We start from the raw sequence: 121,896 nt of genomic DNA, 5'->3' as shown, positions 1-121,896 counted from the left end.
AAGAGATATTCACAGCTGTGCAAAGGCACAAATGCATGGATGAATACTGAGTTTATCTGGATAGTTCCCTCGAATCCTCCACTGAGGACAAATACTTGTGAAGGATTGAAGACAGAATTAAATGGAACACTGATATTGAAACTCTTAGATAATCCTATATCACTTTTGCTTTATTCGTATGGACAGAAAAGCTATGTTTTTTTTCTATCGATTATCATGTCACTCTGTGAATAGACCACAGGGATCTGCCTAATGGAGATTCACAGGTTCTCATGGAAAAGCCTCTCAATTTAAAAAAGGATGAAGTAGGAAGGAGAGGGACTGTAGCTACAACTGGGTTTACCTGATGACGCCCGAGGCGGCGAGTCAGAGTGTGAAGATCAAAAACACGGCCCCGAGCGGCCCCCGCCGCGGCCCCACCCAGCTGCGCTCCCATTGGCTGACTGCCTGGCGGCACCGTGGGATCATTGGGCGCGGCGGCCGTCAGTCAGAGACCGGCCGGCGCCGCTGCGAAAGCAGCCATTGGGCTCTCAGGGAGAACACGTAAGTCCGGCGGCTGCGCAGTAGCTGCAGGCGCCGCCGCTCTATTCAAGATTTAGTAGCGTCGCTAGCGCCCGCGGGAGAGCGACGCCCCGCGGTACCTTCCTCAGGGATGAAGGCGACAGCCATGGCCTTGCGGGCTGGAAGGTAGGTGTCCGCGGGGCGCGGGGACCCCTGCCCCCGCCTGAGGTCGCGGTGGAGCCGGTGAGGGGGCGGCCGTGCAGGTGGCTCGGCGGGCAGCGCGTGGCCCGTGGGGCCGGGAAGCGGCCGACGCGGGGTAGGGGCTCGCCGGAGCCGTAGCTCCTCCGTCCGGGACCGGGTGGTGAGCGCGGCTGGTCTCCGCCCCGCGGCGCGCGTCCTCCCGGCTTGGGTCCGCGCCGCCGACCTGCTACCGCCGCTCGGGCCGGAGACTCCGGCGGAGGGGACGGAACGGGCGGCGCAGACGTGGAGGCCGGCGGGTGTTTTGCGTTGTGTGGATTTATCCGACGGGCGTTTTGCGTTGTGTGGATTTATCCGGCGGGGGCCTCGAGGGCGAGGGCCGGGCGGACTGAAGTTCAAGGGTGACCCGCGGCGGGGCGGCGGGGAAGAGGCCGCCCCGAGGAAGCGCCTTTAAAATCAAAAAATGTTTCATGAGGTATCGTGTTTTTTACTTGGGAATTAAGTTTCTTTACTTTGGTCTGGGAACTGACAGTGCATTTTCTTGTATTTAAAAGTTTATATCTTTGTGTCATTTCGGTTTGTAATCTGCAGCTGAGTAATTTATAACTAGCCACAGAGATTCTGAGACAGGGACCATGGGTGTAGTCAGAGTAGCGTGACGGCCTCTGGAAAAAGACCCCTACCAAAACTCCCTATTAAACAATTAAGCAAAATCAGAGTCACGTTAATTCTCCAAAGTAAAATATCAAACTAGGAGTATAAGCTTTCTTCAGTGAAGATTAGTTAAAACTAAGAAGCCAGAAGTAACCTGGCCTGGAATGTTTGAACATCCTCCAGATAAGAAAATACCTCAGCATGGCCCATGTCTTCATTGTGTCAATTAAATGAGGCTATTGTAAAATTTTACTTTAACCTGCTCAAAGGCCTAGTTTATCTTTAACTTTGCCCAGATGCTGCTTTTCCTCCTCCGGCCCCTAATCAAGTAATATGTAACCTGGGCGATCAAAATGGCAAATAAACTCAGTCACAAGCAACATAGTGAAAGGCAGGAAGGATCCTACCTTAAAGATAAGATTGCATTTTTTTTTTTAGCAGATAACTATAATTTAATTTCAATTACAATTAATTTTGCAAACAATTACAAATACAAATTAATTTCAGCACCTAGCAAGTGCCTTGAACAAAGTAATTTCTCAAATATTTGTTGAATAAATGACTGCTTCTATTCTTAAAATTGAAAGTTACTTAGCTAGACATCTTACCAAAAGAAGGTATTATGCATGTTCAGAGGTTTTCATGTGAACATTTCTGTTCCTTTCTTCCTCTCCCCAAAATTCTACACTGGTAATCTTTTAAAGCAGCCATTTAGTGGTTTTTATGATAGGCTTTAAATGATGGCTTTGCTTACAGAAGCCTTCACACGTCTTCAGAAAAGTGTTCTTGGTGTTGTCATTCATTCATTCATTCATTTATTTACTTACTTATTTATTTATAAGGTTGCATTTTAACACCCAGGAAGTTAAGATGTAAGATTCTTTATTATTTTTAAGGTATTATTGATATATACCCCTAATAAGGTTTCACATGAAAAAGACTGTGGTTAATACATTCACCCATGTTATCGAGCCCCCCCATACCCCTTTGCAGTCACTGTCCATCAGTCCATCAGTGAAGTAAGATGCCACAGATTCACTGTTTGCCAAGAAGTAAGATTATTTATTTACTTATTTTATTAAGGTATTATTGATATACACTCCTATGAAGGTTTCACAGAAAAAACAATGTGGTTACTACATTCACCCCTGTTATCGTGTCCCCCCTGTACCCCATTGCAATCACTGCCCATCAGTGTAGTAAGATGCCAGAGTCACTATTTGCCTTCTCTGTGCTACACTGTCTGTCCCCCCGGCGCCCTCCCACACCATGTGTGCCAATCATAATTCCCCTGAATCTCCTTCTCCCTCTGTCCCCACTGGCCCTCCCTCACCCCTCCCCTTTGGTAACCACCAGTCCCTTCTTGAAGTCTGTGAGTCTGTTTCTGTTTTGTTCCTTCAGTTTTCCTTCGTTGTTATACTCCGCAAATGAGTGAAATCATTTAGTACTTGTCTTTCTTCACCTGGCTTATTTCACTGAGCATAACATCCTCCAGTTCCATCCATGTTGTTGGAAATGGTAGGATTTGTTTTCTTCATATGGCTGAATAACATTTCATTGTGTATATTTACCACATATTTTATTTATTTGTTTGTTTTATTTCTTTTAATTTAATTTAATTTTATTTTATTTTTGGTATCATTAATCTACAATTACACGAGCATTATGGTTACTAGACTCCCCCCATCATCAAGTCCCCACCACATACCCCATTACTGTGACTGTCCATCAGCGTAAGATGCTATAGAATCACTACTTCCCTGTGTTGTACTGCCTTCCCGGTGCTCTGCCCCCCACATTATGTGTGCTAATTATAATGTCCCTTCCCCCCCCCTCCATCCCTCCCCTCCCAGCCATCCTCTCTAGTCCCTTTCCTTTGGTAATTGTTAGTCCATTTTGGGTTCTGTGTGTCTGCTTGCTGCTTTGTTCCTTCTGTTTTTCTCTTTGTTCTTATACTCCACACATGAGTGAAATAATTTGATACTTGTCTTTTTCTGCCTGGCTCATTTCACTGAGCATAATACCCTCTAGCTCCATCCATGTTGCAAATGGTAGGATTTGTTTTCTTCTTATGGCTGAATAATAATCCATTATGTATATGTACCACATCTTCTTTATCCATTCATCTATTGATGGACACTTAGGTTGCTTCCTTTTCTTGACTATTGTAAATAGTGCTGTGATAAACACAGGGATGCATATGTCTTTTTCAAACTGGGCTGCTGCATTCTTAGGGTAAATTCCTAGGAGTGGAATTCCTGGGTCAAATGATATTTCTATTTTGAGTTTTTTGAGGGACCTCCATAGTGCTTTCCTCAATGGTTGAACTAATTCACATTCCCATCAGCAGTGTAGGAGGGTTCCCTTTTCTCCACATCCTCATCAGCATTTGTTGTTGTCCTTTTGGATGGTTGCCATCATAACTGGTGTGTGGTGATTATCTCATTGTGATTTTATTTTTAATTTCTCTGATGATTAAGCAATGTGGAGCATCTTTTCACCATTAAGGTTCTCCTGATTGGCACAGTACTTCCACTGCCATTCCCCAATTCTTCAGATGCAAATAATTTTTCATCACTTGTGTCTGTAAACATATTCTTGAAAAAATATTCATTGTGTGTGTACTTAGGTATTATATTGGGGGTCCTACCCTAGGAATTGAGGCCCTTCTCATTTTGGGGACCCCTGTGTTTTTAGCACAGTGCCTAACACATACTAAATACTTACTGAATAAATGAAGATTTCTTCTATTAATAAAAGGGTCATAGTCTCTTGCTTTATAGACTCTACAGGCTTTCTATTACCAATTCATAATTAGAAAGGTAAATAACTGAGAATAAGTGATAGCATCTGTTCTCACAATCTGACATTGCTACAGTATAAAAATAAGTGATCAGTACACTTCCCTCACTGAATACAGTATACAGTACCCTTTGTATATTGATATTGTATGCTACAGAGTTACTGAAATCACTTATTTCTAGTTGCTTTTTGGTAGATTCATTAGGATACTACATACTCAGTCATGTTATTGGCAACTAAAGAGTTTATTTCTCTCTTTCCAATCAGTGTGCTTTCTATTTTAGTTTTTTTTTTTTATCTTTTCTCACTTTCTAAGACCTCCAGGATAATGTTGAATAGAGGTGGTAAGATAGGATATCTTTGCCACATTCTTGATCTAGAGAGAAATTATTTAGTCTTCCATTGTTAATTATGATGTTATCTATTGGTTTTACCGTAGATGAGCTTTGTCAGATTGAGGACATTCCCTGTGTTCCCTGTTACTGAGAATTATAATTGTTGGGTGTTGAATTTTGTCAAGTGATTTTACATGTACTTATCATGTAGTTCTTTTTTTTGCATTACTGTGATGTATGTCAGTGCATACATTGCTGGATTTGATTTGCTAAAAGTGTCAGGAATTTTCACATATATGTTCATGAGGTATATTGGTTTATAGTTTCTCTTACCACAATATCTGTGTCAGGTTTTGGAATCAGGATAACACTAGCCTCATAAACTCACTTGGAGTGCTCACCATCTTCTATGGCATAGAATAGTTTTTATTTAATTGGTAATATTTCTTCCTTAAATGTTGAATAAAATTCACTAATGAAACTATCTTGGTCTGCAGTAGTCTTTGGAATTTTTAGTCTATGATTTCAGTTTTAGAAGTTACATGTAGAACTTGTTCATCTATTTCTTCTTAGTGAGTATTGGTAGTTGGGTCTTTTACACATTACCAATGATGTTTACTTCTTTCATAAACTTATTCATAAGTTTCATATATTTTTAATATTTTTAGGATGTGTAGTGATGATCTCTCTTACGTTCCTGATTTTGATTATTTGTGTTATCCCTATTTTCTGGATTAGTCTGGCTGGTATTTTCAATTTTGCTAATCTTTTCCAAGAAACCGCATATGGTTTAATTGATATTCATTATTGTTTGTGTTTCTTATTTCACTGATTCTGCTATTAGCTTTATTTCTTTTCTCTATTATTGTCTCATTTACTATAACTTTTTTTTAGTGTTTGCTTTAGTGTTTACAATATGCATCTTGAACTTATCACAGTTAACTTTCAAATAAAATTATGCCACTTTGTGTACAATCACAAACCTTAAAACTAAGCTTCCATATGCTCTGTTTTTATATGTTAATATATTATAAATCCCATGATATACTATTATTTTTAAGGTGTCAATTACCTTTCGAAGAGATTAAAAATTTTGAGAAATATTATTTTTAAATATTTACCCCCATTTCTGGAACTCTATTCCTTTGAGTAGATGTGAATTTGTGTCTGGTATTATTTTCCCTTTGCCTGAAGAAATATGTTTCATTTCTTGTAGTATAGATTTGCTAGATATTTTCTCAGCTTTTTTTTTTTTGTCTGTAAAGTCTTGATTTCACCTTTGTTTTTGTAAGATATTTTCTGGGTAGACTGTTTTATCATTTCAGCCTTTAAAGATGTTGCTGCATTTTCCTCTAGTTTGCATTTTTTCAAGAGAAGTTTAATAAAAAATTTTTCTTCTTTCTCCTTTATATTAATGTTCTTTTTTTTCCCCAAAAGCCTTTAGAATTTTCTGTTTATCACAGGTTGTCAGGAGTTTGGCTATCATGTGTATTGGTGTGGTCTTACTTTTGTTTATCCTTCTTGGATATTACTCAGACTTTTGGTTCAGTAGGTTCTAAATGTTCATTCATCTAATTTGAAAAAAAAGAAAAGCCTTTTTTCTCTTTTTTTTTTTTTTTTGCCTGAAACTAGATACATGTATGAGATGATGCTATCATCCCACATGTCATTGATCTTCTATTCATTTTGTTTATTGAGTCATTTTTCTCCTGTTGGATTTGGATAATTTCTATTGCTATGTCTTCAAATTCACTAATCTTCTCTAGCATACAACTTGCTCTTAATTCCATCCAGTGTGTGTTTTTCATTTTAGATATTTCATTTATAATCTCTAGAGGTTTCATTTGGGGTTAATTTTGTATATTCCTTTTCTTTCTGCCTAATATTCATGTTTTCTCATACCTTATTGGTCTTCTAGAGCCTATTTATTTAGCTGTTAGGAGCCTTTATCTGCTAATTCCATTATCTGTCATTTGGTGGTCTGTTTCAGTTGACTTTCTCCTGGTTTTGGGTCCTATTTTCATGTTTCTTGGCATATGTGTTCATTTTTTTATTGGATGTCCAATTTGTGAATGTTGTGATTTGGGGAGCCAGATTTTCTTGAATTTCTTTAAATAGTATAGGTTGTTCTGGCCCTCAGTGAAGTTATTCAGGAGGAGGCAGATCCTTTTAAAGATTGCTTTTAAGCTTTGCTGGAGTGACCCCGGAGAGTCCTTTAGTCTTGGGATAACTTATACCCACTACTAAGTTGATATCCTTCTCTGGAATTGACCTGATGTGTATTAAGTAGTTCTTTTCCACTTCCAGCTAGTGGAAACAAAACCTATGCACAGCCCTCTTTGGGAATTATTTTTCAGTCTATTGTTTCCAGTGGTTCTTTTTCCATCCCTGGGTAGTTCTCTGTGATTAATTCTCTGTATATTAATCAGTCAAATACGTGATGGGACCTCTCTATAAACATCTGAATTTCTATCTCTCTGTATGTTATGTAGTCACTTCTCTTGGTGCTGCACCTCATTCATTCCGATTGTTGACTTCCCTTCACTCTAATACCTGTCTTCTCTACAGAGACTGATGGAAATTCCCAGACTTTGTTTAGGCTACTCTTCTCTGAGGCTTAGGAGCTGTCACCCAGCATAAGTTGGGTCAGTCATAGAACTTACTTTCTTTGTTTCACTTTTTTCAGAGATCAGGTTCTGTGCTACCTCTTTCCCAATGCCTAAACACTCAAATATGCTGTGTGTAATTTTTCCCAGTTTTCTAGTTATGTAAGACCAAAGGACAAATATAGCCTGTTAGCCCATTATAGCTTGAAGAGAAATTATTGAATAGGTTATAGATAAAAGGTGAATTTGTGATAGATCAATAACACAAAACAATGACCACATCAGCAATACTTGGTCTTTTACTGTAGAGCAGCATTGCTCAATGGGACTTTCTGAGTTGATGGAAACATTCTATGTTTACACTGTCATTTACAATAGCCATTAACAGATGTGCAGCTATTTGAAAACATATTGAGAACTTGAAAATGTGGCCAATGTGTCTGAGCAATTGAACTTGTCATTATATTTGGTTTTTGTAAATTTGAATAGTAACATGTGGGTAGTGTCCACCCTGTTGAATAACTCAGATCTAGAGCCTTTAGAAAATTGTTATCAAGGCTGAAACAAAAAGAATCATTGAAGGGGAGAACAAGGCTAAGTTGAAGACACGGGATGGGTGTTGATCTTTTTAGGTGGTGCGAAGTTGGGTAAAGTGTGCTTAAAGCTTGTGCTAAAGCAGAGGATAGAACAAGTAGAAAAGACATGACATAATACGTGAGTGTTAAATTAACTAATGTTTCAAAAATACTTTGGAAAATATAATGAGGGACGATATGTTGGTCTTGCTGCGAATATTATTTTCCTGGTGATCTGACGTTAAGATGAGCAACTGGATAACAGATACCACAAACAAATAGGGACATCTGTCTAAATTCCAGGCTTCCCTGCCATATAGCTGGTTTAGGGATTTCTAATCCCAAAAAGACAGTTTACAATGTCTCTGCTGTGCCCCAAAGTATATGAGGAAGTAGCAGTTAAATTGATCAAGGATAGCATCTTTTCAGGATGTTAAGAGACCTGGCACTTTGCCAACATGAAGCATAGAAGAAAAGGGGTAGCTGCTATTGAACCTGCCTTTCATAGTTCCATACTATTCAGAGTGATCACCCTAAGGGCCTTAATCCCTGGAAGTCCTATTACTGAAGCTCAAATACTGAGAGTCCAGCATGTCAGGAACTGTTCTTTGTGTGCAATCCTTATGATAATTGATGGCCTCTGGATGTGAAAAATGTACAGGATCTTCCCAATAAGTTGTTCATGGCTGTAGTAATGTCAGGCTAAATCAGAGTCAAGGGGTCCGTCCTTCTTTCAGGATGTGGAATTACATTTAAGTGTCTATGGAAGTTTTATTTCCAGGTTATCATTCCAAGAAGGCCTCATCATGACTGACCTCTTTTTATGGGCCAGACCATTAAAGAAAATAGGAGATAAATTGCATAGCTTGCCATCCGTATTTACAATACAGCATATATAATTCACTAAAAGATATATAAACACACAAGCTTCTATTAGTCACTGTCAGGATGTCTGACAGTTTTGCTTGCTTGTACCCAGTCCACCAGAAGTTTTAATCAGAAGTAATGGTGTAGTTGCATTTTTCTTTAGAAAATGCTTGTCTTTAACATGCAATGAGCCAGACAGTAGGTATCAGTGGCTGGATTGTAAGAGAACATCAGAGACTCTAGAGTTGTCCCAAGTAGGCCACAGGAGTGATGGAGGTAGGATAGAAACACTGCGATAAATTCATTCACAGAAGGAACAGGTAAAATCACAAGGCGCTCTTAAATAAGAAAAGCCGGGAACAGGCTCAGTGGAAGGAGGCACACAGTACAGGACTGTGGTCAAGAGATGGAGAGTGGGGTCTTCTCCAAGTCCTGTAGGAGGCACCGTAGCCTAGTGCCAAGGGACGTGAGCTCAGACAGAGGGTCAGCTCCTTGCTCTGATTCTTCGCTTGGATGCCTTTGTTCTGTGACCTTGAGCTGGCATCTGAAAAATAGAAACAATACTTCCTACTTCCAACAGCTTTGTAGAAATCAAATGAATTAAAGTTTGTGCAAGCACAGCCTGTAAATTTAGATTAGTGCTCAGATGTGACTGGGCGGGCAATCCTGCTGCCCAGGATTGACTTTTTTCTGTGAAAATGGAGCCTCGGGAGGGGCAGGGAAGGTAACTCATTCTGGGGCAAGGAAGAAGCTTAGATGACCAATTTTAAGGACCTGATGAAAGTGTAGGAGTACAGATGTGATTTGGGGACCATCCATTGCCTACCAGAGCCTATGCAGATCTATTTCTGAGTCTTAGGAGACCGGCTACAATGAACAAAGAAAAGCCTTGTTTGCTACATGAATACTGAGAATAAGAGACTGGTTTTGTCATAACTACGTGTTGTCTGTGCCAATGTACAGCATTACCCTCCTTTTGGATTCCTACTGGACTGTGATGCGCTGCAGAAAAACATAGCAGCTTGATTCCTGAGGTACTCCAATGCATGTACAGAAAAGCAGGGAGAGTTGTGCTGTGGTGGTTTCACAGTCTGCCTCATATTAGTTGAATTAGTCTTGCAGAAAGGTAATTTTCAATGCCTGCAGCAAGAGAAGAGGAAAATGGTGGGCATTGTGAAGATGTTCATAGCAGAAGTGAGACATCCCCACCAGGTTTCCAGATTTCATTTAGGGGAAGGGACTGTGAGGACGTCTGGTTTGATCATTATGTTAGGAAAGGGCATTTATTTTCCTCAGCTTTTAGATCTAGGCTGGTGAAGCTTGGAGAATGTGAGGCCATAGAGGGACATGGCAGCCTGGTGTTGGCTGCAAAATAAGGGTTCAATACCTGTTACCTCCTTTTTTTCTCTTCTTTCTGGAGATAGACACTTATAAATGGGTAGTAAAGACAGACGCAGAGACGTTTTCCTCTAATTCCTGTTTTTCTGCTTAAGCTACCCCCCAAAATCTCCCTGTAGAGAATGTTAAGTAGCTATTCAGAATGTCTAAGAAGTTGCCAAATTGACACAAACCAGAAAGCCACGGCAGCTGAGGAAGATGGTTAAACGGGGGGTCAGGAGTCCTGAATCTTTGCTCTGTGTCACCTACTTGTATGACCGTGAGCAAGTTATTTAATCTTTCAGGACTCAGTTTTCTTGTTGTAAAAGAGGGCTAAATGAACACCAAGGCCCTTTCTTTCTCTTTCATTCAAGTTCCTCTGATTTCTAAATCATCTGATTCTGTCAGGAGTTCTTCAGTGAGTGGCAGAGGGAGTTAGGATGAAGGTTGACGTGTTCACAACAGGCTTAAGTGAGGTGCCGGGGGGCTCAGTGGACACTAAGGAAACCAGCCGACTGAAATCGAGTGTTCTTTGGCAATGACTAAGACAAGATTAAAAGTATGGACCAGGGTCCAAAGGTGGTTCAGGCCCAAGCTAAAAGCCTCTCTTCATCTTGATTTCTTTCACATTTATCTGACTTAATTGGGATTGGGCTCCTCCCAAGAAATCTGTACCAGTGTCAGGCAAGGCAAGCAATGATTTTGTGTATTTTACTTCCATGTATAGTAGATAGTTAGCATTTCTGCAGAATAATAATGATAGTAATAATTACCATTTATTGAGTGCTTGGCTAAGCTAGTCACAAGTCCAAAATGCTTTGCATTCATATTCTCATCCTGTTCTCCTAACACCTTATGAGGTCAGATCATTGCCTAACGTACTTTACAAATGGTGAGACCTTAGCTCAGAGATATTTCCTGTCAAAGTCCTCACAACAGGGAAGTAATGGAGCCAGGATTTGAATCTGCATCTGTTTTGACCCCCACTGCTGGGCTTTACATTGACTCCTTTAAAGCTGGGACTGCAGAGCTGACATCCCAGCAAGCCACGCAGTACAGAACACATCAAAGTCTTTGGGCAGTTTAATGGCAAATGAATTAATAAAAAATAATTAAACATCTCAAACATATTAAACACAAAATAACTAGGACATGGTTGGGTCTCCACATGAATTCCTCCTGATGAAGCACTTTTCACTGTGACAGAAATAAAATAGTCTTTCTGTGATTTGAAGCATATACAGCAACTAATTCTACATTTATATGGCCGGTTTTTTTTAGAACTGTATTTTAATTTTTTAAAGTGCCATTTTAATACCCGTGCTGTAACTGATAATTATTTTGGGATGGGGGCAGGAGCAAGAGGGTTTCAGTGGCCGCACACACAGTTTTTAATGCAGCAGCTGCAAGGCTTAAATCAACCCTGTGCCGAGAGCCCTGTAGCCCTGTAGCCTCTCAGAGGAAGGATAGTCTGGAGCTAGTGCTTCCCACTTCAAGGCCTCTGGTTTGGATCTAGTCACAGGTGACTGTGGCTGAGGGTCACCTTCACTTGACAGCTCCTTGTTGGCTTCAGTAAGTGACATAGTGGACTTGCTCAGTTTCCTTCTGGGCAGCCACCCAGACTCATTCTGAAGGCTCTTCTGCAAATGTGGGGCCAACCCTGCATAGTACTCATCATCATGTCCCCTCAAGGTGTAGGTCACGGCTAATTCTATTATTTTATTATTATTATTATTATTATTATTATTATTATTATTATTATTATTATTATTATTATTATTATTATTACCATATTCACCGAGAGGCATCTAGCAAAATGCAGCTCGGAAAAAAATAAGCACCATTAGCGTGAGTTGCTGTTGGCCAGGATGGCTGGAGGTGAGCACACGGTATGAAATTCATTGCCCTTGTTCCACCTGTCTCCTCCCCACACCTCAAAGTCCATTGCAGACCCCAGCCCACCACACACTCCTCAGGAACAGTGAGCCCAGGATGCTCCATGAGTTCTGATCCCCTCTGCTGTCTGTGGACAGTCTTACAGCTCATTACCATTCATGATTTCAAATTATCGTGTGCTCTCTTTTTGGAAGTTCAAGTAGGAAATAACAGGCAGGACATTAAAATCTTCACAGGCTCCTTGACTCATGAACCTTGGTTTAATATAACCTCTCAGATGTTCTCATTTGAACAACCTGGTTTCCTCCAAGGAGCCCTTCCCTGAGGCCCTCATTAACATATCAAGTCTAGAAGTTACCCCTAGCAGCCACACAGCACCGCACCGCGACTCCTAGCATATAGAAAGCACCATGGAAGAGGCAGGTATGCTTTCTCTCAGGCCTCCTCCTTAATGATTTTATGCTGCTTACACCTTCGAATGCTTATGTTCCTTTAAGAGAACATTAATCCATTAATTAGATGTTAGCTTAATATTTAAATCTGTGATCTCCTAGACGCTTTTCCATCAGAGCTCTACTTCAGTCATTTAATTCTGAATGGCTGTGTGTTTTTAATTATTATAACTTTGGCTCTTCCTTTGTTTTAACCTTTCTGTCTCAGATAGGAACCCTGGGCCCATGGAGTCCTGTGTTTTACTTGGGCCTGAAAACCTCTCCTGTTCACGTATCTCTCCCATGGGTGACTTCATTTTGAGACAATGTGTGCTTGTAGGAGGGACCTGGGCATAGCCTAGGGAGTCCATGGGCAAGAAGTAAGGTGCTCCATGACTACAATAGTACGGTTAATAGTGCTTAATAAATATATGTGGGATCAACTGAATAAACTAATGACCGTGCCATGCTTCCATGAGCGATTCCCTCCATTCTTTCCCATTCGGCTCACTCGGCCCTGAGGGAATCCCTGGCCACTGAGAACTTGACCTCACATACTTACTGAAGGAGACAAAGCCTCCTGATTCAACCACCTGGTCCAACACATAACTGCCACCTGTACACCAATTACCTTAGTGATACAAGCAGAAGTTCTTAGTTGCTTGTGTAGTGCTTGTGATTTTCTACCTTCTCACCTGGCTGTAAGAAATACTGCTTAGTTTAATTTTTCTGAATCAAATTAGTTCTGAGTTTGTGTCCACACTAGTCATGGTTGGGAGAAATTCAACTCAGTAATAGTTTTGGAGACAGGTGGCTTATCTGAGTGTCCAAACACTGAAGAAATGTTCTCTAATCTTCACTCTACTATGGTTGTTTCTGGTACGTACATTGTTCAAGTCCACATGACCCAGCCACAGTATGTAGACCTGTTGCTATACCAGCATGGATGCAGAGGTCTTTATGTGTTCACATCTTTAATACCTGGCATAAACGTACAGTCCAGGGTGCTATAAGGAAATTGGTCCAAGCTCTCATTCCTTTCCAGTAAATCCCTTCCTTCTCTAGGACCAGCTGTTTTGTCTTTAACTGTTAGAGTATTTTCCTCTCTATTCCTTTGTTTTGGGGAAGATCTTGATAGGTAGTGTGACCATATATCATTTAAATCAGGACCCTTCTAAAGAGAAAAGGGAACATTAGTAAGAACCATACCAGGAAAACAGTCATAAGCTAGGGTGTATGATTATCATATGTGTAGGCCTTCCGCAGTGAATCTTTAGGCGCTTGATGTTGATTTCTTTTTCCTAAAGGGGACAATAGGCAAAGAAGTGGCTGCTATTGGTTAGCCTTTCCTGTCAACTCATGCTATTGCATTTATGTTCCCCACATCAAACAACAATGCTCTCTCTGGGAAGGTTAATTTCCCTGGCAGTGCATGTGTGTGAACAGAGAGAGAATGTCAACACCCTCTTGGTCACCAAGATCTACCAAAACTACCTTACAGGGCATTGAGATAAAGTGTCTCTGAACAGACTACCAAGGAGCAAATATTCATAGCCTATAGTGTCCATTTATCTTGCCTAATGGCTGCAATTTCCCTTTGGTTTATGCTCTGAAAAGAGGAGTAGAGGTTGTTGCATTGTGTGGTGAAGCTGCTGCTCAAATCCAAGTGTAGATAAAAGCTCGGTTGAGATGGTCTCAGATTCAGAGCCTTCCAAGGCAGGAAATGCACAAGGCCTCTATTTCGAAAAGCCTTTAAGGGCGAGTCACAGGCACTCAAGCTTTCACTTTAACAGCAAAATGCCTCCATCTCAGGAGCTCAAATGTGTCTCCAAGGTGAACCTCGGAGGGTGGCAGAGTGTAGCGATTACTATAGCCATTTGTTTCCTACAAACAGCAGCCCCCAGGTGGAGAAATGTGAGTAAGCTTGCTTTTTTTCCTCTAGATTATTTTTTTCCTGAGTCTGCACAATGCCACCGCAGAGAAGGCCAAGTGGCGTTTTCCTTTCCTGCTGTCATGCTGAGTACAGCCCAACATCTGTTGGTTGCTGTGGAAGCCTAGTCTCCCCCAATCGACAATTAGACATTTTGAGAATATAGAATGTCAATCCTCAATCAAAAGACACAGAGAAACCCAATTATCCTACAAAGAGAAGAGAAGAAAAAATCAGCACCCTGCCCTTCTTCCACAGGGTTATAGAGGAACAATTTCTTATTCATTGTGGTGACGTTTTTGAGGTGAAGAGTTGATTCTGTTGCTTTTGTGAATGTAGATTTTATTTTTATCTTTTAGGTCTCTGAAAATATGGCTATACTTCTTTTGTTTACAGGGTGAAAAAATAAGACATCTTCCCATATTGCCTGAGAGATTAAAAATATATTTTGTTTTTGCTTTTAATATCCAGGCTTCCAAAATCATATTTTCTCAGATTCTTATTCAGGGCTTTCCTTTTTCTCTTTTTCCCTTCTCATCTCTAACAGGAAGAAAGGTAAAGCATCCTAAGAGGAAAATTTTACTCCCTTGTAATTAAATAGATTCAAGAGGAATTTTCCATATTTGAAGGAAAGAATGTTAAATCTGAGCTGGGGGCTGGGGTGTGGGCTTTATTTCCCTAGTCTGTAGCAAGGAGAATGAAAAATATTGATTTGCTCCTGAGAGATGCTGGAGCAACTTAATTAAAGTTGTTTAAATACTTTGAAATCTTTTGATGGAAAAGACACATAAAAGTGTGATGTGCTTTAATTAACATAGACTTAAGAAATGAGAAGGAAGCCTTTCCACACCCCATCCCATTTCAGAACAATATACTGGCAAAGATACCTTTTCAATATCCATGTATATTTGGTTGTGATAAATATAGTCTCTGACCTTTAACAGATGTAAAAGTGAAAAGACAGAGAAATTGGACATGCTGTGAGGGCTATTGCCTCTTTTACAGAGCCTCTCAGCATATTGATTGGTTGCAAGTGACTTCTGAGAGCTGGTATGTGACTCTTTATATAGCCATTCCACTGGGAAAGGAGTGTGTGGGTTTCTAAGATCCTGCACAGGACAAGTCACAGTGAGGACTGGAAGAGTCAATAAACCAAACTTTCTGACAGGAGGCTGGCAGGAAGCTCTGCATGACTTTTGTCAGGGGGTAGCCACTTCCTCCCTCTTGATTCTCCATGCAGTATGAAGCAAATATGTCCTCCTAATAGGAGGCTCTGAAGACATATTCCCAGCTGATGCCTCCAGGATCACGTTGGTCTTCTGTCAACAGAGTCCATAGGAAATTCAACTGGCAAAGCCTTGAAATCTCCTCATGCTGTCAAGGACTTGATGGTTCCACTTTTCCTCCTACAGCCTCCCAGAGTTCTCTCTCTGGCAAGACTGCTTAATAAAATTGTTGTTGAAGCTCTGTCTTTTAACCTTTACCCATGGGAGTCTGGTACACATTTCCATACTAATTAATAGGTTCCTTTCTTGCAGACCTGGCTCTATGACTTATGGATTGGGTTATAATAGAAAATTATGCTTGGAGCTTTATCAGAGCTTCTTGTGAGACACCCTGTATCATCACATTTGTGCTATTGGGAAAATGGTGTGGAATTTGGCAGACAGGAGGAAGTTTTACTTGAGTACTCATGACATCGAGTTGACCTCAAAGGGGCTATGGTGAGTAGAGTCACACACTGGGCTGAAGACAGAATAAGGGAAGTGAATCCTGCCATTCTTTTGAGTCCTTTCTTTCCTTGGCCTCTCTCCTAATGAAGGGAAACTTCAACTGTAGGCTCAACCACCCTCCTTATTTTTGAGGCAACCTCATTAGGCTCAAATCTGCTTATCTGATGGGATTTGCTCAGTTCATGGCCTTTTTCACTGGCCCTGGCCACCTTTATGAACTCGTTGGCCACTGTAACTCTAATCCGCTGTCTTTATCTCTCAGCACAATTTTGGCTTCTGTCCTAATTTTGGAGTTTGAATTTAGCTGTTTAGTATTTAAATCTTGGCTTTCTCCACTGAAAGGGATTTGGCTCTTCCTCTAGCCTTGGTGCCCCCTGCTTATTTCTCATGAGTATTTCATACCAGTTTTTATTCATGGAACCACCGACTGATCAAAGACCCTGGACTAACCTCCCAAGTGGGCTATCTATGGAAAAGTCACTGTGGAAAGGAACTAATGTGAGCAGGTGAGATTTGGAATTAATGTTATTGTGATAATAGACCCTGGACACTTAATGCTCAATCAACATCTTTAATGAACATATCATCTCCTCACATCGTTACTTTTTTTGGTGATTAGTGCATCTGAAGTCTGCTCTTCTAACATATTTCCAGGATTCAGTACATCATGCCAGTACATTAGTTCTCTAGAATTCATCCTTCATAACTGCAACTTTGTATCCTTTGGCCAACATCTCCCCATTCCCATGCACCCCCCGATCAACACTGCTCTACTGTCTGCTGCTGTGAGTTGTTTTTTTTTTTAATCTATGCTCATCAAGCATATCAGCCTGTAATTTTCTTTTCTTGTTGTCAGGCTTTGGTGTCACAGTAATACTAGTCTTATAGCTTTGGGAGTGTTTTTGGAAGAGTTTGAGGAGTGGGATACATTTTTTTAAGCATTTGGTAGACTTCACCAGTGAAGCCATGAGGTCCTGGCATTTTTCTTTATTAGGAGGTTTTTGATTACTGATTGCTTACTGGTTATTGATATGTTCAGATTTTCCATTTTTCCTGTTTCCATCTTGATAAGTTGTGTATTTCCAGGAACTTCTCCATTTTTTCTAGGTTATTCGATTTGTTGGCATGTAAATGTTCATAAGTCTCTTATGATCCTTTAGTTTCTTTGGTTTCAGCTGTAATGTCTCTTCTATCATGTATAATTTTATTTGTCTTTGTCCTTTTTAGGATAACTAAAGGTTTATTGATTTTGGCTATCTTTTAAAAATGCCAACTCACTTTCACTGATCAATTGTTTTCTAGTCTCTCTTTCATTTATTTCTGTTCCAATGTTTATTATTTCCTTCCTTCTGCTAACTTTAGGTTTGGTTTGTTCTTCTTTTTCTAGTTCCTTGAGGTTAAAGTCAGGTTGTATACTGAAGGTCTTTCTTTTTTCTTTATGTAGGAATTTATCATTATAAAGAACTCTTTTGGGATTGCTTTTCCTGTTGTATTTCCATTTTCATTTGTTTCAAGATATTTAAAAATTTCCTCTGATTTAACTCATTGGTTGTTCTTTTGACTCACTCTTCAGGAGTGTGTTAATTTCAGAAAAAGATACTTGATATGATTTTAATATTCTTAAATTTGTTAAGACTTGTTTCGTGGTCTAACATATAATCTACCCTGGAGGATATCCCAGGTGCACTTGAAAAGAATATGTATTTGTTGCTTTAGGGTGGAATATTCTGATATATGTCTATTAGGTCCATTAATCTGTATGTAGTTATTATTCCTTCTGTTTCTTTATTGATTCTCTTTCTGGGTGATTCTTCTATTGTTGAATGTCAGGTATTTGACCTTTCCTACTATTATTTTACTGCTGTCTATTTCTCCCTTCAGTTCTGACAGTAAATTTGCTTTATATATTTACATGTTCTGATTTTGGGTGCATATATACTTAAACTTGTTATAGCCTCTTGATGAACTGACCCCTTTATCTTTATATAGTAACATTTTTTTGTCTCTGTGAGTTTTTGTCTCAAAGTCTATTTTGTCTGATGTTAAGTATAGCCATCTCTGTTCTCTTTGGTTATCATTTGCATGAGATACTTTTTCTGTATCTTCACTTTCAGCCTTTAAGTGTTCTTAAAGCTAAAATGAGTCTGTAGAGAGCATATTGTTGGATCATGTTTTTAAAAAATCCACTTAGCTACCCTATGTATTTTGTGGAGAATTTAAAACATTTGCCTTTAAAGTAATTACACATAAGAATTTACTCTTGTCATAAAAGAATTGCTTTCTGCGTAATTTATAGTTCCTTTGTTCCTTTCCTTCTCTCTTTATTTATGATTTGATGTATGTGTGTGTGTGCGTGTGTGTTGATATGTTTTGACTCCTTTACCTTTTGTGTATCTACTACAGGTTTTTTATTTGTAGTTACCATGAAGCTCACTTAAAACATCTTACTATTATAAGAGTCTATTTTTTTTTAATTTTGGTATCATTAATCTACAATTACAGGAAGAAGATTATGTTTACTAGGTTCCCCCTTCACCAAGTCCCCCCCACATACACCTTCACAGTCACTGTCCATCTTCGTAGTAAGATGCTGTAAAATCACTACTTGTCTTCTCTGTGTAGCACAGCCCTCCCCATGCCCCCCCCCACATTATACATGCTAATCATAATGCTCCCTTCCTTTTTCCCCACTTTATCCCTCTCTTCCCACCCATCCTCCCCAGTCCCTTTTCCTTTGGTAACTGTTAGTCCATTCTTGGGTTCTGTGATTCTGCTGCTGTTTTGTTCCTTCAGTTTTCCTTTGTTCTTAATACTCCACATATGAGTGAAATCATTTGGTACTTGTCCTTCTCCGCCTGGCTTATTTCACTGAGCATAATGCCCTCTAGCTCCATCCATGTTGCTGCGAATGGTAGGACCTGTTTTTTTCTTATGGCTGAGTAATATTCCATTGTGTATATGTACCACATCTTCTTTGTCCATTCATCTACTGATGGACATTTACGTTGCTTCCATATCTTGGCTATTGTAAATAGTGCAGCGATAAACATAGGGGTGCATCTGTCTTTTTCAAACTGGAGTGCTGCATTCTTAGGGTAAATTCCTGGAAGTGGAATTCCTGGGTCAAATAGTATTTCTATTTTGAGCATTCTGAGGAACCTCCATACTGCTTTCCACAATGGTTGAACTACTTTACATTCCCACCAGCAGTGTAGGAGGGTTCCCCTTTCTCCACAACCTTGCCAACATTTGCTGTTGTTTGTCTTTTCGATGATGGCGATCCTTACTGGTGTGAGGTGATATCTCATTGTGGTTTTAATGTGCATTTCTCTGATAACATCTTTTTATGTGTTTGTTGGCCATCTGAATTTCTTCTTTGGAGAAGTGTCTCTTCTGTTCCTCTGCCCATTTGTTAATTGGATTATTTGTTTTTTGTTTGTTGAGCGTGAGCTCTTTATATATTTTGGATGTCAAGCCTTTATCGGATCTGTCATTTATGAAAATATTCTCCCATACTGTAGGGTACCTTTTTGTTCTGTTGATGGTGTCCTTTGCTGTACAGAAGCTTTTCAGCTTGATATAGTCCCACTTGTTCATTTTTGCTTTTGTTTTCCTTGCCTGGGGAGATATATTCATGAAGAAGTCGCTAATGTTCACATCCAAGAGATTTTTGCCTATGTTTTTTTCTAAGAGTTTTATGGTTTCATGACTTACATTCAGGTCTTTGATCCATTTTGAATTTACTTTTGTGTATGGGGTTAGACAGTGATCCAGTTTCAGTCTCTTACATGTAACTGTCCAGTTCTGCCAGCGCCATCTGTTGAAGAGACTGTCATTTCCCCATTGTATGTCCATGGCTCATTTATCAAATATTAATTGGCCATATATGTTTGGGTTACTGTATGGAGTCTCTAATCTGTTCCACTGGTCTGTGGCTCTGTTCTTGTGGCAGTACCAAATTGTCTTGATTACTATGGCTTTGTAGTAGAGCTTGAAGTTGGGGAGTGAGATCCCCCCCCCACTTTATTCTTCTTTCTCAGGATTGCTTTGGCTATTCAGGGTCTTTGGTGTTTCCATATGAATTTTTGAACTACTTGTTCCAGTTCATTGAAGAATGTTGTTGGTAATTTGATAGGGATTGCATCAAATCTGTGTATTGCTTTGTGCAGGATGGCCATTTTGATGATATTAATTGTTCCTAGCCAAGAGCGTGGGATGAGTTTCCATTTGTTAGTGTCCTCTTTAACTTCTCTTAAGAGTGTCTTATAGTTTTCGGGGTATAGGTCTTTCACTTCTTTGGTTAGGTTTATTCCTAGGTATTTTATTCTTGTTGATGCAATTGTGAATGGAATGGAATTGTTTTCCTGATTTCTCTTTCTATTGGCTCATTGTTAGTGTATAGGAAAGCCATAGATTTCTGTGTGTTAATTTTGTATCCTGCAACTTTGCTGTATTCTGATATCAGTTCTAGTAGTTTTGGAGTGGAGTCTGTAGGGTTTTTTATGTACAATATCATGTCATCTGCAAATAGTGACAGTTTAACTTCTTTACCAATCTGGATTCTTTGTATTTCTTTGTTTTGTCTGATTGCTGTGGCTAGGACCTCCAGTATTATGTTAAGTAACAGTGGGGAGAGTGGGCATCCCTGTCTTGTTCCCGATCTCAGATGAAAAGCTTTCAGCTTCTCGCTGTTAAGTATGATGTTGGCTGTGGGTTTATCATATATGGCCTTTATTATGTTGAGGTACTTGCCCTCTATACCCAATTTGTTGAGAGTTTTTATCATGAATCGATGTTGAATTTTGTCGAATGCTTTCTCAGCATCTATGGAGATGATCATGTGCTTTTTGTCATTCTTTTTGTTGATGTGGTGGATGATGCTGATGGATTTTCGAATGTTGTACCATCCTTGTATCCCTGGGATGAATCCCACTTGGTCGTGGTGTATGATCCTTTTGATATATTTTTGAATTTGGTTTGCTAATACTTTTATTGAGTATTTTTGCATCTACGTTCATCAGGGATATTGGTCTGTAATTTTGGTGGGGTCTCTGCCTGGTTTTGGTATAAGGGTGATGTTGGCCTCATAGAATGAGTTTGGGAGTATTCCCTCCTCTTCTGTTTTTTGGAAAACTTTAAAGAGAATGGGTATTATGTCTTCCCTGTATGTCTGATAAAATTCCAAGGTAAATCCATCTGGCCCAGGGGTGTTGTTCTTGGGTAGTTTTTTGATTACCGCTTCAATTTCGTTGCTTGTAATTGGTTTGTTTAGATTTTGTGTTTCTTCCTTGGTCAGTCTTGGGAGGTTGTATTTTTCTAGGAAGTTGTCCATTTCTTCTAGGTTTTCCAGCTTCTTAGCATATAGGTTTTCATAGTGGGTGCATGTTTTATAATTTTTTGTCAACATGGGACAGTGTAGATAACACATGATAGCCACTACGAGTGCTGCCCCTCCCCTCCTATGGCTTGTAATTGCCATTTGTTTGTTTGTTTAGTTACTGGGTGGATTATTTTAGTGGAGTATACCCTCATACACACATACACACACCCACACACGTGCACATACACACTCTTAAACTTCCGATATTATTTCTCAGAGATAAAGCCAAGGGTAGGTCACAGTCACTCTGGTACGACTTATCTGGAGGGCTCTCTTTGCCTCTTCCACTGTTAAACTCTACTAATTTGTTAGCTGATTGTTCCATTGTGCCCAACAGTGCAGCAGAGTACAAATTGTTCTGCATTCTAATACAATCACATGTGGACTCCTTTGAAGGAATGGTTCCCTAAGTCAGGGTTTGATATTTGTTCTACCCCAGGAGGGTATTCCCAGCCAGCCACTTCCCCAGCTCTCTCCTACAAACCATCCTGGCTAAAATGGAGCCTGTACCTTCACTGAATACATGAATCTCCTACCAATTGCTCCCAACACAACCTCCACCAATTTTTAATGTGTTCTTAGCTTTGAACTTCTCTACACTCTGCTGTAAATGAATTCAGTTACTCTGGGAGATTAGGTGCCATCTGTTTTATGCCCTGCTTCTCTCAACAGGCAAAATCTCTTGATCAAGGTTCTGGGCATGTATAGTACTGTGGATTGAATATTTGTGTCCCTCCAAAATCCATATGTTAAAGCTCTAATCCCCAGGGTGATGGCATCTGGAGGTTAAGTCCTTTGGGAGGGTAGTAGGTCATGAGGGTGGAACCCCCATGTTAGCATTAGTGCCCTTATAATAAGACATCTGAGAGAGATGATCTCTTCCTCTGCCATGTGAGGCATGGGGCAACTGTCTGCAAACCAGAAAGAAGTTTCTCGCCAGACGTCAAATCAGTCAGCGCCTTGATGTACTTCCAAGCCCTTACAACTAACTGTGAGAAATAGATGCTGTTTAAGCCATCCAGGTTATAATTTGTTTTAGCAGCCCACATTAAGACAAGGCAGTGGGGGAATACCTCTTCCTGAGGGATACCCTCACCTTAATAGCTGAGCTGTAGGAAGGGGGGCAGTGGCTTGACAACTCAGCTTGCCTCTCCTGACATGGAAACACTCTCTGACTTAAGGACAGCGGCAGGGGTGATCCGAGTCACAGGATGATCCACGGCACCATGTCTGAGTCAGAGCTCCTGTTCTGTGACTGGTGCCTGGGCAGAAGGGACCCCCTAAATTGTGATTGCTCTGGTCTGGAACTGAGGCCAGCATTCGGCATCTGGAGACAGGATAGATATGCTTGCACTGTGCTCTTTCCAGAGTAGCTCTTGGCTGCACCAGGCGGGAATGGGGTCCCTGGCTCACTGAGCTTGGAGGGGCGAAGGAGGGGGTGGTCTTGGCTCAAATGCCATACACTCTCATTTTTCTTACTGAACCTTTCATACATTTTCTTGAATAGCTTTTTATTCATTTTTTTATATGTCCTTATGACCATTTCCAGAGGTTTAGGTGGTTCTTTATAACTTGTATCATTGTTAGTAGGGAGCAGGTCTGTAGAGCAGCTCATGCTGTCAGAAGCCAATTATCCCCATCTTCATTTTTGAAGAGCAGTTTTACTTAATATCCATCTATGGATGCCAGGGCTGCCTTCTCTCTCAGCATTTCATTTCATTCCCTTGTGTCCTGGCATGCCTGCTTGCTCACTCTCAGTCTCTCTTTCTGTGTATAATAATGTGTATATATTAATAAATGATACAAATATATGAAGTATTGTTATTTGTATCATGATTCCTCTGAATGTTATGTATTATTTCTCTGGTGTATTTCAAGATATTCTCTTCATTTTTGTTTTTTAGCAGTTTATTATGATGTGATGAGTTCCTCAGCTTTTGAGGAACTCATGATAAACAACAAACAAACAAACAAATGAGAATAAGCAGAGGCTATTTATTCGGAGCATGCCACAGCAAGGGAGTCGGCCACCATCACTCACATTTTAGCAAATATTCAAAGGCAGGAAGAGCAGCGGGGAAGGTTTATGTAGTAGCAAAAGGGAAAGCTTCGGGAAATGCCCTGACTGGAAGGAAGTTGTTGGCATGGGCGCTAACTAGAAGTGATGCATTTGATGTGATTGTTCAGGAATGCCTATTTGACTTTCTCTGGTTGGTCCTAAATTGGAAGCAGGGACAAAAATTAAGCAAGCTGTCAGCTTTTAATCCAGTGCTGATTGGGCTCATTGCCATGGAGGTTACTGTTTAGCCTCCTGGATTGTTGCTGGAGGTGCCAATGCAACTTCCGACAAAGTCTGGCTTGTGGCTTCCTGGCCTGTTCATTGTCAGTCATGGGGCTGGTTTCCTGGGAGGTTGCTGCAGGTTGTAGGCCAGACTTCTGTTCTTATATATGGTCTGGCCACTGTCCATTGCGTTCAGTGTCTCAATCTGTACATTGTGGTTTCTCACGGATACCCAGTTGGGCTGTCAGGGTCTTATTCCAGATACGCGGGCCTTTGAGAAGCCGCTAAAGTGTAGCCTCAGCCTAGACTCTCGCAGTTGCCCACGGCTTTCCTCAGTCCCTCGCATCCGAGGAGATGCCTCTGAAGGGGAATCCTGGCCTCCACTCAGGTGTCTTTCCCGGCTCCCAAGGGAGACGGGGGATCCACTGAGGGAGACGCAGGGGAACCTGTTGCTTGAGAATTTGAGATCGGCAGCCAGGCTAGTCCCATGTAAGTGGCTGACAAGCACCCGATTTTGTGTGCCACAGATGGCTTCCTTCTATAAGGACAGTGAAAGAAAACACTTGAATGCTGATACCTCCAAAATTATCCCAGACAAGCACCCAAAGATGATGCTGGGGTTCTTGTTCATGAAGCTGAAGAATGAGCTTCACAAACACTTAAGGTAGGAGAGCAAGGTACAGGCTTTTATTTAGAGATAAAGTGAAAGGACAGAGCTTCCGACTTACGCCAGGAGGGAACAAGAGAGCCCATGGTGGTGCGTTGTCCAGGGGGTTTTATAGGCAGTTGAGGATTTTTCGAGAACATGAAAAATCTTAGGGGTGTGGACTTGCATCACCTGCCCTGTCCTCAAGGTGGGATGGGTCATAGTCTGATTGCTAGGGCTGACAGCAGAGTCATGGGTTATGCTCATACCCTTGCAGAACACTCAAACATTCCAGGCCAAGTTGCTCCTGGCCTTTTGACCTTTAACTGATCTCACTGAAGATGTCTATATTCTTAGGTATCTTTCCCTAGAGAATTAGTGTGACCTTGACTTTGCATAATGCTTAACAGAGTTTCAATGGGGACTTCTTTGCCCATCGTTACATTGCTCTGACTGTAAATAGTCCGTCCTGGTTTTCCTGGAAGCCTTCACCCTACTCTGACTATGCCCACCGTGCCTTCTTCAGCATGACTTATTATGGAAAACAGTTATTGAAAAGGCATAGTATGGAAATTTTTGTAATGTCTCCTACACTTATCTTGCATTAAGATTTTTGATGTATTTGGAGACCATGAAATGCTAAATGCTAGGCAAATGTCAAAGCATTGGGCCACATTCTGTGCCACTCAGTAAGTTTGTGGATACTTAGTAACTTTTTCCTACTTTACCCCCTAAGACTAAGACTGAGAATTATCTACATACTACTTTAAAAACTATTTAAGTGGCATCTTGTTGACTTTAAAAAAATCCATTATTTTATTTATTCACTTCCTTTTTGGAATTTGTAGGGGCTTAATACAGTTTGAAAATACAAGTTACAGAATTGAGCCCTTGGAGCCTTCAACTGGTTTTGAACACGTAATTTATCAAGTTAAACGTAAGAGTGCAGGACTCAATACACAATCATTAATCAACCCCAAGCCTAACTCTCAACAGTCTCCAATCTTCTGAAGCATAATGAACAAGTTCTTACATGGTGAACAAGTTCTTACATAGTGTAGGTTGCATAATTTTGTTTGTTAGTATTTTGCTTATAACTTTTACATTATTATTAAAAGTCATGTACTTAAGTCTCCAAATGTTGTTGACATTTTTTTTTCCCTTCAATTCTGTATTTTGTATTTTGTGTAATTTTCAGGTCCTGCTCTTAAACGCATATTTATAATTTTATATCTTTCTGATAGCAGCTCCCTTATCATTGTTGTTTGCATGGTATATCCTTTCAGTACTTTTACTTTCAAGCTGTACAAATGTTTGAAAATACAGTCTGTTTTCTGTAAACAGTATACATTTAACTATTTTTTTTTCCATAATCAAATCTGATAGTCTCTGATGTTTGCTTGGATTATCTAATCCACTCATTTTGTGTGTAAGTATGTGGGAAATTCTTCAAATCAACTGAATACTAAATCATTCTTTTAAGGACTGCATAGCATTTCATGGTAGGCATGGGCCATAATTTATTCATTTATTTCCTAATTGATAGACATTCACTTTGTTCCAGTTTTCTTTTGTTTTTTGTTTTGCTTTGCCAGTATGAAAAATGCTACATGAATTATCCTCATATTTCAGTCTTCATGTTTTGGGAATTTAATCTCTGTAAGAATAGTCACCAGGAGTAGGGCTGATGGGTCCAAGGATATATGTTGTTTTATTTTAACAGATGCTCTCCATTCATTTTTAAAAGGCTATAACTTTTCACATCTCCAAGTTAAAACTGAAAATACTATTTTCCTCTCATACCTGCTAACCACTGGTTTTATATTTCCCTTTAATTATTGCCAGTCAGTGGGTATAAAATTGTATCTCACTGTGATTTTAATTTCTGTTTTCTTAACTGAGAATTAAACACCAGTTAATGTTGACTGGCCACTGGTATTAGCTTTTCTCTAAATTTACAGCTTATCCCTTTTGCTTATTTTCTTAATGTTTGTTTGCCTTCTTATTAACTTATAAGAAATCTGTGGATATTAAAAATATTCATGCTTTGTTTATTATCTGAAATAAAATATCAACATATTACCTTTGGTAATTGACTTTGTGGATTTTTTTGGAATACACAAAACTTTAATTTTTGTATATTCAGATATGCCTTCACATTTTTACGTAGTTTTTAGGTTTGTAGTTTTAATTAAGAGGGGATATTCTTAACTCTTAATTGTATATGCAGTTTTCTTGTGCTGTCTGTATTTAACTCTTTAATTCATTTGAAATGTATTTTGATATCTGGCATAAGATAAACTATGGCTTAAATGGGTATCTACTTTTATTAAGCTAGTTGTGCCAGTACAATCTATTCAATATTATGATTTTACATATCAATGAATATATTTATGAGTTCTCTATTTTGTGTCCTATTAATCCATTTTTCTAATCATAGACTAACACCATATCAATTTGATTGCAGTGACTTGATGGTATAGTGATATCTGGCAAGGCAAATCTCTACTTCCAGTTCTTTCTCATATTTCTCTTGCATACAGTTTCTCTCAGGCTCTTATTCTCACATATAAATCTTATTATCATTTTCCTTCCTTCCCACACAAATGGGGGACTCTAATTGGGAGGGCATTAAAAATTATACCAACTAGGGTCATTAACAAGTTTGTGATAGGAAGTCTTATTATCCAAAAACACACTTTTTTGGCTTAGACTGCTTTTACATCACTTAATAAGATTAAGTGATATAGTTTCTTCATATAGATTTACTGCCTTTCTCATTTTATTTACTCTTATATTTTAGATTTTTCAGTATTGCAAATAAATTTTTTCATGTACAATAAGAAAAATGTCTATAATTTTGTAGATAGTTCCTATATTCAGCTACCTTACCATATTCTCTTAATAATTATGGTAGTTTAACTAGAGTCTCATGGGTTTTCCAGTATAAAATATATCATAAGCTGAAAGATGTAACTTTATTTTTTCTTTAAAAATCTTTGTACAGCACTTATTTTATTATCTTGTGTTTTGGCAACCTGGCCATGTTATATAATGAGGGGAATATAGGCAAGGGAATATAGTTCCTGATTTTAATAGAAATGACTTAGAAAATTATTTACTACCATTATTCAATCACTGATATTGCCATTGTTGATGTGTTGAATCTTCATCATATTTATATAGTTTTTCTTGGTTCCCCTTTTTTGAGTTATTAGTAATTGCTGCAAGTTTAGCAAATGCTTTCCCAGCATTTATTGTTATGACCATGCAGGTTTTCTCCTTCAGTTTGTTGTGATGGATAATATTTCATTGATGTTGAACCTTAGTTTACTGTGGAAAAATGTATATATATTTTAATATATTGATATTTTGTTTGTAATTATTAATACTATTTCATTTCTGATAATAAACAACATTTACATATATAATATATATAAGTGGACACTGGTTGTTTCCATATCCTGGCTATTATAAATAATAATGTTGCAGTGAACAAAGGGGTATATGTATCTTTTTGAGTTAGTGTTTTTGTTTTCTTCAGAAAAATACCCAGAGTTGGAATTGCTGGATCATATGGTAGTTCTGTTTTTAACTTTGTGAGGAGCCTGCATATTGTTTTTCCATAGTGGTTGCAGCAATTTGTATCCCACCAACGAGGCTCATAAGGGCTCCCTTTTCTCCACATCCTGGCCAGAATTTGTTATCCTTTGTTTTTTTGGTTATAGCCGTTCTAACAGGAGTGAGGTGGTATCTCACTGTGGTGTTGATTTGCATTTGCCTGAGGATCAGTGATGTTGAGCACCTTTCCATGTCCCTCTTGGGCATCTATCTGTATGTCTTCTTTGGAAAAATGTCTTCAGATCCTCTGCCTATTTTTTTCATTGGATTGTTTGCTTTTTTCGCTGTTGAGTTGTATGAGTTCTTTATGCATTTTGGATATTAACTTCTTATCAAATATATGGTTTGCCAACATTTTCTCTGATTCAGTGGGTTGCTTTTCATTTTGCTCATGGCATACTTTGCTGTGCAGAAGCTTTTTAGTGTGAAAAACTTACTTCAATCTTGTTACCATATGCTTCTTACCTTAGAGTGTATTACATACCGTAAAATGCCCCGATGGTCAAAATATTAACAATATCTACCTGTAATGCCACTTGATTTTTGCTTTTGCTGCCTTTGTTTGTGGTGTCAAGCCCCCCAAAATAATTGCCGCCTAGTGTGAAACAGCTTACTGCCTATGTTTTCTTTCAGGAGTTTTATGGTTTCAGGTCCTACATCTAAGACTATAATCCATTTTGAGTTAATTTTTGTGTATGGTGTAGGATAGAGGTCTTGTTTTATTTTGCTGTGCTATCCAGTTTCCAATACCACTTATTGGAGAAATTGTCCTTCCCACTACATATTCTTGGCTCTTTTGTTGTAAATTAATTGACCATAAAGCATGGGTTTATTTCTGAGCTTTCTATTCTGTTCCACTGATTTGTGTTTCTGTTTTTATGATAGTACCATCCTGCTTTATTACCATAGCTTTGTAATATTATTTGAAACTGAGGAGCATGATGTCTCCAGCTTTGTTTTTCTCAAGTTTGCTTTGGCTCTTTGAGGTCTCTTGTGGTCCCACACAAATTTTATAACCGTTTGTTCTGTTTCTGTGAAAAATGCCATTGGAATTTTGATAGGGATTGCATCAAATCTGTATATTGCTTTGGTTAGTATGTACATATTAACAAAATTAATTTTTCCATTCCATGAACACAAAATGTCTTTCCATTAATTTGTTTTCTTCAATTTCTCTCATCAGTGTCTGATAGGTTTTCACTGTATAGATCTTTCATTTTACCTCCTTGGTTAAATTTATTCCTGTGTGTTCTTTTTAATGCTGTTGTAAATGGGATCATTTTCTTAATTTCTCTTTTTAACTGTTATTACTATGCTGAAATACAACAAATTTTTGCATGTTGATTTTTTATCTTGCAACTTTACTGCATTTATTTACTAGGTTTTTTTAGTGGATACTTTAGGGTTTTCTATACATAATATAAAATCTGTGAATAGTGACAGTCTTATTTCTTCTTTTCCAATATGGATGCTTTTTGTTTCTTTTTCTTACCAAATTGTCCTGGCTAGGACTTTTCAATACTGTCTTAAATAAAAGTGGCAAGAGTAGACATTCTTGCCTTGCTCCTGATCTTAGAGGAAAGTTCTCAGCTTTTTACTGTTGAGTATGATGTTGGCTGGGAGCTTGTTATATGTAGCCTGTATTATGTTCAGGTAGTTCCCTCTACCTCCATTTTATTGAGAGTTTTTATCATGAAAGGATGTTGAATTTTGTCGAGTGCTTTTTCTGCATCTACTGAGGTGATCATGATTTTTCCCCTTCGGTTTATTAACATAGTTCATCGCACTGAGTGATTTGAGGAATTTGAATGAGTCATGCATTCCTGGAATTAATGCCAGCTGATGATGGTGTGTGATCCTTTAGTGCGCTCTTAACTTCAGTTTGCCAGTATTTTGTTGAGCATTTTGCACCTATGTTCATGAGGGATATTGGCTTGTAACTTCTCTTTTCTTTGTGGTGTCTTTGGCTTTGGTATCAAGGCAGTGCTTTCCCTCATAAAATGAGTTTGGAAGTGTTCCTTCCATTTCGATTTTTAGAAGAGTTTGTAGCGTGTTTTTGTATTTTTTTGTATTTTCCAATTTTCACACTGACTTATTATTTCTATAATAACAAATGGTGTTTAAAAACTAATAAATTGGCAATTTAAAAAAATTCTTAACCCCGTATATTAGATTTTAGAATGATAATCATTACATAGTATTCAATATATATTTAAATCTAAAAGGTGGTTATCTTTTTCAGTGTAATGGGTTCTGATGCAGGTGTTGTTACTCAAAAAGTCTTCCAGTTGATGGGATTGACTAATGCTGTGTTTGCTTTTTAGTATCTTTGTATTTGCTTGTGTTACTTAAACAATTTCCATACTTTCTTTTATGACACTGCCTGAATACACATGCTGTGTGAAGTAGGGCAAATTCTATAACCATTTTAAGTTTTGCTCTTCCAGCTCTTCAGTAGGAATAATACTAATTGTGTGTACATAATTAGGTTACTGTGAAGATTAAATTAATAAAACACTTGACGTGGGCTTGCTTAAGTACAACTATTTCAAAATGTTCATTATTGCTTCTTTTATTAGTAATATTTATTACCTGCTAATGTACTTTATAAGACCCAATCCAGAATTACAGTTCACTTGTTTCCTATTATCATCAACATAGATTTTACCCAAACCTATTTAAACCATGATGTTTGAATATATTTTCTTTATGTTTTCTATTTTAGATTTTTTCTTCATTTAATATTACAATAATTCTATCTTCATTGGAACTTTAGATGGATGAAAATAAAATTACGGTAACCGGAGATGCTAATGACTTATTACACAGATTTTTAAAATGGAAAAGATCATATCTTGTTTTGCGTCCACACGATGTGGCAGTTTTACTTGTGTAAGCATATCTTGGCATTACTAAACCTTATACAAAAGCAACATCCCTATATTTAACCAAATTTCAACCAATTTTTCTTACATATAGGATCATGTGAATACTGTTTTTCCACAACACAGATTTTGTAGCAGAATTATTGATATCAACCATCCCATTTATTGCTCTGTAGTTAACACTCATTCCTTCAGTCTTGTTACCATATGCTTTCGTAAAGTATGTACATATCACTAAATAGCTTACTGCATAAAATGTTAACAATATCTGTCTGAAGCAGTGTGCCTGAATTCTATGAGTACAGTAATTTGGCCTTTTCTCTTTATGCTTTACTTCCATAAAATAAAGCCAAAAATAACAAGGGTTTAGAAATAATTTTGTATATTTAATATCTCTGATGTACCATATTCACATGGTGTTCCATTTTACAAAATATAAACCTCCTTTGTTTTTCTCTTATCAGTATTCAGGACGTATGTATATTATATATTATTATATTATGCAAATGATCATATATATCTAAAATTATAATCTTTTAAATATTTTTCTGTCTTACAGATATGCCCCACCTTTGCATGGCTCTGGCTAATTCTGTCTGATTAAGGGGAGACTTCAGTCCATAAAGTGACTGACTGCCTATTTATAAACCATATTTCCTTATCTTTCTAATTTGAAATAATTTTAGTTATTTATTTATTATTTTGTTATTTTAGGAATTATTTACTTGAATTATTTTTAAGAAACATTACAGAAAGAATCATTATTTTCTCAACATTCCATATGAGAATACACTTTCTATTGTTGTCTAAGTCTATTTGATTGTTTTCAAGGGAAGCAGACACATTTATTCACTTCTGTGATTTGTTACCTTAATGTTAGGTGATAATACCTATGAATTTATGATATAAATGTGCAAAACAGAAATTGCATTAGGCACATTGAATATTAGTCATGCTTAATTTTACAAATTTATGTGATTATGATCCTTTCTTTAAACTTAAGTTACAGAGAAAAATCAAAGTATGTTGGTGCAACCTTTCAAGGGAAGATATGTGACCCTCAGTACAGAGGAGGTGTTGCTGTGGTTGGTATAGTTTAATTTGCACAACTAAGATGCATATAGAATGCTATTTAGATTAATATACAGTTAGATATTTCCCTATTTTATTATTTCTAAGTATCCTAAAATTTGCATGATGATTCTAGGGATCTTTGCCTCTGCTGCTGTTAAAAATGTTTGAATTATAAGAAGCCCTTATTGAACTTACTACATACAAAACTTTTGCAATTTTTTTTAGTCTTATAAAATGCTTATGAATTTTTCATATACTCAACATTTAATCATTAATTGATTTTAATTTCAAGGATGGATTTTTTAACTGTTTTAATTATGTAGCTAACATAATTATGAACCAGGTTAAAATTAAACTTTGAAGCTTATTTATCACCTGCCTTAAAGTGCTTCGTGGGGCATAGGTGAAGAATAACAGAATCACATGCCCTAATTGACATTATTTATCTTAGTAGAAAATCCTGGTGTATTGAAAATTGGTATGTTTTTTGCCCTATTTCATAAAGCCTATCTATGGTTATTCTGATACATAGAACTTGCCTTTTTAAATTTTTTGTGCATTTGTACAATGTCTGCTGGAGTTTGGGAGGCGACATATAATGCTCTTGTTTCAGTGAACAAGGGAAGCTAAGTTAAAAAAATAAATAAATGAATCAATCAAATGGAGACTAGTCTCAAAAGCTGGAATATGACTGGTTTATCCAATCACATGCAACAGTAGGAAATCTTAAGAGCAGAACTGATTCTCTCCAAAGGCCAGCTAACTACCAGGAGAAAGGAAATGCCATCCTTTACTGGAAAGTCTGCGGCTCATGGGCAGAGGGTAGTGGTCTCTGCAGTGAAAGGAGCATTCAGAGAAGAGCTTTTCTTAATATTCTTCTTCCTATTTATTCTCCACACTTCACTTGGATAGTCATTGCCTGATCTTTCACTAGGAAAATCAGCAGCAGTCATTGTTTACTCACAGCAGTGAGCTGTTGAAGAAAATGGTGGAAACTCTGCCCTCTGGTACTTAAACACCCAGTACCATCTCTCCCTTGGCACTATGTCCTTCCAGGGCTGCTCCTTTCTAAAAGTGTATAGCTGAAACCATAACTGAGCAGTTTTTGTTTGAGTAGAAGCAAGTCAGAAATCAACAGTTTTGATGTCCGCATCTCCTTGCCCTGGACCACATGCATCCACCTGTCTTGCCAAGTTCACTTACTCCCAAAGGCTGACACAAGTCAGTTCTTGGCCTCAAGGACTTGCAACATTACATATTACCAGACATATTGTCTGTTGACTATGTAGAGCCTGACTATTCAACTTCCTCCGGCCTCAGAGGAAAATACACACTACACAACATATACCATTTGAAGCAGTTTTATTAAGTACTTATAACCAGGAATTTCAAACAAAATAAAGTGTAAGCTATCATAGAAAAGGATTAATTGCATAAGGGATAAGATCAATGCATGTGAAGCATAAATGATGAAATTGGAAAATCCGAATAAGGACATTTTACAGGAGACATTGGAAAAGTTAGGGAAGATAAAAGAAAAGTTAAGAGAAATGGATGATTAAAGTACAAGTACCAATATCTAGACATTAAGAATAATGGAGATGAAAGTATTAAAATCATAAGAAAACTTTTGAAGGGAACATGAAAATAAATTTCACAGAATTACATTCACAGAACAGTTTCCAGCCACTGCCAGATCAACAAAATGCCTCTGTCAGGAAGTCCCTCTGGGAATCTCCTCATGATTCCTCACACTACACCATCTGGCAGGAGGGGACGAACGTGGGTTGTCATATGCAAAGGGCACATGGAAAATAAAAAAAGAAGAGCAAAAATATGCACAACAATGAGATGAAAATATCAAATATGAAGACAAGTTGTTATGTTTCCAGAAGAAAGAAAATCATAAAATAAGGAAGACATTCCATAGTCAGAAAAGCCACATTGGATGCTAAAGGAATGTATTGAGGGTAAAAGTACTTTGAAGGCACAGTTCATAACTAAAAAGAAATTTGAGGCACAGTAAAAATATTTTCAGGCATATAAGCCCTCAAAAGATTTGCCAAACAAAAGACTAACATTCAGGACATATTGGTAGAAATTGTCTTATTTCCATGAAAAGCTACAAGATTATGAAACTGAAAGTGAATAAATATAGCTAAAATTTTTTGTTGTCTTAAGATGCAAATAGCTGGAGCTGGGCTATCCAATGAATATTGGTCTTAAGAACAAAAGCAAAGCACTGTAACAATCGAATGGAAATGTAAACATAGCCAGGGAAGAAGAAATGTAAAAACAAGTAAGACAAATGGAAAATATAAAATAAAATGGTTTTAATATATCTTCATATGACAGCAATTATGTGAGTGTAACTGGATTAAACTCACCAAATCAGACAGAGTCTCTGATTTAAAATTTTTTAAAAGTACTTTTCTAAAAATTTTTTAATTAGTTATTTACAAGAGATATATTAATGGCAAAGTCAAGGTGAGTATAAAAATGATAAAATATATTCCACTTAAATAAGAAACATGTAAAATGTTAATTCATTATTGAGGCAAATAGGCATAAATCTTCCATGCAGAAGTTTTAGCATATATTTTGTTTGATTTATTCTAGGTATTTAGCCTTGTTTGATGATATCAGTAAATATATTTTAACTATAACTTAAACATGTTTCTTTTATGGTGAAAGACAAATGATATACAATGACTTGTATCCAATGGTATTTCTATATTGTAGCTTTTGATTTAAATTCTTCTGTGTGCAATGTTGTCATGTGTCAATAAGAACAATTTTGTTCTTTTTTTCCTTTCCACAATATGTATCTTTAAATTTTTTTTCTGTAATTAACTAGGGTCTCAAGAATAATATTCAGTTGAAAGAGTTGAATTGAATAATGTGTAATTAATAGCAGACATTCTTGTATCATTCCTGATCTCAGAGGAAAAGCTCAATATTGTGTTATTAGGTATTATGTTTGCTTTAGGTTATTATAAACACTTTAATATAATAATAAAGCTCAGTTTGTAAATCTAAGCTTTTTACAATGCATTTTATTTTTTAATCCCATCTTTGTACTTTTTAAAGGGAAATTAATCCTGCTTAAATGTATTTGAAGTTTTTTCCTAAATATCCCATTTTAGTAGCACATTACTACTATTGTTTTTGATTATCTCATATAATTTTTTTCTTACTTTGTTGAAAGAAACAATATGCTACAGAAGGGGTCATTTTATTACCTTTATATTAAATTAAATTGTCTTTTACGATATTATAGTGATCAATGTCAATGCCAATCAAAGTCTCAGCAGGTTTTTTTTTTGGGTAAAAATTGACAAGCTGATACTAAATTCCTATATGTAAATATAAAAGGGAAAATATATAAAACAACTTTGGAAGTTGAAGAAAAGTTGAAGATATAACTTCTTAAAAACTATAGTAATTAAGATACTGCAGTGTAGATAAATTGATCAGTGTAACAAAATAGGAAGTCTAAAAATACAACCTGACATATTTTTAAGAGATTTATGACAAGTTGCCAAGGCAGTTTTGTCATGCACTAAACAAACATGAAAAATTAAAATAAAATAGTCACGATAGACTTTAAGTCAAAAGCATTGTTGGAAATTAGAAGATCATGATATGGGAAATCAATAATATCTAAACATCACAATAATTTCTGCTGAAGTTTGAGGAGTGGGGGAGGAAAGGCAGAATAGTTAAGGAAATTAGTATCTAATAAACTGGCAGAAAATAAACTGAAAATCAGTGAGCTGATTATCCAAACGTATATGAGAAAATAAAAACAGAATAACATGAAAACAAGTAGAAGGCAGGAAATTAAGATAAAAGCAGAAACCTATGAAAGATTAGAGGTAGAATAGAGATATTCAAAAAGGATATTAGACCTTAAAAACCTAAAAGGCAAGCATATTTCCAGCAGAACTTATTTTTATAAAACAGAGCAGGCTTATATTAATAAAATTATGAAAATAATGGGAAATGCTACAGATATAGATACTATTAAGGTAATAATAGAACACTGTATAACTTAGATACATTTGAAAACATTGTTAAAGGGAGCCAGTAATTTACTAAAACTTGCACAAGAAAAAAGTAAAAATTCAGAATAACACCAAACTGCTAAAGGAATTAATTTATCTGAAAGTATCACAAGGTAAAAGACAATGCTTTTAGGGGAGCATTCTATATGATTATGAGGAAACTGATTCTTTCAATCTCATACATTTGTAGAGAATAGAAAAAGAGAATACCTTTCACACAACTGGAAATCAGCATTACCACAATAATAAAAATATCAAACAAGGTTGCTGCACAAAGGAAATTAGAGGCTAATTTATTCACTAACCTAGAGGAGGTAAGTCAAAATACTAATCAGCTGAATCCAGCAATCTATAAAGATAACAGACTATGACCAAAGTGATTTTATCCAACGAAAGTAGGATCATTTCACCTTAGAAATGTAAGATCATTTAACTTAAAATAATGTCATAATATTGTTTCAGTTAATAGCATTAGGATAATATGGTAAAAATGGACAGGATATATAGTAGATCAGAGAGAAAGTCTGAGGAGATGCTGAAAAGGAGGTATGAATGACGAGACAAAAGCAGTCACGGGAAGGTCTAGGAAATCAGTCCATGAGAAAGATCATTATTTCAAATGGAAATGAATGTCATGAACAAGGGTCATTGAAGTAGGTGAAAGTATGATTGTATAGGTCCTTGAAGATCATGATAAACAGTTTTGGATTTTATTCTCTTTGCAATGAGTAGGAACTACAAGTTTTTAAGCCAGAGAGAATTATTTCTCCGGTAGCCTTAAAGAGAAGTAATTGTCAGGGGGCAAGGGTACAAAGCAAGGAGACCAAATAGGAGACACTTGCAGATGAGTGATATAAACTAGTATTTTATTATCAGATATGTGAGTAGTTTTTATCTGGTATAAATTACGAAAATAAAACAGAAGGGCTTGCTAACTTATCAGATGCGTTGCATGTATGATGGAAAAATCATTATTATGCCTCAGATTTGTCCTGAAAAACTAGGTAGAGGAAGGTGGGGTAGGCTTTGGAGGCAGATAGGAAATGGAAGGGTGGAAGAAGAGGTTTATTTTGTACCTGGACCTGTAAAGTTTGAGGAATGCTTGCGATGGCTAATTTATGTCAGTTTGGAGGGTTTTTTATGAGATTGATACTCAAATGGGTGAAATTTGTATAAAGCACATTGCTGTCCGTAATGTGGGTGGGTATCATACAGACAGTTGAAGGCCTGAATGGAACAAAAAGACCGACTCTGCCTAAGCAAGAGGGCATTTGTCAGCAGACTGTCCTTCAGGCTTCATCTGCACCATTGTATCACCTGGGTCTCCAGCCTGCTGGCCTTCAGACAGGAACTGCATCACTGCCTCTCCTGATCTGCAGGCTGCTGGCTCACTCTGCAGGTTTTGTACTATTTCTCTAATTGGTACAATGGCTAATACTTAAAAGATAGATGCACGATAGAGAATATGATGATGCTGATGAGAGAGAGATAGATAGGTACATAGATACAGAGATAGATGGATAGGTTGTTTTATGGGATTGATTACCCAAATTCATACCTCTGCTGTCTCCCTGGCACATGTCAGTTTCTTGAAGCTGCCCTTTTTAGTTGCCTGGATAGACCCTTTCCCACTTCTATGGCCAAGCAGGGGGAGACAGAGTACAAGAAAACAAAACTATGCCAACTACACTTCAATAATAAATAAACAAATAACAAAAAGAACCCACCTTGTTTGAACCCAAGCTGTTGAAGCCACAGCTCCACCGAAAGGAGAGGAGGAGGTGGTTGCCTGGAGGTGAGCTCTGACTGCAGATTCCCGCACAGAGCTACCTGGGGCTGCCGCTGCCCCTTCAGAGCCATCTGGGGGACAAGGCATGGGAGAACAGAGGAGCAGGAGAGAAAAATAAATGGGATTTCCCCACTCTCCCTGAGATGTAGGAGTTTTCTTTCCCACTCCTCAATCCAGAATTAGAAAATTTCTCCTGATTCTGTCTGTACACTACAGTGCTCACCTCCAAACTCTGGCTCCGGGCCATCAGGCCAAAGGATATAAACTCACTTCCAGGTCGGCGGTGCTGTGAATTCTAGTGTTCTTCCCTTCTGACTGCTTGTACTTTCAGATTTGTCAAGAGAGTAGCCCCTCTATTCTGTGCAGGTTTTAGTGGGAGAGATAGAACCCTATCTTGAAGTGTATTCATCAAAATGTTATTAGATGTATTTGAAGATGCAGTGTAATCTGTGGATTTTCCCTAAGCTTCATATGTTTTTGTATGGTCCAAATGTGGTATAATAAGTATCTTACATTTATAAAAAGAAGAATGATAAAGGCATTTTAGTTTTGAAAAGAGTTTAAGTAACTGAGGAAGAATGGATAGCCAGCATTCTTATCATCAGTCATCATTTACCATAATGTAAATTAAATCAGTGGGTTAATTTATGATTTTTTAAATAATGTATGTAACATTCATAGTAAATCTTCATCTTCAAATAATTAAATTATAAATGAACACAATCTATTAATAATTTCCCACATTATGTGTGTATCTTTAAAGATTTTCTTTCTTGGGTACAAATATGACTATAACTATTGTTATATATGATTAATAAGTTATTAGGGTCTTTTTTTACTTGGACTGATGCCAGCAAGTGAACAGGACGTTTGCATTTTGGTAACATTTCAGATTTTACTGTTCATATTCTTCTCATATTGGTAATTGCTACCTATAACATATTAGGCCAACTTGGATGGCATTTCTGTGGTTAACATATTAAATGTCTTTATTATGTTTTATCAAAGGACAGTTTTTAATAATTCATTATTCTCTAGGTAAATGAATTATCTCCTAACATGTGAGTGTGTACATGTATTTTTTTTCCAGGATCCTGGAAGCTTAAATCTGGAATCACTTGCAGTTATTATAGCTCAACTACTGAGCCTCAGTATGGGAATAGCTATGATGACATTAACAAATGCCAGTGCTCAGGAGCTATCTGCATAATGAACCCAGAAGCCATGTAAGATGCTTTATATATATGGTTTATATGAAAATAAGTTGGTGTATTTAGTTTAAGAAAGTCTAGTTATTAAAATAATAATGGTTGAATATAAGCTGTGATCAGTGACCCCTCCAAATCGATATATGTGTATGTGTTTATATGTATATATATATGTATTCAATGCCAGTGCTGTATATCTCTATCTCTGTATCTCCTGTAATCTAATGACACACTTGCTTTCTCATATGGTATCTAACTCTACATTTATTACTTGTGCTTATTTGAATGATCTTTATCATTTAATGGATGATTTGATAAGCAAGAATGATTTATTAGTACGGCCTCATCTGTATGACTCTCCTTCATTCTGCCTTGGCTCAGCCTCAGCTCTTGGTATCTATTGATTTCAGATGTTATTTATTCAGCTTTCTGTCACTAGAAGGTCTTTTGCAGTGTTCTTATCGTGCCTCAAAGACCTAGTGAGTTTGTTTGCTGTTGCCATCAGTATTCTCAGGGTACACTGTGAGGTTTTACAGAATCAGGACCGAATAGTCGGGGGAGTTGGGGAAACTGTCATGCAGTTGGTGGCTGGAGCCTTCCTCCTGGTGGACAATTCCTGGAACCATTTCCTGCTTCTCAGATGTCCTAGAGAATCAAGCCCCACTGCTTACAGTAACGAATGATGACATCTCATGCTCTCCATTCCTTCCCTCCTGGTTTCACAATCATTTTCCTAGAAAAACTTGCACTCCAATGTTTATCTCAGGCTCTGATTCAGGAGGAACCCATATGAAAATAATGATCCCAGAGGTGGCTATAGAAAACAAAACTTAGGTGATCATGGAACTGGATCAATACATGGTCTGATGGCAGCAGACTATTGTTATTAATGATGTTGAGTGCTGCTTATTAAATTTTTACTTATCTTTGATTATAGTTTTTAGTGATGGTGAGGATATGTTGCTTGTGATACTGTGCGATCATTACAATGGTTATAATGAAGAAGAAATGATAGGAAGGATTAGAAGATCTTAAACAGGAATAGCTTCTTGGAACCTCTGCCTCCTCCTACATATTGTGCAGGTGTCTCTGCTCACTTTTGAAAGTAGGTTATTTTGTTGGGGTGTCTGAATTATTCTCATCATGGTTGGCATCCTACAAAAGACAGTATTTTCTCATTTTTTTTTCTTTGGAGAAATTATTAAGTGTAAATAGATTGGCCTTTAATTGTTTTTTCTAATTGTACCTGATGATATTACTCTGAAATTTCCGATTGTAGCATATTGAGATTTTATTGAACTTGTATCCTACAACTTTGCTAAATTAACTTATTAGTTCTGAGCCTTTAGCTTTATTAAAATTTTACACATGTACAACCACATATTGTACAGTTTTACATTTTCCTTTTCAATCTTTATATTTTTTCAATTTCTATTTTTTGCCTTATACAGTGGTTAAGACTTGGACTACAATGTAAACTATGTGTGGCTGTCTTTGCTGTGTTTCTGGCTTATGGGGCAGATTCCTTACTCTTTCACCATTAAATGTGTTAGCTGAAGGTTTTTCATGGAGGCTTTTTAATTAGGTTGAAAAAGTTCCTTTTTATTCCTTGTTTGCCCAAGATTTTGTCCTAAATAAATTTTATCACATTTTGAGATTAATGTATTTTTTCTACATTATTCTGTTAGCCATTAAAATATTTTTTATTGAATTATAAATATTTGAATAACAATTTTTAAACAGTTTTTTTCCTGGGATGAACTACATTTGGACATGATGCATTATTATTTTATGTATTTATCCTATTTGTTGCATGATTTTTCTCTAATATTATGAGGGGCACTGGTTTTTATCGGGATTCTCTTGTAGTTCCTTTGAAGGGTTTAAATTTTGGGATAACAGTGGACTTTTTTGGAAAGTTGGTATTAATTCTTCCCAAATTATTTGATAGAATCTACCAGTGAACCCATCTGAATGGAAATAGACATTTTTTTGGAAAGATGTTTAATAATTCATTTTTAAAATATAAGGGTATTTATTTAGATTTTGGTTATTTTCAAAGTATTTTCATTGAAATTAATTTGCTGTAAATTTTTATAATCTTCGATTATTTCCTTTGAAAGTCACTGGGCTTTCCAGTGACAATCTCTTTTATCTCTGATATAGACAACTGGCATTTTCTCCTTTATTTTCTTAATCCCTCTCACTTGGGCTTCATCAATTAATAGATTTTTTTCAAAGACCATATTTTAATTATATTGGCTCTTTCCCATCACTTGTGTATGTTGGACTCTGGAGTTTAGGTGATAACTTTAAGTTGGAGATAAAGGTATCAGAGCTAGCTGGTAGAGGAGTTATCTATAATAATCCAGTATAGAACTGGGTGAGATATCTATGAATAAGTGTTAATAAAGAAGGGAAAAGCCCACTCTTCTTTGTGAATGCAAAGGTATTACGATATTTAGAAGTCATGAGTGGAAAGAGAAGAAGCAGAGAAGGTGCTCTGTGAGATAAAAGCTGCAAGTGACAGCAGTGGCATGTATCAGCCAACACACTTCATTGATTAGTTAGTTATGCCTACCAAAAATATTTAAACTTTTGCACAGTTGACTTCCCAGGCACAGAAAACGAAAGTTTGACACTTTAAAAAATTGAGCCTTTTGTCTGTTGTGGAATGCTATTGAAGAGCTTTATTCTGAGGCTAGGCAGTTTATGGAAGCATCATTTACCTAAAAATTTGATGTTTGATATATTTTTAGTCATTCCACTGGTGTGAAGAGCTTTAGTAACTGCAGCATGGAGGATTTTGCACACTTGATTTCAAAGCCAAGTTCCCAGTGTCTTCGAAATCAGCCACGCTCAGATCCATCATACAAAGCTGCCGACTGTGGCAACGGAGAAGTGGAACAAGGAGAGCAATGTGACTGTGGGAGTGAGGAGGTTGGTACTGGCTTGGAAGAATATACAGCAGAATTACATCAAAGTGATTAATTGATTTATATAGAGTTACCCTGCCATTTTCCCTAGTTTGTCAAACTCACTTTGCTATGAAGATCTGCAGAAAGCATGTAGGGATTACAATACTAATGGGTACACTTGTACATTGGTAAATGGATTCAGTGGTTTGTCAGTTATCCACATAGGTGATTTTTCAAGGTCATTAATCCAGTAGCTGAGCTGACCTCAGTTTACACTTCCCCTGGGGAGTGTGTCCCTCCTCAGTACAGGCATACCTCAGAGATACTGTGGTTCTGTTCCCGACCACAATAAAGCAAGTTGAATGAATTGTTTGGTTTCCCAGTGCATGTAAAAGTTGTGTCACACTATACTGTAACAGTCTCTTAAGGGTGCAACAGCACTATATCTAAAAAAAAAAAAGCAATGTGCACACCCTAGTTAAAACATTTTGTTGCTAAAAAATGCTACCATCATCTTAGTTTTCAGTGAGGTATAATCTTTTTGCTGCTGGAGGAGATTGCTTTGATGTGGACGGCTGCTGGCTGATCAGGGTGGTGGTTATTGAAGGTTGGGGTGACTGAAGTCATTTTTTAAAATAAGATGATGACGAAATTTGCCACATCCATTGACTCTTCCAAGCAATTTCTCTGTAGCATGTGATGCTGTTTGATAGCATTTTATCTGCAGCAGCCCTTTTTAAAACAGTGGAGTCAATCTCCTCATACCTTGCCACCGCTTTATCATCTTTATGTAATTTTATGTAATATTCTAAATCCTTTGTTGTCATTTCAACAATCTTCACCAGGAGTAAAGTCCATCCCCAGAAACTACTTTCTTTGCTCTTCCATGAGAAGCAACTCCTCAGCCATTCAAGTTTTATCATGATGTTGTGGCAATTCAGTCAGATAGATCTTCAGCTTCCGCTCCTAATTCTAGTTCCCTTGCTATTTCCACCACACCTGCAGTGACTTCCTCCACTGAAGTCTTGTGCCCCTCAAAGACATCCAGGAGGGTTGTAATCAACTTCTTCCAGTTTTCTGTGAATGTTGATGTTTGATCTCTCCTCATGAAATGGTCTTAATGACATCTAGAATGCTGAATCCTTTTCAGAGGATTTCAGCTTACTTTGCTCAGATCCATCAGAGAAATCACTATCTGTAGCACTTATAGGTTTACAAAATATATCTCTTGAATAATAAGATTTGAAAGTTCAGATTACTCTTTGACCCATGGGCTGCAGAATGGATGTTGTGTTAACAGGCATGAAAACAACCTGAATTCTGATGTCCATCTCCACCAGAGCTCTTGGGTGACCAGGTGCACTGTCCGTGAGCAGGAATAACTTGAATCTTTTTTCTGAGCAGTAGGTCTCAACAGTGGGCTTCAACAACTCAGTAAACCATGTTGTAAACAGATGTGCTGTCATCTAGGCTTTGTTGTTCCATTGATAGAGCACAGGCAGAGTGGATTTAACAATTTTACTGGGCCCTAGGATTTTTGGAATGGCAGTTAAGCATTGGCTTCAACTTAAGAGTCATGAGCTTCAGTAGCCCTGAACAAAAGGCTTGGCCTGTCCTTTGAAACTTTGAGGCCAGGCATTGACTTCTCTCTAGCTATGGAAGTCCTGGACGGCATCTTCTACATTTCATCTACATTGAAAATCTGTTGCTTAGTGTAACCACCTTCATACATTCACTAAGCTAGATCTTTTGGGTAACTTGCTGCAGCTTCTCCATCAACACCTGATGCTTCACTGGCACTTTTCTGTTAGTGGAGACAGCTTCTTTCCTTAAACCTCATAAACCAACCTCCCATAGCTCCCAGATTTTCTTCTGCAACTTCCTCCCCTCTCTCAGCCTTCATAGAATTGGAGATGGGGCTTTGGTTTTCCTTACTAAGCTTAATCGTTTCTAGCTTTTGATTTAAAGTGAGAGACATGCAACCCTTCTTTCGAGTTGGACACTTAGAGACTATTGTAGGTTATTAATTGGCCTGATTTCAATATTGTAGTGTCTCAGGGAATAGGGAGGCCTGAGGAGAGGGAGAGAGATGGGGAAACATGGTCAGAACATGCACACATTTGTCCATGAAGTTTGCTGTCATTCTGTGGACACACTTTATGGTGCATAAAAAAATGTACAATACTAATTTCAGAGATCACTGATCACAGACACCACAACAAATATAATAATGGAAAAGCTGGAAGCATTGTGAGAATACCAAAATGTGACACAGACACATAATGTGAGCAGATACCATCAGGAAAATAGAGCCAATAGACTTATTTGGTACAGAGTTGCCACAAACCTTCAATTTGTAGAGAACAGTTTCTGTGAAGCACAATACAATGAGGTATGCCTGTATTTATTTTTCATCTAAGATCTTCTGCCATTCAGAAAGATAGATATGAAGCTTTCACAATTGGATATGGAAACACAAGAAGCACACTTGTGGCTTGGAATATTTAATATTTAAGTACAAACGATTTGGACCATACTTAACCAATAAACATGTGTTTCCAACCCACAGAAATCTTAGATCAAACTGGATCTAAGGGATTGGAGTGAGGTGGGAAGAGTAGAAATAAAGGGAATGCATTGAGGGAGAGAGGGAGACGGTGAGACTCATAGAGAATGGTATGGACATGAGAGAAATAAGACCTGAATGGAGCTGAGCGTTCCCTGCTGCAGTAGCTGAGGTCATTTGTGTATATGAAAAGTGTATTTTTAGATACCTAGCTACATGATGTGCTTTGATGGAATTATCCCCCAATACCCACTTGTTTTGTTTGGGTCTGAATGGAAATCCCTTGAAAATTTCTAATGAAAATCAACAGTAGTGTATCTGATTAGCTCTATTAAATGTTATATAATTGAGTCACAAAGCCCTGTGATAAAACTTTACCCTCTGGAATTCCATAAGGAGAGCAATAGCAATGACATTGACTAAACACAACAGATCTGGAAAATACTGCAAATTCAATATGCCTTAGTATCATGCGATAGCTTAGATTAAGACTACTGAAATCCAGGACAACATACCTCTTCACATTCAAATGAAATTTTGCTCAATCAGCCCTATTTCAAGTCCCTGGGAATTTAAAAGTGTGTGTGTGTGTGTGTGCGTGCGTGCGTGCGTGCGTGCGTGCAGTGTTCTTCCAGCTTTCTCCTTTCTTACCTTTTGCTTTAATTAAGCCTAATAACAGAATTTTGAAAAACAAAATCACTGGGCAGAGATGATTTATAGCATAACAGAAGGCATAATAAAATGTGGGTGAGTGATATAAAGTTGATAATTTCAGTCACGTTCAGAAATATTTTCAAGCTCTTCATCTTTAGAGAATTAAAGTAAACTTTGAATAGATCATAAAAGTTATAGACTTATTAAAAATAGAGTCAATTCCTAAAGGTTGATTAAGAACCAGTCACTGTAATGAAACTGTTAAATCATAACTTCTATTTATTTCACATCTTGTGTTTCTCTTTCTACAAAAGGCAGAGAGATCTTCCTGGTATCTTGGCTTTGGGAAAGTTTAGGGCTTCAAAATATCTTACTACCAACATGGTCAAGTATATGCTAGGGATATAAAGAACACATGGTCTAGCACACAGTAGGTAACTGATAAATTAATAAATCAGTGGCTTAATTTTTTTATAAATTGGCCAGCATCAAGCTAAGCATCTCTCTATATACTATATAATATGCTGTCGTCATTAAAATATCTGTCCAATGTGAATACAAGTTGGAAGGTATGTCAGAGCATCCGATTTCCCTTTCAGGAGTGTGCTTCTTTGCCAGCCTCGTGCTGTGATTCCAAGACGTGTACACTGACAGTCGGTTCAGTCTGCGCCTCAGGACCATGCTGTGCAGGCGGTCAAGTAAGAGCCCATTAAAAAAGTGTCTGCATTGCCTATGTAAGTAGTTTTCATTCCTCGTAACATTTATATGTTCACATTCTGCTTAATTCAGTATCACCTGCCTCACTCCACCAGTACACACAGAAAGGAGAAAAATGTAGGTCTGCCTCTGGTGAATGTGATCTTCCTGAATAGTGCAACGGATCCTCTGCGTCATGTCAAGAAAACTTTTGTTCAGGATGGCCATCCGTGTGGAGAGAATCAGTGGCTCTGTGTCAGTGGGATCTGTGTCAGCAGCACAACACAATGCCCGGATACATTTGGTGAAAGTATTTATTATAATTTGATTTTCCACATGTGTATTTTTTTTCCTGGACACTAAAGAAACAGATGTTGCTAGGTAAGAGTGATTTGTTAAATAATGTGATTTTGAGTATAAGTCTCTTAAAGGCTCATGGGAAGAGAAAATGTATACTATGAGGAAAAAACCATACAGGTTGTCTAGGATTAAAATTCTGAATTATTTTCACAAAATAAAGGGAAAGATTCAAAATCCATGAAATCTTCACTCAAGAAGGCAGAAGGCAGACAGAACACAGGCTACACTTGTGTCTTTCATTCCATATCCATGGTTTTCTAATAGAAGATCTCACCTAAGCCAAGCCTGACCTACAGCTTTTAGAGTCTGCCTATGTCCCTAGGATCACCAGTGGCTGAGAATTGTTCCCTAAGATACATGAAGTTTCTCTCCTGTGGAAATTTTAATGTTCAGTGGTCTTAGGTGCCACTGTACTCAAATGCCTTTCTAATAAAATAGAAAAGTTTTAGCGATTGAAATTTAAGGGGGGCTGTCAAAACTGCAATCTTTTTTCCATGAGGCTTCCTTGAAGCTCTGAAACTGCTCAGGAACTTGGTGAATTAGGTCAGAAACATTAAAAAGCCATTACATATTTCCCTGCAGTCACAGGATGATCAAAAACCTGTGGTGGAGGAATCTTACCTCCAGAAAATCTTAAGCCGTTTTCTAAAAGCTTTCGCTGAATTTTGTAGCTCCTCTGTTAACAGGCTAGGACACTGTTCTGAGGTTCTCCAAACAGAACCAGCTCAACATACCTCTTCACATTCAATAGGGTGGTATATTAAAAAGATAGATAATAGAAATTGGCAAAATAAGATGTGGCAAAATCAGGACATTTATGCATTGCTGGTGGGAATATAAAATGCTGTAGCTGCTTTAGAAAACAGTTTGGCAGTCCTTCTAAATGTTAACATAGCAATTGCACCCTTAGTATATACCGAAGAGAATTGAAGAATCTATCCCCCAAAATGATCATAGCACCACCGTTACTCGTAGTAGAAACAACGCAAATGCTCATCAGCTGATGAATGAGCTAACAAAATATGGAATATTATTAGGCAGTACAAATGAATGAAATGGTGATATTTGCTAAATGTGGTTGAATTTTTAAAATATTGTGCTAACATAAGGAAGCTGGCCACAAAGGCCCACATATTCTATGATTCCATTTATATTAGGTGTACAGAATAGGCAAATAGAGACAAAAAGTAGATGAGTGGGTGCCTGGGGCTGGGGAAGGGGGAGAGAGGAGGAATGTGTATGTTGTTCGACATATATTCAGTTTAGTACTACAGCATATTGATAGCCACCTTTACTGTCACAATTTAATATTCCTGAATGTGGAGCAATACAATATCTGTTTTCTTTTATGGATTGTATAGTTCTTGTTCTTAAATGTGGGTCTATAATCCATTTTGAGTTAATTTTTGTGTATGGTGTGAGATATGGTTCCAACATAATTCTTTAGCATGTGGACATCCGGTTGTCTCAGCATCACTGATGAAAAGATGATCATTCCCCCATTTAATTGACTTGGCACCTCTGCTGGAAAAACTTTTGACTGTAAACATAAGAGTTTATTTCTGGATTATCAATTCTATTCCATTGATCTATATGTTAATATACTTACGTCAGTAGCACTATTGCCTCAATCACTGTAGATTTGTAGTTTGTTTTGAAATCGGGAAATGTGAGTATTCCAAGCTTTTAAAGATTATTCTGGGTCTCTTGCATTTCTTGAATTTTAGAATCAACTTGTCAATTTCCACGGAAAAAGCAGCTAGAATTTTGATGATAATTGTAATGTTACATCAAGTATATTAAGGCTTCAAATCCATGAACATGGGGTGTCTTTCCAACTGTATCTTATTTAATTATTTCATGTTAAATGTTTTATAGTCTTGTAATTATCACTGTATAGTACTTGCACTACTTTTGTTAAATTTATTTCCTGATATTTTATTCTTTTTGATATTATTAGAGATAGAATCTTTAAACTTCATTTTTGGGTCATTCATTACCAGATACCAATTGATTTTTAATATTAAACCTTTATCCTTCAACCTTGTTGAAATCTTTTATTAGTTCTAATGGTTATTTTTAGAGGATCACTATGATTTCTATATATCAGAAAAATTTCAAATGAAAATGGATATAATTTTATTTTTTAATTTACAACATGTGCATGCCTTCTATTTTTTCTTCTTAGCTATTTTTCCGGCTAGGACTTACACTACAATGTTGAATAGGAAGAGCTCAGGGCAGATATTCTAAATTGTTAGTTATCTTGGGGTCGCATTTTTAGCCATTAACTATGATGTTACCTATGGTTTTTCATAATCCTCTTTATTAGGTTGAGGAAGTTCTAGTTCTGTTACTCAATTAGTTCAGTTTTTTTTTCTTTTATCAATAAAGAGGTTTTTCAGTCCTCATATGTGTCTATTGAAATGATCATTTATTTTGTCTTTTATTTGTTAATATAGTACATTATACTAATTGCTTTCCAAACTTGCATTCCTGGAAAAAGCCCCACTCTGTCAGCATGCATTATCTTTTTTTATGTTGGTGGATATGATTTGCTGGTATATGCTTGAGGATATTTTTCTTGTAACCAAATACGTACAACAAAATTTCCTGTTTTTACCATTTTAAGTGTACAATTTAGTGCCATTAGGTGGATTTGCATTTTTGCACACATTACCATCATCCATTTCTAGAAGTTTTTCAATTTCGAAACTGAAACTCCACACCCATTAAATAATAACTCACTCCACCATCTTTCTGTCTCTACTGTCTGGTAAACACTAGTCTTTCTGTCTCTATGAAAAGTGACTACTCTAACTGGATACCTGATACAAGCAGAATCATACAGTATTAGTCTTTATGTGAATGCCTTATTTCACTTAGCATAACGTCTTCAAGGTTCATCTATATGTCAGAATTTCCCTCCTTTTTAGGGGTTGAATAATATCCTACTGCACACACACACACACGCACACACCATATTTTGCTTATCCACTCATCTGTCAACGGACTCTTGGGTCACTTCCATGTTCTGGCTATTGTGAATAATATTGCTATGAACATGAGCATGCAGATAATCATTCAAGTCTCTACTTTCAGTTCTTTTGTGTATACACCCAGAAGTGGAATTGCTGGATCATATGCTAATTCTATTTTTAATTTTTGAGGAATTGCCTTACTGTTTCCCATAGCAGCTGCACCATCTTACATGCTCACCAGCAATGCACCAGAGTTCCAGTATCTCTACATCCTTGTAAATACTTGTTATTTTTTTGTGTTTGTGTGATCATAGCCATCCTAATGTGTAGGAGATGGTGTCACATTGTGGTTGTGATTTGTATTTCCTTAATGATTAGTAATGTTGAGCATTTTTTCATGTGCTTTCTGGCTATTTGTATATCTGTTTTGGAGAAATTGCTGTTCAAGTCCTTTGCCCTTTTTTTTTTTTTTTTTTATATTTAAAACATTATTTATTCTTAAAGAGAATTTATATTAAAATTTTAAAAATTTACAAAGCATCATGATTTTAAATGTAAGAGTTTAAAATTTCCTGTCTCATTTTCTATTAACCCAGTACCCCTTTCCCATGTCAACTGGTATCACCAGTTTCCTTGGTCACTTTACAAGTCATTAGAAATTAGTGTATCCTTTTTTTTTTTTTGAAAGGGCATCTCTCATATTTATTGATCAAATGATTGTTAACAACAATAAAATTCTGTATAGGGGGGGTCAATGCTCAATGCACAATCATTAATCCATCTCAAGCCTAATTCTCGTCAGTCTCCAATCTTCTGAAGCATAACGAACAAGTTCTTACATGGTGAACGAATTCTTACATAGTGAATAAGTTCTTACATGGTGAACAGTACAAGGGCATTCATCACAGAAACTTTCAGTTTTGATCACGCATTATGAACTATAAACAATCAGGTCAAATATGAATATTCGTTTGATTTTTATACTTGATTTATATGTGGATCCCACATTTCTCCCTTTATTATTATTATTTTTATTTTTAATAAAATGCTGAAGTGGTAGGTAGATGCAAGATAAAGGTAGAAAACATAGTTTAGTGTTGTAAGAGAGCAAGTGTAGATGATTAGGTATGTGCCTGTTGACTATGTGTTAATCCAGGCTAGACAAGGGCAATCAAACATCCACGGATGCAGCAGATTTCTCTCAGAACAGGGAGGGAGAGGTTCTAAGCCTCACCTCTGTTGATCCCCAATTTCACACCTGGTGGCCCCCCTGTGACTGTGCTTGTCTTAGGTTGTTCCTCCCTTGAGGAATCTTACCCGTCTCTGGCTAACCAGTCATCTTCCGGGGCCATACAGGGAAATGTAAAGTTGGTAAGTGAGAGAGAAGCCATACTGTTTGAAAAGGTTAGCTTTTTACTTCTTTGCATATTTATGCCCTGTGGCTTCTATGCCCAGCATTTGTCTTGAGGTATCTTTACCACTTCGAAGAATTATGGTACATGGTAAATTCGATATGAGGCACAAATTCTATTTAAGGGTTGTAATTAGGAAGGAAGAAGAAAAGCTATAGAAGTAGCAGGCGGAAGAAAACATGGGAAGATTGATTATTTCTTTGACATATCTTCTTGTAGAGTAACTTAAGCATGTATAGGTTTTAAACTACTAATTAAATTGCACACACACATTAACATAATGGGAATACAGTTACATAACCAACGCAGATCTATAATCACCAGCCATCTCCAGTGAAGCCAAGAAAACTAGTTAGGCACCCTAGGCATTTGTGGAAATTTGTCTATGATATGATGGATATTGTCCAACTGTACTTGAACAGTCTGAGAGAAATCAGACAAATTAAAACAACCCATTCCTGGGAACTGTTCACATCCCATATGTTTTTTTAACAGTAGATAGTCTGTAGTTGTAAGATTTTGGAGCGCTACAACTTACACTTCTCCTAATTCTTGGTTGAGTTCCAACAGTATAGATCCAGTCAAATTTGTTTTACTGAAAGCACAGGCCAGCTTAGATATCTCCTTCTTCATTCCAATGGCAAGTCCAGGAACTGGTGGGATGGATGCAGCTACAACTGCAGCATCACCTGGATCTTTGTTGAGGTTTTTTGATAATCATCTTCTGGTATGACTCTTCCAGAGAGTGCTGATGTTGGAAGTTCTTCTTCATATCATATCTTAGTTCATTTTCTGGGTAGCCAAATTAGGCTTTGATCCTCTGTATAAACACAAACAGACCCTTTGCCCACACTTTGATATGCCCTTTATACCATTGTGTAGAACTCATTGGAGGTCAGCACATAGGAACTCCTTTTTTTTTTTTTAAGAGAAAGGAATATTATCAGAAAAATGTACCTCCATAGCTGATAATCTGACACCCTTTAAGTGATCAAAATTAAGGATATTTAAAGTATGCATTAATTGTTGATTTACAGTTAGTTTTATCCTATCAGGGAGTAATCCCCCTTTTCTTTCTTTTTTCTTGTTATCATTAATCTACACTTACATGAAGAATATTATGTTTACTAGGCTCGCCCCTATACCAGGTCCCCCCTATAAACCACTTTACAGTCACTGTCCATCAGCATAGCAAAATGTTATAGAATCACTACTTGTCTTCTCTATGTTGTACAGCCCTCCCCTTTCTCCCTCCCCCACACGCATGCTAATCTTAATACTCCCTTTCTTCTTTTCCCCCCTTATCCCTCCCTACCCACCTGTTCTCCCCAGCACCTTTCCCTTTGGTACCTGTTAGTCCATTTTTGGGTTCTGTAATTCCGCTGCTGTTTTGTTCCTTCAGTTTTTCCTTTGTTCTTATACTCCACAGATGAGTGAAATCATTTGGTATTTCCCTTTCTCCACTTGGCTTATTTCACTGAGCATAATACCCTCCAGCTCCATCCATGTTGCTGCAAATGGTAGGATTTGCCCTCTTCTTATAGCTGAGTAGTATTCCATTGTGTATATGTACCACATCTTCTTTATCCATTCATCTACCAATGGACATTTATGTTGCTTCCAATTCTTGGCTATTGTAAATAGTGCTGCGATAAACATAGGGGTGCATCTGTCTTTCTCAAACTTGATTGCTGCATTCTTAGGGTAAATTCCTAGGAGTGTAATTCCTGGGTCAAATGGTAAGTCTGTTTTGAGCATTTTGATGAACCTCCATACTGCTTTCCACAATGGTTGAACTAATTTACATTCCCACCAGCAGTGTAGGAGGGTTCCCCTTTCTCCACAGCTTCACCAACGTTTGTTGTTGTTTGTCTTTTGGATGGCAGCTATCCTTACTGGTGTGAGGTGATACCTCATTGTAGTTTTAATTTGCATTTCTCTGATAATCAGCTATGTGGAGCATCTTTTCATGTGTCTGTTGGCCATCTGTATTTCATTTTTAGAGAACTGTCTGTTCAGTTCCTCTGCCCATTTTTTAATTGGGTTATTTGTTTTTTGTTTGTTGAGGCGTGTGAGCTCTTTATATATTCTGGACGTCAAGCATTTATCGGATGTGTCATTTTCAAATATATTCTCCCATACAGTAGGATTCCTTTTTGTTCTATTGATGGTGTCTTTCGCAGTACAGAAGCTTTTCAACTTAATGTTGTCCCACTTGTTCATTTTTGCTGTTGTTTTCCTTGCCCGGGGAGATATGTTCAAGAAGAGGTCACTCATGTTTATATCTATGAGGTTTTTGTCTATGTTTTTTTCCACGAGTTTAATAGTTTCATGACTTACATTTAGGTCTTTGATCCATTTTGACTTTACCTTTGTATATGGGGTTAGACAATGGTCCAGTTTCATTCTCCTACATGTAGCTGTCCAGTTTTGCCAGCACCATCTGTTGAAGAGACTGTCATTTTGCCATTGTGTGTCCATGGCTCCTTTATCAAATATTAATTGACCATATATGTTTGGGTTAATTTCTGGAGTCTCTAATCTGTTCCACTGGTCCGTGGCTCTGTTCTTGTGCCAGTACCAAATTGTCTTGATTACTATGGCTTTGTAGTAGAGCTTGAAGTTGGGGAGTGAGATCCCCCCTACCTTATTCTTCTTTCTCAGGATTGCTTTGGCTATTCGGGGTCTTTGGTGTTTCCATATGAATTTTTGAATCATTTGTTCCAATTCATTGAAGAATGTTGCTGGTAATTTGATAGGGATTGCATCAAATCTGTATATTGCTTTAGGCAGGATGGCCATTTTGACGATATTAATTCTTCCTAGCCATGAGCAGGGGATGAGTTTCCATTTGTTAGTGTCCCCTTTAATTTCTCTTAAGAGTGACTTGTAGTTTTCAGAGTATAAGTCTTTCACTTCTTTGGTTAGGTTTATTCCTAGGTATTTTATTCTATTTGATGCAATTGTGAATGGAATTGTTTTCCTGATTTCTCTTTCTATTGGTTCATTGTTAGTGTATAGGAAAACTACAGATTTCTGTGTGTTAATTTTGTATCCTGCAACTTTGCTGTATTCCGATATCCGTTCTAGTAGTTTTGGAGTGGAGTCTTTAGGGTTTTTTATGTACAGTATCATATCATCTGCAAATAGTGACAGTTTAACTTCTTCTTTACCAATCTGGATTCCTTGTATTTCTTTGTTTTGTCTGATTGCCATGGCTAGGACCTCCAGTACTATGTTAAATAACAGTGGGGAGAGTGGGCATCCCTGTCTGATTCCCGATCTCAGAGGAAATGCTTTCATCTTCTTGCTGTTCAGTATAATGCTGGCTGTGGGTTTATCATATATGGCCTTTATTATGTTGAGGTACTTGCCCTCTATTCCCATTTAGCTGAGAGTTTTTATCATGAATGGATGTTGAATTTTGTCAAATGCTTTTTCAGCATCTATGGAGATGATCATGTGGTTTTTGTCTTTCTTTTTGTTGATGTGGTGGATGATGTTGATGGATTTTCGAATGTTGTACCATCCTTGCATCCCTGGGATGGATCCCGCTTGGTCAAGGTGTATGATCCTTTTGATATACTGTTGAATTCTGTTTGCTAATATTTTATTGAGTATTTTTGCATCTACATTCATCAGGGATATTGGTCTGCAATTTTCTTTTTTGGTGGGGTCTTTGCCTCATTTTGGTATTAGGGTGATGTTGGCTTCATAGAATGAGTTTGGGAGTATTCCCTCTTCTTCTATTTTTTGGAACACTTTAAGGAGAATGGGTATTATGTCTTCTCTGTGTGTCTGATAAAATTCCAAGGTAAATCCATCCTCCCCCGGGGTTTTGGTCTTGAGTAGTTTTCTGATTACCGTTTCAATTTCTTTGCTCGTAATTGGTTTGTTTAACTTTTGTGTTTCTTCGTTGGTCAGTCTTCGGAGGTTGTATTTTTCTAGGAGGTTGTCCATTTCTTCTAGGTTTTCCAGCTTGTTGGCATATAGGTTTTCATAGTAGTCTTTAATAATTCTTTGTATTTCTGTGGAGTCTGTCGTGATTTTTCCATTCTCATTTCTGATTATGTTGATTTGTGTTGATTCTCTTTTTCTCTTAATAAGTTTGGCTAGAGGCTTATCTATTTTGTTTATTTTCTCAAAGAACCAGCTCTTGGTTTCGTTGATTTTTGCTATTGTTTTATTCTTCTCAATTTTGTTTATTTCTTCTCTGATCTTTATTATGTCTCTCCTTCTGCTGACTTTAGGCCTCATTTGTTCTTCTTTTTCCAGTTTCGATAGTTGTGATGTTAGACTATTCATTTGGGATTGTTCTTCCTTCTTCAGGTGTGCCTGGATCGCTATATACTTTCCTCTTAAGACTGCTTTCGCTGCATCCCACAGAAGTTGGGGGTTAGTGTTGTTGTTGTCATTTGTTTCTATATATTCCTTGATCTCTTTTGATCTGTTCATTGATCCATTGATTATTTAGAAGCATGTTGTTAAGCCTCCATGTGTTTGTGAGCCTTTTTGTTTTCTTTGTAGAATTTATTTCTAGTTTTATACCTTTGTGGTCTGAATAATTGGTTGGTAGAATTTCAATATTTTGGAATTTATTGAGGCTTTTTTTGGGAGGTAGTATGTGGTCTATTCTGGAGAATGTTCCATGTGCACTTGAGAAGAATGTATATCCTGTTGCTTTTGGATGTAGAGTTCTATAGATGTCTGTTAGGTCCATCTGTTCTAGTGTGTTGTTCAGTGCCTGTGTGTCCTAACTTATTTTCTGCCCAGTGGATCTATCCTTTGGGGTGAGTGGTATGTTGAAGTCTCCTAAGATGAATGCATTGCAGTCTATTTCCCTCTTTAGTTCTGTTAGTATTTGTTTCACAAAAGCTGGTGCTGCTGTGTTGTGTGCATATATATTTATAATGGTTATATCCTCTTGTTGGACTGAGCCCTTTATCATTATGTAGTGTCCTTCTTTATCTCTTGTTACTTTCTTTGTTTTGAAGTCTATTTTGTCTGATATTAGTACTGCAACCCCTGCTTTCTTCTCACTGTTGTTTGCCTGAAATATGTTTTTCCATCTTTTGACTTTTAGTCTGTGCTTGTCTTTGGGTTTGAGGTGAGTTTCTTGTAAGCAGCATATAGATGGTTCTTGCTTTTTTATCCATTCTATTACTCTGTGTCTTTTGATTGGTGCATTAAGTCCATTTACATTTAGGGTGACTATTGAGAGATATGTACTTATTGCCATTGCAGGCTTTAGATTTGTGGTTACCAACAGTTCAAGGTTAGCTTCTTTAGTATCTTACCGCCTAACTTAGCTCGCTTATTGAGCTGTTATATACACTGTCTGGAGATTCTTTTCTTCTCTCCCTGCTTCTTCTCTTCTGCTACCTGCCCGGTTGCCATGGAGTTTATATCTGCTGTTGCTGTGGGCGTGGCCTGGCTGGTGCTGCTTCTCCAAAATGGTGGAGCCCCGTTGGAGGGGGAGCTCCGGGAGGCTATTTATCTCCGTAATGGGCCTCTGTGCTCCCTTTTGCCCAGGGGGCTAGCGTGCCCAGAATCCCCAGATTCCCTGCCTCTGGGCTAAGTGTCCTGTCCTGCCCCTTTAAGACTTACAAAAAGCACTCTCCATACCAAAACAACAACAGCAACAACAAAAGAGGAAAAAGAAAAAAAACACGCAATTTTCTTTGTCCTCAGGCGCCTGTCTCAGGCACCCGCTCACCGGTCTTGCTGCCCTGTTTCCCTGGTATTGGGGTCCCTGTCACTTTATGACTTCCAAAAAGCACTCGCCAAAAAAAAGGGAAAAACACGTGATTTTGTTTGTCCTCATGTGCCGGTCTCAGGCACCTGCTCACCGGTCTTACTGCCCTGTTTCCCTGGTATTGGGGTCCCTGTCCCTTTAAGGCTTCCAAAAAGCACTCGCCAAAAAAGAAAAAAAAAAACGCTCCGGTTTCTTCCCACCTGCAGGGATCTGGGGGGAGGGGCACTCTGGTCCCGCTGGGCCGGGGCTTGTATCTTACCCCCTTCGCAAGGCGCTGGTTCTCGCAGGTGTGGATGTGGTCTGGATGTTGTCCTGTGTCATCTGGTCTCTATTTTAGGAAGAGTTGTCTTTGTTATATATTCATGATTCTATGTGGTGTTGGGAGGAGAGTTCCGCTGCTCTACTCACGCCGCCAACCTAGCTCCTACATTTCTTATTTTTCAAGTTATCTCATACTAATTCTGCTAATAGGCACTGTCTTTTAATCAGTAAGCATGAGACAAGGAAAGGCTATAACATAATAAATGCAATGCCATGATTAAAGGCCACTGTTACATTTTAAATTGCAATGCTATGTAATTATATTACAGTCAGATGGTTCATAGTCAATCAGAAAACAATCCTGAGGTTTGGAAAAAATTCTAAATCATACACTGAAATTTTAGTTATATAAATGTTCAACGTAAAAGAAAAATATATACCATGGTAGTTTATACAAAAACTTTATACAAAATAAAGCTTGAAAGACTATAACACTGAAAGCATTAGTGGAGATAAAGAACAATATATCATAATGTTAAGGGTCAATCTAAGGGGATGCGACAATAATAAAAATGCATTAGTCAGTGTTCTCCTGAGAAACAGACCCAATAGGGGATAGATAGTTGACAGATACAGATAGAAACAGTAGATGATGACAGATAGCTATAGACAGACAGATGACAGAAAAATGGATGGGCGATAGAAAAATGAAATTTATTATAGGAACTGGCTCCTATGATCTGCTGTCTGCAAGCTGGCAAACCAGGGCAGCTGGTGGTGAAATTCAGTCTGAGACTGAAGACCTAGGGCTGGGTAGCCAATGGTGGTAAGTCCTGGGTAAAAATGGAAGAATCAGGAGTGCCATTGGATGTCCAAGGACAGGAGAAGACAGATAGCTCAGCTCAACAGAGAGCCCAGTCATCCTTCCTTGATCTCTTTATTCAGGCCCTCAACAGGTTGGATGATGCCACTCCCACTGGTGAAGTAATGCTCTTCACTCAGTCTAATGATCCAAATATTAATCCACCCAGGGGCACACTCACAGATACACCCAGATATAAAGTTTCATCAGATATCTGGGTATCCTTAAGTTAACATATAAAATTAACCATCACAAACCATCACAAACCTACCCCTTGTCAACTTGGCATGTGCATCTCCTTAAGCAATACTCATTCTCCAGTGAAGGTTTAATTCTGCTTACCATGATACAACTATCCTGCATACAGCCGAAAATGGACTAATCCCTTCCCCAGGAGAGGAGATAAAACCCTTAAGGGATGGTGATTCTTTTAACATCCCATAACTTAAATACTATGATGTAAATTAGCAATACTAGAATACTGATATAAAATCAGTACATATTATGTTACATGCAAAGGGAATAAAATAGGGGAGAAAAGCTAAGGTATTTGCTTTATATACACACATACACACATACCTAAATGTATTCATAACAAAATAAGGAGGAAACACTCATGACATTACCATCCTTGTTTCTGTAGCTGCTCACACGGTTGTAGCTGGTGTTTATAACCACTTTCTTCGACTACCCATTCTGTATTTCCTCTGACTCCAACAAGCACCTGAGCTGGCTCGGTGACCCAGACCATCACTTCTGAAGGGCCTGGACCATTAGCAGCAGTTGTAGCTTTCTGCTGACCTTAATTACAGGGCGTAGTAGTGCTGAGAAACATCATAGGGGATCTCCTGCATTGCACACATACTCTTTCTTCCATCCTTTGTGGAGTGGCTGTCCAATCTCCCCTTGGTAATCAGGGTCAGTCACCCCAGCCAACACCTTAGCTCCCTTCTTTGCCTGTAGATTCAGAGGCACGAGGAGCCCAGTGAGGCCAGTCAGCCATCTTAACTTCCAGTTCAAGAAATCACAGTTGTGATTCCCAGTGAGAGCGTTCCTCCTCCTGGGACTAATGCCTCTAGGCCAGCAGAGCTTAGAGTTGTCGAAACAGGAGGCAAAAATTTTTTGCTAGTGGGTGGCTTGGAGTAATAGTGGTGCCACTCCTATTTCCAGCTTTCCATTTCTAGACTCATGAATCCTGGATATGGGAGAAATAGCACCACATATTGAACACTGATTCGGAGCATATACAGTCCTCTAGAGAGCCTTGCCCAGCCCTGAAAGGTATTGCTACTTAGCTGATGCTGCAACTGAGTGTTCAAAAAGCCATTCTACCATTCCGCCAAGCCAGCTGCTGCAGCTGGTGGGGAACCAGTGAATTCCATTCGTCCAGGCTCATTGCCATGCTGCTTTTGCTGTGAAGTTAGTTCCTTGGTCAGAAAAAGTGCTGAGTAGTATAACATGATGGTGGGTAAGGTGTTCTGTAAGTCCGTGGATGGTAGTTCTGGCAGAAGCATTGCATATAGGGAAGGCAAATCCAAATCCAGGGTGTCTTTGCCAATAAGGGTAAATCAGTGCCTCTTCCACGATGAAGTGGTCCAGTGGAATCCACCTGTCACCGGGTGGCAGACTGATCGTTGGGAATGTTGCCGTATCTGGGGCTCAGCACTGAAGTCGGCTGCTGGTAGATGAGCGCTCATCAGTGACTGCAGCCAAGCGGGGCTGGTGAGTGGAGGTCCCTCCTGCTGAGCCCATCCATAACCTCCATTCCTGCCACCATGGCACTTGATCACGAGCCCATAGGGAGATACCAGGCGTGGCAAGGGAAAGAGCCTGACTGCTGTCCCCAGAGTGGGTCACCCTCTCGCCTGATTATTAGCATCTTCCTCCGCTGAGGTCACCTTTTGGTGAGCATCCACAAATATCATCACATTTTTGCCCACTCAGAGAGGTCTATCCACATACAACTTCTCCAAATTTGTCACCAGCTTTCCACATGGTCCCTTCTAAGTCCCTGAGCATCCAGTCAAACTGTGGGTTCATATATAATCACATGTCTGGCTAATTCTCCTTCCAGTCAGAGTGCACAACCAGGTACGATGCCGGATGTTCTGCTTTCTTGGGAGGATTGCCCTTCACCACTGTCTTTCCAGGTTGCTGAAGATAAGGGCTGTACTGCCCACTTTTGAGCGGTGCCTCTGCACCGTGAGGCGTCATCTGTAAGCTAGGCCCAAGTCGTCCTTTCCTCTGTCAGCTGATGGCAGGGAACCCCTGAGGCCAGACATGCAAACTCGGGGAAAGAAGGCAGCGGAGCAGGAGTGGGACCCGTGGGCATTTAGACCACTTCCTCGGGTAAACTACCTGTACCTTCAAGGCCTGCTTGGTCATATATTTAGCACTTCCATCTGATGGTGGAGTATTTCTGTGCACACCCAATTTTATGGCTTGGTGGTTCAGAAAACACCTGGTTCATGAGGGGCAGCTGAGGTTGTACAGTAACCTGGTGGTCCACAGTCAAGCACTCGCTCTCTACTAAGGCCCAGTAGCAGACCCAAGAGCGGTTTCTGCAAAGGAGAGTATTATCTGCGCTGTGGCAGGGCCTTTCTCCAAAATCCTACAGGCCTACACTGTGACGCACCCATGGGGCCTGCCAAAGGCTCCAGATGGCAGCCTGTCTGCCACGGCCACTTCAGGCATCATTGCGTCTGCTGGGCCGCGTGGAGCAAATGGCAGAGCAGCTTGCCTTGCAGCCTGGACCTGAGGCAGAGCCTTCTCTTGCTTGTTATGTGTAACAGAATCGAACAGCAGGTAGCAACTGGACTAGAGATTAGTGCCAGTAAAGTAACAGACCGATTTAACTGTCAGATCTGTGGGAATGGCAGCTACATAGGCAACTGGACCAACTCTTGGTCTCTTGAATTGTTGCATTTGCTCTGAGTGAGGCCTAACATGTCAAGTGTCACTATTTATATGTAAGAATTAATTCTCTGAGAAATAAGTTTGGATGCCTACCCTACCTCATCTTGTTATAAAGGCTTGTCTTCATGGCTTGGAGGACGCATTGAGCCTTTTCCCAGCATCCAATAAGATCTTCACACATGTAAATTCAGTTGTCTATCCCCAATGTTTGTGTCTCAAGATACATATTTCAGAATTGTGGAGTTCTTGAGGACTTCAGCTATGGAGTCTGATTATCTTAATTTAACTCCAATTTCCTAACTTACTAACTCTATAAATATAAGGAATTATTTAAATTCTTTGTCTCTGTTTCCTCATTTCTAAAATATGGATAACAAGATCTCAGCAAGAAATGTAGGTAGAGAGGCAATCTGTGTAAGCGTACCAGTACCCAGGAAGTAGTCAATAATCTTGCAATATTACTAACATTATAGAAGTAGGAGAAAGAAATTAATAACAAGGGGTAGAGTAATTGAAGCTGGAGTCAAGATAGATGATTGCTCATAAATATTTGAAGATATTAAAAGTGCTTTATAACAATTGTAAAATCTCTGGATAATATTAACATTAATAGTTCTCAATATAAAAACACAACATCAAAAGGTGCTTTATCTTAGTTCTTGATTTGGCACATGAAATTGACAAACAGGAGTCAAGATGATGAATTATGAGGATAACATGCCTCCTACCTGGGGTATTTTTCAATTTAAAAACTCATTTGATGAGCTATATCCATTGATGAACAATTAAATTCCTTAATTTGCCTTTAACTCTGTGGCAGATTGCTCTTACTATTGCTGCCTTCTGCTGTAGAATTGTGTACAAAAATAGCATCAGTTATAGGAAGTACTGCGATTTTGAGCATAACCAAGATAAAAAGCAAGATCTGTGCTAACTACTCAATTCAGATGTGTTAATACCCACTTTACTTCCCACAACCAACTGGTGGTTACATCCAACTGTAGGTCTTTTTCTACAATTGGTCAGAAATTTAAAAAGGGTAAGCACTATTAAGTGCTTTTTGGATATCAAAGTAAAAATCCATTTACTATTTTCCTGGATGTTGTCTGCATAAAAGTTGGGATAAAATATGTATCTACAACAATGCTTCTCTAAAACTTGATGATTTGCGTGTAAATTTTCCAGTTCCTAACATTTCTTTCCATAGTTATATTTCCACCAATAACTATGTAAATGGCTGTTTGGACTACAATCCCACCTCCGCTGCTCCTTCATTAGGCCTGTAAGTCCTTCAGCTGCGTTTAGTTGTAGTTTATGGTACTTACACAGCCTCCATTCTTTCGGTGGAATTGCTTACACAGTTCGTGACCAGATTTTGTGATGTTTGACCAAATAATCTCTTATAATATCTCTTCCAAAAGCTGGGGTTACTTTCTAGAAACCGTGGAGATATTTTCACAGTGGTTTAAGAGAGAGCTTGCAAAACACCTGTGCCAGGTATCCTTCAGTTCTGTTCATTTCTACCAATTTGTGTAAATATCTATATAAATCACACTAGTCCGAATTGTTCTAGTTTGTGCTAACTTGGATATAAAATTAACTAGCTTGGTAAATTAAAAGGTGCTGAGGGAGATTTTATACTATTATATCCTTTACAAAAGTGAAAAGCCATTTTCTTTTCCCATGGACCCAAGTTTTCCTTCCATAAGTCAGCCTTCTTTTTTTCCCTTAAGGGTCACTAAACAGATTGTGGTTTGGTTTTACCATGTTACAGGGAAGGAGAAAAAAGCTGTAATCACAGCTGACATGGCTTCCTATTGGACAGGTGTTGGGTTTACTGAGCAGCTTTGGTTGTTCCTGGGCTTCTAGCAACATGATGGATGTCTAACCACCTGGAATCTGAAAATAAAACCGGTATATATGAGACATTCTTCTTGTGTTCAGTATTTCTAAACATTAATCCAATCCAAGCAATAGTCCAGACTTATTGTGAATTAATTTTGAATACTACTTATAATGCATTTTTTAATGCGTATTAAAAGTAAATTTTATTGAATCTCTTCTTGCACTTCCCTCTCTTCCTAAATTTATCTTCTGAACTATCTTTATTTCATTTCAGAGCCATGACGGCAGTTAAAGTGAGGGCAAATAGAAAAAATGCTATTTTGTTTTTGGAAGAGCACCACGTTGTTTTATAAAACAAAGGTATATTCTGAGCTACAATATCAGAATACCTTTTACATTTTCAGAAGTGATCTTCAAAGGGAAGGCAAAAACAGCATGCCACATTGGAAAAACAGTCTGGCACTTTTCTTTCAAAACCAAATGGACTCTTACCCACTGATCCAGCCTCATGCTCCTTGGTATTTACCCAGTGAGCAGGAAACTTAAGTCCACACAAAATCACACAGATGCGTAGAACACAGTTTTCTTCATACTTGCCAAAAATTGGAAGCAGTAGATGATTTCCTCAAGATGAATGAACTAAGCAACCCTCTGGTCAGATCAATAAAATGGAAAATTACTCAATGATGCAAATAAATGAGCTGTCAGACCATGAAATGACATGAAGGAAATGTAAATGCATTATGCTAGGTAATTAAGTCCAATCTGAAAAGAATTATCTACTGTCTGATAACAACTATATGACATGTCTGGAAAAGACAGAAGAATGAAGATAGTTAAAATCAGCGGTTGCCCAGAGTCTGGGTGGGGAAGAAGGATGAACAGGTGGAGCACAAGGGATCTCTAGGGCAGTGAAGTGACTCCGCATGGTCCTGTAAGAGTGGACCCATGCCATAGACCTGTCAAAACCCACAGAATGTGGAACACCAAGAGTGAACCCTAATGTAAACTTTGACTTTTGGGTGATAATGGTATGTTAATGCAGGGTCATTGATTTGAATAAATGTACTGATCTGATGTGGGATGGTAGTTGGGGAGGCCATGCATTTGTAGGAGCAGAGGTTACAGGGGAACTCTGTTGTCCATTCAGTTCAGTTGTGAACCTAAAATTGCTATTAAAAATAAAGATATTTCTACAATATTCTAAATTTTGCTGGTCTTGGATATATTTTTTCATGGTAAACCTGATCAATTTGAATTTCTTAAATCCTATTGGCTTAACTGGTTTAGATAAACTAGTATTTCAAGATTATAAAGTTACAAAATTATGTGTTCAACTAAATTAAACTGTAAAATGCAATTTCTTTCAAAAGAGATATGTACTTATATACTTGTGGACAAAAAGTAATTATATTGTTCTTGGTCTGCTTTCAAATTTTCTCTAGAGAAAATAAAAATTGGTTGCTTTAGTTCAAGATAGCAACTAATGAACAATGAAGAGCTTATACTGGTATAATAGTTTAAAATCTAAATGATATATACAAAAATGATATTCAAGACATAGTGGTAATTATATAAATTTGAGCTCAAATGACAAAGCCATGGAGTAAAGTTGACTTTACAAGTCTTTTCCAATATTTTATGACTATGTCAACATGAATTATGTTTTTTAAACTCAATACACAAAATAACTGGCATAATTCATTTTTAATCTTTATATGTCTACATTAATTTTTATATTTCATCTTTGGTATATTTTATCATATTCCACTCTATAAACTGCTATGTAAAATCCACTGCTATTGATATTATTATTAAAAAATGGGTTCTGGACTTTAAAAAATAGAGTAAAGGGGAAAATTTTAATGTTACATTTTATTAAAATGTAAAATTATTGCCATGTCTGATAACCTCATTTTAACAAGCATTTAATAATAGTAACTAAGTTAAAACTTCACGTCCTGTATCATCATATTATAATTTTGATTATTTTAATTAGAAAAATAGGTGTTTGTGTAGGTTTTATAAAACTAAGACAATTAGAAAAATAAAATATATGGAAATTTTGTCCAAATGAACAAACCAAATTCATAAGAATACATCATTAAACAACCAAAATCACAACCAAAATAACTTACATCAATGAATTTAATATCCTAATTAAGAGACAAGGATTCTGTAACTTATGAAAAACATCATATGCACAATTTGATTAGAAGAGATTTACTTAAAAGAAATTAGGAAAGTTTTATATAACATAGAAATTAACTGGAAATAGTCGTGCAAAAACATTGTGTTTAAGCTAATGTGAAGCAGTTATGCTGTGGTAGATAGAGCTTGTTTTATGGCTCTCTGCTTCCCAGCCTCCTCCGTCTCTGCTAAAGATGTATCAGAGCTGGGGTTTCCTTTTTATTGCCTTAATTACTCCGAAAGCAATTTTAAAACTGGACCTAATTTTTCTTGGGTCAATTATGAGATACCTATTATTATAGGAAAAGGACGTGACTTCTACTTCTGGCCATTAAGAATTTAACTGGGCCACCCACTATAGAATTTATAAAACATCACACAACAGTTAAAAATTATATAAAATATTGAAATACACATAAACAGTCTACACTTTATATCTTTAAGTTAGAATTGTGATATTCCTGCAATGTTAATTAAAAATCAGTACTTTCTGATATAAATCTAGCTTTTATATAATATGCTTGTATAGAGTGAATTATCAAATCAGCTATTTGAGGTTAAATTTCAAAATTGGGATATTGGTGTATTTTTATTTTCAGATTATGCTAGACTTTACAGGATTTAAAACAGTTTGACACAGGCACTGGAAAAATTTTAAAAGCATAAGAAACGTTATTTGTTAGAACATATCTGGGAAGTATTTGGACATGGTGACTCAGTGAAGAGTAAATGGGAACTTTTCTATTTTTGTTTTTCAAAAAGTTTATTTTTCTGTAATTATTAAATTCCTTGGATTTTCCTCCTTTTCCGAAATAAATTTATTTTTTAAAAGACGTTTGTTCATAACTTTCACAGTGCTGCAATAAACATAGAGGTGGGTATCTTTTCAAATTAGTGGGGTTTTTTTCTTCAGGTAAATTCCCAGAAGTGGCATTTATGAGGTCATATGGTCTTTGTATTTTTAGTTTTATGACAAACCGTACTGTTTTCCGTAGTGGCTGCACTGATTTATACTCCCACCAGCAGAGTACTTATTTCCTTATTCTTCACATCCTCGCCAGCACCTGCTAGTTCCTGTCTTTTTGGTACCAGCCATTCTAACAGGCGTGAAGCGTTGTCTCTTCGGGGCTTGGGTTTGCATCTCCCGGAGGACCAGTGATGTGGAGCATCTCTTCCTGTGTCTGTTGGCCATCTTCTACGGGAAATGTCTGTTCAGGTCCTTTGCCCGTTGTTTAACGTTAAGTCACTCTCACTTCTGAGCGTCCTTTGATCCTTTGTGACCTAGAGAAAATAGAATCTTCCCGGATGAGTTGCTTTTAGAATTTAAGATGATCTATATGAGAGATCTACATACTTCCCCTTGAAGCAATGATTCAGCATTAGCTGACTCCGTGTGGTGGGACTTGATACAGAACCTACCTACCCTAAGAATCAAACGTGTTAGTATGACCTCACTTATGTAAGAGTATTTAAATTATACATTTTTTAGAGAGAGAAATTTTTGTTACTTTTTTTCCTGAGTCTGTATTTTAAAAATATTTCCACCACGTTTATATAGTACTTGGGAAATAATGAAAAAAATTAAATTACCAAAACGATTGCTCTCATTCATACAACGTAACTCATTAACAAAGTAAATATGAACACAAACATAATCTTAATGGATATGTATCCATTTATTTAAAATACACAGAAAATATACAGAATGTGTTCTAAATGGCATGCATGTAAGAAACATCATCACTGGTGTGTGTCTCGATCTTCTGTGGTTCTGTAACTTGCAGAAGTGATGTTCCAGCGTCTGCAGTAAGGAAAACGTGTATGAGCGTCCCCAGGGCCGGACAGCACCCTCCGAGGCTTCCCCAGAAGGGGCGTAGGTGAAGGGCTGGTCTCAGAAGCCCCCGACCGGGTCCCCCTCCGCAACTCCGCAGAGGGTGCGCGCCCTCTCCCTCGGGTGCAGGGTCAGGCCAGGGCAGGACACCGCGCCCAGGCCCGAGAGGAGCCCTCCGGCTGTCAGGCCCCGCGGGCCCCGGCGAGCGGCTCTGCGCGGACGCGGACGCGGGGCAACCCCGCCCGCCCGGGGGTCCCCCAGGAGCGGGCTCCTGCGCTCACGAGGGCCCACGGGGGTCAGCCGGCCCAGGCCTGAGAGGGTCAGCAACACAGGAAGCACCGTGCGGCCGGCCAGCCCCGCCACTGCGCAGGCGGTTGTGGAAGAGGCAGGGTTGAGCTTCCCAGCGTAGTGCGGCGGAGGGACGTGGCCTGCACCCCGGGGGACGGTGCTCATACGGGGATACAGGTGAGGCGGTGTGGTTGCCCTTGGAGGCGGGGCATGGGGAGGGGCCTGCGTCCTCTGCCGGGGGAGGGGCTGTGCTCCAGAAGCGGGGCGGGGCTCTGAGGAGCCGGACACGCAGGTGCAGCCGCCGGCCCCTCCACCGTCCGCGGCAGGAGATAACCGCAGACCCGCTGTGCTCCTGCCCACGTGGTGTTTGGTTTCCAAACATTTGATATTTTAATCGCATTCGGGGGTAACGCAAGGGTTATTGAGCTCACGTTCTCTGGAAACAGGACATTTGCTGGTCAACTTCTTGGCATAGTCCAGGTCATGGTTTTCTGGCACAATGACTGAATTACTGTAGTGAAGGAGAACAGAAAATAGAAATTCACAGTATTTTTAGTAGCAGACCACTGCCTATGTCAGTCAGCCTACTGCCAGAGTTCTAATTTAAGATGCAGCTCAAAACCACACTCACACTACGAGGATATCAAAAATCAATAGTATTTTAGATGTTTCTTAGAACAGTAAGTAGTCCAACTAAAATGCTAAACATTACATGATTTACTACTTTAGTACCGATTTATAATTTAAGTATGAGGCGAAATAATTTCACCCATGAAATGACTGGAAAACAATTGAAATCCACTTATTCAGTTTGGTATGCTTTTGTTTCTTAGAAAAACCTATGACTTAGGGAGTCTACGTGAAAGGCTAAACAAATTATTCCCAGTTAATATGGACTTCCACACTAAACGGCAAATAGAGTTAACTTGGAAAGAACTTTCATGTTTTAATATGCAGGTTGGTGGCTTACCTAGTTTCAGGGTTTTTTTTTCCAAAATATTTTTTAGTGTGGTTAAAATACACATAACCTAAAATTTACCATATTAACCACATTTAAGTGTATAGTTCATTGCTACTAAGTAAATTCACAGTTACCCAATCACACCAACCAGCTCCAAAACTCATAAGGCTGAAACTATATACCCATTAAACAGGAGCCCCCATTCCCTCCTCCCCACAAGCCCTGGCAATCAACATTATACTAACTGTTTCTAGGAATGTTACTACTCTGGGTACCTCATGTAAGTGGACTCATACAGTGTTTGTCCTTTGTGACTGCCTTATTTCACTTAGCATGATGTCCTTAAAGTTTATCCATGTTGTAGCAGTTGTCAGAATTTCCTTCTTTTTATGGCTGGATATTGCACCCCCAAATTTCCAGTGTCTGTCTAGACCACCACATCTTGCTCATCCATTCATCTATCATGGACACTTGGGTTACTTCCACCTTTTAGCTATTGTGAGTAATGTTGTGATTAACACGGAGGTACAAATCTCTCTTCAAGATGCTACTTTCAATTATTTTGTACCTCAATAGAGTAAAAGGCAAATTTAAAAAATGGGAGAAAATTTCCCTTATAAGGGATTAATACCCAGAATATACAGAGAACTCCCAAAACTCAGCAACAAAATCAAAACTAAACAAACAAAAGAAAAACCCAACCTGATTGACCAGGATTTGAATAGACATTTCTCCAAAAGAAGATTTAGAAACGGCCTATCACCACATTAAAGGATGCTCAAATCATTAATCATAGGGAAATATAAAAAACCACAATGAGCTACAACCTCACACGCATTAGGATGTTTAGCATTTTAGGTGGACTACTTCTCTTCTAAGAAACATCTAAGAATCATCCATCATCCACCAAAAGGGAAATCTATCTGAAGATGATGGTTTGAACTGAGACTAGAGAAAAGGAGATACTCAGTCTTTTCTATTATTTTGAACCAAAATTATCCTAAATGTACCAGGCTATAAACCAGATATGGATTTTCTCAAAACTAATTAGCAAAGCATATAAAAAGCAAATTAATTAGGAATATTACATTGCTTATATATAAGGAAGTGTACATATATGTGTGTGTTTCTATCTATATATATAGTTAAATAATTCTTTATGTAGTTATATATATGGTTTTATAGATATGTAACTGGTGTGTGTGTGTATAGATACACACATATATATAAAACAAAAGAGGGACATAATTTCTTGAACCCAAGTGGAGACCAACAGAACATGTTATGTATGAATGGAATTGTATTTCTCAGAAATTTCTTTCACTAATTATTTATTTACTTATTTTAAAGTACCCACCTGTCTATCTGTTACCACGTAACACTTTGTCGGTCACAGTCATCCATTATTTCCAGGTTGTGTGTGAAGCCAAAAAGATTAATGAGGATCTCCTAGTATCCTTCTTTAACTCTCCCAGCCTGGCTGGCCCTTTCCCCACTTTGTGATACCCAGTGTGCTCCTTCCTTAGTGTCTTCAGGGTTTCACTTAACATAAAATTTTCTTAGTGTGTTATAGTGTTAATTTCAATGACTGTTTTCGTGACAAGCAGAAAGACAAGTGAATTAGATTCGCATATTTTATAAGAAGGCCCAGTATTTTGTCTATTAATATTTTATGTTAAGTTCACTCAAATGAAAGATTGAGAGTGTTGTGAAGAGCAGGACTGAGAGGGTGTGTTTGCAGAGGCCATCCAAAAATATAACAAAAAGATGGATAAGAAGTTCCCTTGGAAAACTAAGAAAATAAAACAAAGGGGGGAAACCAGGTAATTCAGCTCTCATACACTCCATATATACAAAGTAGTGGTGGCAGTACTTCAGAGGCAAGATTGTCTTACCTGTAGCATCAAGTATCACAAAATTAAGTAAAGGGAGGGAAATAGGACTTTGTAAGGCTCCAGCCTAGTTGCCCTGCTAACTAAGTCCCTCATGACTCCAGACAGGACAGATGGTTCTATGCTAGCTATTCCAGAATCAGCTAAGCTTGAAGTCCTTTGTAAACTTAAGAAGGAAATACATGATGTAAATGAATATATTGCCGCAAGGTGAAATACTTTTATTTCCAGCTGGTTAAAATAACATTTTCAGTGGCTCCAATATATATATATATTACTTGTAGAAGAAATAAAGATGCAAGGCCTGAAGGTGCACCTCCCAAGTCTGCTGGGAGAGGTCATAAGGGGGCATCACTAAGGCTCAGCAGGGGGAAGTTTTGGATTGGGGAGATGTACTGAGCATGGGCATTACTCAGATCCCCCCAGTGATATTACCCATGAGACCATTCTTTGAATTTTCTTTTCTCTTTTTCTCTGAAAAGAATCATGACAGGCCAAAATTAAGTCACTTCTGCTTTCAGAGACTACGTACGGTCCATTACTTCCCTCAACAGTATACATGTAATGTGTGTACAAATGAAAGTTTTTTCATTAAGTGGACCACTTAATGGTGGTAGCTTTCAAGAAAACTGACATTTGTGAGGTTACTTTTAGGTACTTAAATGAGGGTTTCTTGCCTTCAGTGAGTTAAATGTTTGGTCAGAAGAGACACAGATGTAAGAATGGCAGGTATAAATTTGTAAGAAATAGTATCTAATTTCAAGGGAATACTGAAGAGAGATTTTTTTTACAGCATTTGAGAATACTAATAGGAAGTGTTACAGTGTTCTGAGACTTTAATAGAAAAATTGTGAGGTTCAAAGAATTTATTAATGAAAGTTTTCACACAGCTTCTAAATTAAAAAAGGGTTTCCCTAAAGAAAACCAACGCCAAAAGGTAATTTAGATCCCACTTGGAAAGGAACTTAAAATCATGCACCAAATAAATTCTTCTCTGATATACTAAGTCCCTAGCACAGAGTGGAACAGTTATCAGGAAAATAGTTCTAGGATAGTCCAGATTTTGACTTGCTCCAACATGCTAACAGCAAACGATTAGAAAACAAAATAGTAAAAATGGCATTTACACTAGATTAAAAATAGCACAGACTTAGGAATAAATATAACAAATGTACAGTACAACTATGAATTTATGACACTGGTCAGTGACCCGTGCAGTTTAAGATAATACATTATTTGTATATTTATATTTACCCTTCATATTCTGTGTTTTCTATTTTGCATACTTTTCTCATTTCATTTCGCTTCATAATCATAACGGTGAAAATTACACAAAAGGGCAGAAGAATGAGGAACCTCAGAATAAGCCAGTTGTTCTTTTGTGCATTGTAGCCTTTTTTAATAAAAATTGTATCTAGAAATGAAACATAGAATTCAGTGGATATTCACTGAGTATTTCAAGTGTGTTTCTTTTCATGTATTTGCATAAATACCCATAAAAACATAATCGAAACTTCAATATGCTGCAAACTCTTATGGGGGAGATAGAACCATACCTAAGCCCATGACCCAAAATGACGATGGGTACGTTTTTCATAGATCTCCTGTTTGTCTTTTACGCATATTAATTTTATGGTATTGTATACATGTCTTGAGTTTTGCTGACCACATTCAGCTTATTTATAACATCAATATTTTGAAGGGTAATACATTAACAGGAAGTAAGTTAAAAACTGAGAAGGGAATGGACTGTGGGAAAACCCCCATCCCTCTCCCGCCGAATTCACAGTTTTCCTCCTTAAAGGAAACCAACGGAGAGCGACGGCAAAGCTCGCGGCTTTCACCTCTTGCCGTGTCCTGGCTGACCTGCCGCGGTGACAGAGCTGGGCCTGCGGAGACGGGGCGGCCGCAGGGCAGGAAGCCACGGACTCACTCTTGCTAGCTGAAGTGGTTTTCATGAGGAAACAACTTTTTAGTGTGGTTTTGGTTAGTTTCCATAGAACTGAAGTGGTTCGTTTGACAGGTGGCCCGTCCTTTTGGCGGCTTTTGGAGGAGCGGTTTTCTTGATCTCCTCCCTCTACATTGCAGGACAACAGAAGTCCAGCTCAAGCTGCTCTAAAATTTTTTTTCTACACCATTGGTTTTCAGAAGCCTGATTATGATTTTCTTAGGCGTAAAGTTCTTTATATCTATCCAGCTTGAGGTCCACTTAGCTTCTTGTAACTGAACGTCGGTGTATTCCATCTTGTTTAGGAAATTTGGGGTCATTGTTTCTTCAAGTGTCTTTCCTGCGCATTCTTTGTCCTTTTCATCTGAATCACCCATTACACGGTAGGCAAGAATGGCTAATACTGTCTTAAAGACACAATGCTGAGTCTTATGCATGTATGTCCCTTATCTCAAGGGTCATAGTCCTATACTATTTATTATCTGGTAACAAATACCTCATCTAATTCTCTAGCATTATTCTGTCATGGCCAGAAACAGAAGGCCTTGGGACTACTCCTTTTTATTATCTTTCTTTCAAGAATCAGCAATAATCTAGAAATTATGTCCCTGAAATTATACCCAAATCTCTTATGCCACATAAAAAGGTACACATTTTTACCTTTACACATTATCTCACAAATTACTTTAATTAATTATAAGTGAATTATAATCTAAGGATTACCAATCCCTGACATCCCTACTTAGTTGAAACTATTATCAAACACCCGTGGATTCCTGTGGACATCTTCACGTGGGTTCTTCTACATGTGACCTAGACGCTGTCTATTCAAAGTCAAATTCATTAACTTCATGCTTTGTCTATCCTGATTCATTTATGAAAACATGGATAAACCATCATTATCCATTCTGGTGCTTGTGCCAGACACAACTGATCATCATGCCTTATTTCTTATTGCTAACAAATATTTGATATTATGTGATGACTTATTTATCTTCTCTTTCAGTTTACTTCAAGCTTTTATAATCAAGCGTAGTGCTAAGTAATTTACCTTCATTCCTCATGTTATGAAAACTGCTCTTCACTTTTTTGCCTGAAGAGACTTTCTGAATTGTGGATATCAATATTATTGCCTTCCCTGACACTTAATAACATGTTGTGGAGGTAATGTATTAATGATGATTGAATGATTTAATTAGTGGATATGCTCTGGCACTTACCTTCATTCATGGGAACAAGAGAGAGTATAAACATGGACTTCATCAGTCAAAATATGATTTGCTACTCTTTCTATTTATACTTTGCCATGTCTTTTCCAAATTTCATTCAAAATGAACACTTTATCCTATAGTTGCTTCCTACAAGGTTTTTAATAATATGGGATGCAAATCACTTGTGTAGTGTCATTCTTTCATATTTGGATTTGTTTTGCATTCATGCTATTACTTATAATACTTACATATTTATATATAAAAATTTATAATTTTATATACAAAATTTAAAGTTTTTGAGTACTCTAACTTGTTTAACTAAGTTGACTGAAACTGAATGTCTCAGGAAATCTCATCACAGATATTATATAACACTAATTTGATTGAGGCCACTATTCAAGATAACTTACAATTACACAGATCATAAAATTTGACTTGGCAGTATATTTCTTTAGTTATTTCATAAAATGACATTCTGTGTGGTTTAAAAAGTTTAATTTCTTCTTACTAGATTTCTGAACATTTCCATCATCAATACATCCCCCTGGTTAACCAATCTGGAATTCACAGTCTGGAGGCCTATAGCCCGGAAAGCAATGACAATTACCTAAGTTATTACAGATCTGAAACAGAAAAACACATAATTACTATAAATCATGTTATTCTTTACCTCTTACATATAAATACCTAAATTATAAGAATAAAAATCACTATTTTTCTAGGTTTAATAATACTGTAAATATGAAAAAGGGGTTAGAAAAATTAGTGGAAATTTTGATAACACAATAATGAATGACAAAAATCACTACATACATGATAGTATATTTCTGACTTCTATATATTGACTGTTTTTGATAATTACTTTGTCTTCCCCAATCATCTTTTAACAAATAGGAGTCATTAAATTATGACCATCATATTCACAGAAGAGAGCACGTCATTGGGTGAATTTAGAATTTTTCACAAATATCACACATTCTATATGATCTCACATGTGGAATTATAAAAAAAACATGCTCATAGATACAGAGAACAGATTGGTGGTTGCAGAGGCAGGAGATGGGGGTGGGCTAAATGGCTGAAGGGGGGTCAAAAGGTACAAACTTCCAATTATAAAATAAATAAGTCATGAGATGTAATGTACAGCATAGTGAGACTGTAGGTAATGATATTCTACTGCATTTTTGAAATTTGCTGAGAAAGTAGATCTTAAAAGTCCTCATCACAAGAAAAAAAAAGGTGTAACTATGTGTGGTGATGGATTTAACTAGACTTACTGTGGTGACCACTTTGCAATATATACAGATATTGCATCACTGTGTTGTACACCTGAAACGAATATTATGCTATGTGTCAATAACATCTCCATAAAAATGGAAAGGGCCGAGAAGGAGTAAAGCTAGGAATACAAAGAGAAGAGGGGGAAGCCAAAGGAGAAAAGGAAAAACAAATGAAAGAGAGTAAGAAAGAGACAATGTTGAGGGAGAAAGAGGAAGAAGAGAACAAAGGGAAAGAAGAGAGTAAGTTGGGGGTTTAGAGAAAAACAGGATTTATTTGTGAGTTTTTGCCTGTGTGTTGGGGGTAGAAGGTGGCAGATGAGAGGCTCCAGCATAAAATGACATGAAAGAAAATTGTGAAGAAGAGGAAAAAGGAATGTGGGAAGTGTTCCCTGGGTTGTGGCGTATATCCCCTTTCTTGGTTTCCAGGGACTGAATGTTTTTATTACTTTTGTTCATTTGAATACGACCCTCTCTAAGGTTTAGTTTTATTTTGAAATACACAGAAATTTCTGTCTTAGTTAGAAATGCACAAATTAACATGGCATACTACATTGGAGAAATATATTTAAAAAGAGTGAGGAGCTAAAAGTATTCCTGCTAAGATCAAGAACAAGGAAGTGATGTTTCCTCCTTCCGCTCCTGTTCGATATTATACTAGAAGTCCTAATTAATGCAATAAGGTAAGAGCAGGAAATAAAAGATGCAAAAGTTGGGAAGAAATAAAATTGTCTTTGTTCTCAGATGACATGAATTAGTCATGTCAATTATTTTAACTGAATAAGTACTATCTTGCCAAAAAAAACATCTGCATATATTATACTAAAATGTGAAATGTTGAAACCTTTGTCTTTAACAATAGAGATCACACAGGAATCTCCACCACTTATAGTCGATCATGAAATAAATTTTCAATATACTCTGTTGTGCCTAACTTTTTGGTATTAATACTTAGATTATTAATTTTTGGATTACTAAAAAGATGATCAATTGCTAGGGAGACTGATGAAGAGAAAAATACACACACCCAAAAGAGTTGAAAATATGTCCACGCCAAAACCTGCACATGGAGCCCAGTTTGAAAAAGACAGATTCACCCCTATGTTTATCGCTGCACTGTTTACAATAGCCAAGATATGGAAGCAACCTAAGTGTCCATCAGTAGATGAATGGATAAGGAAGATGTGGTATATATACACAATGGAATATTATTCAGCCATAGGAAGAAAACAAATCCTACCATTTGCAACAACATGGATGGAGCTAGATGGTATTATGCTCAGTGAAATAAGCCAGGCAGAGAAAGACAAGATCAAATGATTTCACTCTATGTGGAGTATAAGAACAAAGAAAAAACTGAGGGAACAAAACAGCAGCAGAATCACAGAACCCAAGAATGGACTAACAGTTACCAAAGGGAAAGGGACTGGGGAGGATGAGTAGGATGGGTGGGAAGGGGGGAGGGAAAAGGGTGGGGAAAAATAAAGGGGGCATTACGATTAGCATGTATAATGTTGGGGGAGGCATGGGGAGGGCTGTGCAACACAGAGAAGACAAGTAGTGATTCTACAACATCTTACTATGCTGATGGACAGTACTGTAATGGGGTTTGTCGGGGGGACTTGGTGAAGGGGGGACCCTAGTAAACATAATGTTCTTCATGTAATTGTAGATTAATGATAACAACAAAAAAAAAAAAACCTGCACATGGGTATTTAAGAAACTTTACTGATAACAGCAAATACTTGATAGTAACCAAGATGTCTTTTAGTAGCTGAATGAATAAGCTGTGGTATATCTAGATAATGGAATATTATTTAGCACTAAAAAGAAATGAGCTACTGAACCATGAAAAGGCATGAAGGAACATTACATGCATGTTATTAAGGGAAAGAAACCACTCTGAATATGTGACATACTGCTTATTTTCAAGTCCATGACATTCTGGAAAAGGCAAAACTATGGACATGGTAAAAAGATCAGTGGTTGTCATAGGTTGAGGGAGGAGGGGGGATGAATGGAGAAGCACAAAGGATTTTTAGGCTGGGGGTTGTCATAGGTTGAGGGAGGAGGGGGGATGAATGGAGAAGCACAAAGGATTTTTAGGCTGGGGGTTGTCATAGGTTGAGGGAGGAGGGGGGATGAATGGAGAAGCACAAAGGATTTTTAGGCTGGGAAAAATGCTCTGTATGATATCATCATATGGATACATGTCACTATACATTTGTCCAAACCCATAGAATGTGCAACACCAAGAGTGACTCTAAGGTAAACTATGGACCTTGGGCCATAATGGTGCATCAGTGCAGGCTCATCATTTATAACAAACGCACCATTTTGGTGCAGGATGTTGGTAATGCTGTAGGTTATGCATATGTGGGAGCAAGAGAGATATATGGGGAGACTGGACTTCCCAATTTTGCTGTGAACCCAAAACTGTTCTAAAAAAATGGAAATCTTATTAATAAAGAAAAGTATATCACGAATAAAGAAAGAATACTTGAATAACTGCCAAAATTTCATAATGGAGATTTCTGAACAATTACATGCTCATAAAACTGAACTGGAATTGTAAATGAAGGACTTATAAATAAATTCCGTGCACTGTCAGCAATAGAGTTGCCTATCTGTTGAGATGTCACTGGGAAGAAAACAGAGATTCTCTTGGATTTATTTAGATTTTACTTGATTAAGTACTTTCTTTGTTTTTTATTTGTTATTTTGGTATAATTAATCTACAATGAGTGACATTATGGTTACTACACTCCCCCATCATCAAGTCCCCCCCACACCCCATTACAGTCCCTGTCCATCAGTGTAGTGAGGTGCTATAGAATCACTACTTGTCTTCTCCTCCTCAGGCCCTCCACCCCCTACATTATGTCTGCTAATCATAATGCCCCTTTTTCCCCCTTGCCCCTCCCTTCCCACCCACCCTCCCCAGTCCCTTTCCCTTGGGTAACTGTTTGTCCATTCTTCGGTTCTGTGAGTCTGCTGCTGCTTTGTTTCCTCAGTTTTTTCTTTGTTCTTTTAAATAGTTTTCCTTCTTAAACATTTTAATCATGAAATGTAACATCGTAGAGAAAATTTAAAAATGAATATAGAAGTTTTATTTATTTCTTTTATGTGTGCCATATTTCATGGTAAAAAGTTTTATCAAAAGGAAAAACATCCAAAAAGTCTTAAGTAAAAATAAAACAGGAATACAAATAGTAATAAATTAAGAAAACAAATTTGTATTCAATAAAACAAAGTATCAATAATCTCCAATCTCTAACTCTAATGTATTTATAAAATACATCAAGGCTGAAGACTTAAAACAGATGATTGAACAAGAAAGAAAAAGACCAGGCCAATAACTGTTATAGAAAGTAAAAATAAAAAGTGTAGCTATTTTGTTTGCTGAATTTAAAGATGATAACATTGACGTTAAGGAACACATTAACATAAAGGATAACATCAGCGTGTTAATATTAAGATAAAGCCCACAGAACACTGAAGGCAATGCTGAGATATTTTACATAGTCTCGCTCCAATCAGTTCAAAAATTATAAAGTTGAATACTAGTAAATTTGGTGAATTTGGGATCAGTCTTATGTTGACTGCAGTATACACTGATTTTCTTTAAGGAAAATAAGAAAACAAAAAGCAAAATTATAAATGTGAAGATATGAAAATGACATGTAAAAGTAACAAAAAATTTGTATTACCAGACAAAAACAGAGAAGCAGTTGAGAGGAAACAAAAAGTTCATTCGCATGAGGATACACTGCCTATTAGAAACCTCTTCATAAGAACAATCGGAAAATTCTCTACCATGTCAACATTTTTTAAGTATACCCTCTGTAAATTATTATGTAGCCATACATTTTAATTATGAAGAATATGAGGAATGATAAAATATGTTCACAATCTAGGTAAAATCTGTGTTTATTGGCATAAGAAAAGAATAAGTGTTTTTCATTTAAACATGTTCCTAATCGTAAGTTGTTCTAATGCATTTTTACTAATTTATAAATTCAACACATATAGTACAAGTCATTTAATAGTGTTTGAATTAGCTCAGCTGACTTTCTTTATATTAGCTACTTTTAGGCAAGACCAGTTTAAAGGTAACCTAGATTTGCAATTCTTCCAAACAGAATACATTTTTACTTTGAATTGCCCACAATATAACTTGGAATTTAGAGCTACAAAAAAAATTACTTACCCCATTCCCTTTGCATTTTGTAGTGGCATTACAGTTATATCCCATTAAATGAACTTCCTTGCAGGTTTTATTTTGTGTAAATATAAAACTATAATAGGAGGCGGAGCCAGGATGGCAGCGTGAGTAGAGCAGTGGAAATGTCCTCCCAAAAACACATAGAGCTATGAAAATATAACAAAGAAAAATCTTCCTAAAATAGAGACCACAGGACACAGGACAACATCCAGACCACATCTGCACCTGCAAGAACCCAGCGCCTTGCGAAGGGGGTAAGATACAAGCCCCGGCCCGGCGGGACCCGAGCGCCCCTCCCCCCGGCTCCCAGTGGGTGGAAAGAAACCGGAGCGGTTTTTTTTTTGGCGAGTGCTTTTTGGAAGCCTTAAAGGGACAGGGACCCCGTTGCTAGGGAGGCAGGGTGGCGGGACTGGTGAGCGGGTGCCTGGGACCAGCGCCTGAGGACAAAGAATATCCCGCATTTTTCCCTGTAGGACCGGTGGGCGGGTGCCTGAGACCGGCGCCTGAGGACGGAGGAAATTGCGCGTTTTTCCCCTTTGTTTTTTTTTCTCTTTTTGGCGAGTGCTTTTTGGAAGCCTTAAAGGGACAGAGACCCCGGTGCTAGGGAGGCAGGGCGGCAGGACTCATGAGCAGGTGCCTGGGACCGGCGCCTGAGGACAAAGATTATCCCGCATTTTTCCCTGCGGGACCGGTGGGCAGGTGCCTGAGAACGGCACTTGAGGACGGAGAAAATTGCGCGTTTTTCCCCTTTTTTTTTTCTCTTTTTGGTGAGCGCTTTTTGGAAGCCTTAAAGGGACAGGGGCCCTGGTGCTAGGGAGGCAGAGCAGCAGGACCGGTGAGCGGGTGCCTGGGACCGGCACCTGAGGACAAAGAATATCGCACGTTTTTCCTTGCAGGACCGGTGGGCGGGTGCTTTTTGGAAGCCTTGAAGGGACAGGGACCCTGGTGCTAGGGAGACAGGGCAGCAGGACCAGTGAGCGGGTGCCTGGGACCGGGGCCTGAGGACAAAAACAAAAACAAATCACGTGTTTTTTCCTTTTTTTTTTTTTTTTTTTTTCTGTTCCCTCTCTCATTGTTGCTGTTGTTGTTTTGGTTTGGAGAGTGCTTTATGGAAGTCTTAAAGGGGCAGGACAGGTCACTGAGACCAGAGGCAGGGAATCTGGGGATCTCTGGGCACTCTAACCCCCTGGGCAGCAGTGAGCACAGAGGCCCCTTACGGAGATAAATAGCCTCCCGGCCACTCCCCCTCCAACGGGGCTTGGAGGAGCAGCCCCAGCCAGGCCACGCCCACAGCAACAGCGGAGATAAACCCCATAGCAACCGGGCAGGAAGCAGAAGCCCTGTCTGCACACAGCTGCCCAGCACAAGCCACTAAAGGTTGCTATTCTCCCAGGACAAGAAGGCCACAAACTAACAAGAAGGGAAGCTCTTCCAGCGGTCACTTGTACCAGCTCTGCAAACTATCTCTATCACCATGAAAAGGCAAAACTACAGGCAGACAAAGATCACAGAGACAACACCGGAGAAGGAGACAGACCTAACCAGTCCTCCTGAAAAAGAATTCAAAATAAAAATCATGAACATGCTGACAGAGATGCAGAGAAAAATGCAAGAGCAACGAGATGAGATGCACAGAAAAATGCAAGAGCAGTGGGATGAAGTCCGGAAGGAGATCACAGATGTCAGGAAGGAGATCACAGAAGTGAAACAATCCCTGGAAGGATTCATAAGCAGAATGGATAAGATGCAAGAGGCCATTGAAGGAATAGAAGCCAGAGAACAGGAACGTATAGAAGCTGACATAGAGAGAGATAAAAGGATCTCCAGGACTGAAACAACACTAAGAGAACTATGTGACCAAGCCAAAAGGAATAATATTCATATTATAGGGATACCAGAAGAAGAAGAAAGAGGAAAAGGGATAGAAAGTCTCTTTGAAGAAATAATTGCTGAAAACTTCCCCAAACTGGGGGAGGAAATAATCGAACAGACCATGGAATTATACAGAACCCCCAACATAAAGGATCCAAGGAGGATAACACCAAGACACATAGTAATTAAAACAGCAAGGATCAAGGACAAGGAAAGAGTTTTAAAGGCAGCTAGAGAGAAAAAGGTCACCTATAAAGGAAAACCCATCAGGCTAACATCAGACTTCTCAACAGAAACCCTACAGGCCAGAAGAGAATGGCATGATATACTTAATGCAATGAAACAGAAGGGCCTTGAACCAAGGATACTGTATCCAGCACGACTATCATTTAAATATGATGGTGGGATTAAACAATTCCCAGACAAGCAAAAGCTGAGGGAATTTGCTTCCCACAAACCACCTCTACAGGGCATCCTACAGGGACTGCTCTAGATGGGAGCACCCCTAAAAAGAGCACAGAACAAAACACACAACATATGAAGAATGGAGGAGGAGGAATAAGAAGGGAGAGAAGAAAAGAATCTCCAGACAGTGTATATAACAGCTCAATAAGCGAGCTAAGTTAGGCAGTAAGATACTAAAGAAGCTAACCTTTGGCAACCACGAATCTAAAGCCTGCAATGGCAATAAGTACATATCTCTCAATAGTCACCCTAAATGTAAATGGACTTAATGCACCAATCAAAAGACACAGAGTAATAGAATGGATAAAAAAGCAAGACCATCTATATACTGCTTACAAGAAACTCACCTTAAACCCAAAGATAAGCATAGACTAAAAGTGAAGGGATGGAAAAACATATTTCAGGCAAACAACAGTGAGAAGAAAGCAGGGGTTGCAGTACTAATATCAGACAAAATAGACTTCAAAACAAAGAAAGTAACAAGAGATAAAGAAGGATACTACATAATGATAAAGGGCTCAGTCCAACAAGAGGATATAACCATTCTAAATATATATGCACCCAATACAGGAGCACCAGCATATGTGAAGCAAATACTAACAGAACTAAAGAGGGAAATAGACTGCAATGCATTCATTCTGGAGACTTCAACACACCACTCACCCCAAAGGATAGATCCACCGGGCAGAAAATAAGTAAAGACACACAGGCACTGAACAACACCCTAGAACAGATGGACCTAATAGACATCTATAGAACTCTACATCCAAAAGCAACAGGATATACATTCTTCTCAAGTGCACATGGAACATTCTCCAGAATAGACCACATACTAGCTCACAAAAAGAGCCTCAGTAAACTCCAAAATATTGAAATTTTACCAACCAATTTTTCAGACCACAAAGGTATAAAAGTAGAAATAAATTCTACAAAGAAAACAAAAAGGCTCACAAACACATGGAGGCTTACACAACATGCCTCTAAATAATCAATGGATCAATGAACAAATCAAAAGAGATCAAGGAATATATAGAAACAAATGACAACAACAACACTAAGCCCCAACTTCTGTGGGATGCAGCGAAAGCAGTCTTAAGAGGAAAGTATATAGCAATCCAGGCACACTTGAAGAAGGAAGAACAATCCCAAATGAATACTCTAACATCACAATTATCAAAACTGGAAAAAGAAGAACAAATGAGGCCTAAAGTCAGCAGAAGGAGGGACATAATAAAGATCAGAGAAGAAATAAACAAAATTGAGAAGAATAAAACAATAGCAAAAATCAACGAAACCAAGAGCTGGTTCTTTGAGAAAATAAACAAAATAGATAAGCCTCTAGCCCAACTTATTAAGAGAAAAAGAGAATCAACACAAATCAACATAATCAGAAATGAGAATGGAAAAATCACGACAGACTCCACAGAAATACAAAGAATTATTAAAGACTACTATGAAAACCTATATGCCAACAAGCTGGAAAACCTAGAAGAAATGGACAACTTCCTAGAAAAATACAACCTCCCAAGACTGACCAAGGAAGAAACACAAAAGTTAAACAAACCAATTACGAGCAAAGAAATTGAAACGGTAATCAAAAAACTACCCAAGAACAAAACCCCGGGGCCGGACGGATTTACCTCGGAATTTTATCAGACACACAGAGAAGACATAATACCCATTCTCCTTAAAGTGTTCCACAAAATAGAAGAAGAGGGAATACTCCCAAACTCATTCTATGAAGCCAACATCACCATAATACCAAAACCAGGCAAAGACCCCACCAAAAAAGAAAATTACAGATCAATATCCCTGATGAATGTAGATGCAAAAATACTCAATAAAATATTAGCAAACAGAATTCAACAGTATATCAAAAGGATCATACACCATGACCAAGTGGGGTTCATCCCAGGGATGCAAGGATGGTACAACATTCAAAAATCCATCAACATCATCCACCACATCAACAAAAAGAAAGACAAAAACCACATGATCATCTCCATAGATGCTGAAAAAGCATTTGACAAAATTCAACATCCATTCATGATAAAAACTCTCAGCTAAATGGGAATAGAGGGCAAGTACCTCAACATAATAAAGGCCATATATGATAAACCCACAGCCAGCATTATACTGAACAGCGAGAAGCTGAAAGCATTTCCTCTGAGATCGGGAACCAGACAGGGATGCCCACTCTCCCCACTGTTATTTAACATACTACTGGAGGTCCTAGCCACGGCAATCAGACAAAACAAAGAAATAGAAGGAATCCAGATTGGTAAAGAAGTTAAACTGTCACTCTTTGCAGATGATATGATACTGTACATAAAAAACCCTAAAGACTCCACTCCAAAACTACTAGAACTGATATTGGAACACAGCAAAGTTGCAGGATACAAAACTAACACACGGAAATCTGTAGCTTTCCTATACACTAACAATGAATCAATAGAAAGAGAAATCAGGAAAATAGTTCCATTCACCATTGCATCAAAAAGAATAAAATACCTAGGAATAAACCTAACCAAAGAAGTGAAAGACTTATACTCTGAAAACTACAAGTCACTCTTAAGAGAAATTAAAGGGGACACTAATAAATGGAAACTCATCCCATGCTCATGGCTAGGAAGAATTAATATCGTCAAAATTGGCCATCCTGCCTAAAGCAATATACAGATTTGATGCAATCCCTATCAAATTACCAGCAAAATTCTTCAATGAATTGGAACAAATGATTCAAAAATTCATATGGAAACACCAAAGACCCCGAATAGCCAAAGCAATCCTGAGAAAGAAGAATAAGGTAGGGGGGATCTCACTCCCCAACTTCAAGCTCTACTACAAAGCCATAGTAATCAAGACAATTTGGTACTGGCACAAGAACAGAGCCACGGACCAGTGGAACAGATTAGAGACTCCAGAAATTAACCCAAACATATATGGTCAATTAATATTTGATAAAGGAGCCATGGACACACAATGGCAAAATGACAGTCTCTTCAACAGATGGTGCTGGCAAAACTGGACAGCTACATGTAGGAGAATGAAACTGGACCATTGTCTAACCCCATATACAAAGGTAAACTCAAAATGGATCAAAGACCTGAATGTAAGTCATGAAACCATTAAACTCTTGGAAAAAAACATAGGCAAAAACCTCTTAGACATAAACATGAGTGACCTCTTCTTGAACATATCTCCCCGGGCAAGGAAAACAACAGCAAAAATGAGCAAGTGGGACTACATTAAGCTGAAAAGCTTCTGTACTGCGAAAGACACCATCAATAGAACAAAAAGGAACCCTACAGTATGGGAGAATATATTTGAAAATGACAGATCTGATAAAGGCTTGATGTCCAGAATATATAAAGAGCTCACATGCCTCAACAAACAAAAAACAAATAACCCAATTAAAAAATGGGCAGAGGAACTGAACAGACAGTTCTCTAAAAAAGAAATACAGATGGCCAAGAGACACATGAAAAGATGCTCCACATCGCTAATTATCAGAGAAATGCAACTTAAAACTGCAATGAGGTATCACCTCACACCAGTAAGGATAGCTGCCATCCAAAAGACAAACAACAACAGATGTTGGTGAGGCTGTGGAGAAAGGGGAACCCTCCTACACTGCTGGTGGGAATGTAAATTAGTTCAACCATTGTGGAAAGCAGTATGGAGGTTCATCAAAATGCTCAAAACAGACCTACCATTTGACCCAGGAATTCCACTCCTAGGAATTTACCCTAAGAACACAGCAATCAAGTTTGAGAAAGACAGATGCACCCCTATGTTTATCGCAGCACTATTTACAATAGCCAAGAATTGGAAGCAACCTAAATGTCCATCGGTAGATGAATGGATAAAGAAGATGTGGCACATATACACAATGGAATACTACTCAGCCATAAGAAGTGGAAAAATCCAACCATTTGCAGCAACATGGATGGAGCTGGAGAGTATTATGCTCAGTGAAATAAGCCAAGCAGAGAAAGAGAAATACCAAATGATTTCACTCATCTGAGGAGTATAGGAACAAAGGAAAAAACTGAAGAAACAATACAGCAATGGAATTACAGAACCCAAAAATGGACTAACAGGTACCAAAGGGAAAGGAACTGGGGAGGATGGCTGGGCAGGGAGGGATAAGGGGGGGGAAGAAGAAGGGGGGTATTAAGATTAGCATGCATGGGGGAGAGGGAGAAAGGGGAGGATGGGGTGCACAACACAGAGAGGACAAGTAGTGACTCTACAACATTTTGCTAAGCTGATGGACAGTATCTGTAATGTGGTTGTTAGGGGGGACCGTGATATAGGGGAGAGCATAGTAAACATAGTATTTTTCATGTAAGTGTAGATTGAAAATAAGAAAGAAAGAAAGAAAGAAAGAAAGAAGGAAGGAAGGAAGGAAGGAAGGAAGGAAGGAAGGAAGGAAGGAAGGTAGGAAGGAAGGAAGGAAGGAAGGAAGGAAGGAAGGAAAGAAAGAAAGAAAGAAAGAAAGAAAGAAAGAAAGAAAGAAAGAAAGAAAGAAAGAAAAGAAAGAAAGAAAGAAAGAAAGAAAGAAAGAAAGAAAGAAAGAAGGAAAGAAAGAAGGAAGGAAAGAGAGAAGAGAGAGAGAAAGAGAGAGAAAGAGAAAGAAAGAAAGAAAGAAAGAAAGAAAGAAAGAAAGAAAGAAAGAAAGAAAGAAAGAAAGAAAGAAAGAAAGAAGGAAAGAGAGAGAGAAAGAGAGAGAGAGAGAGAGAGAAAGAAAGAAAGAAAGAAAGAAAGAAAGAAAGAAAGAAAGAAGGAAAGAAAGAAGGAAAGAAATCAAAGATCAACGCATGCTTTAAATATCCTTAATGTTGATCACTTAAAGGGTGTCAGATGATCAGCTATTGAGGTACTCTTTTCTGATAATATTCCTTTCTCTTAATTAAAAAAAAAAAAAAAGCAGTTACTGTGTGCTGACCTACAATGAGTTCTGCACAGTGGTATAGAGGGCATGTCAAAGTGTGGGCAAAGGGTCTGTTTGTTTCTATGCAGAAGATCAAAGCCTAGCTTGGATACCCAGAAAATGAACTAAGATACGATATGAGGAGGAGCTTCCGGCATCAGCACTCTCTGGAGGACTTGTGCCAGGGGATGATCATCAAAAAGCCTCCACAGGGATCCGGACGATGCTGCGGTTGTGGCTGCATCCAGCCCACCGTCTCCTGGACTTGCCATAGGAATGAGGAGGGAGATGTCTAGGCTGGCATGTGCATACAGTGAGACAACGAATTTGACTGGGTCTGTACTGTTGGAACTCAACCAGGAGTTGGGAGGGGTGCAAGTTGTAGCACTCCAAAATCTCATGACTATAGACTATCTACGGTTAAAAGAACATATGGGATGTAAACAGATCCAGAAATGGGCTGCTTTAATTTGTCTGATTGTTCAAGTACAGTTGGACAATATCCATCATATCATAGACAAATTTTCACAAGTGCCTAGGGTGCCTAAATGGTTTTCTTGGCTTCACTGGAGATGGATGGTAATTATAGATTTGCTTTGTTTATGTCACCTTATTCCTACTTAATGTTAATATGTGTGTGCAAATTAGTTAGTAGTTTAAAACCTATACATACTTAAGGTACTCTACAAGAAGATATGTCAAAGAAATAATCAATCCTCCCATGTTTCCTTCCATATGCTACATCTATAGCTTTTCTTCTTCCTTCCTAATTACAACCCTTAAATAGAATTCGTGCCTCATATCGAATTTATGAAGTATCATAATTCCTCCAGGTGGTAAAGATACCTCGAGACAAGTGCTGGGTTACAGAAGCCACAGGGCATAAATCTGCAAAGAAGTAAAAAGCTAACCTTTGCAAACAATATGGCTTCTCTCTCAGTTACCAACTTTACATTTCCCTGTATGGCCCCGGAAGAGGACTGGTTAGCCAGAGATGGGTAGGATTCCTCAAGGGAGGAACAACCTAAGACAGGCACAGTCGCAGGGGGGGCCATCAGGTGAGAATTTGGGGATCAACAGAGGTGAGGCTCAGAACCTCACCCCCCCTGCTTTGAGAGAAATCTTCTGCATCCGTGGATGTCTTGCTGCCCTTGTCTAGCCTGGATTAATACTTAGTCCATAGGCACACAACCTGATCATCTGATCATCTACATTTGCCCTCTTACAGCACTAAACTATGTTTTCTACCTTTATCTTGCATCTACCTAACCACTTCAGCATTTTATTAAAATTAAAAATAATAATAATAATAGAGGGAGAAATTTTGGGATCAAACATATAAATCAAGTACAAAAAATCAAACGAATATTCATATTTGACCTGATTGTTTATAGGTCATAATGCGTGATCAAAACCGAAAGTTTCTGTGATGAATGCCCTTGTACTGTTCACTATGTAAGAATTCGTTCACCATGTAAGAACTTGTTCGTTATGCTTCAGAAGATTGGAGACTGACGAGAATTAGGCTTGAGATGGATTAATGATTGTACATTGAGCATTGACCCCCCGATACTGAATTGTATTGTTGTTAACATCCATTTGATCAATAAATATGAGAGATGCCCTCTCAAAAAAAAAAAAACTATAATAAAACAAACATAGTATTTCATAGTCATCCACAAATTTGATGTTAATATTATAGAAATTATGTTTTATATATGTAGATATGAGATTAGTCAAGTAGAGACTTTTGATTCCATATTACTCTGACTCTGCAAGTCCAATACAAAATTCTAAACAATAAATTTAAGAAAAAAAATCTGAGTATGTTCGCCTTGACATAGTTTATGTAATGATATCATATAATTTGTTTTGACACCTACAATTGGGAATTGAATTGAGAATGTCCATTTGGAATTTTCTATAGTATGTTAATGTTCTGCTGTGAATCAATTGGTTAGATTAATGTTAATTATTTGTTCCTTCATCAAAATTAGAACATAATTCAGTAATTTTGTTTGGGTTTCAAATATAAGTAATATTTTGGATTGTAAATTGTCATGAATCTTTATTATGATATTGATCAAAATAATCTGGCAAGAGAAAAAGTTAACTGGTCACATTGACCAATGGTTTAGATTAGGGAGCCCAGGTATAAAGCCTTGTAAATATGGTCAAATGATTTTCAATAAGGCTGCCAAGACTCTTCAATGGCATGGAACAGTCTCTTCAACAAATAGTACTGGGAAAACTGGATATCTAGTTTTGTTTGTTATATACAAAATAGTACTGGGAAAAGAAGATATCAAAAGAATGAACTTAGACCCTTATCTTACACCATATACAAAAATTAACTCAAAGTGTTCAAAGACCCAAGCATAAGAGTTAAAACTATGAAACTCTTAGCAGACACACGAAAAAGCTTCCTAACATTAATTTGGGAATGCTTTTTTTATATGATACCAAAATCACAGGTAACAAAAAAGAACACATACTCTGGACTTAATCAAAATTAAAAAGACTTTCAGGTGTCAAAGGACACTATCAAGAGACTGAAAAGGCAACACACAGAATAGGAGAAATGATTATCAAATCATACATCTGATAAGGGATTAATATCCAGAATATATATAGAATTCCTAAATCTCAATAACAAAAACCAACACTCAAAAATAATGGCCAAAGGAGACAAAAATAGATATTTCTCCAAGGAAGATATAGGAATGGTCAAAAAGCACATGAAAAACAAACAGACAAAACAGAAATAGACTCATGAACACAGAGAACAAGCTGGTGGTTGTACAGGGAGGAGTTGGGAGATGGGCAAAATAGGTGAAGGGGATAAGGAGATACAAACTCCCAGTTTCATAAAAAAGAATGAATCTTGACATTTGTGACAACATGGATGGACCTTGAAGATATTATGCTAGGTGACAATTCAGACAAAGAGAGATGCCACATGATTTCACTTATATGTGGAATCTAAAAAAACAAAACAAACAAATCAAACAAAACGCAGACACAGATGTTTTCTGTTTGATATGTGGTTGCCAAAGGTAAGCAGGGTTGAGGGGTACAAAATGGGTGAACAGGATCAAGAAGTACAAACTTCCAGTTATAAAATAAAGAAGGCACAGAGAGGTAATGTACAGCACAGGGAGTATAGTCAATAATATTGCATTCACTTTTACACTTACTTAATTACACTAAGATGTAATTATACTTACTGGGGTGATCATTTTACAGTGTACACAAATGTTGAGTTATTATGTTGTATACTGGAAACTAATGTAATATTTATGTCAATTATACTTCAATAAAAAAGATAATAACACACAGCATGGCACTAAAAAAAAGCTGGCTAATTGAGTCATCATGTCTAGGTTTTATTTTTAATTCAGAAGTAAGTGCTGAGTGCCATATACATGAAATACTCTTTAAATCTCAGATGCCTTATGTTTTCTGTAATGTGTGCACTCATACTTCCAGATTGAATAAGCCTCTGAGCCATTTTTGTTCTCCCTTGATTTTGTGACTACATGAACGTCAATGTTCATATGTATATATGCACATATCATAAGCTTGTACATCGCTGTAACCATGCTTTCCTATTACAGACTTCTTGTTTGATTCTTCCAAACTTCTCACCCTGACATTTTGATTTACACATAAGCATATAATTTAAATAAAATGAAAGCTCAATTATGTTTATTTGGGAAGCATGGAATATTGCAAACTCTAAATTAGAATTCTGTACTTTAAAGCTGTTATAACTCAAAGATCTAAAAATATCACCTGTTAGTGGTATCTTGTGCTTAAAACACAGGCATTTTTTTTCTCATGTAAGGAATGATGACAAGTTAATTAAAAAATCAAAGTTACTGGATAACGGAGGCTTAGTTTATCTTTTTAATATCATATGGGAAATAAGCGGCAGCACCAGGTTCAAATCCACTCAGTGTAATTGTGATAGTCATCGTGAAATACATATCTGATAAAATTACAGAATTTAACATGGCTAAATATAAATGAACATGTTTTGTTACCATTTGCGCACCACAGATAGTGCCATCAGCTACATAGGCATGATCTCTTCCATCTGATCTCACTAATGACCCCGTAGTTACAGAGAGACATTCGTGCCCTTGAATATATGAATAAACTGCAGATTGAACATCATTTTTGTAAGTATTCTTATGTGGCCAAACACAAGCTAGTTTTCCACAGAGAACATCCCTGGAAATGGAAAGCAGAAAATTCCTCATTATTTTATTCTTAAATGATGCCTAATTCCAAATAAGTATTATCTTAATAGATGGTAGCATAGATGTTGTTTCTTTGATGATATAAAACCAGAAAAATATGCCAAAATAATATTATCTTACAGTGCACAAAACTAAATGCAATCCAATTAATTAGCGCTGTAGAATTGAAAAATTCTGAACTTTATTGCAGAGAGGACTTCATTTCCTGTTTCAGAGCTCAGCTTTGTTGCCTCGTCTCCAACGGTGTTAGAGAGGTCATCGTATCTTGCCCCTTCTTTGGGAAAATTCATCACCTAAGCCCACTTTGATACAGGTTAGCCAGTCTGGTCATTTGTTACCCACCATTTTCTGACAGTGGCTGATGGCATTTATTTCCTCTCCGTGCATCCTAGAGTCCCTTCTGATTATGCCCATGGTCTCTGCCATAATCCCTTTATTCTATATAGTTGATAGAAAAACAGTGCTCCAATACTCCAAGGTTAGCTATCCATAGGTACTGTTTTACATAGCAGTGTTCTGGAAACAAACAACAAGAACAAAAACAAAATAAAACTGTTTCATCAGTGCTATGTCTTAAAATTCAAAGCACTTGCTTTAGCATCATTATCAATCAACTTAATAAAAAAAACCTCAATTTAAAATTTCCATATGGAGCACAAATTTCTGATTTTTGGCAGTTTATGTGCACTTCCTCTCTCTGGTAATAAACACTAGCCTTTCTTTAGTCTAGTCTCATTATTAGAACAATACTGAGGAAAAAGCAAACTGAATTGCATAGAAGGAAAATAAATGGAAAATGATAAGTGAAACTATTCTTCTGGTATAAGATTTACTGTCCATTTCTATCTTGTGTCTGGACAAGAAACAGTAATTTTTATGACTCAATGAAACAGTTACTTTTAAATACATACTTCTGTTTGCAAGGCAATGGTTGTGAATTTTTAAAACTGCACTTTCCGGGACTATCACGCAGAGAATTAACTTCTTCAAAACAGCAAACGGAGCTCCTTGAGCACCTTAAAATGCAAACAGGTAGTCCAAATTAAAATTTTTGTCTATAAAAAGCTAATAAAAACTCTTATTGCATAAACAGAAAAATCATGAACTTGATCATTTTCTCTGTGTGTGTGTCTGTCAATGCAAGTAGAAGGTTAACAGTTGGCTTACTGAACAGAAAACAGAAAAGGATTGTATCTATTGCAGTAAATCATATTGTTGAAAACAATTTCCTACCCCTCCCAGTGAGAATGCATACTTCCTAGTCCAGTGGAGATTAAGACAGATATTGTAACCTGCTCTGCTTAATGGAATGAGAGAATTGACGCTTGTCATTTATGGGTGGAAACCTTCAGGACTAGTACAACGAGCAACATACTCTTTTTCTCTGATGAGGGATAAGCGGTATTAGCTGCGAGTCTGGAGTCACAGCAAAGGCAGTGTGGGGGAGCAGAATAGCTGCGGTGGACATGTGAGCCTCAGGATTTTAAGGTTATTTCCATTTCCTTAAACACAGGAACTGGTACCTTGAATAGAGTTCTGTTACAACCCATACCTAAATTTTGTGGTGCTGTAACTGAAGCCTGGCAGTAGGTGTGAAGAAAACTATCGTCAGAGGCTGAAAGGAGAGGAATACATGCTTTGTGAGGATGAAACATTTGGAGGAACCATTTTCTCAGTCATTTAAAAGGAGATAATGTCCTTCAGGGACTTGTTGCCTTAAGCGAAGAGGCAAGGAACCAAAATGTGTCTTGACGGCTGCACTGGACCAGACGGGGCGAGTGCCCAGGCAGAGAGGAGCTCACCTCGGGGACGATGCAGTTATCTCAGAAGAAGTAATAGTAATAATAAAAAAAGACAAAGCCCAGAAATGTGTCCACCCTCCAGGCGCCAGGGCTGACGGTGACGGGGCTGGCCGACGTGAATCGCCCAAGTCATTGTGTCCCTTGGGTGGTTTTCTGTCTTTCCCGTGGTGGGCGCTCTTTGGCGGCTGCTAATCTGGTGGAATGAGATCTTCACATCTCCCGTTTATTCCCACGTGTCTATCCACACAGCTCCGTCACAGAACTCCGGGCTCTAGCCTTCCCAGGGTCCCGCGTCCGGGCGCCCCGCTGACCAGCTGGGCCCTCATTCATTGTCCGTGAGGCCATCTGTGACCTAACTTCTGACCTTGTCTCCTTCCACAGGAAATGGTGGACCAGGCATCCCCCCGAGGGAGGCTATGCTATGGCTACTGTCCTTTTTCAGCTCATAACCGATTTAGTGAGCTGACACATCTACAACAAGAGCCGAGGCTTGTCATAGTGAGGCCCCACGTGTCCACAGGTATGAACCGACGGAGAAGCCAAGGGGAAAGGTGGAGAGAGATGTACAGTTCTGGACTTCCCGCTCATGGGTTGCTCTTCTGCGCCCTCTTTGTTTGTGCATGAATCCAGATGAATGAGTGACTCCCGTCTATCTACTCATCTAACTCAGTGGCTCTGACATAACTAAGCTTATAACGCACAGTCCTGAACACATGGCCACTTGGTGTATGAACGTCATCTTCGCCATCTCCATGAGGAGCAATAGTGTGCCCAATTTTTTTGTCAAAGTGGTATCATTCTCTGGTTCACAGTGCACAGCCTCGGTCTAGAACCCCAGGGAACTTCACTGTCACTCTCCCAAAGAAGCCCAGTACAAGCCCCACATGGCATTTTCCCCCTCACAACCTACGCCTCTAATATTATTGGATCAGTGATGTTTTATGATTCAAAATTCAGGGATGCTCAGCTGACAGCTTGGACATGCTGCAGAGCCCTTTCCTGTTCTTCACATCACTCAATGTCAGCTGCGTTTCATGCCACCTGGTAAATGGAGCTGAGCAGTCCTTCTCCATGGGGAGTCTGCTGCCTCTGGGACCCAAAGGCCCACCAGTGTTACCCTTCTTTGTCATATGAGACGCAAGGTGCATATAGTGAATTTTTAACTTTCTATAGGTATCAGGTCATGCTTCTGACCACCGGACTCCTAGAAATTTTACTGATGTGACAGGTTCCTGAGCATTTTGAGGGTCTATTTCCTGCCCTTTGCAACACATGTGTTTACTTAGACCCCCACCATTCTACCTATGCTTCGCTTATTTAGCTGGATAAGTACAAAATCACTAATGGAGTGGATCAATGTGATATTTTCTGGGATGTCTACATCTCTGCAGCTACATGATGCCTGGGGGAAGGAGCGTAAACATAGCTCTGAAGCAAGACTGGAAATTAATGGCATCGTCCCTTCCACGTGATTGCAAACTGTTTCTAGTTTTCTGTTTTCAAATAGTAATAGAAAAGACTGTATTTGCCAAACCAATGGCTACACTCCTACCATATATCTGAGGCCATTCTGATCTGCTCGAGCAGAGACCTCAGGGGATGCAATTAACCTACCACTTGGCTGCATTTGCAGTAGATTACTATTATCTTCTGGGGACCATCTGGCTTCCGCAGGGATCAGACTGAGTAACTACATGTAGATGTTACACAGCCAACCACCCTTTGAGGGGAGCACCAGTATTTGGAAACCCCCGACAGTTATAGACACGTTGTCCATGGCCTCACCACACAGGACAAGGACCTAGTAATGGTACTGCACAAACCACTTATGGGCCAGCCCCAAGGATGCCCTTTGGGACTGAGAAATGACTACCAGTGGACTTGGATCTAGTGGACCCCTTGTAAACTGAAACTTGGGAAGGACTATATTCATTCCCTGGATTTCCAGGTAGTTACATCAATTCAGACTCTGTCCACCAGTTTTCAAAATGCTTAGATATTTCCCCAGTGAACAGATACCTGATTAAATGGTTTAATGTCCCTCTGGGGGTGTTTTAGAGGAATTGTTCACATGTACATTTGCCAAGGTGTGGTGTTTTCCTTCTGGACACTTAACCCTGCTTTACGTCAATGAGTTTTGTTTCTGAAAATTGGCTTAGATTCAGAATTGGACATGGGATTATGCCATTCATTAAGGCAACTCTCCTCAGTTTAATAGTCACCCATTTTTTATTTCTTTTGATAGCACAAACTGTGTAATACCCTTGCTGACTGCCAAAGAACACAACAGAATAGAAGTCCTATTCTACTAACCATGTCCCTGACTATGTATAGATCAGCTTCCCGTGTCTGCCACTCTGTCCCTATTACTTACAATAATTTTATCCATCTGGTTTCTGGCAGTCAGGCAGTGCTATCTGGCCTGGATTTTTCAAGATCTTATCACACCCATTGCTCTCAATGAGCCTGCTTCTTTAGTAGCATCTCCTACCATCAGCCCTGGCCGACAGAGAAAGCCACTGTAGAAATGTCTAGTGACTCTGGCCTTCCTCTGAGCAGCTCATTCCCTATGTCTTGGGCCTTCCTGTTGGGCCTAATTATTTGGCCATACATATACAGTATATGCAGTCAAGCATCTCCACTTCTCTGAGCCTTGTAATCCTTTCCTGTAACAATTCTGCCACTTAAACTTTGAGTGAGCCATCGTGCTTTTTTCCATGCTTCTGGAAATAGTCCTAATGGAAATGTTTGTTATCTTCTAGGATCCTTGCCAGGATGTTAAATCCCACATCTTGGAAGAATGCTCCCAAATCAACAAACTCCCTCCTATCCACTCTTAATGTTCCCCTGTCCAGTCTTATGACTGAGCACTCGCAGAATCCAGGCCCCTGTGCCCTCCCTTGATACTGGTAGGAACGGCTATGTAGGACCTGCACTACGTTGGGGAGTAGTCCCCGTACTCCGGGGTAAGTTCCAGCACAGCCCGGCTCCCTGCTGCTCTGCCTTCCCTCTGTTTTCAGCTAGCGGCCAGGGTGGGGAGGGGCAGGATCGAATAGGGATGTAGTTTGCGCTGCGAGTGACAGGCTTCTGCATTATCTTTAAGCAAGGGGAAGATACTTTCACCATTCTTACTAGGGAACGGCGGCGGTGTGAAGGAACAGGGCTGTATCATTCTACAGATTCAGGAATTTCTGAGAAGTGTGGAGGCTCAAAATTTGGGAGGCTAATTTTTCATCTGTTCCCATCCCAAATGCAGGTCCCATTCTTTTTCCCACCAGAACCTAACCCTGGCCAAACAGGCTTGATTGAGAACTGAACCTTCTCTGGAGTTCACCAACTTTTTCTAACCTCTGATTGTAAGAGATGGGAGCCTCTTTATACCTTTACAGGAAAAGCCTTCCAGCTCACACTTTGATTTCAAATGCACACCTGTTACCTTTTCCTAGATTTCAGTGTTGCTGAGTGATAGCCATCCCATGCCATTTTCTGTACAGTTGCTATTTCCCGCCTACACCCCAGCAGTACTGCCTAATGCATGCTCCTTCACGGATACACCATCTCAGGTCACTCAGTGAGTGTATTCTCAAATTCTGCCCATGTTGGGGTGCTCACCGATGGCCTGGCAGCAAGTGATTTACTTTTGAAATTTTATCTCATAGGCTTTTTCCTCACATCACTGTGAGTACCAACTGTTAGTGGTTAGAGTCTCCAGAAGCCAGCATCTAGGTGAGATACGACATGCGAGTCATTTATTAGTGATCCGAACATCTGGAAGTGAGAGGGAGGAAGCGGGACGGAGCAGAGACGGCAAGTGAGATGCCGGCCCACAAGTGGCATGAATAGCCCGCCGGAGTACATGCCTGACAGGTGCCTATCGGGCCACCTGCCCAGGCCTTTATATCCTACCTTCATTAATATGACCGCATAACCGGATGTGTGCTGCGGTGGGAAGTGGGCGCCCTTGGGTAAGGTGCGTCTGTGCAGTTGAGACAGATTCTGCAGGAGCAAGTTGGTAGCTCGACACCGTCTGATGGCAGCAGGCATTATTGTTCTTGTCCACTACACCTCATGTTCCTTTCTGCATCCTATCATCTTTTCATTAGCTGCACTTAACCCAGTGCGAGGCCTCCTGCTTCTTTTGTGTCTGTGTACTTGCTGTCTTTGTCTCCTGATCACGTGCTCCATGAGTCTAATAACCACGTGGCTATGCCTGTTTTATTGAATACTGTCATCTCTATGCACATACTCAGTAAATATATTTTTCATGGGAAAATATGACCAATCTGGTTAAACTTCTACAGTTGCTTTAAAAGTTTAAATTTACTTAAAGAAATAATGCAAAATATAAGCAACTGTTTGTTCATTCACAGGTCTCATATAGCAGACTACCTTACAAGCAGACGTTTGCCTTCTAGTTTTTAGTAACATAAAAACAAGAAGAAATACCTGCTCCAGATGGGAGATGAATAAATGAATAAAAGGGGAATGAATGAATTGAATCAAAAGATCAAACTATTGATCCATTTGGCTCAGCTTTGTGGGGACATTAGAGTATATATTAGAAGAGGAAATACACGAATGGTCAAGTCTGAGCTAGACATGTTCTTATTAGAACTCGGAAAGACGTCAAATGTCAGGTAACTCAATTGTTAAAAGTTTTACTTAATCTTAAAAAAGAGCGTGTCTTCGAGGCTCCTGAAAATATGCCTGATCGTGGATCTTCAAATGCAAGTAAGCCCTGAAGGAAAACAGCAAGTGAAAAGGGGCGCCCTGGAGCCACAGCGCCCAGAAGGGGCGGCGACTGCGGCCCAGACGTCCAGGGCTCTGCGGCCACTGCATGGTGGTGAAGGCGCCTGATCTGCAACGGGATCCTAAAGACAACTTTTGAGTGGTTAGGAAGACCGTATGGACCACATACCACATCCTTCGGTACGAATTGTATTTATGTTACTTCTGGGCAGATCACTGAATCTCGATGGTATACATTTACTTTGCTCAATGAGCGAATGACTGTGAGGGCATTTCCCTGGGTGATTTTGATTTATTCAAATTTAACTTAATTTCTAAAAATACAAAATCATAATGGGGTATTGTGAATAATTACTGCCTCAAGGCAAGCATATCTGCGTGAGTCTTAGTTGAAGTACTCTCAAAACCTGTTTAAAAAGCTAAATATAAAATGAATTGTCATCAATGACCTATGACTACTGTTACTCTAGCAGTTCTTCAGCGAGGAAATATGATCATACTTGAACGAAACTCACTCTGAACCTTTCAACTTAAAAGTAGACCATGAACATAAAAGGAATCTAAGGCAATTTCAGAAGCTACTGACTTGCCATTTCAATCTCTCTGTAAATCATGAGCCATCCTGTGGATTTCTGCCTCGGTAGCTAATGACCGAAAACCAGACCAAACCATGAGAAAAGGAATGTGCAAGACTATTCTGGAAAATTTCAAACACTCCTACAAAAACAAACCTTCTTTAATTGAAATTTAAGCTTTCTTGACCTTGTGCTTCAGGTTCCTCCACTTCTAGAGGTGTGATAAGTAGTATATCCTCTGGAGGGTCCCAGTTTGAGGTAAAAGAAACACATGAGCTAGAGCAGTACCTTTTCCAAATACCTGGGCACACTGTTTATCAGCAGTTTGGCACCGTCCGTCATAGCAGAACGCAGTCTCCGACCTGCACAGCCGGCCATTGAGCGCGTAGGTGTCCGGGACGCAAGTACTGGAGGTCCCATTGCAATACTCTGTGAAATCACACTCTTGATAAACACTCTTTCTGCATGGAGTGCCCGCCACTGATATCTACGAGGGAAAAAGAGAAAGAAAATCATGTCCTGCGAATGACCACCCTCAGTTACCTACTCAAGAGAATTTTCAAATAAAATACGCCTGATCGTAGATACTTGAGGGAATCCCAGAGTTCCCACGGCTCTGAGTTTTTTGAAGGAAAAATCAGGTACAGTGTTCATTATGCAGCCTGAAGAAAAGTAACTCTCTCAGAGATACGAAAGGATCCTTTCCAACAGAGGATTTGCAACTGTTTTGTGTTCTCCTCTCAGGAGGAGGCCATCCAACTCTACCCGCTTTTGGAGGGGGACAGATTAGTTTAAACACACCTGTCCCTCAAAACTGGAGGAACATTGCCTCTGTCTTTTTGTTCTTGGAGAGACCCAGGAGCCAAACAGCCCTAAAATCCCTTGCTTGGATTTTTACTAGCTTATTTGTGGCTGAGGTACATAATCTGTTTTGCAGTTTCTTCATTTGTAAACTTGAGATAATAATCATTCTGTCAGAGGATTGTTAGTATTAAATGGAATTAATATTTAAGAAGTGCTTAGAGTAACACATGGAATCAATGTATGAAATAGGTTATGACCATCATCATCATATTTAATTATCTGAGAGCAGAAGGGCCTTCTTGCATAGCTCAGGTAAAGAGTAGAGCGGCTGTCAAATATTATGGCCTGTTGATTCAATCGGTCATCCATTGCCTTCCACAATGAAATTCACAGGTTCAAATGCTGACCCACTATATATGCTCTCATACACTCAGAGACATTCTACAATCCAGTCTGACTGAATTAGCACTTCACAGATTGAGACAAAGATGGGTAAGGAATGAAGTGGCATCTTCAAAATGACAAGATAAAAAGGAACTTCCAAGCTAGAATGCCATACCTGGGAAATCCATATTTCAAAAATGTATGAGAGATAAAGACTTTCGTAGGCCAATAATAATTGAGAGAATTCATTTTCAGCAGACCTAAATTACAGGAAAGAGTAAAGGGAGGTCTTTAGGCACAAGCAATGTGACAGTAAACAGAAATCTACAAAAGGAAAAAGAGAGCTGGAAATGGAATTAATGATGTTAATAATAAAGTTTTTTTTACTTTCCTTATTTTTGTGTTTCTAGTATATGGGAGTGTTCTGAGATTAATTCACTACACATGAAGTGGTGTATTATATGAAATCAGACTGATTAATCAAAGAATTGTAAACTCAAGACTACCAGTAAAATGAGTTTTAAAGTATGAACAATACACCAGTAGCAAACATAAAATGAAACCCTATGTCTTATGGTTTTAGAGTTTACATTTAGTTTGCAGAGCAACTGCATGTCTCATCAATGCTACGGGTACTCAAAATAGGTTGGCCACTTTGAAAAATAGATTTTCAGTGTCCTATGAAATTCAATATACATTTACAGCATGACCCAGCAATCTCCCTTATAGATATTTAAGTGAAATAGAACTATGTTCATACAAAATTTGCTTATAAAGACTGTTTATAGCGGCTGTATCTGCATCTCAAAGAACTGAAAACCCGGGTGTTCCTCAGCTGGGGGAAGGATTAACACACTGTGGTGCATGCTTACAATACTATTCAGCAACACAAAAAGAAAAAATTAAGAAACACCACCGCATGAGTGAATCTCAAATGCATTATGCTAAGATGCCTAATTATAATGTTTACCCATATAATGATTCAGTTTATATTACATTTTGCAAAAGCAAAATTACAGATGCAGGAGACAGACCTGTGGTTGCCAGGGCCCGTGGGTGGAAGTGTGGACTGCCTGCAGTGGGGAACAGGGGCATTTCTGGGGGAGTAGTGGTGAGAATGCCTATCCCTTGATTGTGATGTTAAGTTATAAGACTGAATATGCTTGCCATAATATTCAAAAGTGTTCATTGAAATAATTTTACTATAATAAATTATAAGTTATTGAAGAATTGGGCAAAAAGAATATAGGGAGTATTTATGCATATATAATATACCAGTACTGGAATTACGAAATCTTTGTATCATGCCACTTGTTTTCTTATACCAACTTATCTTGAAGATAATGTCGTATTAGCATATGTATGTTTAGCCTGCATTTGTTAAATACCTCTTATACAATGTACATTTATGTGCCATCCAATACCAATAAATATTGTTTGCCTTTATGATTTGCTTTTACAAGCAATTCTATAATTAATATTCTTTACTGAATTTTCCATACATGTGCATGTTTCTAAGGTATATACATGAGAGAACTGGTGATAATCAATTAACTTGATAATTTATACTCAGCTCAGAGATACACAAATATTGTTCACCAGAGGGATTATAGTAATTCAAAATTCCACAACACTGTCCAAGCATGATCTCCATCCCCACTCCTTGGCCAATATCTGATATTGTGTTTAAAATTGCCATTTGGATGACTGCTTTAGGATATTGAATTATTATCTTTATTTATGTTTATTTTAATACTGCAGACAATCAGTGTATTCATTAAATAACTCTATTTTCATTGTTGAAAATATCCTGGGGGCTCCCTTGGCCTATGTTTGTGTGTGTGTGTGTGTGTGTGTGTGTGTGTGTGTGTGTGTGTGTGTGTGTTTGTGTGATTTGTCTTTTACTTATCAGTGTGTGAGAATTCTTTGCATATTCTATATCTGACATGTTTAGTCTGCTACACATTTTGTCTGCTATTTGTGTTAGAATTTTTTGTATGCAATTGGTCATACACCATTTATTTGACTTCACAATTTCCTCGAGAGTTGATATATCTTGATATAGTGATGTGTATGTTTATCCAGCACTTTGATAATTTAGAAAACGGTAAGCTATGGTTTCAACACAGTAGAGTGATCAGTACCAATATAAGATGGCTTCTTATTTCATAGTTGCTTTCCTATCCACCTGTGGTCGTGTTTGTGTTCACTTTTTTGGTTCCTTCCATTATTTCTATATTCTTTTTACTGACTCCACATTAATTCAATTAATATAACCTTTTATTATGACAGTTCAAACCCCTTTTCTAAATTTCAGAAACCTACCTCACAGCTTGAGGTACAGCATGGTCCAGAACCACATTTTGCTGAGCCTTTCAGTTTACATGTTTTGTAATCACAGCACTCCGTAAACAGACATTCCTAAAATTTCATAAGAAGAAATACCATTCTACTTCAACCACTTAACAGCTGTTTCTGAATCAACTTTTTAAATCCTCACTTGTATTCAACTTTTCAATTATACATTCTAGTTATATTCAATGAAGCTTTACTATTTCACTATTTCAATACTATCCAAAAGCATGTGCAAGAACTAAAAACATCTAAAATATCAGTTCATCATTAAATTACCTGAAATATTTGTTAATTAATATTTTTGTTATATATGTCAGGTAATAATTTTTTACCTGAAATATTTGGTAATTAATAGCAAGAACAAAATCTTGGGAGGAAAAGTACGAATTCCCAAAAGAAATCTCTCCCCAATTTCTTTTTAGCGATTTGTTTACTAAAGATTTCCTTTGTGACTAGGGTTAGAGTTAGGCAATATAATAAAAATACATTTAGGACAGTAATCATTTCACTATAATGGAAATGAACAGAAAAAGATATGTCAGTACATGTAAGTTTTACAAGGTAAATGACAGTCAACTATTATTCAAATTAGGTGATAAATAATGTCAACAAACCAAATATTGTTTCCATGTAAATACATTGTAGTGATGTAATTCTTTAATATTTTTATATTCTTTTTTTAATCAAACATTTCCCATTTATTCAAAAATCTAATTTCAAAGATCTTGCCAGTTAGAATGAAGGCAGGATTCTTCTTTAATTTTCCATTTGTTTGTTTCTGCTTTTTCATGTGTTTATGTGAATCAATATGTATTTATAAATATTCCCATCCTAGAATATAGAAAGTTTAGAGTAAAAGCTATAGTTATTTCATAAGAAGAAATATGTTGGATATTTCTCAGCTATAAGTAGGATGCTCAGCCATAAGTAGGATGGCCTTAGTGATGAATAAACACATATTGCCCAGATTCTCCAGGGGTAATCACTTGGTATATTTCAGTGTTCCTGTTCCAAAGTTCAGTACCATTACATGAGTGTATGTATGTATATGAGCAGTAAACAAGGATGCTCTGCCAACCATGGTCATCCATACTGATTACAACCTATCAGCTTTACTTATAACAAGCTAATGAGGAGACGGTGCCTCACTGTTCATTGTCATTATTACTCTGCTTATTAGTGAGTCTGAGCATGAATTTGAATTTTGTACAATTATTTTGTGAATTAAATACATTCTTTTTCCCACTAAATAGTACGAACAGCTTTTATATATTATCCAGTTATCCTTTCTCCCTTTTATATGTTTATAACATTTCTTTGCAGTCTATTGTTTGACTTTTTAATGGTGCCTGCCATTTGGGATAATTTACAATGTTCTCTTTATGCACATTGGATTTTTTGTCTCCTTACCAAGACTTCCATTATGCCAAGATTATAAAATACTATCAATGCTTTCTTCTGATATTTTGTTTTTTAAAAACTTTAGATTAATTTTTTTCTGAAATGTATCTCTATATTTTGTGGAATAATTGTTCAAATATTTATTACTAGTTATTACACTTGTGAATACAGGAACAAATAAATACACACACCTGCATGTGTGTGGGAGGGTGCATAAAAAGAGCTGTATTTGTGTCAAATGGGGGATATTTATGAAGATATAGGTGTCAATGTCATTTTCCTAAGGACCATCTAGAATACATCTATAAGCTGAACAAATTGGATTTATTGCTAGTTTTAGCAAAAGGAGAATACACACCATGATAACTGTGGACACCTCATAAGAAGGTATAATTATAGGATATGGGCTCATGTTAGGTGATTTGGGGAAAGGTTTAAGGAATCTGGACTTTGCTAGCCTAGAGGCTATCAGAAAACAGGGGTACATCTATTACTGGATTCTTCTCTTGAAGAAGAAAGACTATTCCAATGCTGATATTGAAACCAGTAAAGAAGCAGGAATTACTCCTGTTAGCCAGGACAGGAGAGTGTTTGGCCATTTTTGTGACTTGGACAATTTTCAAGGTTTCCCTGTTAGACATAATTAGAGTGACTTTGCTTTTTTCTTCACCCATCATGATCACAGGTGCCTAAGTCCTGAGCATGTTAAGCCCATCCTACCTGTGGCTGAGCATGTTACTGAGGGCAGGAGAAGCCAACAGGGAGACCGGATACTTAGAGCAAAAACATTCTGCAGGGACAGTCAGTGCCTAGGAGGAACTGGTGGGGCACTGACAGTATCTGCTGTGAGCTGGTCTGCCTGGAGCTGTGGAATCTCACAATGCGCAGACCTTGTCCCAGATTACATTGTTTTATTCTATCCTTCTTGAAAAAATAACTGGATTTTTTGGCAGGTAATTGGCACCATATTTAAGGGTAGATGAATTGCAAGATGACAGTGGAAGGTCTGAGATAATTGGAAAACCTATATACATATATACAGAGGCATGCACACAGACTTTTTTTACTTTGGGGAATGGTGGATGATTAAGAGAACTTGTAGGGGTTTAATTTTATGTAAACAAGTGGTGGCCAGCTGTTTCTGTAGGTGGATAAGAAATTCATGTAACTGCTGGGGGAGTAATTATGAAGAAACTTTTATTTAAAGAGGGCAATTGTTAAATATTATACAATAATGATGTTTAATACACTAAATGTTGGTCCTATCTGCTGAGAATATATGCATTGAACTTTTAGTTGATAGACCTGTGGTAGACTGCATATCTATATTTAGAAGTGAGCAAATAGAACAAATTTCACACATCTTGAAACAGAAATGCAAAAATGTTTGGAAATGATTAAGAAACAAGCATTATAATGTTTTGACATTCTTGCAACCACAAGACAATGAAATTCCAGAGAAGTCTACAGAGAAAACAGACACTGAGGGCATCTGAGTTAGGAAAGAAGTGGGAAAAAAAGGCATTCATTAAGCCTATGTAGTCAAAAATCTCTCTGCTGGCATAATCGGGAAGAGTGTGTGCAAACCAAGTTTTCATGATTCATTTGTCTTCTCTACTGAAGAGGGGTGGGAAAGTGACTGACATATCTCATCCTCATTTTCATATCTAAGTTCTATGTAGAGGACATAGCTGCATATCATTCCGTATATACCATGACAACAACTTACTGAAAACACAAGAAATTGTGCTCATATTTCAGTCTGTATATTACTCACTGCTTAACTGCCACAGTCACATTCTTTGTCAGGTTCCAGAATCCCATTAAAACACACTGAATGATTTTGATATGATCGTTGCAACTTTGGTAAGTTCTGAAGACATTTAGCCTCAAGTTTTGAAATAAAATATCTATAGTCTTGCATGCTACAGTTGCTAAAAATCTTTATACCACTGGATCCCCTAAAATAAAATAACATTCCTCAGGTAAATCAATCAGGCAAATAAAACCACATCTAAATAATGCTCCACATGTGACAGTATGAATTTTAAGATGGCTCAAATGAAACCCTTGTACTTTAGCAGAGGTGAAGTCAGCCATGGTTAAATTTTCATTTATCATTGCTAATCTTTAACATTATGTTAACATTTAATATTCTTTTTAAATAAATATATAGAAGTGGAGGAGGAAGAAAATGGAGGGTAAAAAAAAACTTTATGTTTGTAATAGCATACTAAGTGAGTTAAATTAGACTGTTAAATAGTAAGGGAATTACCCTTGAACCTTTGGTACCCACAAATCTAAAGCCTGCAATGGCAATAAGTACATATCTATCAGTAACCACCCTAAATGTAAATGGTCTGAATGCACCAATCAAAAGACATACAGTCACTGAATGTATTAAAAACAAGACCCATCCACATGCTGCGTATAAGAGACTCACTTCAAACACAAACACATACACAGACTAAAAGTGAAGGGATGGAAAAAGATATATCATGCAACTAATAGGGAGAAATATTCAGGGGTTGTAGTACTCGTATCAGACAAAATAGACTTCAAATCAAAGAAAGTCACAAGAAGCAAAAAAGAACATTACATAATGATAAGGGGGTCCATCCAACAAGAGGATATAACCATTATAAATATCTATGCACCCAACACAAGAGCACCTACATATGTGAAATAAATACTAACAATTAAAAGGGGAAATAGAATGCAATGCATTCATTCTAGGAGACTTTAACACACCACTCACTCCAAAGGACAGATCAACCAGACAGAAATTAAGTAAGGAGACAGAGGCACTGAACAACATATTAGAACAGGTGGACATAACAGACATCTACAGAACACTCCACCCAAAAGCAGCAGGATACACATTCTTCTCAAGTGCACATGGAACATTTTCAAGAATAGATCATATAGCAGGCCACATAAAGAGCCTCAGTAAATTCAAAAAGATTGAAATTGTACCAACCAGCTTCTCAGACCACAAAGGAATGAAACCAGAAATAAATTATGTAAAGAAAATGAAAAATCTCACTAACATGTGGAGGCTTCACAACATGCTCCTAATAACCAATGGATCAATGACCAAATAAAAACAGAGATCAAGAAATATATGGAGACAAATGACAACAATGATTCAACACCACAAAAATCTGTGGGATGCAGCGAAGGCTGTGCTAAGAGGGAAGTATATTGCAATACAGACCAACTTCAGGAAAGAAGGACAATCCCATATGAACAGTTAAAACTCACAATTAACAAAACTAGAAAAAGAAGAACAAGCAAGGCCTAAAGTCAGTAAAAGGGGGGACATAATAAAGATTAGAGCATAAATAAATAAATAAAATTGAGAAGAATAAAACAATAGAAAGAATCAATGAAAGCAGGAGCTGGTTTTCAAGAAAATAAACAAAATAGATAACCCCCTAGCCAGACTTACCAAGAAAAATAGAGAGTCTACACACATAAACAGAATCAGAAATGAGAAAGGAAAAATCACTACAGACATCACAGAAATACAAAGAATTATGAGAGAATACTTTGAAAAACTACATGCTAACAAACTGGATAACCTAGAAGAAATGGACAATTTCTAGAAAAATACAATCTTCCAAGGCTGACCCAGGAAGAAACAGAAAATCTGAATAGACCAATTACCAGCAATGAAATTGAATTGATATTCAAAAATCTACCCTGGAACAGATGGTTTCACTGATGAATTTTATCAAACATTTAGTGAAGACCTAATACCCATTATCCTTAAAGTTTTCTAAAAAGTAGAAGAGGAAGGAATATTCCCAAACTCATTCTATGAGGCCAGCATCACTCTAATACCAAAACCAGGCAAAGACACCACAAAAAAAGAAAACCACAGACTAAAAGTTAATATCCCTGAGGAGCATAGATGCAAATATACTCAACAAAATATTGGCAAAGCAAATTAAAAAATACATCAAAAAGATCACCCATCATGATCAAGTAGGATTAATTCCAGGGATGCAAGGATGGTACAACATTCTAAAATCCATCAACATCATTCACCACATCAATTAAAAGAAGGACAAAAACCACATGTCATCTCCATAGATGCTGAAAAAGCACTCAACAAAATTCGACATCCATTCATGATAAAAACTCTCAACAAAATGGGTATACAGGGCAAATAACTCAAAATAAGAAAGGCCATATATGACAAATCCATAGCCATCATCATACTTAACAGTGAAAAGCTGAAAACTTTTCCTTTAAGATCAGAAACAAGACAAGGATGCCCACTCTCCCCACTTTTATTCAACATAGTTCTGGAGGTCCTAGCCACAGCAGTCAGACAACACAAAGAAATAAAAGGCATCCAGACAGGCAAAGAAGAAGTTAAACTGTCCCTGTTTGCAGATGACATGATATTGTACATAAAAACCCTAAAGAATCCACTCCAAAACTACTAGATCTAATATCAAAATTCAGCCAAGTTGCAGGATACAAAATAATACACAGAAATCTGTTGCATTCCTATACACTCACAATGAACTTGCAGAAAGAGAAATCAGGAAACAATTCCATTCACAATTGCATCAAAAAGAATAAAATACCTAGGAATAAACCTAAACAAGGAAATGAAAGATCTATACTCTAAAAATTACAAGACACTCATGAAAGAAATTAGATTCCAATAAATGGAAACACATCTCGTGTTCATGGGTAGGAGGAATTAATATTGTCAAAATGGCCATCCTGCCTAAGGCAACCTACAGATTCAATGCAATCCCTATCAAAATACTAACAGCATTCTTCAACAAACTTGAACAAATAGTTCTAAAACTCATATGGAGCCACAAAAGACCCCGAATAGCCAAAGCAATCCTGAGAAGGAAGAATAAAGTGGATGAATTATGCTCCTTAACTTCAAGCTCTACTACAAAGCCACAGTAATCAAGATAATTTGGTACTGGCACAAGAATAGGCCCATAGATCAATGGAACAGACTAGAGAGCCCAGATATAAACCCAAACATATATGGTCAATTTATATATGTTAAGTAGCCATGGACATTCAATAGGGAAATGACAGTCTCCTCAATAGCTGGTGTTGGCAAAACTGAACAGCTATATGCAAGAGAATGTAACTGGATTATTGTCTAATACATAAAAGTAAACTGAAAATGGATCAAAGACCTGAATGTAAATCATGAAACCATAAAGCTCTTAGAAGAAAACATAGGTAACAATCTCTTGAATATAAACATGAAGAACTTTTTCCTGAATGAATCTCCTTGGGCAAGGGACACAAAAGCAAAAATGAACACACATGGGACTACATCAAGCTAAAAAGCTTCTGTACAGTAAAGGACACCATCAGCAGAACAGGAAAACAATTCCATTAACAATTGCATCAGAAAGGTATCCTATAGTATGGGAGAATGTCTTTGTAAATGACATATCTAACAAGGGGATAAAAAAAGGCAACCTACAGTATGGGAGAATATATTTATAAATGACATATCTGACAAGGGGTAAACATCCAAAATATATAAATAACTCACATGCCTCAACACTCAAAAAGCAAATAACCCTATTTAAAAATGGGCAGAGGATATGAACAGACAATCCTCCAAAGAAGAAATTCAGATGGCCAACAGGCACAAGAAAAGATGCTCCACATCACTAATTATCAGGGAAATGCAAATTAAAACCACAATGAGATATCACCTCACATCAGTTAGGATAGCCAACATAGAAAAGACTAGGAACAACAAATGCTGGTGAGGATGTTGAGAAAGAGGAACCCTCCTACACTGCTGGTGGGAATGTAAGCTAGTTCAACTATCGTAAAAAGAAGTATGGAAGTTCCTGAAAAAATTATAAATACAAATACCATTTGACCCAGGAATTCCACTCCTAGCAATTTACCCAAAGAAAACAAGTTCTGAGATTCAAAAAGACATATGCATCCCTATGTTTATTGCAGCACTATTTACAATAGCCAAGATATGAAAGCAACCTAAGTGTCCATCAGTAGATGAATGGATAAAGAAGATAAGGTACATATACACAGTGGAATACTATTCAGCCATAAGAAAGAAACAAATCCTACCATTTGCAAAAACATGGATGGGGCTAGAGGATATTATGCTCAGTGAAATAAGTCAGGCAGAGAAAGACAAATACCATCATTTGTGGAGTATAACAATGAAGCAAAACTGAAGGAACAAAATAGCAGCAGACTCACAGACTCCAAGAAGGGACTAGTGATTACCAAAAGGGAGGGGTGAGGGAGGGCAGGTTTGGAGAGAGAGAGAAGGGGACTGTGCGGTATCATGATTGGTGCACATGGTGTGTGTGGGGTCACAGGGAAGACAGTGTAGCTCAGAGAAGACAAGTAGTGACTCTGTAGCATCTTACTACACTGATGGACAGTGACTGCGGTGGGGAATGGGGGGCACCCAGTAAGGGTGAATGTAATAACCACATCGTTTTTCTTGTGAAACCTTCATAAGAGTGTATATCAATGATACCTTAATAAGAAAAAGAATATATAGATATAAAACATATATATTATATATATAAATGACTAAGTATATAGAATTTTAATAGACATAAGACATTTCAAAGTAAATATTAATTGATTGGCTATCTGTGGGGAAGATTACCATCCAGGCCTAAAGACAATTATAAAATAAGGTGAGCAAAGGCAGTTGTTTCAAAATACTTTAATTTCTTTCCAAAGCTCCCACTGTGGGGTAGGAAAAAGCTGAAGTAATTATATCAGGGGAACACAGCTTCTCCTGCAGCCTTAACTCTTTCTGAATCCATGGAAGTTAACTTAGCAAAAGATCAATTATTCATTCTTTACATATGCACTTCAGTAGCTGAAATTAAATGGACCAATATAAAAAAATACAGCATTTGATTTCATACTCAATTTGTACTTACAAATTCTAAGGGTGTCTTCAAAAGGCCCAGCAATCCTATTGCACTTCCTAAATCATTTCTATTTTCTAGTCTCCATGACCAAGTGTTCCGTGTCTTCTAACAAAGCTCTTATATTCCTTGCCTTCAGCTCCCTATCAGAAGAGACTGTCCTCATCTTTGCACCTCCATCAACTAAATTACATACATCTTTATCTATCTACTCTCCCCAGACCTTATCACAATAATTGAATATACCCAGCTTTAATTAAAGCCAGACCCTCCACTTATGCACTAGGTTCTATCCTGCTTTACTCAATGATTTTGCTTTTTAAGTCTTCTTTATATCCAGCATCATCTTTTCCTACTTTTCTCTTCATTTCTATCAGTCTGATGTGGAGTTGACTATAAAGATGATATATAGTGTTTCCCATCCATACAAGCTCTCTTTTGATCATAAATTCCACTTCATACTCCCCAAAAGTTTGTATTTATCATCACCATTATTACACATCCCATATAGTTTATCAAGCTCCTAAAAACAGTTTAAATATTTTTGGGATTGTGCTGAATTTATAAGCCTCTTCCGGAAATATCAGCCATTTTATAGTAGGTTTACCTATATATCCTTAGTGCTGGTATACATATGCTGTTTTTTCTAGAATGATCATCCTAATGAGTTTTTGATATTGTTATAGTTCTAACTGTATACTGATTCTGTTGATTTAAGTAGGTAGTCAATTATAATGCCAGCAAATAAAGACAATGTTTGTCCTCTTCAAATCTTTCCTCCTTTTTCTTTCCTTTAAAATACTAGCTAAAACTGCCAGTACTATGTTATATCATTCAGGTTGATGTTAGACATCTTTGCCTTGAGCAGCAACTTACTACAAGAGTCAAACAGTGGCATCATATGTTTACACAATATTTCATAGTCTTCATAAATCTTAAAATTTTCCCTCTAATTCTTTTGAGTGAATATTTCTCAATAGTGGGATTTACTGCTTTCTGTAGTTTTATGTCACTTAAACAAATTTGTTAATGTGAATCTCATTGTGCAAAACATACCTTTCCAATTTTTGATGTGGAGTTGACTATAAGGAGTATAAGGAATAAATTCATTACATGTTGTAAACAACCTCATAAATATATGTAAAGTTAATTATGAATAAAAAGAAGCCTTACAATTCTTCATGATTCATTATGCACGTAGCTCTTGGACAAGAACACTTATTGATGTCATCATATGTTAATCCAATTTTAAGGCCAAGTAGTTGAGCTATAATAACTGAAAATCCCTCCAAAGTTATTGCATCTGGATACTAAAGAGAATCAAAGGGAAAACAATCATATAAGAAGAAAACACATCAAGAAATAAACCATTTTTATTCCTGTAAAATTTTTGTATTTTAATATTGTCTATGTTAAGCTATTTTACATCTTATTTTGATAGGTCATTGATATGCATACCCATACTAGTTAATAGATTAAGAAGCACAAAATGTAAAAAGTAATGAAACTACCAACAGTCTCTTGTTTAAAATTTGGCATGCCTGGCTTCTATAGCCCTAAACACATTCAGTATTTCCAATGGAATCAATATGAAACACATTTATTTAACTTTCTATTAAATCAGCCCCTCCCATTAACACATTTTAATTCAATATGCACATGTGTCAGGCCCTACAATAGATAGGAATGTAGTGCGCGCATGCAAGAAATGGATGTTGTCTACACCTGGAACTTATATTAAAGAAAGGAATAAAGAAAATGCACAGGAAATTGACAACCAACTTCCCAAACAGAGAGAAGTCATGTAAAGTGCTCTGAAGAAAATGAAGTGCTCCAGTAAAGAATTTTGAGGTGGATATAGATAAGGTGGTTAGAACAACCTATTTGTGGAATTGATATTTCAGCTGAGCTACAGAGTCTGGGGAACGATCCAGCAGCATGGTGACGCGTGGGGCGGCTGTGTGGGACTCCGGCCAGCGCTGGTAGCACATGAGTGAAGACATAACCCGGCAGGAGTCAGAGACAGAGACAAAGCAATGATGAGGAAATTTGGAATGAGGAGGTATGAAAAAAAGTTTAGCAGCAGTGTAAAGTGGCATTTCACATTATCTTTGATAAATTGAGAAATTTTTCTCATCTCTTTAATCTATTATAAGCAAAATTCCTAGAACTTCTCTAATTTGTCTACATCAGTTGAAATTTATAGTGAGTAAAATTTAAGTAATTCATACCTAAAGAGAAAAAAGATTGTGTATGTGTGTGAATGAAAATACGGAATATTATGGAGTAACATGGAAATATCAGTTAATAGGCACACTCTCCTATTGTTCTACAAGAGCTAAGGTTAAAAGAAAGGGAAAATCCTAGTATCAGAATTTGAATGGAGGTTAAAGACAGAGTACGAACATGAGAGATGATATTTGACTGGCTGTCATTTTTTAGGGCAAGATGTAGGAAACAGAAGCTGAACTTTTAATGCCAACTCAGAGGACTGAAAGTGTAAAACATAAAACAAATACTAAAATGACAGACTGGAATAGAAACATGTCAACAATTAGATTTAATGCAAACTGTCTAAACATACCCATTAAAAGCCACAGATTAGCAAAATTCAGGGGAAAAAAATGACCCAACTATCTGCTGTTTATATAAACTCACATAAGATAAAAGTAAGTTAAGAAAAAATATGTCAATATTTATCACAAGAAAGCCAGAGAGGCTTTACTAATAACAGTTGCAAGTTAATGTCAAAGAAAAAATTATCAAGGACAAAGGGCATTATAACATAATAAAAAGGTTCACTTCACCAATAAAACATAATAATCTTAAATCAGGCACCAAACAACATAACTGCAAAACTTATGAAGCAAAAACTGACACAGTGAAAAGAACACATATACAAATATACAGTCAGTTGGAGACTTCAACAACACTCTCACAATAAGTGATAAAAAATAGATAAAAAATTGTTTAGAAGACATGAATACCACCATCAAATAATGTCTATAAACTGGCATTTATAGAACACTTAACCACAGCATGATACACATTTTTTCATACACACATTGAGTATTCACTGAGACCACATCCCATTTAATAAAACAAAACAACTGTAAAAGAACTTAAAGAATACAATATGCATTCTCTGAGTATAAAAGAATTGTTAGAACAAATAAGTTTGACAGGAAAATCTCGAAACTCATGACACACAGATACTGCACAACACATTTTTAAACAATTTACGTCAAAAAAGTATCTTTCTGTTTATATATATGTATGTATCTATCTATCACATCCACTCTTACCACTCTTATTGACCATAGTGTTAGAAGTACTAGCCAATACAGTAAGTCAATAAAAGCACACAGATTAGAAAGTTGTCCCTAGTTGTGGAAGACATAATTATGTAATATATGAAAATCTCAAGTGATATTAAAAATAAAAGCTCAGAAAACTAAAAATGAGAGCTTAGAAAGTGAGCAGTAAAATGATAAAATGCTGCTACACAGTCAAATGGAACCTGACACAAGTTGAACTTGGATACAAGTTCAACAAACACAAATCCATCATATTTATATTAGCACAGAACAAATAAAACAAAAATTGAAAACAATACCATTTATAATTTCTCTAAAAATAAAAATATTTAGGCATATCTATCACTTTACTAGGGCTTCCATAACAAAGTACCACAAAGTAGGTGGTTTAAACAATAGTAATTTATTTTCTCATAATTCTGAAGGCTAGAAGTCCCAGATCAAGTTGACAGGGCTGGTTACATCTAAGGCCTTTCTCTCTGGCTTACAGATGACCGGTGTCTGTGGTCACGTGGTCCATTCTCAGAGTGTGTCTGTGTCCTAATCTCTCTTATAAGAACAGCAGTCACAGTAGATTAGTAACGTCCATATGACTTCATTTTACATTCATTACCTCTTTAAAGGCCCTGTCTCCAATACAGTCACATTCTTAGGTACTAGGGGTGGAATTTTAATATATTATTTTGGGAAGACATAATTCAGCCCCATAATAATATAAAGAAAACAAAACATGCATAGGAACTATATGCTTAAAATCAGAAAATGCTGAACAAGTCCAAAGGAAATAGAGAAACATAGCATGTTCATGGCTTAAAAATTACAACAGAGTAAAGAGGTCAATTCTCCCCAACTTGATTTATAGGTTTAATGAACGCCTATCAAATCATTGCCATGTTTTTTTAAAAAATGATTCTAAAATTTAAATAGAAAGGCTCAGTAATTAGAATAGTGAAAACAATTCTGAAATAGAATCAATTTGCCCAATTTTAAGTCTTACCATATTATTTAGAATAATCAAAACAATGTAACATCAGAAAGATAGACAAATAGATCAATGAAACAGATAAGAGATTCCAGAAATAGACCCAGACAAATATACTCAAGTGATTTTTGACAGTGGTGCAAAATCAATGTAATGTCTTCTCTTTCAATTCTGATTTTATTTATTTAAATCTTATCCTTTTGATGCTTAGTATGTTTAGATAATTTTATCTTTTTTAAAAACTAGTTTTGTCAATTTTTCTATAGTTTTTCTGTTCTCTATGCTGTACATAAACTCAAGAAAAAAAGACAAAAATAGAGAAAATGCACTAATTTTATATAATCATGATTACCCTGACATATCAAATAAAAAAATACTCCTTATGAAAAAGACAGCTTCAGTTTAACACCTCATCAACATAAATGCAAAATTTCTTAACAAATTTTACCAAATCTAATCCAACATAAAAAAAAGAATGTATTACGTCCAAGTGAGGTCTATTCTAGTAATGCAAAGCTGGTTCAACAAATGAAAAATCCATCAATAATATACTCACCATATCAACAGACTAAAGAATAAAAACCATTCAGTGTATACATGCAAAAAAAGGCATTTGACAAATTCAACATCCATTTCTGGTATACCAAATAACCAAATAAAAAAACCTATCATTAAAGTGAGTATCGAAGGGAGCTTCCTTACTCTAGAAAAGGGCCTCTAACAAAAACCTAACAGCTAGCATCATATGAAACTGTGAAAGAATGAAAATACATTCCCTTCAAGACTGGGAACACAGCAAGGATTAGGACTCACCTCTTCTATTCAATAAGAGGATTCTGGCCAGTGGAATATGTCAAAGGAAATAAGAGGCAGGCAGATTGAAATGGAATAAATAACATTATCTCCATCTGATGACCTAATTATCTATACAGAGAACCCCATAGTGTACCAAACAACTCATATAACTGTCTCTCCCCGCCTACAGAGGACTGTGACCACAAGCAGCACAGTCAAGGGCGAGTGCAATGAGCATCATAAATACACTCCCATAGCACCTTGTGTATAGGCCTGTGAATTCCTTTCTTTTTATTATGCCAACTTCATTGCAAATACACCACCACTGATCACATGTTTCAGTCAATCAGTGTAACTGTTACAGCCACCCCCAAATGTTAGAGAGAACACACTAAATCCAAAATCTCAAGTATTTTCACCTCTGCTAATAAATTTAATTTGAACCAAAGATCATCCCATACTTCTTTGTCTAGAACCTTTAGTATCTATTTCCTTCCATGTTCCCCGGAATGTATCAATATAAATTAGCAAAATCTCATAAATTGTTTTGGCTTATAAACTACCACCTTCCAACTTTTATTATTAATCTGTGAGCTTAAGGGTTGATGGGAATAGGGTAGAGGTGGGGAAATTATGGTTCATAGACCAAACCCAGCCTGTGACCAGTACAGTCTGCCAATAAGAATGTATTTAAGGACCACTGAGATGTCTCAGAAGTAAGGTGTGCAAAGTTGAGCTGATATTGAAAGTATCAGGTCCCGGTGACAAGAAAGGAGGTCAGTGACCAAGGCCTCAAAAAACAAACTTGCAGGGCAGAATGCTACAGGTTGGTACGGCACAGACACAGTGAAAAGCTCTGGAACGAATACAAGGAGTATTGAAGCCTTAAAATAAGCATAAAATGAGCAGATTGCAGATAGAATTAATCACAATCTCCCTTTCCTTATAGACTTATACTCTATGGCTTTCTTTTGTTCTTATATGAAATTCAGGGAAACTGGTTCTAAAATAGAAAATGATTATTTTATAGATTGTGCATTAAAGGTTGAAAGGTTTCCCTTTTGAATGTATATTTCTCAAAAGAAGATATGAAAGTGACTAAGAACCACATGAAAAAGTACCCAACGTCTAAGATTCCTCAAGGGAGGAACAACCTAAGACAGGCACAGTCACAGGGGGGCCATCAGGTGAGAATTTGGGGATCAACAGAGGTGAGGCTCAGAGCCTCACCCCCCCTGCTTTGAGAGAAATCTTCTGCATCCGTGGATGTTTTGCTGCCCTTGTCTAGCTTGGATTAATACTTAGTCCATAGGCACACACCTGATCATCTGATCATCTACATTTGCCCTCTTACAGCACTAAACTATGTTTTCTACCTTTATCTTGCATCTACCTACCACTTCAGCATTTTATTAATAATAATAATAATAATAATAATAATAATAATAATAAAGGGAGAAATGTGGGATCAACATATAAATCAAGTACAAAAATCAAACGAATATTCATATTTGACCTGATCGTTTATAGGTCATAATGCGTGATCAAAACCGAAAGTTTCTGTGATGAATGCCCTTGTACTGTTCACTATGTAAGAATTCGTTCACCATGTAAGAACTTGTTTGTTATGCTTCAGAAGATTGGAGACTGACGAGAATTAGGCTTGAGATGGATTAATGATTGTACATTGAGCATTGACCCCCCTCTACTGAATTTTATTGTTGTTAACAATCATTTGATCAATAAATATGAGAGATGCCCTCTCAAAAAACAAAAAAAAAAAAAAAAAAAAGAATGTATTTAAAATTTTTATATTTTTAAACAGCTGAAAAAAATCAAAAGAAAAATGATATTTTGTAACAGGTGAAAATTATATGAGATTCAGATTTCAGTATTCATCAATAACATTTGCTGGAACATGGTCATGCTCATAAATTTACACCCTTCCTATACTGGCTTTTGTACCACAATGGCAGAGCTGAGTAGCTGTGACACAGTTTATATGGCCCAGGAAGCCTAAAGCATTCACCATCCGGCCCTTTACATAAAAACTTTGCCAATTGAGAGATTACAGTGAATAGATGTCATGATAAGGCATCCAACTCAAATGAGGTCATTGCAGGATTTCTAAATAAGAGAAGCAAGAAGGCCCATCTCACCACACAGAGGAGGATCAGCTGCTTCAGTGGACAAAATTTTTAGCAGGGCTTGGGGGTTTTAGACTTATTAGATGCATCTTAGTTTGTCCAATGTTACCATCCCAAATCTAAGGTCTCACTCCCTTCCAGTTAATGCCCTAATTATAGAATAACAGGTGTGGAGCCAAGTTGATTTTGATTCTGTGACATGGCTAATTCATTTGGGACATGATTCTCAGCTGTATTGGCCTAGACGTTAACAAAAAGAGAACGAAAGAGAGAGATAAAGAGAGACAGACTACTTTAAAGTCAGCACAGAATCCAAGAAGAAATAGTTTAATAAAAGCAACTGGTTGACAGGTAACAAAATATAGATGAAGCAACAGAAGATGAGGAGGCAACTCTGAGATCTGGAAAGCAGAATGTTGCCACCAACACCAGGACAGGATGTATGAATGAGGAGCTATGGACAGAATCCACAAATAAGTGCTGTTCAGCAGGAGGTGAGCCCACAGAGCTGCTTCACAGGACCAGGAAGCAGTAGCTCTGAGACATTTCCAAGCAGGGACAGAATCCATACGGAGAATCCTATAGTGTATCACACAACTCATGTAACTGTCTCTCCCAGCCTAGAGGACAGTGATCACAAGAAGCACAGTCAAGGGCGAGTGTAATGAGCATAATAAATACACTCCCACACCACCATGTGTATAGGGCCAGTACGTAGAGATACCATGACATTTCTGCCCTCTAATCATCCACATTGCTGAACATACTTAATAGCCAAATAGCAATGCAGCTGGGGAATGTATAGTTCCCTGTGAGACAGAGCAGGGCAGGGATAAGCAGGAAATAGGTCTGAGAGGATGTGGTGAGTGACTGACCCAAAATATGAATATTAAGAAATATTACAGGATATATAAAGAAAAAAATTTGAGAAAACAAATGACATGACAAGTCAAATGCTCTAATACATAACTCACAAAGGTCCAAAATGAAAGAGAAAAGGAAAAATTATCAAATATATAATATAGTAAAGTTTCTCAAGTCAAAAGTAAATTAGCATCCAGATTGAAAGGGCTTCAACATTACCAGCATATTGGATCATAAAAGACACCAAGTCAATGTTTCCACAGAGAAAACAAGCAGGCCACATACACAATGAATGAGACTAAGAATGACACTGGATTTCTAAATAGAAGCTAAGAGACAAAGGAGAAGACCTTTAAAATTCTGAGGTACAATTGTTTTAAAACTAAAATTAACTGAACAATCTTTTAAAATAATTAAATACATTTTCAATAATGCAACTCCCCAACAATTTAATACCTATTTACTTTTTCAGTAAATTATAGGAGTATGTATTCTACCAATAGAGCAAGTCATGAAAGAAGAATGTACATATTACAAAGGAGACAAGAGAGAGATTCTTGAACACCAGCTATGCCAAAAGTCTAACAAAGATTGGTGAAAAAAAAAAGAAATGTCTTGGGTTAAAGAGAGGAATGTCTGAAATGTAGAAAATTAGAGGCAATTTTTAATTTTATTCAAGATTTTGGGCAAAAACCTTATGATGCAATTACTTATTTGGGAACAACCAAAAGTTATGTAATAAAAGCAATTTAATCTCAATTCATTTTTTGGCTTCTCAGAAAATAAAAAGCAATTCTAATAAGCTATATAACTATAGAGGAAGAATGGAAGAGGCAGAATGTAGATATGATGAGCTGTTAGGATGTTAAATTCTCACTTTGATAATAGGAAGACAGTAGATAATGTGTATCTCCTGGACTTGATATAATTTTATTATCTCTAATTCTCCTCAGTTTCCCTTACTCTGCATTCACTGTTAAACTAAAAGTTAAAACAAAAGGGATTTTTAATTATTGGAAAAAGACATCCTGCCTGTCCTAAAGATAAGCACTTGTTAAAATTAAATATAATGAAAAAATCCAAACCCCTCTTCATGTCAAACAGTAGACATGAAATGCATTAATATATATAGGCAATACTAACAGAAGAGTGTCAATTTTTACATTATTAATAAGCTATGCATTATATTTGTTCTGTAGTATAATTCATATAATGAAAGTTCATGAAACATAGATCTTTTCACATAAATTATGTTCCGAAATACACTGTTAGTGAAATGATTCATGTTGTTTTTATTTTTATCATATTTCCAACTACACTATCACAACTATGACAAAGGCTAAGTTTAATTTAACATTCCAAAGGGCCTACAGAAAGCTGACATCCATGATAGATGCATTAAATTATCAAATTAATAGAATTATTTATGTATAGTTCTTACTTAAGCAAGAATGCTATGTCGTGGGGCCATAGGGTAAGAGAGCCCTGTTTCCATGTCACAAATCTTTGTAATAAATCATCAGCATCCCCACTGGTAGGAATTTGGTTTTTATCTCTCCACAGTTCCAAAGAAGACAATATCACAGTCAGTTTGAACTGAGAAAACATCTAAAGACAAGATTTATGGTATATTTATTCAAGTAACATAAATTATTACATCAAAACAGTGCATAATGAATGAAGAAAAAGTTCAGTTGACTATTTTGGATATGAAACTAATTAAGAGCCTTTAAGTCATTAATTAGTCATGATATAATGGGAATTATTTTTAATGAATTTTCATAAAATTATCAATGTAAAAGTGTTAAAACTTACAGTGTTGACAAGGTCAATAATCTGGATAATTTTCTGTGTTACAGCCATCATTTCTGATCCCATATAATCATACTGAAAAACAAATTTTTTATGATTCTTTTAAAATGTGAATGATAGAAATTGTTGTGTATAGTGGATATATCTTGATGATAACAGGCAGGAAAACCAAACCATAGGATCTGTCAAACAATTTGAAGTATGTTACTATAAAGACGATTACACTTACAATAAAAGAAAACAACAAAAAGAAAAAATCATAAGTGAGTATTCAAAATAGATTCTCACTTTTTAATATTTTAAACACTCTTGTGCAAAAACAATCTAAATCAAGTGGTATGAAAATGATTTTCCACATTCTGCTCTATGGTAAAGGCTTTCTTCAGCTAGAAATTTTCTAGCTGACACAGTATCTCCTGGACATTCTTAGGAAATGAAGGAGAGCAAATGAAGAAAACAAAAAAATATATACCTATAGGTAAAAAGGAAGAAATCCCAATGATGTAAAGTAAAAATTATGTGGAATAAGTGATTTTAAAAGGTTTGATAAAAAATAAGATGAAATAATGTAAATGGAAGGAGAAAGGAAATGTTGGTCTCTGAAACTGGTAAATTCTGGAGAAGATATGGACTCATGTTATTTGGGAGCTTAATGAGTACATCTGTTCTTTAGAGTCATATTTTGAAAATGCTTAAAACCTCTGCAGAAGTTGCCAATTCCACAAACGGAAAATAAGGACTCCTACCAAATCTTAGAAATCTGTATAGCTTGTTCACTCACAGTTGCAATAGAATTGAAATGGATGGACTGCTTATGAGTGTTGATAAAAGATAAAAGAAGTAATGTAAAACTATATACTTCTATTGGATGAATTAAAAATTAGATATATTCCAGACAAAATGATGTCTTCCTGGTAATACAAAAGGCACTGAATTAGGCAGCTTATATATATATATATATATATATATATATGAATATAGATTCCTATACAACACACAAATAAGAAAAATCCTATTTATGAAAACTGAAGATCATCAAAGAGTAGAATATATAATTTCCTACACGAAGTGTCATGACACTTTGGAAGATATCATTAGCTTTGAAGGTTTTATTTCACAAGGCCAAAATTCTTGATATATAAAGAACACACAGCAATGCTTAATTAGTAGGAAGTAATACAGATAATCAAATGTGGAAAACAAAATTGACACAATTAAAATAATTTAAGAAACCCACAATAACAGTTTAAGATATTAACTCTTTCAAGAACTGATAGGACAAAAGGACTCAGTGAACACAGAGGGCGTGAATAGCACAGTTAAAATATTTGCTTCATTAGTATGTACAGCAGTACAACCAACAATGCAGGACATATAAACCCTTTCCAAATGCAAACAGAACATTTACAAAATTGACCATATACTGGGCTAAAAAGGGAGTCACAATACATATCAAAGATTTTACATCATTCAGATCATGCTCTTTCACTTATATGGAATAAAACTAAATATGCACAACAAAAATATAACTTGGAAACCCCCAAATAACTTGAATCTAACCAATACAACTCTAAATTACTCAAGGGTCAAACACTTACATCCACACGTACAAATGAATAAGAAAATGACTTTAAAAAAAACTAAATCTTGACAGAAATCAGGCATATCAAAATTTGTTTTACTAGAAACAACAAAAAAAACCCTGTATTGTATATCTGCTCTTTGAGTAAAGATAAAATTTTAACCAGGAATACGTTAGAAAATAAGTAATGGATGAAATCAGTGATCCAATCTAAATCAGAGCAGCAGGGAGGAAATAACAAAGAAAAGAGGAAAGCAATAAACTGAGAAATGAACATTAAAAAATCAAGAAATCCAAACACAGTTTCTGTGAAAAGATGAGTACAGTTGATAAACCCTTGGGAAGTACTACAAAGAAAATACCATGTGAATTTTTACCACTGTCAGGACGGCGATCTGCACTTTCAAGTTCACTGCAGCCTTTTTCACACTTGCCTATGGATGGAAATAATCTAAGTGTCCAACAGTGGTTGAACAGACAAGGAAAGGTATACATACAGATACAAGGGAATATTATTCAGTCATAAAAAAGAAGAAAATCCTCCCATTTGCAATGACATGATGTACCCAGAGGGTGTAAGGCTCCGTGCAGAAGGCCAGATAGAGAATGGCAAAAGCACATGGTATCACTTGCACATAGTATCTAAAAAACAAAAAAGCTGGTATCATAGAAACAGAATGCCAGTGACTGGAGGGAGGAGAAATGAGAAGGGTAGGTCAAAGTTATAAGAAGTTCTGTTATAAGAAGTTCTGAACTACAAGTTCTGAAACTCCCATGGACTGCATGGTGACTAGAGTTAGTAATAGTGTTGTATACTTAAAGGTTGCTGTGAGTAGATCTTGAGTGTTCTCAACACATACACACATGTGCACACACACACACACACAGGGAAGAGAGAATGAACTATGTGAAGTGATGGGTGTATCAATTATCTTGATCCTGGCTATCAATGCACAATGTATACATAGATAAATCATCACATTGTGTGCTTTAAATATATACCATTATATTTGTCCATTATTCTGCCAGGAAGTTGGAAAAATATATTAAATGAATTAGTAAGCTGATCACTGTCAGGTATGCTCAAAGAAAACAATGTGGCCTGAGAGGCTAGAGCAGGTTAAGGACAGCGCAAGGCTGCTAGGCAGTGTGGTCAAGGCTGAGGACGGGGAGCGAGGGAGACAGTGTAGGGCAATCTAGGCTAGTTGTGGCTGAGTAACACCTAAAATAATATATCTTTATTTGGAAATTAAAAAGTTAATGAAATTTTTGAAATTAAGGAAAACTTTTCATTAAGTTTAAAGAAAGAGACAGAAAGAAAGGAGGAGGAAAGGAGCCTTGGAAGGGCAGATAGGAGCAGGAAATTTCACTTACTAAAGCTTTTTCCACTATGATGTACATTATTAGATGTTGAGGTAATAGTTTTGAAAGAATTTTTTCCTGAAAAAAAAAAAAGGAAATGGGATTTTCCAAATGTTAACCATGTGTTGAATTTCTTAAGTGCAAAGAGTGACACGTAAAGAAGGTAAAAAAGGTTGCATATAATACCATCATGAGGACTTAAGTATAAAAATTAATTTCCAATCAGAGAATTGCACTTGGAAACATATTCCAAGTTTAAATGGACGCAGTGAGCCTGCTAGAGTAATGTAGGAATCAGCACTCCCTATTAATACTGAATAAGAAAGTGAATATAAACATACACATTTTGTTGTCTTCATCTCATGACCAATGTATACCAGTTCACACTAGAGAACTGGACTGTTGTCTTCCTTTCATTCAGCAGAAAATAACAGGAAATGTTTGAGACCTCATAGTCTACCCAGAAATTCAGATAAACAGTGTGACTTGTATTAACTGTATGTGCATACAGGAAAGAACAGAGAGCAAAATATCAGAAATAATTTCTTTGCTCTGGGGCATCAGCCATGTGTGCCATTTGATGGGATGAATAA

At 37.5% G+C, this 121,896-nt stretch overlaps 2 long non-coding RNA genes and 1 pseudogene across 10 annotated transcripts; 1 reads left to right on the top strand and 2 right to left on the bottom strand.

Moving 5' to 3' along the window:
• The first annotated feature begins 537 nt into the window (after positions 1-537).
• LOC140845100 (uncharacterized) lies at positions 538-62,431 on the top strand. 9 transcript variants are annotated; one of them, XR_012123786.1, is made up of 9 exons: positions 538-687; positions 30,559-30,630; positions 31,722-31,803; positions 36,050-36,173; positions 38,739-38,874; positions 41,616-41,796; positions 45,594-45,692; positions 45,784-62,151; positions 62,357-62,431. It is a non-coding gene; the product is annotated as an uncharacterized lncRNA (long non-coding RNA). The 9 variants fall into 9 exon arrangements; XR_012123780.1 differs by having other exon boundaries at positions 30,559-30,725; XR_012123782.1 differs by lacking the exon at positions 31,722-31,803 and adding an exon at positions 24,094-24,230 and having other exon boundaries at positions 554-687; positions 30,559-30,725.
• Positions 62,432-65,931: 3,500 nt separating this feature from the next.
• Positions 65,932-67,296, bottom strand: LOC118971800 (uncharacterized). The gene is made up of 2 exons (XR_005060462.2): positions 66,385-67,296; positions 65,932-66,073 (listed from the first exon to the last, which is right to left on the bottom strand). It is a non-coding gene; the product is annotated as an uncharacterized lncRNA (long non-coding RNA).
• A 1,406-nt stretch (positions 67,297-68,702) lies between these two features.
• Positions 68,703-110,445, bottom strand: LOC140845285 (disintegrin and metalloproteinase domain-containing protein 18-like; annotated as a pseudogene).
• Positions 110,446-121,896: the final 11,451 nt, after the last annotated feature.

The sequence above is a fragment of the Manis javanica genome, chromosome 12 (genome assembly GCF_040802235.1).
Source record: "Manis javanica isolate MJ-LG chromosome 12, MJ_LKY, whole genome shotgun sequence".
Taxonomy (NCBI): domain Eukaryota; kingdom Metazoa; phylum Chordata; class Mammalia; order Pholidota; family Manidae; genus Manis; species Manis javanica.
This window is presented reverse-complemented; position numbering and strand designations above follow the sequence as displayed.